Source organism: Arvicola amphibius, chromosome 7, assembly GCF_903992535.2.
Source record: "Arvicola amphibius chromosome 7, mArvAmp1.2, whole genome shotgun sequence".
NCBI classification, from domain to species: Eukaryota; Metazoa; Chordata; class Mammalia; order Rodentia; family Cricetidae; genus Arvicola; species Arvicola amphibius.
The window spans coordinates 91,308,254-91,448,656 of NC_052053.1; the positions used below are offsets into that span (position 1 = coordinate 91,308,254).

General features: G+C 46.8%; 1 protein-coding gene and 1 pseudogene across 3 annotated transcripts; one reads left to right on the forward strand and one right to left on the reverse strand.

Annotated features, from left to right (window-relative positions):
* Positions 1–19,039: 19,039 nt before the first annotated feature.
* On the reverse strand, positions 19,040–111,868 carry Adck1 (aarF domain containing kinase 1). Of its 3 annotated transcripts, none has more exons than XM_038336744.1 (11): positions 111,780–111,868; positions 104,203–104,348; positions 100,835–100,918; positions 77,227–77,430; positions 51,389–51,547; positions 40,311–40,469; positions 35,031–35,147; positions 25,281–25,430; positions 23,721–23,918; positions 21,525–21,718; positions 19,040–19,736 (listed from the first exon to the last, which is right to left on the reverse strand). In XM_038336744.1, exons 2-11 carry the CDS (start codon positions 104,335–104,337, stop codon positions 19,565–19,567), a joined length of 1,572 nt encoding a protein of 523 aa, XP_038192672.1. In that variant the 5' UTR covers positions 104,338–104,348; positions 111,780–111,868; the 3' UTR covers positions 19,040–19,564. The 3 variants fall into 3 exon arrangements, with proteins under 3 accessions (XP_038192672.1, XP_038192671.1, XP_038192673.1); XM_038336743.1 differs by lacking the exon at positions 111,780–111,868 and adding an exon at positions 111,402–111,531; XM_038336745.1 differs by lacking the exons at positions 35,031–35,147; positions 111,780–111,868 and adding an exon at positions 111,402–111,531.
* On the forward strand, positions 60,237–60,706 carry LOC119818761 (annotated as a pseudogene).
* Positions 111,869–140,403: the final 28,535 nt, after the last annotated feature.

A 140,403-nucleotide genomic window follows, 5' to 3' on the forward strand; every position in this document is an offset into this window, starting at 1 on the left:
CCTTGAAAACAGCCAAAAGGTAAGCCATTTTCAAAAATAGTTACTATTGTTATTCCCATGGTGTAAAAATGCCTGTAGTGGGAACCAGGTGCCAGAAGTTCCTCCATATAGAGGAAACTCCCTGTTGGGCATTTCAACCAACTGTCTCCACTCATTTTCCCTCGCTAAAATCTGACAGCGTTAGCTTTATTTGCTCTCTCAATGCAGCTATGCCTGTCATCTCTGCTAGATGTTGTACCAACTTTGATGCTTTGTTATCTATCTGCTACAGCTTGCTACATGATTAGTAAAAATCATTTACTGAAAATCAAACATGAAGCTATCAAAAATCATTCCCCAACCATACAGAACACAACTTCCCACCCCACCCCCATTCAGTACAATATTGATTATTGGTTTGTCTTACATACCATTTGTTAAGGTATAGGCCTTCTATCCCTAGTTCTGCAGGGTTTTCAGCATGGAGGAATACTGGGTTTTTTATCCAAAGGCTTTCTCTGGCTGTTGAGAAAGGATATGGGTTTTGTCCGATTGTATTTACACACTACTTTACATTTATTGATTTGCATATACTAAACCACCCTTATGTCCGTGGGATGTAAAATGCATTGTTAAATTTGGTTTTTAAATCCTTTGCTTAAAAAAAAAATTGTGTCTAAAGCTGGGTGGTGGTGATGCATACTTTTAATCTCAGCACTTGGGAGGCAGAGGCAGGTGGATCTCTGTGAGTTCAAGGCCTGGTCTACAGAGCTAGTTCCAGGACAGCTAGGACTGTTACACAGAGAAACCCTGTCTCAAAAAATGGGGAAAAAAGTATCTGTATTCATCAAGGAAATTGTTCTATAATTTATCTGGCTTTGGTAATAAGGAAGTACTGACTCTGTAGCATGAATTTGGAAGCTCCCCTTCTCTTTCTATTCTATGGAATATTCTGATGATCGCTGGTATACTAGTTTAAAGACTTGGTAGAGAACTGGGTGGTAGTAGTGCCTGTCTTTAATCCCAGCACTCAGGAGGCAAAGGCAGTAGGAACTCTGTGAATTTGAGGCCAGCCTTGTCTACACAGACAGTTCCAGGACAGCAAGAGCTACACAGAGAAACACTGTCTCAAAAAAACAATAAATAAATAAATAAATAGATAAATAAATAAATAAATAAATAAATAAATACCTGGTAGACTTCATCAACAAATATATCTGATTACGGGTTTTATCCATGCTAATTCTTAATTAATTAGAATGCAAGTTTTCATACTATTCTCTAATGATCCTCTGGATTTCATTGGTAGCTAGTCTAAGAGAATGTGTGTATAGAGAGCACTGAAGTAACTATTATTATATCTGGACCTAACTGTCCTTTTACGTCCAGTAGTGTTTGTTTTATGAAATAAGTGTCACCAATGTTGAGTGTTATATATTTACGATTATTATATTTTCTTGATAGATTTCTTTTATTAAAAAGCAATAACCCTACTCATTCCTTACCATTTTGACTTGACATCTACTTTGTCATATATGAGTATAGCTACTCCTGCTTGCCTGCAGATTCTGTTTTCTTGGAATATCATTTTCCATCTGTTCCTTTGTGGTTTGTGCCTTTGCCTCACAGGTGAGTTTTTTCTAGATAGCAAGCTAACTTGTCTTTAAAACATCTGTTCAGTCAATCCGCATCTTTTAATTGGAGTGTTGTGACCATTTACAATTGTTGTTACCATTGAATGTCACATAATAATTTCTCCCCTCTGTCTTAGAGGCTTGCTGGTTTACTGAGTCACTGACAACTGCTTCTTTCTTAATTCCCGTGTGTTTATCCTTGTGAGATGAATGCTCACATTTCCAGACACACATGCTTCTGTATATCTTTCCCTTTTTCTGTGTGTAGTATTCTTTTTTTTTTTTTTTTTTTTTTTTGGTTTTTTCGAGACAGGGTTTCTCTGTAGCTTTGGAGCCTGTCCTGGAGCTAGCTCTTGTAGACCAGGCTGGTCTCGAACTCACAGAGATCCGCCTGCCTCTGCCTCCCGAGTGCTGGGATTAAAGGCGTGCGCCACCATCGCCCGGCTGTGTGTAGTATTCTTTTAAGTGTTTTCCCAGCAGTGGCTTAGTGATCACAAATTGTTTACATATGCTTAGCATGGACGGTCAGCATTTCACCTTCAGTTTTTAAAGGGTCACCCTGTGGAAGAGTCACCGTGCATGGCATTTGGTTCAGAGCTTCAGACATATTATTCCGTGTTGTCCTGCTGCTAGGGTTTCTATTGTGAGGTCTGCAGGTATCCTGATAGGTTTGCCTCTTATGTAACTTGGTACTTTTCTCTTACAGTTGTCAAGATTGTGTCTTTGGTCTGTATCCTTGGCATTCTACCTACGAGATGGAGAGGGGTTTTTACTATTTGTTTGTTTGTTTTATGGTCACATCTATTTGAAGTTTGAAATACCTCCTGCATTTAGGTGTCCTTAGCCTACTCTGGACTTGAGGGATTTTTCTACTATAGATTTTATTCAATAAATTTTTCTGTGTCTTTGGTCTTACCTCTGTTTCCTCTTGTACATCATAGGTTCACAGTTTTGTCTTTTAATCATGTCTCAGAGATCTCAAATGTGCAGTCATATTTGATTTTTTTTTTTTTACTTTTGTCTGGTTGTAAGTATTCTCCACACATGGTCTAGTCTATTGGTAATGGTTCCCTTTCCATTTTGTAAATGTTATTTATTGGACTTTTTATTTCCAATAGTTTTTTAGAGTTTCTATTTCTGCTGAATTTCTCATCTGCATTGCTAAACTTCTTGTCCAAGTCTTAGGTTGATTTCTTTAATTCACTTCTGTATTTATTTGAATCCTCTCTGAAGTCGTTGATATTTTAGAATTACTTTTGAATTCTTTGTTTGACATTTCATCCATTTCTACACATTTGGATTCAGCTATTGAACACTCATGAACCTTTGCAGAAATTATGGCGCCTTAATTTTCCATATTTCTATTTCTATCCTGTGACTTGTACATCTGGTCGCCCATATTTTTTCTAGTCAATGGTCCAGTCCAGGACCCCATACTATACTTAACTTCCAATGTGTGATACATTCTCAGTCTTTCTTTATGGTCAAATCTTTCCTGGCTTGAACACGTTAGAGAAAGCTAGCCATTCACTTTGCAGAATTGCTCAATTTGAGCCCATGATGTATCCTCATGACTAAATTTATATTGTGCATTTTGGGTAATAACATCTCAGAATCAGTGTTGTGTCCTTCTATGGACATCCCTATCAAAAGGCACAGGTGTACATATGTCTCCTTTCTGGTGACATGATGACGGTGACTTAAATCACTAGGGTAACACGATGGGTTTCTGTGCTGATATGACTTTTTTTTTTTTTTTTTTTTTGGTTTTTCGAGACAGGGTTTCCCTGTAGTTTCTAGAGCCTGTCCTGGAACTAGCTCTTGTAGGCCAGGCTGGCCTCGAACTCAGAGATTCGCCTGCCTCTGCCTCCCGAGTGCTGGGATTAAAGGCGTGCGCCACCACCGCCCGGCCGCTAATATAACTTTTTAAATTTTTTCATAATATTTTATAAGATATCTTGAAAAATAATCAAATATCTATTTTTCACCATTTATTCCCTGATAGTAATACCCACCAATGACCCCTGCCTTCAACAATTACTACTATTTGCCAAATGGTCATTTTTTAAATGCATAATTGTTACAAATTTATGAAACAACACCTGGATTAAGACAGACATGGAATGTTATGTGTATTCCAGAAGCTTCCTTCCCCCTCCCGACTCCTGCCCAATTACCTTTCCCCTTCTCCTCTTCCCAGGGTAGCTGTTGTTCTGACTAATGTTTCCATATATTAGTATTCTTCCATCTTCTCTCAGTCCACATCACTTATAAGATTATCCAAGTTGTTATGCATCAGTTGTTCATTGCAGAATAGTGACTTTTTTTAAATTTCCATCATTCCTTCTATATTCATGTCCAAGTTGCTTCTGGCTGCTATGCTAGAAGAGCATGGACCGGATGGTTAAAGAAACCGTTCACAGTTCTTGTGGCTCAAAAGCTCGAGACCAAAGCACAGGCAGATTGTAGGTGCGCTGAGGGCTTCCCTGGTGTGCTTACAGCAGTTCTCTAATTGTAGCCTCACATGGCAGAGTAGAGAAAAGCATCTGCAGTCTCCCTTCTTATACAGCCAGGAATTCCATCACTGGGCTCCACCCTCGTGACCTCGTATAAATTTGATCACCTCCCAAATGTCCCATCTCCAAACACCATCCCCTGGATGTTAGGTCTCAATATTAAATTTTAAAATGACACAAACCAAGAGTACATAACAATTAAAATTCTACCCGAAGCTTCTCTCATTTATTTGCTCAATCAATTATTTATGACCTGGAATCACTATTCTCCTGCCTCAGCCTTTGAGGAGCTGTGATTATAGACTGGGGTTTCATTGCTTCGAGGTCTCCTTAACACAATTAGGAATTCTATGTGCATAAATGCATATGCATAGATTAACCTATCTATCTACTTAAGTATTAACTATTAATTACATTGACACCCCTAATCAATTACAGGGTTCACTTTTAATATCCACCTTGCCTCATTTGTAACATCCTTCCCTGACAATGAGGAACCTGACTCTCTTTATCCACAGAGCGTTTTCTTGTTCAGTCATAATGGCTTCAGCATTGTTAATTCAAACTCTCTATGTAAAATTAAGTTACTGACTAGAGCATAATATTTATGGATTGTTCTTATCTGTGGTTTAAAGATACATCTTCAATTCTGTTTTTAACCCTTCTCCCCTCTGTCCACCACCCTTCAGTGTGGTCGTATTATTCGACGGTAGAGTAAGATTCATTGGTTGCTGCTTGTATTCCATTTTTACTTCCCCCACATTCTAGCTGGTTTGAATTATCCGGGGTTATAGGAAGTGTTGACATGATCCCCCAAATCAGGGCTAATACAGAAAGATCCTCGTTCTGACAAGTTTTGTTCCTAGCTTTTGAGTTTTTATTTTTATTCCTTGTGGGGAGTTTTGTTCTCCCATGCTGGCCTGAGGCTGGTTAATTCAATGTGCAGAAGTGTCTTCACGATTTCTTCTGACTCACGGTACTTATTTAGGGAGTCATTTTTATCCACTGAGGCATTCTGGATGGATTTTGCTAATTTTGCTAATAATTATGTGAGTTTTTTTTCATTGTGCCCTGTTCGCTTTGGGAGTCTTAGGACAAATCAACAGATTCCTAATTCAAGGGAGCCTTCTTCTCCCAGTGCAGTACAGCAAAAGCTCAAGTGGTGGTGGGAACTACATGCTCTCTGACTGGGGCTCCCTTGTTTCGTGGGATAGTGAGGGAATAGCCCCTTTCTGTTTATTACCTCTCCACCCCTGCAGCTCTCCCTTCCACTTTTCAACGTGATGGTGATGTCACATATTCTACATCCTCAGTGTCACCTGAAGATGGATGATTTCAAGTTTTCAAAATAGCTAAAGTAAGGCAAATGGTAAAAGTCCCAGTTAACCTCCTCACACATGCAGCCTCGTATAAGGGCATCGCTGGGCACACCAGCAGGTCTGAGAAGACAGGGGACACACACCAAGAAAAAGGGACAACCATCCATAGAGCTCAGATCTGTCCAAAACAAGCCTGAAAGAGTGGGAAAACAGAAGCGAAAGGAAAAACAAAACAAAAATCAGTAAGGCCTCTGCTAGACCCAAACAGAACATGGTTTCTAGTTGAACAGGGGAAAGAAGAAAGCAGGAGACACAGTTGGCAGCTGACACTCTCCCAAGTTGAAACCATCGGAAATACCTCGCTGGAGCAGCTTCAGCAAATGGGAGGTCTTATGCATTCATGTCAGACTAATAGTTTTTCATCATTCTGGGATGAAATTCGTCCACTCTCTCACCTTTCCCATTTGCCTCTTCCCTAGCCCAGCAACCAAACCAGACTTCACATTCACTTCTGGGAAAAGCTGAGACTGTGATGGTGCAGGAGGTTCTTCTGTTCATGTGTTGCTCTCATTGGCTAATGAGTAAAGAAAACTGCTTTGGGCCTGAACTTAGGCAGAACTTAGGTAGGTGGAGTAGACAGAACTGAATGCTGGGAAGAAGGGTAGAGATGCAGACACCATGGATCTCCTACCTCAGATAGATGCTTGTTAGAATCTTGCTGGTAAGCCACAGTGACATGGCGATACACAGATGAATAGAAATGGGTTAAATCTAGATGTAAGGGTTAGCCAATAAGAAACTAGAGCTAATGGGCCAGGCAGTAATTTAATGAATACAGTTTCTGTGTGGTTATTTCGGGTGTAAGCTAGCCGGACGGCCTGGACGGAACAAGGGCCTGCTCTCCATGCAACACTGTGAGATGCAGATGCCAAGGTAGAATGGAGGGGAGCAGTCACTGGCATTGGGCATCAACATGCTAGGCATCTTGGCCTTTCTTAAGAGAGTAAAATGTTTATATAACATAAGCAAAGAGTGAAGAGAAAAGCATCATAAATAAGAGTATCATTCCCTTCTACCTACCTCTTCTACCACCACCTCCTTCCAGTTTGAACTAAACATACATTAATAGACAGACGATAGAGATAGGTAGATGACTGGCAGGTGATAGGAAGATATGATAGACACAAGATGGACCTGTGTAGACTTCTGACTATAGACCAGGCCTTTGGACAACAAATAGTCACACAGCTTGGGATGGGTTTGGGATCTCAGAGCCTCACAATGCCCCAGCATGACTCAGGCATGGTAGATCCTGAGACTGCTATTCACAAAAATCAGGATCTACCAGAAAGCACTGAACGGAGAGAAATGAGAACCGCCCCCTCCCCCGCACATACATACAGTATTAGAGGTTTACTTTGGCAATTCTTCAGGACAGGTAAAGGGTAGCTCCAAGTGATGAAGAACCAGACTTCGCCAGTGGATGCTTTCACAACTGGAAACATCAAGAGCAAGACCTGTCTCCAAGGTAACACTCTGGATAAACTATCATCTAAGAAATGAGCTGGCAGAAAAGCTGATAAAGAAATCTCCCCGCTCATTATGCTTCTGTGGAGATCCAAGGGCCTCTCTGGAAGACCTCCACCTCACTGTGAGGTACTGGAACTGGAAGGGGACATAGGAAAAAAATACTTTGGGTAAAAACACAGTGGTGTTTATGCTGTGGAGACTGATCAGGAAGGGAGACAGCAGAGGAAGGGCCAAAGCTATGGGGTTCTCACTCTGACTAAGAAGGAGCCTTGTCAGACCCACCAGTAGTGACATCACACTTGACTGATGCTCGCCCTCTTTCCTCAGCCACCAATCCTTCTCGCATTTTTGAATGCCTAGGAATTACCTTCTTAGGTTTTGTCAGAGGCAAATGGTGAGGCTGGGGTAGAAGAACTTGCAGAATAAAGGGCTCTCTGTTAGTTTGAGGGATCTGGTTCCCAAGGAGTCCTCTGACTCCCAAGCAGACCATGCTACCAGCATCCCTGATAAAGGGATGGACCACCGCTGGGTGTGCTCTGAAATAGGAATGCACAGCTTATTCCCCGGACAGTGCTGATAACAGCAGGAATAGCATAGCCGTCTGCCTTTTCATCCCCACATTTTATCTTTGTTTTTCCATGTGTCTTTGTAGGGCCCAGTTCTTCAAGGGTGGACAGAAAGAACAACACAAATAGGTCACTCAACAAAGGCATTAGGTAAGCCTACTTCTGGAACACGTCATCTTTCTTCCACATCCAAACTCACTCAAACTTTGGTGAGTTGCTTTGTACAAGTACTACCAGAGAAACAAGGCATTCCCTGCCTCAGATGAGAACACAGGACAAGGAAGCAATCCCCCAGAGTAGTAACTGTTCCAATCTGGGAAGCCATGGCAGGGAATCTCCTTGCCAAGCACCATGAGCAACACTCGGGTATATGGTTTGAATGTTTGTGCCCCTTACCCCTCCCACCAAAAAATAATGCTAAGGTCCTAAGTCCCAACATGACTGCCTAAAAAGTGGAGGCTGCTCCACCCTCATGACTGAGATTCATGTCCATACAGAAAGACCTCAGAGTACGTTATAATGACCCACATCTGTAAACTCAGCAGTAGGGAGTGCTGGCTTCCAGACTAGCATGGGAAGGAAGGAGAGGGGTAAGGAAGAGGGGAAGAGAAAGAACCAAACATGAGAGAACAAGAAACCAGAGTTGGTGAATAAGGAACGAGACTCTCGCCAGCGAATATGCCATCACCTGATCGTGGGCTCCAGAATTGAGAGAAACAATTGTCCCTGTCAATTCGATCATTCTGTTCCTGGCACTGTCACATCCCAAACAAACCAAGATTCAGCACTTGGTAACTTTGCTCTGGCCTCTCCTTTAAGGAACAACAGCTAAAAGGAGCTCACAACTTCACCTACCACCTGACGACTTCAAAATGCTTGCGGCAGGCCAGCGACACCAACACCAGCTGGAAGGTGACTGCAGATGAAAAGGCTCTCGGATGGAACAGGGATCCAAGTGCATGTTCAGGTTGGGGAACAGAGAGGGTGCAGTGTGGTGATGGGAAGAGGTGACAGAAGACTGGAGGAAAGACCCAGGACATCTGGGGTAGGAAATTTTCATCAAATATTAATTTTGATAGGGTTTTCGTTTTGGTTTTTTGTTTTGTTTGGTTTCTTTGTTTTTTTGAAATATGGTTTCTCTGGGTATCCCTGGCTATCCTGGAATTTGCTCTGTAGACCAGCTTGGCCTCAAACTCAGAGATCTGCCTGCCTTTGCCTCCCTAGAGCTGGGATTAAAAACATGAATTACCATGGCCAACAGTTAATTTTTGTTTTAAATCTTGGGATAGCATCTTACCATTTTATCCAGGGTGGATTGGAACTCCAACCTCAAGTGGTCCTCTTGCCCCAGAGCCCTGTGTAGATGGGGCTACAGGAACAAGCATCATATCCAGCTTGTGTCTATTAATATTTTAGCTAATTGAGTCAGCAAAAGTGAAGACCAGAAAGACCTGGATTATATCACATAATATCTGGTGCCAAGACCAGCCTGCCCAAACCCAGAGTGTGGTCCACATGAGGATTTTAGTGTATAAATATTCAGAGGTGACCGCTAAGTCCAGCAGAATTTACCCAGCTCCCTCCTTCCCCACCAAATCCTTGACTACAGCCAGCTGTCCCTAGATGGCTTTTCTCAACACCCTCCCTCCCCACTCTCCCTTCCCATGAGAAATTCACCAATTTCTACTTTATTCCTGACACAGAATAGGCACTCAATAATTGTGTGCCAAATAATGAAAGTGTTGTGCTAGCAGGGTTGGATCAATTAGTGATTGTAATTGAAGTTGAATGTAATTAATTATATAATTTGGAGCTGTTCAAGTTTAATTCCATTCAAATTGCATCATGAAAACAAGGCATGAAGAAAGACCACGAATAAAAGGAAAGGGGCCACATGCAATGCTTCCATGTGTAGAGGGCACATGTATAAGCTGGGTGCTTTGCTGAGGTCAGGATATTAAAACAAAAATGCCATAGGCTGAGTAGAAGAGACATGTGCTTCTCATGATTTTGAAGGTTAGGAGGTCCAAGATCAAGGATTAGCAGTACTTGGGGGATCCTGTTTCCCTGGCTCATAGTCACTTTCTCCTGTGCCCTTATAAGACTAAGAGAACTCACCTCTGTCTTTTAATAAGGGCACTGATCCTATTGACAGGCTCTACATTCATGACCTAATTATTATACCCCCACCACCTCACATCCAAACACCATCACACTGCAGATTTAGATTTCAACATATTGGAGCCTTAGGCAGAAACATTCAGTCCATAACACAACCATTTTTAATAACAATAAAATACTTTGCAATTAAAAAGAATCACAGTTACACAGCTAGCAGGTTCTGATCCTGATTCCCATTTGGAGTCAGAATCCAAAATTAAGTGTTTCTCTTTAGCACCTGGGCCATACATCAGGGTTCTGTCTTGGCAATGAACACTGCTCTGTTTTGACCCATTTCCACGGCTGTGGGTTTTCAGTTTTTCATGGTACCTACATCCCCTCTCAACTCTCCCAAACTGAGAAGGTTCTAGAGCAAAAAAAAAAAAAAAAAAAAAAAAAAGAATCCCTAAGGATTAGTGGTTTTTAGGACTAATAAAACCCAGAACAACCTTTTTACAACAAATATTTGGTAATGACCCCTCACCATCCTGAAGTGAAATTTATAAAAATTACGAACCACCCACATACATAATTTTTAAAGCCATATTGATACAGATGGGTTACACTGGCCAGTCACTAGTCTCCCCAGATAGTGAGCAATGATTCCCAAAGAAACAAACCAGCCCTCCATCCTTGCACTAATTGAATTCCTGGAAAAACCTAACAGGTAGTAAAACCATGCATGCAAAGAATGTTTTGCCTGTAAATTTAAAACAGAGTTAGGTCTAAATGGGATCTGGTCACAGGAGAGTGCTAAGTGGCATCTGGGAATCACACTTGTCACAGAAAGATGATTTGTTGAGTGAGTCCAAACCGACCACAGAAAGACATCTGGCATCTGTGACCCCTGACCTCTCAATGACACTAGCAATTGTCAAATAATTGTGGTAAACAAACATGTGCCCACACATCTCCAGAAAGCCCCTAAGGTGACTCCCAGCTCCACTGGGAACCACTGATGCAATGTGGGCTCCTTATTTGGCAGGTAAGAAATCAGAGGAAGGCTGGGGTGCAGATTTTCCCTACATTGTCAGCTGATCAAAACCCACAAATTTCAACTTCCATCGGCGAGCCTCCTCAGCCCCCCAACTGCAGGCTTTCAGAACTCCTTTTGCCTCCAGTGCAAGTGACTCGGGATGCTGTCTTAGTTACACTGCTATTACAAAAAAAAAAATACCATGACCAAAATCAACCTGGGGTGGAAGGGTTTATCAGACTACAGCTGATAAACCATCCATCCATCACTGAAAGAAGGCAGGGCAGAACCTGGAGGCAGTAGCTGAAGCACAAGTCGCGGAGGAAGGCTGCTTATTAGCTTGCTCCTCAAGGCTTGCTCAGCCTGTTTTTATTGGTCCCCAGGACCTCTGTCTCGGGAAACACAGCACCCACGGTGAGCTGGGCCCCATCAAGAAAATGCACGGCAGTCTTACCCACAGGCCAATCAGGTAGAGGCGTTCTCTCAACTGGGGTTCCCTCTTCAAAAATGACTCCAGCTTGTGTCAAGTTAACATAAAACTGGTGGACCCTCGCATCTCAGAAGAGCTAACTCCCTGCAGAAGACACAGCCACACAGCACTGGTGACAATATTCTGTAAACTAGGGGATGTCACCACAGTGCTTTTAAATCAATCTCTTCCGGGGAGACTGACTGTCTCATCGCAGAAAGACAGGAATGTTCTGGCACAGTGGTGAAGTTAATCGGGTCATTGTCCTTTCATTGAGGGCCCCAAGTCTATCCCCAAGGCTCCGAGTTAGGAAAGCCTCAGCTGGGCACAAGGGCCACACTGCTCCATCAACAGGGAACTGACATGCTGTGTTAAAGATTCCGGGGCCACATCCCAGCGTGGTATAGAAGGATGCCGCCATCGGTCTCTGGAGTCACCATCAGTCTTAACGGGAAGGGGCACCATGCCGGTATTTGTCATAACTGTTTCAGAGCCCCAGACAAATGTGGTCTACATCCCTGACCTGAAAGCTTACACACTTCCTCAGTGCTGGCAGTCTATTTCATTCCTCCCATGCCAGGATATAAAACTTGAGGCCACCTCCTTCTTTACCGCTGTTGCAGCCCGATCAGTCCATATAAGCTGAACCCACAGGTGATCCCAGTCACCGGCTACTAGAACAGTTAGCAAACTGCATCAGTCACAAGAATCATCATTTTCAGGGTCTCTAAATCATGACACAGTATGAACCACAAACTCAATGCTGACACTGATTCCTTCCGTTGGAAATTAATATGCCCTTAGTTAAGGGACTTTGATGACACTGAGCCTAAAAATTGATTATAATTAATGTCCTAGGTATTTATTGCTAGGGCAGCTATATTCTGGGGAAAGTGCCTTTAGATACAATATTGGTTATCTTTAAAGTTAATGAAAGTACGTAACCTAGAAAAATATATCCATAAGATATATCACCAAAGCTACACATGTAATAAATACTTATTAGAAATTCAAAATTAAGTCAAATGATCTTTCATGAATTGGCCATAAAAATCTTTAAAATGTTAAAAAAAAAAAAAAAACAGGCATTAACAGAAAGGTCTAAGGACTCTAAAACAGTCAAGAGTATTTAATTTTAGGTAAACTGGTCTCTGTAAGAAATCTTAAACAAGTAAGTTTGGGGCTATGTTTTTTATAGACAAGTAGGCAATTATGACCTATAGCAACCTACAGGTCAATGAGAAATTTGTTAAGGACAGGGATGGTGATAAGGAGGGACAAGACAAGAGGTGAAGAGGCCACAGGGGTACCAGTTCTGAACCACATGGGGGCGGGTAAAGAGATCCGGCAAGGTTAGTGTACACAAGAGATAGAAAAAGGTAGTGTCTATGGGGGGGGGTGTATGGGGTACAATGTGCAGGTCAAGAGGGGACAAAGCCTGAGACCTGAGCCCTGGCCTTTGGGCAAAGGCTGCTGGTAGACTCATTCACTAAAACACTAAGACAGTGAACACATGCTCTTTAATCATAATGAAATTCTTGGGCATTCTGGTCCCACAGAGATGATCTCAAATCTTCCTTCCTGGTAGGGCTTCCAACAGAAACTATTGTTCCCCAAGAAATGTCAGAATTCCTTTCTCTCCCCTAGATCATAGACCCACTTACCACTGCACTCCCTAGCAAAAGACAAAGCCAGCTCATGTCCAAGGTCCCAGCCTTCAAGGCAGCATCACGTCTGACTAACCTGGCTTCTCCAACCAGGACACTGGCACTGGGGCCAAGGCAAGCGTAGACAGCCAGTAAATGAACTGACTTTTGTCTCTGATGTCTTGTGGAGGAAGAGCCTGAGAGAAAACCATCATGAAGCTCAATGTCTAGAGCTGGAGACAACACAGGCAGGGGAACAGGTGAGGGCTGGATGACTGGAATAGAAAGGAGGATCAGAGGGACTGAGATGGGCAGATAAAAAAGGAGCATAGTGGTCTAGAGAGGTCCCCACAGAAGGCAGGACTTGAGACTTGTCACCAAAGTAGAGAGCAAAGGGTCAGATCATGGATTTGAGATAAACCTACTTATCTGGGAAGGCCAAGGTGGGCCTTTTATGAATCTATAAGCAATGATACAGCAGACATGGGTAGAGGTGACAACTGTCTACCGAGTTCTACTAATCAACTCATCCAGATGCATGGAATGAAGAATGGCGGGAGGGAGTCCACACACGACCCCAGCTCCCACACTCATGCATGGCTCAGGTAGGTAGCCTAGTGCATAGCAGTAGGGGGGAGGAGTACCTGTGGGAGCCTGTCTTTATCCTAAACCTTCCCAAGGATGTCTGTATCAAGTAAATCAGTGATTCAGGAGCCAGTGCCTGCCTGCTCTCTGGGGATCACCTGTGTGGACACCAGCAAACAGAATCAATAGGAAAAAAATTAAGCCAAATAGCCTGTTGTAATTCCCTTTTCCCCCAAGCTGGGTCATCAGGAAAAGAGACATAGTCAGCTTACAAAGCTAATCTCCAGTGTGGCAGGGGTCACAGATAACCCAGTCCATAGTGTGTCTTTCACAGCAGCCATGACAGAAAGAGCGTGTGGCCACTTAACTGTTTGTTCTTGCTCAGCTCTCTGCAGAGACTCCAGCCTGCAGACTCATTTTCTAGCTCTGCACATGGGCTCACGTCTAGACTTCTGTAGGCTCCCTGATACATTCCAACATAGATCCAGGCCCCTAGAGAAATGACCAGGACTTCTTCCCTCCAAAATCAAGTAACCAACTTAAAGTAACTCACATAAAATAACGGACTGACGGACTTCAGGTTTATTGGTTCATACATTTGAAAACTCAAGGGAGGATCTGGCCTGCAGGAATGGAGGGAGCCAGGATTAGTCACTGGAGCTGGGGCCCAAGGGAAGTGGTAATTCTCCACAGCTCCCAGTAGTCTGCTCAAGAGCATCACTGATACTGGATGCCATCTCTGTGACCATGGTTTGGGCAGGAGTCTGTACGCTTGTAAAGATGGGTATCTGTAAAAGCAGCAGGCTCCTGGGTAGATAAGCTGCCAGTGCTGGGCTGCAGGCCACTGGGTTTGCAGTGTCACTTTTCCATGTCACCTTTAGCAACTCTATTCACAGCCACTTCAATGTCAAGAACACCCGGGGACAGCTGTCGCCATCCCACAGAAGGGAAGCGGTGGCTCAGAGACCTGGTGACCAGAGAACTAAGAAGACCAGACTCACCTCTGGCTGCATGGCCCAGCGTGGTGATGGACTGGAGGCTACTCAAGGTGCGGCTGCCAGGATACTTATGAATCAGAACTACTCCAAGAGAGAACTCACGCAGCTCCTTCAAATCTAAATGGATGTGGTTTCCCTCCAATTGCCTCACATTCTGGCCACTCTTCCCTGATTTGGGGGGATTGAGGGAAAGACCACAACAAAAGCCATTCACAGAGGTCAGAGAGGGCACTGGGTCCCCTGAAACTGGAGCTACTGACCATTATGAACTACCCTGCAGGTGCTGGGAATCGTACCCACGTCCTCTTCAAGGATAAGTGATCCACAGGAGTTAATTGTAAGTATTTACTGGGCATTTACTAGGTGGCTTTTTTCTCCAAGGATACTCTATCATTTATATAACCTGATCCTCTCAGTAATTATAAGAGATAATAAATAAAGTGAAAATTATTACCTCTACTTTTTTCCCTGTTTTGGTTTTTTTGAGACAGGGTTTCTCTGTATAATCCTGGCTGTCCTAGAGCTCACTCTGTAGACCAGCCTGGCCTCAAACTCCGAGATCCCCCGCCTCTACCTCCCCAGTGCTCGGATTAAAGACATGCACCACCATGTCTATGCACAGCTGCATCTCCACTTTTCTAACTGAGAAATTGTGGCCAAACTTGCTTGTCCAAGATCATATTGACAGTCTAGGGTAAATACATAAAAAGAAGACTAGATCTTGGGCCAACTCCTGCCCTTACCCTTCAGTGCTACCCTAAACTGTCTGACTTGGAGATGGTACAGCCACCGTCTGTGGACACTTACAGCCACCGTCTGTGGACACTTATAGCACCCATTTGCTTTGGGCTGCAAAGGAGCTCTAACTACCTAAATAGCCCTGGCAATTGAGCTGTGCCTTCTCGAAGCACCATGAGGGCAGAAACAGCCAGATCCCTCGCTTTGACCTCTGTTCTCTAGCTTGGTGAGTCTAAAAGGGCTTCATGTTCACCCAACGTCTGTACTGAAGAGAAGAATGTCCCCGATCTCTCTGACTCTCCCTCTTTATTATCACCCTGGGGAGAGGTCCAGCCGTCACCTCCATCGTTCATGACCAGCAGATCTCAGTACAGCCCAGGAGAGGCTCTTTTGTCCCTGATAGAGTTGTAAGCACTGGCGGGCTGCTAGGTCAGACCCACCCTGCATGAATGGCTGATGGCTCCCTCCCTTTGAAGCCCACGGGTCATTTCCATTCTAAAACTCCCACCACTGAGTCTGCCTCTTGGGAAGGAAGGGGATTAATGGTAAAGGTTCTGGTGGTGCTATAGTCACTGGTCATTACAATTAGGAATGGTTAAAGAGTTAATTTACGGCTAATGTAAACATTGAAACCACAATACCTTTTTAATTACCTTGTGCTTATTGACTTGTGTTATCTGTGGGGTTTATTTCTTGAACGCTTTTTTTATTTGGAAGAGCCTCTACCTGATGCCCAGAGATGAGGATTCCTAAGCTGTGTCTTCCTTCTCTAGAAGAATCTGGAAGGCATATGAGACCAAAGCAGGAGTCCCAACCCCAGCTCGGGAACCTCAGAGAGCAATGTCACATTAAAGTTGTATTCCTACGGCAGAGCAGGATAAAGAAGGTGAGCCCCTAGTCGAAACCCCTCAGCAACATCTAGTCTCAAGCATTAGACACCAGACAGAGCCAGTCTACAAAATCCCTAACCAGCACTGTTCCCAGGAGTCAAGGCCTCAGATCACAGGAAGGTTTGCGAGGCTGGGCTGTTCCAGATCAAATGAGTCTGAGGAAATGGGGTAATGAAACGCAATAATGGTCTAGACGGGATCCACAGCGCAGAGAGGGCATCGGGGAGGAACGGGCCAGATCAGCAGCCCCTGGACTTTGGTCACTAACACTGTACCAAAGCCAATGTCCATCTTATTAATCAAGGCAGCCTGGTTGTGTTAGATGTTTCCTGAGGGAAAGGGGGATGATGAACCTGCAAATCTGCTGGTAATCGAAAATTATTTCAGAATAACAAGTTAGGCGCAAAGCTTAGTACAGGTTTGGTGTGCATTCGAACCAACTAACTCAGAACCTCAGGCACAGAAGCTCTGCAGGGATTCTGCTGTGCAGGAAGTGCTGGGAGCCACTGAGGTGGAACTTCAGAAGCAAGCATGCATCAACATATTCCGGAAGAATTATTAAAGCAACTGGCGGCCTCGGGCCAGGGTTTGGTTCAGTGAGTCTGGGCAGAGTCTATTCCTAACAAGTTCCCGGTGGTGGACTGGTGGTTGTCCTGGGACCACACCCCAAAAACCACTATTCTCCATCCTCGCAATTCAGTATGGTCCCTGGTTCAGCAAAACTACAATCCCTGGAAGCTGATTACCAATGTAGTGTCACCCAGACTCGCAAAGGCAAAACTCAGGACTTAAGAGGACCCCAAACCGCTGGTTTACACAGGAAAATCTATAGAAAGATCATGCATGGTGCAGGGAGGGGGAACAGGGAGGAGCTGGAAAGGCAGAGCTGAACACCCACTGCTGTGCTGCTCTCAACAGCCTGATCCTTCCCCAGGAGGAGAAACATGGGAAGAAAAGTCAAGAGTTCTGCACCTTGGAACCAAAGACAGAATTGGAAGAAAGCGTCTCATGATCCCTGTTGCTCTGGCCAACGACAGCAGCCTGGCATAGAGGGGAGGCAGGCTGGTGCTGGGCTGCCATAGCATCTCCAGGAGCAGCCAGGGCTGACCAGAAGGCAATGATCCTGGAAACCAGCAGTGGCACCACAGTCCAGGGCTCCCACTGACCCTTCTTGGGGCTGAGCCCTCCTTCCATCAGATAAAGACAACCTGACCCTCCAGGCTTTGCTTCATAGACTAGGGCAACGAAGACAGGGGAGGAGGGGAAGGAACAAAAGAAAACGGAAAGGAGAAAACTGTGAGGAAGGGGATAGCGGAGGGCTGTTGAGCAAATGGCTCCTTGCCAAACATGGCTGGAGGAGCCTCCTTCAGTTCACAAAGCCGGAACAGTAGCACCAGGTTACCTGGGGTTCAAGGTCTCCTGCTAAATATGGACACCCCCATGCAGTCAGTGTGCCCCGTGTCCCCACTACCAGGAATGCAACACACTCTGGTTTTATTTATTCTGCCAGTTCTGAACTCGTAGGCCACACGCTGGCCCATCTCTTGCTCCAGTCACACCTGCCTGACCATTTACCCCGCTAAGACCACTCTTCCACAGGGCCACACTACCTAATCTCCCATCTGCCCCACTACCCAAGATTTGCTTGGGGGCCTCTTAGAGCCGTTCTGTTTTCACAGGGTGTCCCTGTATGGTGTCAAGAAGGCCCCTACAGTCTGCAGTATAGAGGCTGACCAGCTCTGATCCTGCTGTGGAAAAGATAAATTGTTGATAGTAACCTGGCCATCCTCACAGCACCTCCTGGGAGCCAGTGAGTGAACAAGCAGCCTTTTAAAACAGTTCAACCTCCCTGAAAACCACGAAGTCTGCCAAGACTCCCAGTATCTCCATGCTTACAGAGCACTAACCAAAGGCCAGGGCACGGACGTACTGGGTACTTAGAGGCACTCAGCTCAGGCACATGAAACAACTCGTCTACAGTGCCGTGGGAGGTCACCCATAAGTATCAGCCTACTCCTAGATTTACAAAGTGCCCTCCACTCCCAACTCTTTTCTCACCCCTCCTACCCTGAAACTGTTTTAAATCCCAGAGTAAGTCAACCATTACATCCAAAGCAAAAAAGCAAGTGACCATTATCTTGAACAGAAAGAACATTTATATTTACTTCAGGGGCTGTAAAAGATGCCATAAAATAGAATATGCAGCACGTATCCTCATGATTAAAAACAAAGTTTGCAAATTAGTCTCCCAGGTCCCTGGATACATCCAACTGGTCACCAAGAACAATCAATTCTATCTGCATGTTGTATCATTAACAAAGAGAACAGGAATAAGGCTCAGATTTGGGGTTCTCTGATCAGAGAGTTACCCGTCTGTAAGTGTGGGTGATCGTGGAACTGAGCCTGCCACATGTGGGGTCTCGGAGCCCCAGAGACCGTGCAGACGTCCGAGCGATGATGGACTTGGGCGAGGTGAACACTGACAAGGAATACAATGAGACACAGAATTTCAGCAGGTGACATGGATGGGTCCAAATGGACAACGACTGTGGCTACATCAGGAAGGCTGATGTCTCCAAAGACCTGGAAGGAACAGGTACAATCCTAGACCTGAGGCACAGGTGAGGTAAATTAGGACCTAACCATCTGAATGAGCCCAGTGCCCCAGGCATCAGAAACAAGGGGGAGCCTATCTCTGCCCGAGGTCCAAGCTTGCAGCTTCTTAATACCTCCAAGAAAGATCCAGGATGTAGATAAAAGAGGAGAAGCCTCCAAGGAGCAGGGTGTGGCCCTGTGGCAGGAGGAGTCTTACAGCCTGCATGGCTCATAGGGACAAGGTCCCAGTGTAAATGGTGTTCAAGTCCACTGCGAGCCATGTAGATTTGCTCCCAGCCTAGCAAATAAATTCGAAAACCAAACCAGACTTCATTCTCCTAGGCCTCCCTGAGAAACCTAGGGGTTTCCCAAGGAAGCAGCTACCAAGAGCAACCAAAAGTCCAAATGGAGCACTGGAGTCAGAAGGGACAGTGCCCGCAACCTTGAAAGGGTTTATTGAAACACAACACATACAACACTGGAGGTATCACCACGACAGCACGAACCCACAGCAGCACCGTTTACTCTCGGATGCAGCCTTCCTCGCTGAGGTGAGACACCGTTGGGAGTGATATGGCGAAAACACGAAGTCTGTTCTTTAGCAAGTTCAAGAACTTGCTTATTTCCTACAAGTGAAATGCCCTGTTAGCGCATGTGGTTGGTCCTTTCTGACAATCCCCATAAAAGTGGGGATGACCCAGCCCATGGTACCTACAGGAGATGGGAAGAAAGTTGCTTTATCCCCTCCCTAGAAGAAGCAAACTCACTCCCCAGTACAGTCCAGGGCCCCAAGACAAGACTTCGGGGGGGGGGGGGTTGCCAACAGCAGAGCTAGGTGGTGCCAAGAATGACCATCCTGCCACCACAGCCCTCGGCAGACACAGGTCAATTGGTACTCAGAGCAGGAAAGAAGGAATGAGGTGTAGAGAGACACTAGGAAGGGGCAGGTAATGACAGCCACACTCAGTGTGGAGCCCGAGTCAGCCAGCCCAGGAGAGTCGAAACCCAGCAAAGCAGCCTCAAGCCCTTCACTCGAAGCAGAAGTTCATGCAGGTTGATCTGCCAAAGGCTAAAGGCCTCGCTGAAAGATATCTGGGTCCTTCTGAAGAATGAGCCGGCATCTCTCTTCCTGTGCCTAGAGGAGGGAAGAAAACAGAGGTGAGAAAACACCACCTCAGCATCATGTAGAAAAATAAAAGATGGCAGGTGACCTGGCCGGCTCAATAGCTCCCTGATCCTGGGGCTCACTTGCTTACCTGACTATACAACTGCCCAACGGAGGAGGGTGGGGGATGGGGGGGATGGGGCGACTCAAATATCCCAAAGAAGATATTCAAAGCAGTAAAATAATGAGGCATAGGGGCTCTGATTCCCTCACCCAGTAGAACACTCCATGGTTTAATCAAAAAGTACAATGAATACACGTCAACCCAGAGTCCCATTCCACCCCAATTCAAATACAGTTAAAGTCTCTACAGAAGGTCCGGTGACGCTGGGAGGCTGAGCACTTTACATGTCAACCCGGCTCAGTCTCTCTGACCAAACAAAAGACATAACAAAAACTGGAATTTATGATAATGACCTCTTGTTAGGTTTTCGGCTAGCAGCTAATCAAGCCACACCGGTAAAAGCAATGCCAAGGCCCCTCTGGGAAGCTGTTGGTGAACTTGTAAGCCCCTGGGAGACTCCCCAGGTGTCTGGATCCCAGGAGATTAGCAGGCTCCATAATTCTCATTTCCCCGAAGAAGTTTACAGAGCCAGGTTATCAGATTCCAAGACCTAAACCGAATGTGGCCCTCCTCCCTCATCCTCGGGGTCACACACCCTTCCAGGAAATGTGGCCATTCCCCCCAACCCTTGCTGTCTGACAATCAGGGACAGCCTACATAGGGCCCTGCTGTGCCAACTATATGGTATGAAACCCACTCTTCCTCTGAAACCTGTAGGAAGGGACTCCCTCTCTGCTACGTGAGCCTGAACTCTCTGTATAGGCCCTACCATGCTCTGTCTGCCTGTTTATCTGTCTATGGTGTTAGTGACTTCTAAACAGTCTCTTACACCAAATGGCTCTCTACCTCCCAGACCCTGCTGAGCTCCAAACCTAAGACCTTTATCTTTTTAAGACTTGGCTTCCTCGGCCCTCAGCAAAAAAGAGAAACCACACTCTGCCCTTCATTGGTCGGAGTATTTTGCCATAACCCAACTCATATTTGCTAGTTAATGCATGATCTATGCGGCCAAATAGTTGCCCAAAATGATCCATTCCTCCCCAGGGATTGACGGGCTGAGATGCCACACAAGTGAGGTTTCTTCTCTGGGCTGAGAACATCCTGCCAGACCACAGCCTTTGCAGTATATTCACCAGACTCCACAGGAGGGCTAGAGCTTGATCCCCTAGATCCTTTATCCCAGATCCTGAAGAAGCACGGTTCTTATCATCCATGTCTCCAGGATGCCAAGGCATCTAGAAGGATCTGTGACCTGAGAGAGCCTCCCCAGGTCACAGTCACATCTCCAGGATAAAGAACAATGGCCTCCATGTCTGGGCTGGTACTAGGAGCCAATCAGAAATAGGGTCATGTTGGGGCTTCCTGATCACAAGTCTAGAGGGCACCTGAATGAGCTGAGATGCTCAAAAACCAACTTCAAACTTCTATAAGGGAAAGAATCATCTGGAAAGTTGGACTGGGAAGATGCAATCCCAGGTGCCATCATTTGGCAAAGTACAGGCGTCCTAGGGCACACAAAGGGAACCATCACCTGCTGACTCGCTGCAGCTGACTTTACCCCTATGATTCTCTGAAGGGAGATCAAGAGGTTGATAAGCCAAGATCAGGCCCTAAGGACTGAATGGTAGGGAAAGCAAAGCCCATCGAACAATTCCTGGAACTGGGAGGCAGCCGGGAGATAGGAGAATACTCACTCGGCCAGTGCCCTGATACAACACCGAGACATGTTGAGGAAGGAACTGGCACTGGACCGGGTGCCCAGGGTGGTCTCAATGCTGCGGAGGAGATCATTGGTCTTCAGGATGAGTAGCATCTGGCGAGGCACGTGGTTAAGGAGCTGGCTGATCTCAGACAGGTAGCTGGCCGCATTACTGCGGATCTCTGAGTCCTAGATGGTGGTAAGAAGACATAAGAATGAGTGGAATGACACACAAAGATCACAGTGCCAGGGGTGTGGGTAGCCTATGCCCAAGAGAACACTAATAAGCTCCAGGTGGGAGCTTCTAGCACATAGCTGTCTTGACACCCTGTGGAACATCCACACACACACATGAAAGCAAAGCAAAGCATTGGGGCCTTGGGGCCTGACCATCCAGACAGGAGGTCCGAGGCTGACTCCCAGGCAAGCCCTGGAGACGGCACTAGTGTACACTGAGAAAGGCCAAGAGCTCTCAAAGGCTACTGGATGCCAATTTCAATTGGCCTGGAAGAAGCCCTAACCAAACCCAGCCCTATATAGTCCATGGAGAGAACTCCCAGGTCCTACCCCAGCCCTGCGCCACATCCTATCTACTGTCCCCTGTGCTCTACCACTGCCTGGGTCCTGATGGTGGGTGTCTGCCCAACAGCCAGAGCCCAACTGTTTATCTGACCCTCAGGTCACCCTCTTCAGGAACCCTGAGCTACTTGCTAGCCCTAGGCTACAGGTTTCGTTCTCTACCAGCGGTGGCTCTGAGCATTTATTCCCTCCTAAGTGACTGGCCCATCATACTTCATTCCACAGAAACCCTTAGAACAGCGGACCTGAGCATCCTGCTCCAAGCCTGCCAAAGGCTTCATTTCCTCCTGAGAGCTGAGTCCGTACTCTACCCACAGCACATAAAGTCTCGTGTGGTGTTCTCTGGGCCCCGCCACCCTCCAGGCCACACCAAACGCTCTTGCCATTGGGCCCTGGTGTGCCGGGAGTGCTCCTAGCTTCACACCTCAGCTCAGCTATCAGGCACTACCCCAGGTCTGAGCCAGGCTCCCAGCCCCTTCCTCCTATCATTTTGTTTCCTCCAAGGCACCCGTGACCTGCAATTATCCCACCTGCCTGTTTGTTCAGTTGTTTACTGTCTGTCTCTCTCAACCGAAGTGTAAATTACACAAAAGACCTGTCTGTCTGTTGATCGCAGGATCCTGGAAACACGCTCAGGGGCCAGCGAAAGCAAATATTTATTGAATGAATGAACTCCAGGAACTGGGAGCAGGCACTTTATATGCCATGACAGTAAAACAGAAAGCGTAGCTTCTACCATCCCTAGATCGCCCCTCTTCTAGGGGGCCTCGTAAGGCTGGTGAGCCTGGAACAGTGGGTGTTCATCACTGCCACTCAGCCTGCCAGCCAAACGCCCGTTTGAAGGAAAATGAGCCAATAACTGGTGAGGGGTAGACTCTTTAAGACATGGTTTGAGACTCTGGATCCAGCCTTTGCGAGAGGTGCCTGTGACAAGCCAGCTTGCAGAAAAGAACCCTGAGGCCCAAATGGCTGATGGGAACATGGAAGGTCATGGGACCAGGGAGAGGAGGGGCTGGAAGCAATGTCCATGCTCTCCAGAAGCATGAGGAGGACCACATCTCTACCCGCAGTGAACAGAGTCCTCAGGGAAGCCTGCGTCTGCTCACTAAGAAATAACCAAATAAGCTCCCATGAGCCTGGGCGGGTATGCAGAGGTGGACAGGAATATGGGGAACATGAGCTCCCTAAAGTCTGTGTCCTGTCTAGACAGACTAAGGCCATGAATGAAGGAGTAAACATAAAAAAATGGGGAGGGGGGCTGTTTCACTGGGACAGAGCTGTTTGCAATGGAGAGGAAGCCAGAGGGGACCCAGGCGCAGGGAACAGTGCCCAGTGGGTGGAAGAAGCAGGAAGGCCCCTGGTAGGTGCCAGAGGAAGCCTGGCATCTCACTAAGCTACTGAGGTCTAGGATTTAAGTCCACAAGCCTCATCTCTCCTCCAGACTAATGGGGTCCCAGGGGACACAGTAGGCTCTCCTTCCCCTGCCCTCCTCACCCCAGCGCCAGTTCCTGCTCTCCTCCCTACTTCTCTTCCTGTGTGGCTCCAGTCCAGCCCTCCCTCCACAGCCCACCAATCAGGAGCCTTAGACACCGGGCTGGAAGGGGTCACCTACCTCAGTGGCAGAGACGGGAACTTGGCCAATGCCTCTTTTGACTGAGTCCCAGGACCGGGCTGTCAGCATACAGGCGAACAGCGGGTAGAGCTCAGCGGCCCCCAGGCGCTGGCTGTACTGCTTCACACGCTCCATGTCGGTCCAGATCAGAGACTGCCAGAGATGGCAGTAGTCTAGGCGGAACTCCTCCGTGAGCACCTAGAGCAGGGCAGCAGTCAGCAGGCAGTCTCTGCTGGCCCCGGGCCTGAACCGTGGACTTGTGCTGACCACTGCCCAGGGGGATGAGGAAGGCCACAGCTCCCCCAACACTCAGCCGTTCTTAGGGGCCCAAGTTCAAAGCGAACAGTTTGAATATAATGAATCTGAAATTCCTGGGACCAGAAGCATTCTAGATTTGCAGTTCTTCTTTCTCAGATTTGCATATCCATCATTTCTTGGGGCTGGATCACACATCTAGGCATGAAATTCATTTGTTTCTTACATGCTTTACATACATGGCCTAAAGGTGGTTTTATACAACGTGTTTAGCAATTTTGAGCATGAAACGAAGTGACTTGGCATGGAATTTTCCACCTGTCGTATCACAGAGCTCCAAAGCTTCAAGTGCTGGGAGTGCAGATTTTTGGATTAGGGATACTCAACTTGTACCACAAGCCTTGGTCCTAACTGTCAGAGACTGCTGACCGCTCTCCAAAATCTATACTATCATCTCCTTTTTAGGTACAGGCTACTTCCCTGGTTCCCCACAAAGACATGCAGTCCCCGCCTCCCTCGAAGCTCTCCCACACACCCCTAGCCCTCTCCTCTGCTGTCTCCTCCTGTGACTCCTAGGGAACAAAGCCCTGTGGACTCCATCTGCCACACCCAGGACCAGCGTGTGAGCAAGCCAAGGAACTTCTGTCATGTCTGGGCCATCTGTCACTGAGGCTCCATGTGACAACAGCTGGCCGAATTTGACCTGCACCCTATTTTACCAAGCCTTTCGGAGGAGGCTGAGACTAGCAATGTGGTACCACAGCCCGAGAAAGGGGCAGAGGTGGATATGGAATCTCTTCAGGACAATTTGCCACACGAAATCAAGTCAAGCCAGGGTCCCAGGATGACAGTGAATGTCCCACTTTGATGGTGCTGATTGCAGCTCATTCCTACTGGCTGTTTATCCCAATTTCCAGAAGACAAAGTCTAGGGCCTCCAGTCCCAGGAGCCTCAATCTTGTTTGCCTCACTTGGGCTAAATATGCAGTTACCTGTCTCCTGAAGATCCCACTCACACCCAGCAGAGTCTGAGGCAGCCTGCAGTTCCCTGGGAAGACACAGCCACACTGGCACACTCCTCCTACCTGCTCCTCACAATGGCTATAAAAGAGGCCAGAGCAACTTTGCTTTGTTGCACGGATGCTGAGGTTCAGGAAACTCTTGGGCTAGGACTATACAAAACTGACAGGTCTGGTGCAGGGTTGGGGAGGCTCCCGGCTACTTTAGCTATCTGTCCCCCATCTGCAGAAATTCTGGAGGGCATCAGTGGGCTCCAATCCCATGAAGGAGCAGAGTTTTCTCCTACCTGGTAAAGCCCATGGTCCAAGAGGACAATCTCAGCCTTGCCCGTGTCCGAATGCCTCCGCACTAGTATGTTGCCCGGGTGGGGGTCACAGTGCACGAAACCGTTGACAAAGATCATTTCGCTGTACATCTTGCCCAGGTGGCAGGAGATCTGAAAGAGAGGCAGTCGAGTGGGTGTTCTGCCCGGCCCACACCTGCTGCAGGGACTTCTTTCCTCGCCCCGTCTAGCCACGTTCAAGAGACGGCAGGCACCGTTGGGCCAGAGCAGTCTGAGACAATGCCATTCTCACATCTAAGACAGAGGCTCAATTCAAACAGGACCACACAGTGAAACCACTTGGAACACAGTCGTGCTGGGACCCTAACCTCCAGGGTTTTCTGCGTTCCCACTGTGACTTCCTACGTGTAAGGGAGGAGAATGATGGCTGTCAGTCTTCACCTCCCACTGTCCTGCCCACTCTCCCCATCTCTCTCTCCTCCCTCGCCACTCTTTCCCAAAGATGAGAATGGGTTGTGGGAACGATCCCACCCACTCCCTCAAGGAACAGGGCTGGGTCAGGAACAAGTGACAGATACAAAGACCCTCTTCTGGAACTGCCCTGCCGCCAGGCTGGTCCTAGACAGCCCCAGAGTCCAGGCCCTGCTCCCCTCTCCCCATCCCCCAGAGCCCAATGCTAATCTGATTTATGATGTCTGTACAGAAGAAACGACACTGGAGAGGCCATTTAAATCATCCTGTCACTTCTGCACACCCTGCCAAGGCAGCCTTCTTATCTCTACTGCCTTTTTTATTATTATTAAAGCTAAAAGCCTCTTCCCAGTTAGGGAGCAGCTGCTGAAAAGAACCAGACCAGGGCCCCCAGATGATCTGTCGATGGGTGTCCAGGGGACAGTGATAGACTCGGCCAGAAGATAGACACCCCAAGACACCCACTGCCCTTGGCGTTCCTCCCAGCCTCAGTTGAACCTCAAAGTCATTAACAAATGAACGTAGCAGAGATGAAGGAGGCCTGAGGATTAAGATTCTCCCTCAACCGTTAAGTCTTAGGCAACAAGTTCTATGACCAAAGGCCATGCCTCTCTCCTGCTCTCACGGTACATCACACACACACACACACACACACACACACACGCGCGCGCGCGCGCGCGCGCGCACGCACACTCTAGGGCCACATCAGCCTCCTCTCCTTCCATGATCCCAGTGCCTTCCCACCTCAGGCATTTGTACAACCCGTTCCTGCTGCCACAAAGCTGCCATCTCCCCACCTCTAGGTCCCAGCCCTCTTCCTTCCTATCCAGGGCTGGAAGATGCTCTCACCATACACCCCTAAAGGATACATGGCCTTCTCTTTCCTGACACTTGCAATTACTCGTGTGATTGTTTGACAAATGACCATCTGGTTCACTATCATAAACTCCTAGGGTAGCAGGGACTAGCTCTGTTTTCTTAAACGGCTTTACTGAGGTGTAATGGATGTGCTATAGACTGGCTCCATTACGCATGTGCTTGCTTGTACCAGAACCAGACAATCAAAGGAAGACTCTGCACTCGCTGTGAGTGAGCTCTCCATGGGCTTTTAAGATGCCGTGTCTCCTACCTAGCGTTTACGCTAATTCTATCAGCCTCCCCCAAGACCCATTTATAATCAGCACCAAGTTAGAAGACCAAGAATGGTGTAATGGTCAAGAATGGTGGCATAGACCTGTAAGTTCAGCACTCGGGAGCCCAGATGGGAGGGTTGCAAGTCCAGGGCTAGCCTAGGCTACAAAAAAACTTGAATAAAAGAATAACCCTGCATTAGAACAACAGCTGCCATCCCTGCTAATAATGCTCAAAAGGCAGGAACAATTATAACCCTCCCACACACTTTGCAGACCAGGGACTGAGAGCATAGAGGTTAAAGCTGCTCACAGAAGAGCCCCCTTTGTTCAAAGCAGGTATGCTCTCCAGCTACCTAACAAAGCCCTTCTTTAGGGCTCACAGCTACTTCTGTACTTTTCCCTTGAGACCTTGAACCAGTGGCTTACACTACTGGTTTCAGTAACTAATCATTCTCATGGGTGGCTGCAGAAGTGAATGAGCATGTCACAGGGCTTGGGATCCAGTGACCTCTTGTAGATGTCCCTGTGGTATTTGTCACTGGTTCTTCAAAACAGGCCAAAGGCACTACTCTACCCCACCATCACCCAGACACCTGAAATTTGCCTCAGGTGAAACACACCTTGGGACTTTCAGTCTCATTAGGAAGAGGACTTTGCCCCAGCTCGAATCTCAGGGGTCCCAGGGTCACTGTGTTTTAATTCCTGGGAGATGAGTCTTGGCCAAAGCAAGGAAGGCCTGGATAAGCCAGCCAGTTCCCCCACCTCTGTGTCACCAAGAACCCTTTTCATTAGGCTCCTTGGAGCTCCTCGAGGCACGCTTCAAAAGGCCGTATCTGACAAACCGATTCCATTTATTAAGTAATCATTCATTTTTATTTGTCAAGGATGCATATAAAGTCCAATCAGGGCTCCTGATCAGCCCAAGATAAGCAGCGCAGCCAGACTGAGCTGACGGAATTCCAGTCAAAATGTGGAGAAGTGACATTTCATTTAGTCTGGGCAAACCTGTCACGGGGAGATGTATGATCTCCCTTAAGCTTTCTGAAATATTGTTAATCGCTCCGGGCCCCTTATTTCTACAATGAAAGATGGCCTTCAGAGGCACGGGGATTCAGGGTGGGGTGCTCATATCCCTGATCTTCATGGGCAGGTGGGGGTGCTGCTGACTACTGCCATACACACGAGTGGAGACGCCAGAGAGTGTGCGCACTCACGCGCACACCCTTTCAACACTCCCCAGCCAGCTGTCACTGGGAGACCTTCCTGCTTGGGAGCAGTTCTGAATGTTGAGTTCAACCAGATGTCACTAGGACCGACAGGTAGAGAAGGCAGAGCGCAAAGAACAGGAGTTGGCTAATGCCGATAGCTCGGCAGTAAGGCCATCTTGGTGCTGCCGCTTTGGGCATGAGTGGCCTGAGAAGCCACCCCACTCCTCAATCTCCAATTAGCGGCTACGTGGGACTGATGCCATCTGACACCATCTGCTCGACCTCCTCACAGGGCACCCTCACTATTCAAAGCCAAATACCACTACCCAGGAGAAAGCCATTACTCAAGGTTAGATACACAGATGTCATCGCTTTGGTTTTTGAGTGCTGTACAGTTTTAGACATGGAGAAAAATGCATACCACTAAGTGTGACTGTCGGCGTCATAAGCATGGCTCACAGACACACCGAGAATGGGGTGGCCAAGGCTTTTAACCCAACAGTTAGGAAGCAAGTGCAATAGCAGACATGCTTCGAGAGCAACTGTGAGCCGGGACTTACTGGGAGCATTTGAGCGGGAAGAAAGGAGAGTTCCTGGATGAAATGCGAACCACTTACTGTCCTATGGGGTCTTAAGGGGGAAAAAAAGATTTAAAAATCAACCTTTAGGATTACCTTTTCTACTGGACAGAAACTATTTGCATCTCAACTGGAAAAAAAGCTACAAGTTGATGCATGACTTTAGGCTGAGCTCCTAATTGTAGAGAACAAAGAAAAGCACATTTCTTTAGATATTAAAACAATCCTCGGGGGAAGGGAGTCGGAACTGGCACAGTGCCGGCTGAACTACACTCGAGAATGACTTTGAAAGGGCATGTCACTGTTGAGGTTCTGTTTTCTTAGTTTGGAGTGAATTTTCTTTGCATCTTGCAGAACTAGGCTGACAGCCTCTCTGGGAATCAATCTTTCCACAGGGCGTCCAGCCCTTCCTACCAGCACAGGTATTCAGGGTTCTAGAAAAGTCCCAGGCCTCTGCTGGGCTGGTGGCATCCCAGAAGTAAGGCCAATATCCCTGAGCCCGTCTGACTACTCCGCATTACTTCAGCTGTCTACTGAGGCACAGTCCACCACGCCCCCAGCGCTGCCTCTGCCTTATCCGCAGAGGGATGGTGTCTACACCATGATGGGCAGGGGCACATTTCTGGAGTAGCCACAATGGGTCGGGCTCTGTGACAGATACTAGTCATTCTCTGCAGGAAATGGCTGAAGGGGTTGGGGGAGAGATAAAAAGACAGGAAGAAGCCTGATGGCTTGCTCAGCCAACAGTGACATCAATCTGTCAAGTGACCTGACTCCAGAGAACAGGTGCTCAAGGGTCAGTCCCCCTGTCTCTCCACTGCAAGGGGAGCTTCCCTGGGGCTGACTTCTGAGGTACTCTCTGTCTGAAGAAAAGGACCTCGGGAGGAAATCCTGGCTGGGTGACTCCCCCAGTCCACACCTCGAAGCAAAGGCACAGGACAGTACTCTTTACTAAAAAGCCCCTCAGAAGTCAGAACTGTACTGTGTGAAAAGAACGTGCTACTCATACATGATTTCACTAATTACAAACGCCGTTATTCTCTAACAGTAGGAGAGAGGGGAAAAACAGGACTCCATAAAAAGGCTGAGTAAAGAATTAATTGAGTAAATAATATTTAAATCAAGGAGTTATTTTGGGACTTTTCTCAAGGCCTGAATTGGCTGAAAGTCGTTTAATTGGTCTATAATTGTGTGGATTAATTCATTCCTACCCCCAAGGAAAAGTCTATGTATGTTCCTGGGTGGGGGTGTCTCCAAAGCAAGGCCCAGTGTCTGTGGGAGAAAGGGGAGGCTGCTGTTGAGACATCTGTCCCCAGAGCCTGCCGGATTCTCCCCAGAGGCCAGCCTGCTGCCTGGGGCATGTCACCATCACCCTCCTCCTGTCACCAGGAACAAAGAGTGAGATACAGAAACTGCAGACCGCTCCAGCTGCTCAGTGCTGCCCAGTTCTGCGCAGTGCTGAAGTCAATGCATTCACGGCACACGGAGGTCCGGAATGAGCAAGCTGTGAGGTGATGTCCCTGAACATCCAGCCACTGTGAACTCCTCAGCCTTACACTGTGGTAGTGAGGACAGGAGCAGAAGTGCCAGAGGGGTCACAGGAAACTGGGGAGTGGCTCTGAAGGTGGCACCTGGAAAGCCTTCTGTAAAGACTCATCTTAACCACCCCACAGGCTGGTGCTTTCGGTACCTGGTCCCCAGTGCGTGGCACTATTTACAAAGTGGTTGAGATTTTAGGAAGTGGGGCCCGGCTGGTGAAGGTAGGTCATTTCAGGTCATATCTGCCCCTGATTCTGCCTGAGACCTGCTTTTGGATCTCCGGCCATATGAAGACCCACTGTGCATGGCCCCCTCCACAGACAAAGCCATTCCAACCACCACACCCTCCCAGTCATGACAGATGCAACCTTTAGAAACCATGAGCCAAAAGAAACTCTTCCTCAAGTTACTTCTCTAACAGTAAGTGCTTTATCACAAAAAGACCAAGACCGCTTCTCTAATTAGGCCTTACCAGACTTAACATGAGAGCTAGCCATGAGGACCTGAGAGACAGAATAAGCCTTCATCTCTCTACCAGAGATGCCCTGCAAGTCACCCCAAGTTCAGAAAGGGGCAAAAGTGAGTCCCAGGGGCCACTGCTATCAGAACACATGTGAGAGGAAGGAACTGCTATTGGCATCTGGAGTCTTATTTCTAGGGTGACAGCTCGCCTCACACACAGACTGCAAACCCTTCCACCTCATTGTTAAAGGCCAGGAGAAGGATTTTCCCTCCCTATTTCCCTTGTCCTTGGACAGACATTGAGAGACTGGAGTTTCAGTGTCATCGTGTACTGGGCATATACCCTAGACTCAGCGCTGTGCCTTGGCTATCAAAGGATACTCCAGGTCACCCACAGACTGCTGCACACAGGGAAACCAGGGTTCCTAACAGCAACGCCACAGCAGGACAGCTGACAAATGACGGTCCAGAGACAGCACTGGATTCCACAAACAGTGGCTCCAGAAAATTCCTTCGGCCCGAACAATACCTCTGCAGTGAGAAAACAAGTCCCCAGAGAACTACTAGGACCCCCTAATATTCACGAGCAACTAAGAGGGATGGGGGTGAGAGAGCAGAACTATTTCCCTTCTAATGATTGCAGGAACTGGGTCCCAGCATCTTCAGATACTAGCCAGCCAGAAGGGCTGGAAGATGCTGAGCCCAGCCAGAAGGAGGTTAGAACAATACTGAGCAAAAAACGGGAAGGTTCTATTCTGTCCACATAGGGTAGAGACAGAAATGAAAGTAATTAAGGGAAAGGCAGAAACTTCAGCCCCGCTTTTCTGATCGATGCCACTGCATACCAATCAGGTACATCCAAATCTATACACTCACAGGCTACAGAAAGGGGACAAGAAGGAACAAAGGTTCCCAAAGACTCTAAGAGAAAGAGATGTCTCCATGAGTAATAATACCCTCATGAATTATGAATTATAGAAAATGTTTTTACACGATCCTATTGCTTATAAAGCTTACATAATAGCATCCGTCCCATAGCAAAAAGGAGCTATGAACTCAAGAGCAATGAATGGCAGAGCCAGACGATCCCAGGTACCCATCTTGTCCAGCACAGGTCTCTTAGAAGCCCCACGCTTGGCTCTGCCCACATTTCTATTCTAGCACACATGGGCAGTGCCTGAACATAGTAGGTGCTCAGAAAATCTGCTGAAAGGTGACTCTGACTTCAGAGGGAAAGAAGAGGCAACACCTCTACCACAGGAACAACAGAAAGGGAGCTACAGCAGCCAACATGAGACAGCAGGGGCAAGACCTGGGGACAGCAGGCAACAGAGCAAACTGGGGACAGCAGGCAAAAGAGCAAACTGGAGACAGCGGGAAACAGAGCAAAGGCTAAGGAGCCTTGAACCAGCTACAGGTGCTCTGTGCCTATGACCTCAGCTCCAAGGAGGCTCAGTACCTTGATCTCTGGAAATAGGTTCTGGGGGTACTAAAAGAAGATTAGTTAGAAGGTTTCAAAGGTTTCAGCTAAGTCCTAAATCCATTCCCCACTCTAACAGAAGTTTGCTCCTCCTCGTCCTCCTGGGGATCCTGGGGACCAGAGCTAAATCCAAGACCACGTAACAATGGCCCACTTTTCCGACTGGCCCTCTCCCTAAGGAAGTACCTGACTGGCATCTCTGTCCAGTGCTCCTGGATCCAGTCAATCTTGTAGCCATGTGATGTCTGACCACCAGGCCTCCTGCATCTGCCCCTGCAGCCCTGTGGTAACAACTCACTCACCTCTCTCTTGGCTAATTTCATGTCAATTAAGTCAGGCCTCAGCCCATGCAGGATCTTCAACCCACACTCACTGAAATCCAATTAACCTTCGATAAAAGTCTTGCAATCGATAGTCCTTCTGTGACTAGAAGAAGACCTGTCTGCCTGCAAAAGACTCCCACACAACCTTTGCTTTTAATGAGATCAATGACAATTGCTGCCACCAGCTCTGAAAGTTATTGGCAAATATGATCCCTGGATATATATGCTGCTAGGCTCAGGGACATAAACAGAGGAGCCCTGGCAGGCTTCTGGCTCCTAGAAGGTGAGCACACCTAGGCAGGGCCACCTGTGCTGCAGGTACAAATGACAGGTGAGCACTGACCGCTCGAGGGCTTTATTCTGTGGTGAGGTCTTCTGTGAAGACTCTGCAACCCTTCCTACCCCAGATATTCATGTGCACCTATAGATATGAATAATTTGCATTAGCATGGATCTTGGTTTACTAATACAAATTTAAGGTTAATTTTGCTATATAATTATGCTCTTGATTAAGTTATTGTGTTTGAACAGCTCATTTAAAATGTAATGTATAATTAAGAAATATAGTTCAATAGAGAATCATCTATAATAGTCAAGATTGTAGTAATGTAGATTTTCTAGATGTACAGAGATGTATTTCAGATAGGTAGGTATTCTTCAAACCTTTCAAAGACTATAGAATATGGCATTTAAAATGTTTTAATAATTTAGAACTTTTCATGACAATGAGCCACGTCTGCTCCTGGCAACACCCAGCTACCTCAAGAGGAAGATGGGCACCAAAGAGGCTCCTTATGGAGTTTGCTAGCCATTTGAGCAAGAAATTGCTCTTTCCTGGACTGCTTTACTGAACATGCAGGACCCACAGAGAAATGACTGCTGAACTTGCCTAAAGGTGAGATGTTCCTTTGGGGTTCCTGCTTCATGAAAGAGTCTACTAGACATTCTGCAGGACACAGAAAAAAGTGACTGACAAACTGCCAATATATGCAGAACTGTCTTTGAAAATTCCTGCTTCATGGAAAAGTCTGCTGGTCAGTAGGCTGAAGATGGATGCCCCAACAGTACAGAAAAACTTAGGGTGACTGTCCAGACAGTGAGATGTCTCTATCAATTCTAAAGTTTTGGAAGTTGCTTACAATGTACTTCTTGTTTATTTAGGTAATATTATATCCTCTGGAGTCTTTGATAAAGTTGAAGAATTTACAGTTATAGTTATAGTTTTCTTTAGTTATGATAAAAGATAAAGTAGATATAAATATTGTCACTGTAATTCTTGTTTGATACCTGTTTTGTTTTATGTAACCTTACTATGTTAAAGTTAAAGCCTTCATTTTTATTTAAATAGAAAAGGGGAGGTGATGTGGGAGTCCCCTCTGTGTGCTGTGATTACCATTAACGAATAAAGAAACTGCTTTGAACCTATAGCAAGGCAGAACTTAGGCAGGCAGGGAAAGCTAGGCTGAATGCTGGGAGAATGAAGGGCAGAGTCAGAGAGATGCCATGGAGCTGTCAGAGTCAGACATGCCGAAACTTTGCTGGTAAACCACTGCCATGTGGCGATACACAGATTAATGGAGATGGCTTAAATTAAGATGTAAGAGTTAGCCAATAAGAAGCTAGACCAAATAGGTTAAGCAGTGATTTAATTGGTACAGTTTTTGTGTGATTATTTCAGATATAAGCTAGCTGGGCAGTCAGGAACCAACAAGCGGCCTCCTTCAACCTGCACTCTGAGTTATTTCCCAGGAATCTGCAGAGCTACACAAACTACCCTATTTGTTCTGAAACAGGCAGCTCCCGTAGCACCTTGAGTTAGTGCTCACTCAGCCAGAGTCACTAGTCTATAAAATACTCAGATAGAAAGGCTCCTTAGAGGTCGTCGGGTCCATCACCCCGACTTAAACTTGCTCAAATGACTCAGTTTAAGAAAACAGAGGACCAGAGAGGTCAGTCTGCCTTGTTTCATTCTTGAAAACTCGGGATGTCTGACTCTAGCCTGGGCATCCTCAGTACCCAGGCCCCACACATGAAGGAGACTTCACTAACAATGCATGTGGGTGAAAAAGCACAACGTTCTTTTTCCTAGGGGTCCTGGGGTGACCAAGAAGCAGTAGGTTGGGTACAGAGCCTGCTCTCAACTAGCCAGTTTCCCTGATACCGGGAAACAGGAAGTAAAGACACAGCTTCATCTTCTCCCTTGCTCTGAGAAACTGACCCAGGTAACTACCGCAGTCATCTTGGTTCCATGCCCCAAGTCCTGCAGTGGCGGCCCAGGAGGGCAGGGTGGAAGTCGATAAACAGGCACCAAAGAGACAGACAGACTGAGTCCCTGACTGGGCACCACTGCTCAGCTGTATGGACTTAGCTGCTGTGAGAAAAGAGGCCAGCAGCAGCCTGGTGCCCAGAGGGGCTTGTCCCTATCGCCACTATAACCCAGGACTGGATGCGGACGCTTAGGAGAACCCGGCCAGGCTCTCTGTGTCTCAGAGCCCCAGGCCTAGGCAAGCAGCCCCAAGCACACTCTGTCCCGCTGCCCTCGGCACTAGCCCACCTCACCTCATTCACATTGATCCCGTTCTTCTCCATGTAGGCCCTGTCGTTGACCTGCCCTCCCTCCACGAATTCCATCAGGAGCACCCTCTTGGTGGACAGCTCCCAGTGGATCTGGGGGACCTGGAGAAGGAAACAGCAAGCCCCATCAGAGGAGGAGGCTGTGGTCAGGACGGGGCCCTAGTCAAGTGCCGGGAGCTGGACACCGGCTCATACTGCTTTTAGGATGGAGCCGCTGCCAGAGAGGAAGCCGGGGTGAGGATAGGCAGACTGCCTCAATCGGGTGGCCTTTACAGCAGAACTCCCTCACAGTCCTTTGTGATGGTGGGAGCGGCTTCCTGACTGCCCCACTGCCACTCCCCTAAGCCCCTTACCTTCTACACCACTCACCCCCCCACCCTTACCACCCCTCCATCTTACTGCAAGCCAGACACTGTAACAGATATGGGTACTTGGTAGCAAAATCTTTCCTACCTACCTGGAAGGTGCCACTGTTAAGACTTGAATTAGAAATGCCCACCAAAGGCTCATCATGCTTTGAAGCCTGGTCCCCAGCTGGGGGCGCTATGTCGAGAGGTTTGGGAACCTCTAGGAGGTGGGACCTGGCTGGTGGAAGAAGGCCGCAGTAGAGGCAGGCCTTTGAGACAGGAACTCAGGTCCTGTATCTGGGAGTTCTGTTTTCTGGTCCCCTATGATGGAAAGAGTCTCTAATACACCCTTCTAAGTCACAAGCTCGACAATGACTTCACCACCATAATGAAGTGAAATCCTCTGAAGAGGTGAGCTGGAACAAGTCTTTCCTTCCTTAGGCTGTTTCCATCAGGTGCCATGGTCAGTGTTACACACACAGCACACACTGGCAGTAAGAGCTGTTTCCTTCTGCCTCTCCCTCCATCAGAGCCTTTCAGGGCCCTAACTCTGCTACAGTGTTGGCACCTGGGAGGTAGAGAGTTTGAACCAGAGGAGAAATTCGGTTTTCTGCTAGCTTCCTACCAACCTCCTATGGCAGACAAAGCTGGATTGTAACCCAGTGTCTATGACCCATCTTCCTCTTCCCCACACATGGGAAACTTAAACCCTTTCCCTGCCTGACCCATAGTAGGAGGTCATGTGATACCAATTCATGCCAATCAAATGTAAGTGGCAGTTTGCTAGAAGATTCAGTGAGGGTTATTTTCTCTTCATAAAAGGATATCTGTGGTACTATTCCTCTCTTTCTCTTCCACCCTGAAAAGCGAATGTGATTCTTGAAACAGTAACTGCCATCTTGTAATCAAAGGGGTTAAAAAAAAACAACTCAGAGAACCACAGGCACCAGCCTGATGTCGCCAGACTAATAAGTGCTGTCAGGAAGCAACTGAGGTACTCCATCATGCTTTAGAAAGACGATAAACATTTTGTGACATATCTTTAATAAGAACATGGAGGGGTGTATGTGCTCATGAGTGCAGTTGCCCAAGGAGACCAGATCGCTTCCCCTGGAGCTGCTTTTGCAGGCGGTTGTGAGCAGCTTAGCATGAGTGCTGAGAACCCAACTCAGGTCCTCTGGAAGAACAGTACATGCCTCCAGTCCAAAGAATAACCATTAAAAAAAACTGTTGGATTGGTCTTTCGGTTATTTGCAAACAAGTTATAAACTAATTGACACATTCCTACGCTCTGTGACTCTAGCACCACCTAAAAGCAAAAGAGAACAGGTTCCCTCAGGAACAGCGAGGGGCAGAGGGCACCACAGGTTGCACGATACCACGTAAGCGGGTGATGCAATCACCACCACCAAAGCCATGTTTTCAGCATGCTGTTTCTCCAAAAGGGTGATAAACTATTTCCTCTTAAGGAGAAACACCAAGGGCAACTACTTCAAGTGTTTTGGAGACGGAGTCCTCCCTCACCATCCAAGACTCAGTCAGATAGCCCTCGAGTCCAGCTACATCCTTCTCCTAGTTCTTCTGAGAAATCCATACCATCAGTCACTCTCTTACCTCCTGGTGCCCCCGTTTCCATCTCTGGCGAGAGGCCCTTCAAGGGGTGCAGTAACCACAAGAGCTGAGGACGCGATGCGCCTAAGCTAGGTTTTCACCATCTGGAAATCTAGGCTGATCAGGGAATCTGTGTCTCGTCTGTTGTTTTGAATGTAAGATTTAGACACACTTGTCAACTGAAAACAAGTGCATGTCTGTTGTTGTAGTTGGTCCTGGTCTCCTGAGAAAGGTACATTACTCAGGGGTTGAGTTCTTCCATTGATTTGGAAACCTAAGCTTGGCAGAGGGCCCTGGGGCTCTGTAAACATTAGGCCAGAGCCCCAGCAGGACCTACTGGGACATTTAGAGGACAGCCAGGGGAGCACCAAGGGCGGAGTGGGAGCCCAAGGCTGCAGCTCTCTGGGCTGCCTGGGCAGGGGCAGGGAGAAGCTGGGGCCTCCCTCCCATGTCTTCATTCTCTACGATGTGACTATTCCACCCTGATAATCACAAGCCCTTTTTCTCAACTACTCAGGACTGGAAAGTAGAGTGGATTATCACACAGAGACGGTCACAAAACAACAGCAAACTGCGTGACTTAGCCCTCAGGTCCCCAGAAGCTACATCTCACCACTGCGCAGCTACTTCTTCCATCCAGGAAGAGAACATGAGAGACAAACACAGGTAGGCAGCCGTAAAGAAAGCAAGCTCTGGGAGCACCTCACCAGGCCACCACTGGCCCCGCAGGCCACCACTGTCCTAGAGAACCCCAATTGACAGTCCCATAGAACCCCACCTGAGGGTTCCACCTGCTCCCGCAGCAAGGCCGTCCCAAGCCCAAGAAGCAGTCTATAAAAAGGTCTGAGATCTTAGGTAGTCTTGGCCCCATGGTGGGACCTAGCCTTGGATGTCTGCTTTGTCCATGCGCTGTGGCTTGTCTAGCCCCTCAGCTATCACCCAGGGTGCGTTCCTTCTGTAGGCAGAGCCCGGCCAGGCAGAGCACAGCTGAGCCTCCTACTTGCTGTATTGACTACGGACACAGGCATAGTCTCTCTGCATCTAAGTGCGCCCCCAGTTGGATGCTGGTAATGGTTGCAGGGGAAGCTGCTTCACCTTACTTACCATTGGCATGGAGACACCAGATGCTGACCTGCTGGTCAAACACCAGCTGCCCTGTGACGGCTACACAGTGACTCAGGAGGGTCCTGATCCATCTCAGAGCTGAGTCAATGCAATACACTCATGCTAGCGTGCGTGGCTCTGTGATTCAGAAATTCTTCCAAGAAGTACTACAAAGGCAGTTTGATGTGCGGGCTTTAAGATGACTGTTTCCACCCTAACCCTGCTTCTGCCCCTTGCTGGTTCACTAGGCTAATGACTCGATCGCTTGGGACTTCTGCTTCCCCACTGATGACATGGAGTTTAACACGACACCACGGGGCTGTTAAGGATTAAAGAGGAAATACATGAGCAACACTTCTAGGAGTGTCTAACACATTGAAAGGTCAGCTGTGATCATACGTGTTGCTCATCTGAGACTCTAATGAGCTATGACATGTCTCCAAAAGCACACATATCCCTCGGGCTCCTGAGCTCATATGAAGAAACTCTTGCCCGACCCTGCCCAATGCAACCCACCCTTGTCCCCACTCTACCCATAGGCATGCTCTGACCTCTTCCAGTCCCAAACCTATGCTTAGAACAGCTTCTCCCTTCCTGCCTGTCCCCAACTATGCCCCACGTTAACCGCAAGCCCGGCTGTCTCCGTCCGGCTGCCTCTCACCTCCTTCCAGCATCCTTTCTATTTATTCAGAGATGGGCTGAAGCCCAAAGGTTTACTGTGAAGAGTCAAGGTTATTAGACGCCCCCTCCCCTTAGGCACTAGAAGAGGCCTTGCACATGAGAGGCAAACTCTTTGCTGCGGCTTAATTACGCACAGATGTTGTGATGGGGTGCCAGCGTGCAGGAGCAATCTATCTACAGTTTTAAAAGCTGAGCTGCGTTTGCAGCGCAAAATTTGTTTCCTGCTTATGATGTGCTTAGGCGAAATTAATTACTCAGGAGCCCTCGTTTTCCCCATTGTCTTAGGAATGGTATGTGAGTTCTGGCAGCCGTGGGTCAGATCAGTATGTCAATTATTTATCAATTTGGCATCCTTGTTTCAAAAATCTGTGTTGTTGTTATTATTATTATCATTCCATGTCTTGGTCTGGCAGTTGCTAGTTGGCTCCAGCCAGGGGAGGATTCTGCTGTTTCCATGGAAACACTGGAGGAGACTGTTGGGTTCTCTGGCTCAGCACTCTGGCACTGAGAGACACCTCTGCCAGGTAAAAGGTGGCAGAAACTCTGAGGGTAGCAGACACAGAGTCAGAGAGCCTGACTAGAATTGGAACTCTACCCACGACACCACTGTGTACCGGCATGGACTGGAAGAGGCCACCTCCAGATGTGTCAGCGCTCTGTCAGAACAACAGTGCCTGACACACTATGACGCTCACTAAATGCTGATGTCTCTTCTCCCCTCTCCAGCCAGCACTTTGGAGGTCCTCTGAGCTCTTTGTCCTGGGTAGATTAAGCACTTCCTCATGGGAAGGCACCAAAATGAAGACAAGTGTCCTTTGTGTGCAAAACACTTTGTAAGACAAGCAACACTTGAATCTGCTTGCTCCCATTAAGAGGGAAGTTTCTAGAGCAGGGGCCAATCGACGGTGCCTACCACAGCAAGAGATCAAGAAAACAATAAATACAGAAAAAGGAATTTTTTAAAAACTGGGACATGCAAGTAGACACACACTTGAGGCCCTGCAGCCTCGTGCTCCTTTTTCTGTGTCCCTGATGCTGTGGAGTGTTATACCCCATGCCTGTGTCTCCCATGCACCCTGAGGTTTCTGTTGTATAGCTTTGCACGCTGTAGTGATGGTCAGGGACACTGCTGTAACAGAGCTGGGTACTGCATGAACAAATGTAATAAGTCTCTTCGAAACAGGATCCAATTGCAGCAGTGCTGGCTATCACTGTCGCCGGTACCAGCATCGTTCCATGTTCTATGGCGGCAGAGGCCACAGCACACAGCCCCACAGGGGTGCTCAGTTCATTCCATGCGATGAACAGATCCGTTCATTGACTGGCAGGTCAATGGTCGTACCACGGTTCGCTCTTTTGGAAATGGCCTTCAAGGGCTTTAACCTGGGTCTCCAACTACCAATCACCTACGTAAGAAACTTTGGCAGAGATGATCCCAACTCCCACCTTCTAAGCGAGGATATCCAGGGTAGGACTCAATTCCCCACCCCCCGCACTCATTCCTACTGCACCGCCCTCCTACCTTTAGGAAGTCAAAGTGCTTGAGCATGTGGGCCACCTTCTCTGCGTTCCTCCCTTCATTCAGGAAGTCCAACTCAAGAGGCAGATTCTTCTTGGCTTCATCCACCAGCCACATGAATTCAAAATCTGGGAAGAGTTGCTTCACGGCCAGGACAAGCACCTGAAATCCAGCACGCAGCCTGTCAGCCAGCCCAGGGTGCCCAGCAAGGAAGGAACACTTCCGACCTGCTGCCTGGGTCTCCTGTAGAGGACACGTGGGAGGGGAACTGTTCTCCTGGCCTCGGTCACTATAACTGTACCAGTTCCAAGACAATGAGAAGCTAACAGCATCCAGAAGTAACCTTGACGACCGTTGGCTAGGTGCTCCCTGGCTGGGTACCCAGCATGACGCTGAGCACTAATGTCCCTCTGAATCCACACAATTATGGGAGACATGTAGGTACATGCCATGTCACTAATCAGGGCTCTGAGAGCTCCTATGGTTTCCACAGCTGCCCAGCAAGGAAGCCCAAGGCCATTTCCAAGTGGCTCTACTAGGCTCCCAAGGCCTTGATCAGGACAGCTTCCATAAACCGTGCTGTGGCCACTCCCATGTCTGGTCTTACTTTGTTGTTGTTTGTTTGGGGGTCGAGTTACTAAACTTGGGGCTTTGCATGTGCTAGGTAGGCAAGCTCTCGACAGCTGACCCAAACCCCTGGCTCAGAGTTGTTCTCCACCAGTTATAAGGGGTGGAGGGGTGCTGCCGCAGTAGCTGACACTTTGCCTTTGAAGCAGTTACCATGCAGGCCGAGCATGCCTGACTCAAAGTTCTAAAAGCGGAAATGCCTGAGATCTGAAACTTCCTGAAGGCTCGAATGACATCACAAATGGAAACTTCCTCACCTGACCTCATGACAGGCTGCATTCAAAATGCAAGAGCACTAAAGTTATTGTATAAAATTACCATCAGGCTACAAGTGCAAAATGTATATGAGACATAAATGAATTCTGTCTTTCGACATCCCCAAGATGCCTCATTATATAGGTACAAAATTTTATAATCCAAAAGATCCCAAAACACTCCTGGTCCCCAGCATTTTTTATTAGAAATATATTCACCCTGCCTTATTTTCTGTTGCCTTCATAAAATAAGACCTTTCATAATTTAAAAAATGGAATAAATAAACCTACAGGCTTGACAAGACAAAGGTTTGTCCCCCTAGATGAAAACCTTAGACTTCTGGCACTGGGTTCACCACGGCTTCTTGAGGGACAAGATGAAGATGGGAGTTCGAGGGTCTCTCTGGCATCTGGGTGCGAGTTTGAGGATGTGTGTTAAACAACAGAGGCAGAGGACAAGAACCCAGTGAGAGGAGCCAAGCACATACCACACCCCCACAGGGGTGGGCACTCAGTGTCAATGCTCCCCTCGCTCCCCACCTTTCCTTTTCAATCCCCAGAGGGACTCTCTGAGCCCCCACCGACAGGCCGGTTCTGTGCCTCCTTTTGTGCTGGTCTCAGATTATGCACGCTGTACTAGACACACGTTAGAGAAAGAGAAATCAAAAGCTATTGGAAAGCCATCACCCAAAAGGCGTTTGCTGCTTTGTTTTGAGACCTTGTGATCTCTGTGATGTACCAGGTGCCATTTTAGAACCATCACACGGGGTTACTATGGTCAATTTCTAACAAAACAATTTTTAATTACATTGGGACATTGTCTAATTTCTTTTCAGTCTTGTCACTTACCGGCTAGACCTGTGACCTTACACCAACTGGCTTCGTTTATTGTGTTTCTGTTTGTGTTGCATAAAACAAGAAGAGGGTAGTGACCCAGTGGGCCAGGGCCCACTGTGCGTCAGACCCAGGCACCTGGACATAGCACCTACAGGCGCTGCTTCTCATCAGGTATCCTCAGATGACCCTCAGTGGGGATAGAGCAAGTGCGCAAAAATACAAGTGGCTGTCCTAGACCTAAGTCCAGCCTGGGGCACCAAGGCTATTGAAAGCAACTGGATTCCTCTTTCTGGGTCCAAGTTCAGAAACAAACAAACAACAAAACTCTGGGCATTTTGCTCAGGTCTGAATGCTCGGCCTCACCTACCAGTGCAGGAGAGCAGCCCAGCGAGGTCCCTTACCTGTCCAATTAGGGCTTGACCTCTTGGGCCAAACCCAGGTATACACAGGGAGGTACCTATAGCCTACACTGGGGGTAGCTGCTGACCAAGCAGCCATTACTCACTGCTTTTTGTGTGTTCATGCTATTTATGAAATTTTTAATTATTCTTAATATCCAAGTGTACTGAAAGGCATTTTAAAGGTTTTTCCATCACTAACCATTCATGTAATTAGTCATTCCTAATGCTATTGGTCATCATTAGTACTCTATGCCATTCATCACAAAGGCAGACACTTTATTAATATTCATTGCTAATAACTAATTAGCACAGTAGTTCATAACCCCAAATCTTCGCAGTACTCACAGAACTGGGTTCCATTCTGTGAGTGGTGGGTCCCTCAGTGGCTACACAGGCTCTCTTTCCAGGGGAGAAAACAAGAATCCTGAGAGCATCCAAAACTACAGACAGCACCAAGTCCTTTATTTACTCTTCTTTCCTATGCATAAAGGCTTATAACTCATACTGAGGCATAGCAAGAGAATACGGAAAATAAGTAATCATGATAATATACTGAAATAAAAGTTATACAGACGCAGTCTCAAAATACCTTCTTGTGCTGTACAGACTGTGGTTGGCTGTGGGTAACCAAGCCTCAGACACCTGAAAACCATGAAAAATCAAACTGGATAAAGGGAGACTCTGTCCTTCAAACTGAGAGGTTTGCAGGCCAGTAGGTAAACTCAACTGTACAATCCTGATGATTTGAGTTCAATCCCCAAAATTCAGAGTGGAAGGGAAGAACCTGACCCAAGAGTGTCTTCTGACCTCCACGCAATGCCATGGCATGCAGGCACCAGTATTCTCAAACACACACACACACATACACACACACACACGCGCGCGCGTATATGCAGACCATACATACACACACAAGCAACCTTTTTGGAGGAAGTGTGTCACTGCTGGGGCAGGCTTTGAGGTTTCCTATGCTCAGGGTACCAGTGTGACACTCAATCAACTTCCTGTTGCCTGCAAGATGTAAGACTCTCAGCTTCTTGTATAATACCATGTCTGGCTGCATGCTGCCATGTTCCCCGCTATGAAGATAATGGACTAAACTTCTGAACTGTAAGGGAGCCACCACAACTAAATGTTTTCTTTATAAGAGTTGCTGTGCTCATGGTGTCTCTTCACAGCAATAAAAAATCCTAAAACAGAGCCGGGCGGTGGTGGCACACGCCTTTAATCCCAGCACTCAGGAGGCAGAGGCAGGCGGATCTCTGAGTTCGAGGCCAGCCTGGTCTACAAGAGCTAGTTCCAGGACAGGCTCTAGAAACTACAGGGAAGCCCTGTCTCGAAAAACAAAACAAAAATAAATAAATAAAAATCCTAAGACAGGAGCATACACACACACATATATACATACGTGCACACACACACACACATACACACATACCCCATATGCATACCTTTTGTTTGTTTGTTTGTTTGTTTGTTTGTTTCCAGAAAGGGTTTCTCTGTGGCTTTGGAGCCTGTCCTGGAACTAGCTCTTGTAGACCAGGCTGGCCTCGAACTCACAGAGATCCACCTGCCTCTGCCTCCCGAGTGCTGGGATTAAAGGCGTGCTCCACCACCGTCCGACGTACCTACTTTTTTTTTCTCATTTTTTTATCAAAAATTTCCATCTCCTCCCCTCCTCCTCCCCCTTCCCTCCCCTCCCTTCCACCCATACCCTCACTCCCTCCTTCTCCAAGCCAAAGAGCCATCAGGGTTACCTTCACTATGTTAAGTCCAAGGTCCTCCCAACTCCCCCTAAGTCCAGGAAGGTGAGCAACCAAACTGAAGCTAAATAAGAAGGTGAATCCAAAGAAAAACATATAGTTATCCTCCTGGATATTGGAAGTAGACAAGATTGCAGGACAAAAAATGGGAACTTGGGGGTGGAGTGGGATGGGGGGATGGGGGGATGGGAAGAGAAAAGTATGAAGTGGAGGATGGGAAGAGCTTGGGGGAATAGGATGGTTGGGATATAGGAAGGGTGGATATGGGAACAAGGAATTATATATCTTAATTAAGGGAGCCATTCTAGGGTTGGCAGAGACTTGACTCTAGAGGGGTTCCCAGGTGTCCAGGAAGACACCCCCAGCTAGTTCCTTGGGCAGCTGAGGAGAGGATGCCAGAAATGTCCAGATCCTATTGCCATACTCATGAATATCTTGCATATCACCATAGAACCTTCACCTGGTGTTGGATGGAGAAAATGACAGAGCCCCACATAGGAGCACTGGATTGAGCTCCCAAGGTCCTGATGAGGAGCAAAAGGAGGGAGATCATGAGCAAGGAAGTCAGGACCGTGAGGGGTGCGTTCACCCATTGAGACAGTGGGACAGATCTAACGGGAGACCACCAAGTCCAGTTGGAATGGGACTGATGGAACAGGGGACCAAACTGGACTCTCTGAATGTGGCTGACGGTGGAGGAGGACTGAGAAACCAAGGACAACGTCGATGAGCTTGAACACTACAGCATGGATGGGCTCACTGTGAGCCTTGTCAGTTTGGTTGCTCACCTTCTGTACATACTTTTTTTTAATGAGAGACCTGTTAGAGAAGTCATCCGTCTCGCAGTTACAGCAGGTCACCAGCCCCCTACGTGAGGTGGCCAACCTGAAATCCTGATGTCAGTTATGAAGCCCAGGATATGCGCAGTCTTGCCCCACGGGTTGAAGTAGAAGAAGGGAGGGTCATGGGTTCGAGAGGGTTAGTAGCTGTTCTCACCTCTCACGGCTTACAAGAGTCAGGAACGCCCCGCTTCCCCTTCCCTATTCACTGCACACCCATCTAGGAGCCCAACCTAGGGAGATTCATTTTGGTTTCTTTCTGACAACAGATGCAACTAAAATAAAGCAGGTGTTGTCTTCTGTTTGCCTTTTTAAAATTGTTCCCCAAAATGCACTTCCTCCATAAAACCCTCCCAGAAGCCAGTGTTTGCACCAGCGGCCAGCACTTACTCAGCCCTTGCAGATGTCTATTGGGCACTCACACGCACGGAGAAATGGAAAAGCAAACGAACACAGGAATATTTCGGGGTATCCATCCTCCCCTCCAGACAATTACATGCACGGTTGAGTGACGGAAGGGGCAAGGTTTCGTTTTGGAAATCTGGGTGGGAACAGGGTTACCTCTGAGCTCTAACGGAGAATTTGCTTCCAAATCTGGAATCAAGGAACAGTGAGCAACTAATGCCTCCCTCAAGGTGCAGTAATCAAAACAGAGCAAGGCATTGTGGTCCATGCCTGGTGATGCCAGCACGAGAGCCGCTGAGGCCAGACTGTGCTGAGTTCACAAACAGCCTGGGCTACAAACTGAGAATCTCTATCAAAAAAAGAAAACTGAAGATAATGAAATTATTTTCCCATATAGTAATTTGCCTCACAGTAGAGAAAAATTGTTGTGAGACATACAATAATACAACGGAAAACTAGAAAAATGTGGAAGTTTGAAAACAAGTGATGGCATTTGTTTGTTGTTGTAGCCCTGGATGTACTAGAGCTAGCTATGTGGACCAGGTTAGTCTCAAACTCACAGAAATCCTCCTACCTCTGCCTCCCAAGTGCTAGAATCAAAGTCGTGTACCACCATGCCCAGCCACAGTGACATTTATTTATAATTGAAAAAAAAAGAGAAAACACTTGTCACTTAATGCCCATAATGTGCCAGCTGTATGCTACAGGAACTTTGCAGACACGCTCATTCCACCATCCTGCCCACTTTCTGGGCGCCCTGGGCACCCCTGGAACAGTTTCTATCCGCTCAGCCTGAATCTGGACCCAGGTTTTCCTCCGTCCTTCCTGGAGCCCTGTCTCCTATGAGACAGCGTGAGCTAATACAAAGAGTAAGCTCGGGGAAGGTGCAGAGAGAGCTGTGCAATCAGCAAAGCACAGCGGAGGTTGCTGCTATCGGGCACTGTTAAGATAAACACCACTCCGTGGAAAGCAGCACAGAGAGACAAGGTCCACACTGATCCGCGCTGGTAAAGACGGGGGCTACAGGATGGACGGTCAGCTCAGGGCCATGTAAACACCTGCTACTGGCTGGGTTTATCTTTCTCCAGGTAAGTTATTAAAGCTCATGTCTTTCAGAGCATAAAAGAAGAGAGTGAACACAGTTGCCCATGGGATGGCTTACATCCCTGCATACTTATGTATCTGTTTCTTTTAACTTAAATCGGCTGTTGGATTCTGTGCCAATCCAGGAATTACCTAGCCACCCACTGTTCAATCCACCCGTTTAGAAAAGAAAGAAGATGACAGACACTGTGGAAATGCTAAAAAGTTAAGAACGGAACTGTCACCAGTCATTTCTTTATAAGACCCTTGTGAAAGGCCAAGGGACATCAAGCAATAGATCAGACACTGGCACTCAGGCCGGAAAGCTCTGCCTCAATGCATCAGACCACTCGGGGGCCGTGGCACATGCATAGCCCGGCATCGACCTTGATTTAGATCCTTGGGGGGTGACAGAGCGAAGGTTGTTCTCCACCAGCTTCAGAGGTTCTGTGGGCAAGAAGGGTGTGGGGGGTGACATAGGGTGGTGCTGTGGGAACTGAGGAAGTCACCACCAGCAGCTTAAAGGCCAAGTCCCACCCTGCTCCAGCAAGGACCACAGCAGTACATATGGCCTGCTGAGCTCCCACCACCTTGGGCAGGAGAGAACTGCAGCGCTGGCCCCGCAGGTGGAAAGATGGTGCCCATCCCCTCGGTCCTTCCTGCTGAATCACTGTTCCAATCTCGGGGCCCAATTAGTCTGGCTCTGAGCAGTCACACAAATCAATAAGCGTCACTAGCGGTGCATCTAGAAGTGGAGTTACCCCGACTGCTCAAGGGACAGTAGCGGGTGATGATGACGAAGCTGAAACGCGTCCCTGGCTGAGCCTCTCTTGTCTGCACAAAGTCACTGGAGTCATCAGACTTGTCAGGCGCTGGGCTCTGAGTGACTTCCCTCTCTCTGTCATCTCACTACGCTCTGTCCCAGAGACAGTCCCCCATCCCCAAGGGTATGGCCTGGTTTGCAGAAAACACCAGACCCCCGGGTGGCACGTATTCCAGGGACCAACCAGGGAGCCACCTCCCCCACCCACCTTTCTGGCTAAGATGATACTAGGGCATCCTCCTGTCAATCAGGGAAGACAGGCTTCACTGAGATGGTGATGCTGGATGGGCCTGTGCCATTCAAGGGGATTCATTCCTCTTGCCAGGGCAGTTAGTGCCAGAACAGTCATGGTGCTATTACTTCAAGCAACAACAAATGAAGAGACTCCCAGGGACTCCTTTTGGGGGTGGGGGCAGGAGAAGAATGTAAGGGAGAAAGCAGCCGTCTTTGGCATCTGGGTGATACCAGAGCTGTGCCGCTGTTTGGGGGCATGTGAGGAAGACTGTAAGGACAAGCCAGGAAGCTGAGGAAGCCAATGGCCAACTACAGATGGGAAGAACCTTGGTCCTTACAAACCACAATGAGGTGTCTGGTTAGTCAACCTTGGGACAGCTGGTACAGGTGCATCCCCACGTGAGAGAGTACGGGTATTCCGTCTGCCTCGTTTCTCTATGGGCTCTCTAATAATTTGCAGCCAAAAGTGTCCTCGCTGGGACAGCCTGTAGTCTTCACCTCTTCACTCTCAAAAGTCTCAATCCAGGAAGCCACTGTGCCCCCCATCTTTAGATGAGATATATGCTCAGATTCATAAGCTTGCCTTCCTAAAAAAGCAAATATCCAGAGGCTAAGACGATTAGTCCTTCTCCTTTTAGTAGGAATTACTTTCATCAGATTGCCCTTCCAACAGTAAGAGGCAAGCCTGAAGGCACCCGATACCTGGAATTGGTGCAGAATGAAGCCCAGCAATCTATGCAGAAAAGCCAGCCACCTACATCTTCCCACAAGCTTCTGGTACCTAAGGTGGCCTTAACATCCCCTAGAAATATACCATTTTCCTCCTGCCATGAAGACTTGCGTACCTTCCTAGGGTTGTCATTCCTAAAATAAAGATACCATTTAGATCTGGACTTTGAAAGAAAAAAACTGATTCCAGATGTCAAACAATCAAAGTTTTCTAATTGGGTTTCCTGGTGGAGAATGGTAACTATGACAAGACTTAACCACCAAAGACCCAGCCTAGTCCTGCTCCTGCCGATGGCTGTGTGGGTAGCAGCATCAGGTCCTCCTGTGCTCCCAACCCTAACCCTCCCAGTCACTACCAAGAGGACATTGTGTTCTCTGCAGAGGACCTGCCAGGCATCCATCCCAACAAAAGCATCCTCAGGAAGGAAGATGTCAAACTTTTACTACTATTCTTAACGCCATTGACTTTACAGCCACCATTCCTTAAGGGGTCGGCAAAGATCTGAACAGAGCAAAATGACAGCTCCCCTCCTGGCCCTTGGGGCTATGATACCTAGGCTGGGCAAAGGTAGGCTCTTGCCTGACTCTAGAACCATCAGAAACCCACGGATCCTCCCTGGCTTCTGTTCCCTCCTGCTAATGACCATGTCTTAAGTCACCAAGAGATTCTCTAAAACCTTAGGTCTGCAGCATGGGACCGAGGCTACTCAGTGGTCCTGGCCTCTCAGCCCATCTACTCCCTCCGAAAGACACGCAGCAGCTATTCCAAACCTTCACCCCCTCGAGCCTCCAGTGCCACCTCCTACCCTCTCATTCTTGGCAGATGGTCTGGCCTCCTACAGCAGAGAAAAAATAGAGGCTATCAGCCTGGTACACACTCTGCTGCCCACCTCCCCTCCCCTCTCCAGGGCCCCACACACTCATTTATACGCAGCCTCACTGCCTTCTACTTACAAAGCGAAGACCCATCAAAAACCAATGTGTTTTTGTGTTCTCAGTGCCCAATCTTCTGAACACCCTCCTCTGAGTTGACTTCTCAATTATGTCTCTCTGCTGAGTCTCCCATATCCCTTCCCCATCAGCTAAGGTCTACTTGTGTCTCAGGAGCACTGAAGTCTACAGTTTGGACTCTCTCCCCAACACTGGACAAGGCGATTGTATACTGTGCCCCACTTCCTTAGGTCTCAATTCTCACCTTCACATCTTTGTAGCTGCTCTTCCTAACACTTCTAGGATCCCCCAATCCCAAATACCCTTTTCAGTGCCTTCCTGATTTGGTCTTCCACTTGGCAATGCTAAGCAGTTCTGAAAAACTCTACTTTCCAAAATGGCTACAACCATGTCCCATTCCAATATGCCTCTGGAACCTCAGAAACTCATACTTTTCTAACCTAGAGCAGTTTCTTTTTCCTCAACTAGACTCTAGCTGATATATAGGCAAAGATTTCATTTGTTTGTTTGCTTTTACTGAAGCATGCACAGGCAGCCCGTATATGGCTGTTCTGTTGAATTTGTCCATACTGGGTTTCACGGTTTAAGTTGATGAGGACGACTGACCAGGTCTCTTCCTCAAAAGGGCACCAAATCTCATTACAAATGGTTGTGAGCCACCATGTGGTTGCTGGGAACTAAACTCAGGACCTTTGGAAGAGCAGGCAGTGCTCTTAACCACTGAGCCATCATCTTACACCAGAAACCTAAGATACACTTCTACCTCCTCCTCGGCCCCTCCCCACGAAGAGCTGGCCACAAAGTCCAGATGACTCCTCTTCTACCCCCGTGATACTGTCTTGCTTCATACCTTATTCTCTCACACCAACACAGCAGCCCTTCAATTAGATGGACTATCCAGACTTTGTGCTTTCCCAACACATTCTCCTGACTGCCCACACACTTTTATTTCCAGTGCATATCTGATCATGGCAGTCCCCTGACTAGAATTCTAAATAGTTCCCACACTGAAGACTGAACATGCTGTCAGTCCCACAAGTACATCATTGTTGACTATGACCACTGTTCCATACCTGATCCTGGGATAAGGGTCCTCTCCTACCCGGCTTATCTTCCCAGCCTCACTCCCAACCCCTCCCACCATCTGAGTTAGTGGAATTCTCCATGCTCCTCCTGCTCCTATTAGCCTCAGAGCCCTCCCACGTGCGGGGCTATCCTTGCACTGGCCAGTAGTCCTTCAAGTCCACAAGGACATTAACCTTGCAGGGAAGCCCCCTTGTCAACGCCACGCATCCTGACACAGTGCCTTCCCGTGGTTGAGAGCTCAGGTTCCTACTTGATGAGTGTTTACATACCTGTCTCCTGTACTAAACAGGAAGGTAGGGACAGAGCCCACTTACTCACATGCCCTCATTAGCCAGTGAGAAGAGACCTTGGTTGAGTCTAGATTAAGAAGGAGAGGAAGAGAGACTAGGAAGGAGAGGGACATGTGGGATCAACAGACTGTTGACCTCCATGTATGAGCATTGGCTTCTTCTCCAATAATAGGAGCACACACGTTCCCTCCCTTGCTGGACACACATGTAGAAGATTCCAGGAGTACACAGGCCCTCTTGGAACCTCCTTAGGGCCATTTGCAAAAATGTTAAGTTTGCTAATTCAAAACAAACGTCATAGAAGCAAATGAGTCATCCGCATAACTATTTCTATGTGATCTGCACATCATTTTTCTGTGCTTGGCTTTTCACGTACATTCTTAAACTATAATCTAATACATTATGATGCATCTCTGTCTACCCCTGAGGAGATCGCCTTTGGTTTTTTCATGTCTACTGCACCTCACTGGAGGCCTCCCTGTGACTCAGGTCCCCATCAGGACCTGAATCAGCTTGGCCCCATCAGCTGCTCATCGTGTTCCGATATATATCCCAGAGTATTTCAGGACAAATCAAGAACTGACCAGCCTTACCAGGATGTGATTCCAAGTTCTTATGACACAGCCTTGGTCGTGCCTCAGCTCTCCTCTCCCACTCTGCTCCTCAGAGGGCCACAGTCCACCCACCAGCCTGAGTAAGTATCTGGGAGGCTGTCTGGCTCCTGAGGAGAAAACGAGAGAGAAAGGGGGAAGCACCCACCTCCATCAGGAGAATGTCCTTGGAGCTTTGTGCCTGAACCTTTGGGTGCTGGACCTTCACGGCCACAGTCCGACCATCATGCAGCACTGCCTTGTGGACCTGGGCCAGGGAGGCTGCCCCCAGGGGGGTGTCATCGAAGCTCAGGAACAAATCATGGATCTGCCAGAAGGGGGAAAGAGAAGAGAGTCACTGAGAGGAAGGTGGCTTAACCTGGAGAGAGGGTGAGGTGAGGCCGAGAGATGATGCCCCAGAGCTGTCCAGCGTCCAACAGCCTCATCGGTTGTGTGGGTCCCAGCTGGCCCTTTAGCTATGGTCAGAATTCACACCAAACACATGGATAAGACAGGACAGAAGACACACATGGAGGGCATATCTGCACAGGAGCACAGGAGCCCTGTAACCCCCTTCAAAGGCCAGAAAGACTGTGCACCATCTGCCCATTTAACAATCCACCACTGAGCCTGCTGATCCTTCACGCACAGATCATGACAAGTTCACAGAACTAGGGCCAGAGAAGCCTGACAGGCCAGATGGAAGACATTCCAATCCTGCCAACCTAGACAGCTCAAGGCCATTTGCGCCGGAGGCTTCAAGTCACAGCCATCAGTTACCTTTACCTGAGCAGCGGCCTCGACACGGGTTTCTGAGCCACTGCTGGCCTGGCCACACCCTAGCAGGATCCTAGGGTTGCCAGAGACCTAAAGTGAGTCTCTGGGAGTTCCCTTGCCTCTTCTGTGCCTCAGTTTCTCTTGGCATAAAGTAGGAAGTGCACCCTGACTCTTGCATCTTCTCTTGCTTTCTTCCCCACTCTGTCTCTTTTAGAACTGCCATATTGGTTCTTTCTGACTAGTTGGTCACCACTGCATGGTCCAAATACAAATATCCTACTAGATGGAAAGAGAGCCCCCCACAACCAGAAACTTTTCTAAAGATTAGCAAAGGCTGTGGTTCAAATCCTGTCCATTTCTTTAAGCCCCTGCACAGCCTCAGAGTTCCATTTTTGCAGACAAATGCACACCAGTCTATTTGCTGTATTTAACCACATGCCTCTGCTTCCCTACTCCCCATTCAAGGTCAATCCAGTCCTCTTTACTACACCCTTCCTGCCTTTGTCCCTACTTGCAGCCACCTTGTCCTGTCCTTCAGCACTGCCCCTTTCTCTCAAACCTGAGATGCCAAATGTCACACAGCTACCATCCCAATTCTGTTTGCTAGGACTCCCTGTAATTCTCACATCACAAATGGCTCCCAGCTCCCTGCCACCATTCCTGTACCTCCCACTAAATGTCATTACATTTACCAACATTCTCCAGAGGACAAGACCCAGGCATCAGGGAAGGGTCTCAAACGTTGGTCATGAGAGATGGCTCTCCAGTGGATTAGATACCAGGATGGTGTCTAATCTCCTTGTACCCCCAACAACACACTTGCCTTCGCCTTCTCTGTGAGTGCTAGACTTCCTGAGGGCAAGTCTCTTCTGCTGTCTACTCACTTGCTCTGGCTCTCTCGGCACAAGAACTATCATCATGGACTTGCTCTTGGGATGGCAGAACACCAAAGCCACTTCCCTCAGGTGCCACGTGAGCGGGAGTGGGGGTGCTACACTGGCCACTGTTATACCCCTGTAATTTGTACAGGGATGGAACTAGCTAAAATCAAACAAGTACCTGTTGGGTGGCTAACTCCAGTGCTCTCCACTGGAGAACAGAATCAACCTAGTTTTCCCGTTGAAACAGCTCGGCCTTCACACTCCCACACTGCTATGAACACAGACACTCCAATGGACGTCTGTCCAGAATGGGGAAAGCATAAACCACGTCTGAACTTTACCTGACACCGCCCACCTGTTACTCCAGGTGAGGCCTCAGCCTGGCCTGTCAGAACACTCAGGAGCCCCAGCCACCGATTGCTCAGAAATGGACATGCGGTCCAATCAGACTCAAAGTAGCCCAATCATATTCAGTTCTTTTGCGTCTGTTTAAACAGTGGGAGAAGATGTACTTTCTTTTGAAACTAGGAAGAAAAATACAATTCTGGGCATGCCAAGGGTCACAGAACAGAAACATAGGAAGCTGAGGCAAGAAAGGAGGAACCAATCCTGTTTAGTTTTCGTCCCTTCATCTAGCCATCCCTCAGTACCTCGCCTATAATTCCTTTTCTGTTTGTTTGCTTGCCTGTTTGCCTGCTTGCTTGCCTAAGTCAATTTAAGTAAAGTTTTGTAACAGAGACAACTGAAGAAGCTCTAACTAACACCATCAAGTACCAGATGAGGTGACCGAGGGATACCCAGGCCCAGGGTCCCTTAGAGTCATGGGAAGTGTGGGTTTCAGCCCCTCCCTGCCCCCTGATTGGAAGAAGGACTCAGGCTCGGTATAAAGCAGAGCTTCTGCTACTGCATAATGAGATCCACACAGATCCCTGTGGAGACTAGCAATGCCTAGAGGACCCCCAAGGAAACCATTTCTCAGGGCAGGGCTGTGGACCTCACCCAGTCTTCCTGTGGCCCCATTCCCAAACCCTAGCCCTTGCCTGGCCCAGGGAATGTGTCACCTCCTTCTCGGAGAAGGACAACCAGTTTTAAGTCCGTGTCATTGCAGGGACACTGCAGAGTCACTGCAACCAGAGTGACATGGCATCTCTAGGGCTGTGTGACAGGAACAGCTGCCAAGAGCTCCCCACAGGGAAGTGGAGGAAGGAAAGGGCTGAGGCAAGCAGATCCTCGTCTCCAGAATGAGAGGAAGCCAGGCTTGCCATTTCACCCAGGGACAGGAAGAGCCTGCCCCCGAAATCTCCTGCCTCCATCCGGGCAAGGAGGAAACCCCCCAAGATACCCCCTAGTCCCAGTCGCTAACTCGGCATTTAAATCAGCTCTAGCAGGAAGGGGTTAACCAAACTCTCAGTTTCACCAGCAGAAGCAAAGGAGTCATCGAAAGGCTGCCAGGAGGATCTGTCGGGCAAACCCCTGTCCCACCGCCCCCCCCCCCCAAGCCCCAGCATCCCTACAGACATCTTTCCTTCTCTAACCAGACTCCTCCACTTTGCCATGCTCACGCAAACACATACACACACACACACACACACACACACACACACACACACACACACACAATAATTGATCGCTACTGGATGCTCCTAGCTGGCTTATAAAAAAGGTAATTAAAGATTGGTGCTGCAGCCTGTAATTAAATATGAATAAAGTATCTCTAAATGGAACCTTAATTCAAAGTGTTCAGTGAAAGTACTTTATGCTGATAGATAGTAAGGAAAAATAGACCCTGTCCCGAAAGCAGAATTATACCCCCCGTGCAGCTGAAACAAATGCTGCCCCTCCCCTCAAATCGCCAAGGCCCTGCCTCATTCCCTAGCCCTCTCGGCAGAAAACCATTAGCAGAAACAAACGGCAGCATCTTCAGCAATTAGAGTCAAGCAGGGCCCTCGGCTGCCTCGAGTTCCTTGTGGAAACTTGTCTTCCTTCTACGGCTTGCTTCCCTGTTCCTCTCTCTCTCTCTCTCTGTGTGTGTGTGTGTGTGTGTGTGTAGGCAAAATCAATTAAGTAAAATAGATGAATTTCAAAATGACTAGTTATGTGCTTTTTATAATGATGTGGTCATCTAGAAAAAAAATTATCAGGGAAAAAGTTGCTCCCATTCTATGTGGAGAGAAACAGGCAGAAGGACAGAACATGAATGTAAAGGGGGATGGTCTTGTATGAGGAAAAACATTGGCCAGGCAAAAAGATTAGCATCCTCCCTGGGGCCTTGGCCATTCAGTCATCAGTTGTCCGTCTTGAGGAGGAGTCTCAGGACCTGAAGACCAAGTGACACTGTGCCTGGACAGGCATCAGTCAGGCCTGCAGGTTCCCAGAAAGCAGGCCCTGTAGGCATCTTTTCCAAAATACCACATGGAGTGGCTAAGTACTGGCCAGGAACCTCTTTTGGCCCAAAATAAGATGACAAGTCAGGGTACCCTGGAGGAGCTAAGGAGTTCTGCTTCAACTCTGTATCTTAGCCAGCCACATCACTATTGGAAGCCTGGCGGGCCTGAGCCCCTCAGGGCCACTGGCTCAAGGTCACAGGTTAGGGCAGAGTGGAAGGCGACTTTCTAATAAGGCCCAACATCAAATATCCCACCCCATGGTCCCCATACTCATTCACATCAGGTCAATTGTAGCTTCAGAAATGCCATCATCCTAGGCATATAATGCATCTCCCAGGCCCTGGACAGCCTGGCTCCAGGTGAAGATAGGAGCCTGTCTCAGGCAGGCTAAAATGCCAAGGTCAGACAGCTCTCTAAGAGCTAGGAAGATGCCCTGGGCATCTAACACAGACCAATGCAGCAGGGTTGTTGGTGGGTGGGGGAAGCAGGTTACCATGGCATCAGCAACCAAGAACATCTGCCTCTCTCTTGTGGAGCTGACCCACCCCATACCTGGCTGGGCTCCAGCTGCCATTCATTCAAGTCTGCTAGGCAAAGTCTCAGTCCACTCTAACAGAGTAGCTAGAAGGAACCTCAGCCTAAGGCAATCAGGACAGTTCCAGCCAGCCAGGACTCAGCAAGACTCCTTGAACAAACAATACCAGTGTGCCCCCCCCACCTTCCATCACCTCTACCTGGAACCCATCCCCCACCTCTGCTTCTCTCAGTCCCACTGACCTGCCCCAGGTACACCATTCCATTACCGCTGATTTGGTTTGTGCAATTCCTGCTCTCACTCTGGAGCACACTCTGATCTGTAGTTCCCCCACCCCCACCTTCACGGCCATGCCTTTACCTTCGAAGGTCACATTTGGCAAATGTGTAACAGTGGGGGCATTCTCATTCGCCCTGTGGTGGTTTTAAAATATGTTCTGAGTTTTTAAATGTCCCCCCTCCTTAAGGAGTCTATTCCCCTTCGCTTCAGTGTGAACTGGAATTCATGACCTGTTCCTAAATTACATAAGCCTCCAGTCAATCTATTCTCTCCCATTTCCTCTCTTGGAGTTTTGTTTTGTTTTGGTTTGGTTTTGGTTGGGGGAAGGAACTGTCCTCTACCACGGGTCATTTCTATAGTAAAGGGCCAGGCTTTCTGCAGACAAACCCCAGACACAAACCTTCTGGCCCTAGACATGACATTAGCTACATGAGAAACCCTGAACGTGGTTACTAGTGTTAAATGCCATTTTGACTGGGTTAAATCCCGCAGAAAGACCTGGCAAAGTGTCCTCTGGCTGTGTCTGGGAGGGTATTTGCAGAGAAGGGAGACCTGGGGGTCAGGAGAAGGAGAAGATCTGAACTCCAACTTGGTGCCATCCATTTGGCTGAGGGTTCAGACAGAAAGATTTTTCCTTCCTCAGGCCCCATACATTAGGATCATGGGGACCCCAGTACTTCCTCCAGAAGTCTCCCCAAGTCCCACTCCTGGGTTACCAGGCCTTTGGCCACAGATGGTAAACAGCCAATGGTTCTCCAGCTCTGAGGCTTTTTGACTTCAGAATCCTAGCCCAGGTCCCATCTTCCAGCCAGCCTGTCACGGAGTTCTCATCCTCCACGACTGCAGGAGCAGTTCCCCTGAGGAGTCTTCCCTTGAAAGTTTACCTCTATTGAAATCTGCCCAATTGGTTCTGTCTCTGTGGAGAACCTTAACAGCCTCAGTCCAGAATCATCCAGTAAGCTACTCCTGAACCCCTGACCCACAGACACACAGAAGCTTTAAGTAAAATGCTCCTTGTTTTTTTCTTGTTTTTTTGTTTGTTTGTTTGTTTGTTTGTTTTGGTTTTTCGAGACAGAGTTTCTCTGTGGCTTTGGAGCCTGTCCTGGAGCTAGCTCTTGTAGACCAGGCTGGTCTCGAACTCACAGAGATCCGTCTGCCTCTGCCTCCCGAGTGCTGGGATTAAGGGCGTGCGCCACCACCGCCCGGCCAAATGCTCCTTGTTTTAAGCCACGGGGTTTGAGGCTAACTTTTTCTGCAGCGATAGCCAAGCGATGCACCCAGCCACACTATGCCAGACATCGCTAATCCATGCAGCATTTGGTGCTACTGTAGCCCCATGATGCCTTACAAGCTCTCAACGCAGCGCTCCAGGCAGCCGCTGCCAACAGAGCAACTCTGTCATGATATAAACCACTGTCTTCATTTCCCCAGGGACTACACTGGCCTCCTAACCAACTCATCCAGATAGATCCTAGCTCCCCCAATCTATCCTCTACCACACACACAACTGGACTGTGCCACGTCTCTCTATTTAAATCACTTCACCAGATACCTATGGGCTGAATCCCTAGCAGGTCCACCAGGGCTGGGGCCTATCTGCTTCTCTTTTCCAACCTCCTCTCTCTGTCCCAAGCAGAAGGCTTCCTTAGACTCCAGACCCCTCCCTAGCCCCTCCGGGTCTCTGCACGTGTTAGCCCCTCCACCTGGAAGGCTCACCTCCCCTCACACACGGCCTCACTGTCACCCACTCAACAACTTCTCCTGAACACATCCTCCTGGGCCCTCCTTGAGACGGTGCCATGGCTGCACATTCACCTCCTCCTCTATTTCCTCAGTTTCCCTCACCCCCCTTGAACTAGAGGCTTCTGGTTTCACACAGCACTATATCCCAAGTGCCTGACACAGGACTTGCTCAGTCAGTTCCGTTCTTTCTATAGGGAATGGCTAAAGCAGAGACGAGGTTCCCTGTACCCATCATGGAAAAAGAACCTGGGACCTTCCCACTGACCATGGTAGCTGAAACACCTCCCAAAGTGACCACGGGACCTTCATGGTAGCCAAGGGAGCCTCCTTGGCCCTGGGTAGCTTGAGAACCGTGGCTGGAGGAACTCTAGGGAATTTTTGTTAATAATGATTAATAAAAGGCAGATAAACACTCAGGGTGGCTGGCCAGCCTGGGAAGCCAGCCCATTAGAGCTGTCATTCATTAGCGGTGGGGGGAGGGGTAGTCCAATCAGATCTCCTCAGCTTAAGCAAACCTTCTGTAAATTGTAGGCTGCAGGCACTGACATTTGATAAATTATTCTTCATAATCCACCATTGCCTGTCATAAATCTAATCCTTCAACTTCCCCATCTTAATAACTCCTACAGTCTTGGAGGGTGGCGTGTATACGCCTCTGCCAGTGACAGAGGTCTCTGGGACCAGAGATTCTGGATAAAGAAGATTATGAAATCGTGCCCCCCCCAGCCAGGGTAGAACCTGACAGCTGTCCCCTGGGTGATCAGAGCATAGGCAATGAGCCGCTCTTGAAACCGTGGTGCACCTCAGCAGGCTATGTGTATCCATCCCACCACAGAGCAGAGATGTGGGTCCAATACACAGGACTAGAAGTCTGGAACTTTTTGCCTTCCAGAGCCAGCTGGCACACAGAAACACAGAAGGCCTTTCTTCCTCGATTCTGAAGCTAGGTATGCCCAAGGGAACATCAGGATAACTTAGCTTCTCAAGAACGGGATGTTCGAGTCAACCGCAGGCAACATGTTACATCTGAAGAGTGCTTGGTGTCCTCAAAGCACTCTTACCTAACTCTCCACTCCTTCTTGAAGTTAGCTAGGGGAGCTAGTACCCCATTTTACAGAGTACAACATAGTCACCAAAAGTCATTATTCTTTTACACATACGACAACAACAAAAAAGAATCCTAAGTGATTAACATGTGTGGGGCATTGTGGTTGTCACTGGGGACTTAACAGGGAGTAAGTACAAAATGAATGAAGCCACCATCAACTGAAGTCACCACCAGCAGGGCATCAAGGGACATGGGGGCAGTTAGGAATTTATCAACTCAGCACAAATGAAGAATACAATGGCTGGTCCTTATGAACACTGTGAAGGGTTCTCAAGGAACTGAGCATGGGCAGAGGACTTCTCTAGAAGACAACCAGAATAAGACCCGAAGCCGGAGGAGTCAGGTAAGTCGTTACAGGAGAGAAGGAAGAGTCTTCCAGAGAGAGAACTGTGAACTGAGCAACAGCAAGAGACCCAAGGATCTGACAACAAGCAGCTCCCAATATAGAAACCCAGCCAACCTGGGCTCCCTCTGCACAGAGACGGGGTCCTCTTCCGCAGCTCCTGATCACTTGACGCAAATGTTCTGTGCAGCTTGTGAATTCTGAACCCTAGCAGACTCATCTTCACAAACCCCACAGGCCTTCTCAACCACCTTCAGCTGTCCTTAGACTCAAAACAAGAGAAGCGGGGAGAGTATGATGCATGGTGTCCTTCATGTACAGACACTCCATTTGCTGTCTGGACAGACTTCCTGGGCTTCGGGAAGTGGCGGCAGGCTGAAGCTACTACGTTCCCACGCCTCAGAGCCCAGGTCAAGGAATTCGGAGCACGCACGCAGCAAGTTTTCTGGGCTCGCTCGCTTTCCACGTGAGGAAGACACGGAGTGCAGGGATTTAAAAGGAAGAAAAACTCAGCTGCTGCAGAGCTGCCGAGACCACAGGGAAAAGAGTGCGCTACAGCTATGGAGCTGGCAAGGCGGCCCCATGGATAGAGTGTTTTCTGAACGAACAAAAGGACCTGAGTTTGATCCCCGGCATCTACAAAAAAAGCTGGGCCCAACAGCATGTACCTGTAATCCTGGAGCTGCAGATGTAGAGGTAGCTGGACAGCCAGTCACTATAACCAAAACAGCCGTGTTCTAAGAGAGAGACCTGTCTCATAAAGAGGTGGGAGCTAGATGTGGTGGCACGCGCCTTTGATTCCAGCACTGAGGAGGCAGAGGCAGGCAAATCTATGAGTTCGAGGCCAGCCTGATCTACACAGAGAAACCCTGTCTCAAAAAGAAAAAAAAAAAATGACAAAGTGATTTCCGCTCCTCTTTCTGTGCAGCGTTTCGGTCTGTCTGAGGTGGGCTGTTCTCGAATCATGCCGGGGGCACCGCAGCATAAGGCTGATGTGAATCCACAGGCCGATCCCCTCATGGATGCCCACCTCACCAAGAAGCTTCTGGACCTTGGTCAGCAGTCATGTAACTACCAGCAGCTTCAGAGAGGAACCAATGAAGCCACCAAAAACGTCAACAGAGGCACCTCTGAGTTCATTGTGATGGCAGCAGATGCTGAGCCCTTGGAGATCATTCTGCACCTCCCACCACTGTGTGAAGACAGGATGTCCCCTGTGTGTTTGTGACCTCCTGACAGGTCCTAGGACGGGCCTGTGGGGTCTTCAGACCCATCATCACCTATACTGTTACCATAAGAGAAGGCTCTCGGCTAAAGCAGCAGGTCCGGTCCATCCAGCAGCCTATTGAAAGGCTCCTGGTGGAGGCCTGTGGCCTCTGCCCTTTCCTGTCTGCTCCCACCCTACTCTGTATCATACCATCTGTTAGCATGTAGTGTTTTCAGCCAGTTTCTATTATAAGTATTGTACTACATCTGGTTTTTGTATTTTTTATATGTCTTACAGGGTTGTTCTGTCCCATCTCCCCATCCTCTCCTACCATTTTTTTAATCTGTTTCACTTAATCTAAGTGAAATGATATCTAAGGCAGGTGAGAGGCAGAACGTCACAATTTAACAGTGGAAAGAACCAGGAAAAACCTAAGCCAAGGATAGTGTCCACTTTCATCTGCAAACTCATTCCTCTGTGCAGGACAAGATGACAGTAACACCGGTCCCTCGTGCCTTTGCATAGGAGATCTTCATATATGCTACCATGACTGAAGATCTTTCTTTGGGAAGCAGTCCCTCCCGCCCACCATCATTTGAAGAGAAAGTCTGATAATGTTAAACCTACGTCCAAGTGCCATTTATTAATGTTGTGTTTTTGATATGTGTAACCTTCTATCTCACCCCACTCCCTACTGAGGGTATCAAGGCAGGAACCATTCAAAGGGATGGTCTGCAGACTCAGAGGTGGCCTGAGTCTGACTGCCTGGATCTCGAAGAGTGACAAGGACAGAACAGTTAATTCATGTTGGAATAAAAGATGCCAAAACTTAGAGCAGAGATGATGTTATCAGGAGCATCCTGTCCTTTGTTGAATGGGGATTTCTTGTGGAGCTGTTGGACACCCAGTTTGGGAGCCCTTATCCCTTTCCTCCATCAACATGGGTCAAGTGTATTCTCTATCACATGGAGGGAGTGAAAATAATATTATTCATTCTTGAGCACCCTAATAAGGAGATATGTTCATATTTTATTTTAAACGAAAGAAAAAATGTGGAAAGCTATAGATGAAGACACACCTAATGTTGACCTTTGGCCTCCACACACAAGCACACATTCATACACACACATGCACCACAAACACAGAAACGCATACATGCATACACACACATGAATAGCTGGAGGGTCAGTGACCTCCCTGCCAAGCTGCCAGCGACATGCCCATCTGCACAGCTCCCCTCATACCAGGCAGTGTTGAGTCACCGTGACAAAGAGAATATGACTGTGGAAGACAAAATATGGACATTCCTGGCCTGGGGTGTGCAGAAAAACAGCCTGTGTTCCCAACCCAAAAGCTGCAAATGTGCTCTTACATGGGATAAGAGACTTGGCAGGTCTGACGGAGTTAGCGATCCTCAAGTGAGGAGAGCAGCCAGGACCCAGTGTCACAACGGCTCAGGTAGGTAAAGGTGCTTGCTCCAGGGCCTGGTGACGTCATTTCAATCCCCAGGTCCCACATGTTGAGAGGAGAAAACCAACTCCCATAAGATGTCTTCTGACCTCCACATATGTACACACACACACACACACACACACACACACACGCACGCACGCACGCACGCACGCACGCACACACATAAATGTGATATAAGAAGGGGTGAGGGGAAATGAAGGTGGATCCTGGCACTTTCCTCTCCTGCAATGCCCACCCCCACCCACACACACATCTAATTCAGTCCTCAAGTTTGCCAACCCATCCTCTCCAGCTCCCAACCTTGGTACAAGCAACAACACTTCTTGCCTGGATGACCATGAAGATACTTGACTGGTATTCCAGATAGCTCCACAGACCAGCTACCACACATTAGACCATGCTGTGCTTCTCACAGGGCCCATGGATGGCTGCCAGTCTCAGATGTCCTGAACACACACAGCTCACTTCTCCCAGCCACTGCCTACAGTCACCCTCAGTCTTGTTCCTGACCGGAGTGCTTATGCCCTGAGGCATATGCAGTTTCCAGGTGTACATCATGTCTTTCTGTCCCTTAACTACCCTTGGCTCACAATGTCCAAACCACTTACCTCCTGAACTTATTATCCAGAACACTACGTACTTCTCCTTAGGACACTTATTCAAGTGTCATTGGAGTTTTATTGTTGTGATTCTCATAACCAAAAAATATGAGCTCCCTCATGGAAGCTTGTTCAACTGTATAACATAGGACCACACAATAAGCACCATGGCCAGGTGAGGGGTCGGGGAGTGCACATTAGACAACACATTAGAGACGACAAACCCCAGTGCCCCAGCCTTGGACACTTGAGCTATGCAGACTTAGAGACACTGCCCTCCCTGCTTCTACTCAAGATTCACATGCCTCCCTGGGGAGACCCTTTCAGTACAGAGAGATTTTTCTTTGGACCCTCAGCTCGCAAAAAACAACATGGAGACATTAATTATGAAAGCTCAGCCTATAGCTTATGTTTGCCCCACTAGCTCTTATAACTTAAATTAACCTATTTATATTAATTACATTTTGCCCTGTGGTTTTTTTTACCTCTCTTCCATCTTGTACCTCATGTTTCCTCTCCATTTTGTCATCTGGCATCTCTCCAGCACCTAGATTCATCTTATCTTCTTCTTTCTCTGCCTGGAAGTCCCACTTAACCTCTTCTTGCCTAGCTATTGGCCATTCAGTTCTTTATTAAACCAATTACAATGACACATCTTCACACATTGTAAAGAAATATTCCACAACACTCCAGCATGACACACCCTGTCCTGACTACACTGGCAGCCAGCTCAGGACACTTCACCTGTGTAGGGGTACCCAAAAGCCTTCTTGCTCATTCTCTCTATGCCATGTCCTGTGTTGTGGAATATTATTTTAAGATATGTTGTATTTGTTTATGTTGTGGAACATTTGTTTTAATGATGCAAAGATGGACTGCATTTTTTACGTTGCATTTGTTTAACTCTGTGAAGCTGTGTTACTTTGCCTGTCTAAAACACCTAATTGGTTTAATAAAGAACTGAAGAGCCAATGGCAATGCAGGAGAAAGGGAGGGTAGGGCTGGTGGGCAGAGAGAATAAATAGGAGAAGTCTGGGAAGGATGAAGGAGTGAGAAAAGACTCATTGACCTTTTCCAATCCCATGAAGTTGCAACCCTTTCCTTCTAACTTGAAATTTCCAAACTATGTTCAAGGTCCACAGCAGTCAACATACACACAGCAACATATAGGTGCACACAGTCAACTAACATATATACCTGAATCTCTACCGAGATTCAGTCTATACCCCGGTTAAAGATGAATGCACACTGGCACATAAGTTGACTCATACTATGTGCTCCTGTACAAATACACATGCATACCCAAGTCTGATTCTCCATCTGGAGTCAGGCTACCTCCCTGATGAGATGTGTATACACATGAGTGTATATGTGCACTCATACAAACATCCATGAAAAAGGACCACCACTAGGCATCAGGTCATTTCCCTGATTAGAAATGTAAACATACACACACACACACACACACACACACACACACATAAACATGCAGATACAATACACATATATACACACAGATATTTGTATGTGTGTACACACAGACATATATACACATTCACACATGCAGACGCATAGACACATATGTGAATGTGCAATATAGGTGCATACATGCACATTTAGACAGACATACACCTACACATACATGCATATGTAGCATACATTCACACAAACATACATGCACAAATGCATGGACGCACATATATGTGAATGCATATGTATGCACATACATGTGTATGCATTCACATGGACAGGCACACACCCACAAGCACACACTTATTCTCTTCCCATGGGGTACAGGCCCCAAGAAGGGCTCTCCTTGAAGCAGGACCTCCCGAGCACATATTGGCACACAGGCCCAAGTTAGGAAATGGATTTGTTCCTGAAGCACCATAAATGAAGCAGCAGGCCCACCTGGCTGACTCATAATCAGCATAAAAAATTGATTAGCCCTTTCCAGATTAAACATTATTGTTTCAGTGGTGAACATAAATCAGCTAGACATGCAGAGCGCACCTCCCTCTGCTGCCCAAGGGCAACATCAGGTGGAAAGCAGGTAAGGAGAAACAATGATGGGGGGCTCTTCCTGGAAGAGAGCACCCCTCCCTCCAGCCACAGCCTGCACACAGAACAGAGGCTTCTCCAGAGGCGCACGCCAGTGCCTGACCATCTGTCCTTGTATTTCCTGAGGCCATCACTTAGCCAACAGCTAATTGGCTCTTCAGGTAACAGGTCAAGGGCAGCCTGGCATAGAAGGCAAGATGGCAGACCCAGGGGAGAGCAGAGCAAGAACAGGCTCACTTTCTCCTGAGTGAGTGTCACCAGTTTCACCAGACTAGGTGCCGCCTCGACCCAGCGGCCTTAACCAGGCCTACCTCCTAACTAAAGTGGGTGTGTCTTTGGAGTCCTGCATGGACCAAGCTCATCTGCCCGGTTCACAGGCTCTGTTCTGAGAGGTGATGAGGATGCTGCAGGCCCTCTGACAGCTCTGGGGGGGCTCAAGGACAGCTGCCAGCTCCCTCCAGAGCAATGGCCACAACATCTGTCCTCTACCCCTGCCCAGCTGGTAACAGTCACACTCTGAGATCTAAGGGCTGGTAGGAGGAAGGACCACCAATGCTGTCCCACTCCACAGACCCGCCCCCTATGACACTGCACTGGTACCTTCTATTAGTTCTTCACTGTGGACTCTCTGCCTAAAGCATCTTCAGATCGGTGCCAGGCTTTGCATGCACATGTACCTGTTCGAGAACACACACTCACACATACATGTGCTATCTATCTATCTATCTATCTAGCTAGCTAGCTAGCTAGCTATCATCTATCTATCTACCTACCTATCTATCTATCTATCATCTATCTATCTATCATCTATCTATCATCTATCTATCTATCATCTATCTATCTATCATCTATCTATCATCTGTCTATCTATCTATCATCTATCATCTATCTATCTATCTATCTATCTATCACCTATCTCTCCTTTGATTTTACTTATATATACTTTACTATACAGCCCCCCACTAATGTCTCCGGGTCTCTGATTCTTCAACTAGGAAGTATGAACGTGAGGATGTCACCTTGACAGGATCTAGGATCACTTAGGAGACAAATCTGGGCATATCTGAGGAAGTTTCTAGATTGAGTTAACTGAGGTACGACAACTCGCCCTAACTGCCAAATCCCAACCACAAGGGCTGAGGAGGTCTTGAGCAGAATGAAAAGGAGAAAACAAAGCTGAGCACAAACACGTACCTCATCCTGCAGCCTAGCTACAAATGCGAACAGCTGCCTCACACACCTGTTGCCGTGACTTCCTTCCCGTGGCTGCCTGTGCCCATGAACTGTGAGCCGAATACATCTATCCGGAAGGTGCTTCGTCAGATGTGTCGTCATAGCAACGGAAATGAACCAACGCTGAGAAGACAACTACCGAGCCCTGTATAGCACCTGGCAGAGGCCACGTTAAGAGTCTTGATCTGTAATGTTACAAAACAAGAGAGGGCGGGGCTCGTTCTCTCCTAGGGGCAAAGCCGTAAAGAGAGTGGAAACGGCCAGGGCCGTCTGGTCCTGGGGGAAACTAACTGTCGTGAGGACGACGTGCAAGGGAGGGGTTGAGAGGAGAGACACTAAGACTCAGGAAGACTACACCCAAGTGTTGTGGAATAATCTTTCTGTGCACTGTGAATATGTGTCACTCTGATTGGCTTAATAAATGGGTGAACGGCGAATAGCCAGGCAGGATTTTCAGGCACAGAGGAAGCTAGGAAGAAGAAGGGCGGAGACACAAAGGAAGCCGGAAAGCAGGATGAACAGTACAGAGATGAGGTAAACAAGCCCCGGGGCAGAACGTAGATTAATAGAGATGGGTTAACTTACATTCTAAGAGATAGTTAGAAACAAGCCTGAGCTACCAGTCAACTACACCAAGTCCTCTTCTGCCCCTCCCCGGGTTCGTGTTCCCCTAGAACTTCAGTGTGTACGATAAGATCCTTAGCAATTAGCTAAGTCAAATGAGGTCATACTGGAACAAGGGGGACCCTAGTGAGGAATGGCCTTCTAAAAAGGCCCGGTGACAAAGGAGTCTGAGGTTCTGGCTGTGCAACTACAAACCAACTCCAGAGATTGGCAGCAGCTGGCAGGAGCTGGAAGAGAAAGGGCAGACCCTCCCTAATTCCTGCAGGGGTGTGTGTGGTTTGTGGTTCAGGCCCAGCTTCCAGAACTGGGGGAGAATGACTTTGTCTTTTCAAGACACCCACCTGGGCAGTCAGTTACTGAAGGCCTGGCAAAAACAACAGAGATGTCTCTTCTCAGACCTGGAACTGCGGTCAGAGGAGGGGGTGGGAACCTGGGATTACCCAGCACAGAGCAGATGCCTACCCCTACACACCAGGGATTCTGTGGCCTGGAGGGATGGATGGATGAAAATATATTTTCTTCAAAGTCCACAGGAGACCACAGGGTCTCAAGGGAGGAGTGAAGGCTCCTTGGGTCCTGGGATCCAGTGATTCCTCAGGACCAGCCTCTCTCTGAGGCACTAAATTTCCACTCTGGACCATGACAGTCCAGGAGGAAGAATACCAGATAAGAGCAGGGAGACATGGGTTCGACTCCCCATTCTGCCACCCAGATGTGCCACACCATGCAAGTTTCCTCACTTAGGATATTCGGGATTGAACAAGAAGGCTTCTAAATCCGTACGACCCGTCAGTCTGGGTTCTTATGGGTTGCTTCCGCCTAATCTACTTATTTATGTACAGACAGTGTGAAAGAAAATAGCTGTTTGTCAAAGCCCAAGAAGACCCAGGAACCAGAAGGTTCCTGCATATGCTTTGAGGGCTCGATACATCGGAAGCACAGCTGACAGTTCCTGGCATTTACCCTACAGCAGGCCCTGTGCTGCGGATGGCGGTGTCTGTTTTTTTAATTGACACGTACTAATTGTGCATACTTATGAGGGTACAGAGATGACATCTCGATACGCACATACAACAGGTGATGATCAAATCAGAGCAATCAGCATGTCCATCACCTGGGCCGGTCCTCATTTCCGTAAACTGAGAACATCCGAAATACACAGTATAATATTGTGAGCTGCAGCCACCCGCCTGAAGAACACTACTGCTTTTCCTCCTGTCAGACTGCAGCTCCATACCCTCGGCCAGCCTCTCCACAGCCCTTCCTCCTCATACCCTTGCTCACCCCTGGTGAGTATTCTACTGGCTACTTTCAGGCGGTGAACTTCTTTGACTTCCATATATGAAAGAAAACCTGCCAGCATTTGCCCTTCAGTGCCTGGCTCATTTCACTTAACACAATGATCTCACAATGACATGTCGCTGCAAATAACAAAATTTCATTCTTTCTTGTTGCTGGATAATCTTCTCTCATATATATGCACCACGTTTTCTTTTGGGCACTTAGATGGGCACCAAATCTTGGCTCTCACGAATACTGCCTGATGACACAGATGTCTCTTTGCACGCTGACTTCTTTAGAAATGAACCCAGCAATGGGACCACCGAATCGTACAGTAGTCTCATCCGAGCATCTTGAGGAACCTCCACACCGTTTTCCACAGTAGATCAGAATGTGCAGGAGAGGCAGGGAATATTGAAACACACCAATAACCCCAGAACCTGGAAAAACTGGGCAATCTAGCCTACATAGCAAGTTCCAGGTAAGCGAAGGCCATACAGCACGAACCTATCTCAAACAGGGAATAAAGTGCGGGAAATTCCCTGTTCTCTATGTCCTTATCTTTCTGGCTAGTATCATTTTAACTGGGGTGAGGTATCTCGTTTCAGGAGATGGGTTGTGAAAAGGTTAAAGGCTGAGGTGGGGTTTTTGCTGTGTATCCCAGGCTACACTTGAACTCACTATGCGTCTCAGGCTGGATGCCAACTTATAGGAATCCTCTGGTTTCCGCCTTCTGCTGGGCATACACTACCACTGATTAGCAACAGTGAGTGTTTTGCTCAAATACTTACTAGTCACATGTGCTGTGTCTTCTTTTGAGATCACCTGTATATTTCTTGCTGTTACTTGTTCTTGTTGCTTTCGAGACAGGGTCTCATTATGTGGCTCTCGTAGGCCTAGAACTCATGTAAACCAGGCTGGCCTGGGACCCATAGAAATACTCCTGCTTCTGCCTCCCATGTGCTGGGATTGAGGGAGCATACATCACATATGTTTCTTAATAAGTCCTTTTCTTTTTCTATTGAGGTTGGGTATGGGGTTTTTATTGTGGATTTTATACCTTCATTGAGTAGATAGCCTGCAGATACTGTCTCCCACTCCGTGGGTTCACTTTAATCTGTTGACTGTTTTCTGTGTAGAAGCTTCTTCATTTGACAAAATCCTGGTGATCTAGTTTGTGCTCTTGTCCGTGCCTTTGAGATCTTACCTAAAACACCACTGCCCCACCCCAGGTTCTGAAATGAAGCATTTCCAAACCGCCTGTATCTTCCAGTCCTTGCCCCAGCCCTACTAATGCACAGGTTCTTCAAACGCCACACCTACAGACGAGGGAACCATGGCTAGAAACAGACCCAGGATGGCACAGAGCATCTGGAACTCAAGCAAGACTCCAAGTCCAAGCCGAATAGACTCTCCATTCACCTAACACACCGCTGCTAAGCACTTCTGGGTGCAAGCCCTGGGCAGTGCCCTGAGGAAATCCCAAGATGCCAGTGCAGAGATGACCAGACTGCAAGGCACAGGATGTGGGTCTATGTCATTAGCTTCAGATCTACAAGACGGTCCATCCAACCTTTCTGAGGAGGTTAGTGAAGGTTTCAAGAAAACGGAAACAACCCAATTCCAGAATTCTGTTGAACAACATTTATCAATACCCACTGTATACCAAGTCCAAGTTGGGCACCATGAGAGAGCCAGTACTGGAAAGTGACCAGCTATAGGTGTCAAAAAGGGTCACTGAGCCGGGCAGTAGTGGTGCACGCCTTTAATCCTAGCACTCAGGAGACAGAGACAGGCAGGTCGCTGTGAGTTACAGAGAAACCCTGTCTCAAAAAAAAAAGTCACTGATCCTGACCAGGGTATCCGAGGAAACCACAGGAAGCTCAGGACCCCTCCTGAAATCACGGCTAACCTAGCAGGCAGGTGGTCATGGTGGTGGCTAGACACGGAGGTTCAAAGAATGGGAACAAATCCAGGGAGCACATGGGGAGAGGAGAACAGAATGACACAGGGCAGATGTGGGAGACGGCTCAGCAGTCAGAGGACTCACGACTCTCATGGAGGACCCAGGTTCAGTCCCCATCACCTATACAATGGCTCTCAACCATCCATAATGCCATCCCAGGGGATCTGACACCCACCTCTGACCACCATAGGTCCCAGGCATGCATGTAGGCAAAAGATTCTTTCACGTAAAACAAATAAATCTAAAAGTAAAAACTAAAAGGACAGGAGCCCAGGGTGGCCCAGGCAGGACAGGCTGCAAGACTGAGAGGTTCAGCAATGCCTGCTCTTCTCACTATGAAGCTCTCTTGACAGCCACGGGGGCCACACGAGCCCAGGTAGATATGACTCATCAAGAAGTTACAATAGACTGGGCATAGTGGGGCATGCCTTTAATCACAGCACTCAGAGGTGGATCTCTGTGAGTTCGAGGTCAGCCCGGCCTACATAGTGAGACCCAAAACAGCCAGGGCTACATAGTGAGACCCTGTATCAAATAAAAAAAAAAAAAGTTGCACCAATCAGAGGGAGACTAGAGAGGAGACTCAGCAGGCAGAGAGGAAGGAGCAGACTGAGAGGACTGGGCAGGAGTTGGGGATATCAAAAGAGGACCAACCAGGCTGTGTAGCCACTGCCTCGCCTCTCCTCCAGTAACTAATGGCAAGCCATCCATTGTGGCTGACATTAATGCTTCCCGCCATCCGTCTCCTACTCATTAAATTACCATTTTGTGGCCAAAATCTCTCCCTCTCATAATTGATAAAAATCTCCTTTTGATGTTTGGCATTATTGGGGGAAAATGTTTTTTATTCTTCATTGTGTTTTTAATATAAATGTATTTTTTATCAAGATCTGCCGGGAAGGCAGGACGAGGACAAGCCAGGAGGAGGGGTACTCTCCTCCCGCCCCACACTGATCCTTCTGCTCCATTCCCAGAACATTCCCTTGGTGGCCTTCTTAGAGACACTCTGGGGAGACAAGCCGGGTGCCGGGACAAACAAGGGTAGCATTCAAGTCAGGAGAAGCAGGTCAAAGGACGGCTGGGCCCAACAATGGGATCTACAGATGACTGCGGGCCAGTGAGGCTACCTGAGACCTGAGAACAGGCAAGCTGACCTCATCGGGCCCCTGCCAGAGTAAGAGCACCCACCGGGAACGGGGAGATGAGCAAGGACTCCCAGGGGCTAACACCATACCTGCACAAGAGGAATTCAGTAAATAACATGTGCATAACAGGAGGACAGGGAGCAGACAGATGGGCACCTGCGTTCAGTCTACCAGTGCTCACCCACAGCGAGGCCACCCTCAGCAGAGTCTACAAGAAAAGAAATGGGAAAAAGGAAGCCCAAAGTCCCAAGGCTAATAAACCAACAGGGAGTTTGGCTCCTGCCCGTTAGTTCAATATAAACATCAAGTGTCATGTGAGAACAGAACCAGGGGTCCAAGTACACAGCTCACCTCGAGGGCCATGTGGAGAACTGGGGAGGTTTATCTGGGCACCATCCTGGCCTGGCCACTGTGTCCAGACATCAGAGCGAACGCTACTCTAGATGGAATTTTCTCTTTGGTTCTTTTGTCCGGTGCTGAGGTCAAAGCCAGGGCCTTGCGAAAGCTAGGCAAGCACTTTCCCACCAAGCTACACTGGAAATCCAAAAGCTGGCCCTTGGGTTTTGAGACACTGTCTCACTGTGTAGACCAGGCTGGCCTCCAACTCTCAATCCTCCTGTCTCCACCTCCATAGTTCTGGGATTGCAGAACTTCCCATCCAATTTATTAGGAAAACAGGTTGCCCTCCATATGTGTGTGGGCCTTGTGCAATTAGATGATATCCCTGAAGCAAGAGGGAACTCTGCCAGCAGATGGCCTTCACATTTGAACCTGAACTACAGCACTGGCTCTTGCAGAAGATTCTGGCAGGGCCGCTCTGCCAGCTTTGGACTTGCTAACCTCTATAATCACATAATCCAATTTTTAAAAAGCCAATGTATCTCTCTATTTATTTACATACATGCATATTATACATGCATATAAAAATACATATATTTATCTCCGTTCAGTTTCTCTGACTAACCCAGAGTAACACGGGAATGCAAATGTCCCCAGCCCTGGCGGAGAGCTAAGAGCCTGAAGGAAGAGCGGCCTGCAGAGGACATTTTGTCCTACTTCCCACCAAGGTCACCCCGAGCCAGCTGCAGTCCTGTGTGTCCCTATCCGGGCTATCCCCTCCCCTACCTGCCCTTCCTTCCTGTCTTTGTTCTGGCTGGTCTTGCACCCCACCGTGTTGTCTCTCTGGCCACTACTCCCAGGTTGAATAATCAACTGACATCTTTAGGGCAGGAGCGTCTTCTCTCTTCTTCTGAACTTTCTATCCGACCCAAGAAAAACAAGACAAACAAACCATCCTCCACATGTTCCTGTGGGCGTATCTACCTCGTCCTCATTGACACCCCAAGATCTCTTCCGAGTCTCCATAGAAACTCCAGGCACGTATTCCACCAAGAACACTAAACACCTGCAACATATAACACTCATGAAAACATGATGCACTCAACCCTGGCAGCGATGGGAATCCATACAATAAAGCTGCTTCTATATTCCTACACTCCTGACAGTGGAGTTCAAGTGCAGAAGACTGACATAAACGTGTTCCAGAGGACAGAAGCCACACAAGGGCTTCCCTGAACAAAGGCATTCCCAATCGACTCTAGCCAGTGACCTCATTCTCTTTAGCTTCTCACACAGTCCCAGAGGTGAAAATCTATATTCCATAACAACAATAAACCTCCATCATTTCTCCTTTGATTGCTCTGTTTTGTTTTTCTGTATGTGAACAAAGTTTCATTATACAGCCCAGACTGGCCTCAAACTCATGGTCCTCTGATGTGGGATGTCCTTCTGTATATGTGTTGCTTTTATTGGTTAATAAATAAAGCTGTTTGGTCCAATAGCTTAGCAGAGTAAAGTCAGGCAGGAAATCCGAACAGAGATATAGAGAGAGAGGAGGCAGAGTTGCCATGTAGTTGCATAAGGAAGAAGACACTCTGGAACCTTACTGGTAGGCAACAGCCTCATGGCGATATACAGATTAATAGAAATGGGTTAATTTAAGATGTAAGAATTAGTTAATAAGAAGCCTGCGCTAATAGGCTAAACAGTGTTGTAATTAATATAGTTTCTGCGTGATTATTCAGATCTGAGCAGTCTAAGTTTACAGTTCTCAGCCTCTGAGTGCTAGGATTATGGATGTCCATACTGTGTACATGCTTGGATCATTTGTTGAATGAAATGTGATACATCCTGACGCACCTGTTTATGGGCAGGCACACACACACACACACACACACACAGACGTGTGTGTGTGTGTGTGTGTGATCAAAGATGGCCAATAATCATTATCCCTTCCTAAGTTCCACGATCCCCAAACCCACTTGTAAAAGAGGGCCACATCTCTGCACTACTGAGCCAATCAGGCTCAGTTTCTCAATGGCTTCCCTGCTCCACTAGCTACATGTCAGTCCCTTCCGTCTTCCTTTGTCCAGAACCCCTTCCAAGTCCTTCACTCCCTTGAAGGCCCTTCAAAGCATGGCCTCAGCTCCTAAACACTAAACTCTAGTCAATAAGGCTCAGTCACATCCTGCCTGTTGCCTCTCCTATGACTACACCTTTGCTGAGCCTGTGTCATCTATCCATGAGCTCCTCCTCCCATCTGCAACATCTCTAGCACCACCAATCATCGAAGAACCTTGGTCAGATACCACTGGTTTCAGAAGATCTCTCTGCTTGAATGGAACCCCTCTCTTGAAAACCCCTTGGATCCTTGTATGACTGGGCATTTATTGCCTAGATCAGTCTATCTCCTGCCATGGGGTCTGGAATGACGTAAAACCATTCCACATCAGGATCAAAAATAGTTCCCTTTTCACATACTCCAGCTGTTTCTAGAAGCAAGGAAAAAAAAAAGAAGAAAGGAAATGGTGTCGAGCCATCCAAAAGGCTGTTAGAACTGGTGGGAGGCCCCAGAGGGTACCTCCCCAGGTGAAGAAGATGTAAGGATGGGTTCATGGTTGTCCAGGGGACTCATACATGAGGCCAAAGACTGAGTGGGAGCAGGAGGTGCAGAATTCTTGCCTCATGATTAGGAAACAAAGAGAGACAGGATGGGGCTGACAATTCCCCTCAAGGGTCCCTGTGATGGTATTAGATCAGTCTTAGCGGTCAATGTGATGGCATTTAGAATTATCACAGAAATGAACCTCCGTGTGTCTGTAAAGAATCCTCTCCATTGGGTTAATTGAGGTAAGAAGACCCACCTTGAAAGGCCTGTGGCAGGCTGGGGTCCCAAGCCGAATGAAAAGGAGGCAGAGCTAAGGAGCAGCATTCACTGTCACGGGCTTCCTGACTGCAGGTTCACTGTGACGGCCTCCCACACCTGCCACCGCGCATGATGGACTTCATGACGGACTGTGCCCTCAGACCGAGAGCCACAATAAACCCTCCGTCCTGGCGTTGCCTCAAGAAAAGGAACTACGGCAGTTCCCGATAGCCTAAGGTCCTGGGGGGGGGGGGGGGCGGGGAGGAGAGCTTTCTACTAGAGGAAGAATGCCAGGGGTCCAGGGCCCAAGCCTTTAAAACACAAACCTTTAGAGAACAAAACAGCCAACATCCTCGTGACTTAGGCCTACACCTGCCCCCTTCATGGTGAAGAGGTGTTAGTCTCACTTCCTTGGGCCATGCCCAAGAATAAAAAGAGCCTGAATCTCATTCCCAGGGCATCCCTTGGCAAGAAAGGGGCGGGGCTCCAACACACACCCCTGACTTGTGAACTTAGGTGCCATCTGCTGGCCAAGGAAGCTACTGCATTTGGACCTGAAGGGTAGTCAGGGAACAGAGCTGACTCAATCCAAACCATGGTCACTTCTGAGACAGCAGAAAATGTCCCTTTCTTTAGGGACCAACTCTTCTTTTTTTGTTTTGTTTGTTTGTTTGGTTGGGGTTTTTTTTGGTTGTTTTCGAGAGAGAGTTTCTCTGTAGCTTTGGAGCCTGTCCTGGAACTAGCACGCCACCACTGCCCAGCTAGGTGGCATTACTTTCTGCTGAAATGAAGCCCTTCGATGACCTTTTCTCTACACCGATAGGACCACCTGATGCCAAGGAGCTGGAATTCATCTGGAACCAAATGTAACCATGGAGTGAAGAGTCCAGGGATGCTGTAGACTCCATCTTATGCACCATCCCTAGAGTGGAGATACCGTCTTAGACAAGCCCTAACTACCTGGAACAGCAAATGGCTTGAGTGTACAACTGATGTTCAGGGACTCTATGGATGCAAAGGGTCCTGAAGAAACATGTGAAAGCATCCTCCGCTCCTGCCCACCCTCGCTGTAGTCTAAGAAGCAGGCGTACTCACACAGTCTTTGAACTTGGGATGATCTTAAACTTAACTTGACTGACGAGCCAAGGACTGGGGAGCTAGGAAAATGGTGATATATGATATTCAGTTTCTATATCCTAGAAACGAGGGGCAGAGCCCGGCTGCCATAGGAAGGCCTGCAGCTGGAGGGGGCAGGAATTAGCGCAGCCTGTCAATGCTGTCCTTAAAGAGAGAGTTCTTCCCAAGCAGTGTCATGGGAGGGGTTGGGGGAGGAGAGAACGCAGAGTGAGTGATTTCCTCCGCCCTCACACCCCCACACTCACCTACCCTGCCTCCCACACAGCCCTGTTCCCCTCCCCTCCACCCACAGATGAAAAAGTGTGTCACCAGGGAACAACCGCCACCTTCCCAGGGGGTGGGGAGACTGCCTGAGTACCTATGGTACTGGAGGTTCCTGAGCTCCCCAGCAATGAGCCACTCAGAACTGTGACCTGGACACCACCCTCTCACGAGAACTACAAACTGGGGCAGTAGTCACACAGCCACTAGGCTTAGAACTACGTGGCTAGAGGAAGCTGGAGAAGTCGGCCTGATACTCAGGAGACATCTTCCAAGCCCAGACATCCTGCAGCCAGCTGGTCGGCCCGCTGTGACTGCTGACACCTCTGACTTTGTCACTTCCCTCTGCCACTGACCTATTCTTACCCCACCCCTCACCCAGATGCTCCCAGGGGTTAATCTTCTACCACCCCTCTCTCACATCCACCCCTGCTGAGCTGCCACGTTCCAGCAGTGATGCCTCGACACTGTTATTACAGTGAGTTCTTTCGCTTTAGCTTGGGAGGGGGGTGAATCTCACACTGTTGGAAGCCAGAGGCCAACAGTCTCAGCAAGAAGCAAAGGCAGGCCGGGCTAGCACCAGGTCAACCCTGACCCTGCTGTTCCAGGTTCCTCTATCCCAGCCCTGCCCCTCCTAGCCTCCAGCTTTCTCCCTGACTCCAGCCCTAAGTCGGGTCTGCCATTCATTCCTTCTCTCTCCTTCTGGAAGAATCATTCCTCAGAGTTGGAGGCATCTGTGCCTGACCCAGGCTCCACAGAATAAGACCATGAGCCTCCTCTCCAGGCCAGGCCATCGCTGGTAGGCAGGCACCCCTTGTCTGGATGCTGAATACTTACCACCGGCTCCAAATATCAGAGGAAAAAAAGCAGCACTGATCTTTATTAACCTCTCTTCCTATCCTCAGCCTTGCCTTGCATAACCTAGGAAAAGTCATTTGCCAAACACTGGAACCTTCTCTACACCTAACTATTGTGGTGCTACAGGCCCAGGGAAAATGGACTGTTATCGTCTTCATCCCTAAATGTTTTCTGACTTGCAACAGAAAGGCCTGTTACTTACTATATAGACCAGGTAGGCCTTGAACTCACAGAGATCCATCTGCCTGTTTCCCAAGAGCTGGGCTTAAAGGCAGGCATGCAGTACCCAGCAGAAGCCTTCTGAGTGACAGAGACCACTGGAAATAGAATGGAGGAAGGCCTCGGGCAGTAAGCATTCCACCCCTGGAGATCAAGCAGGCTGGATAAGTGTCTACCAGAACCATCCCAGAAGAGCCAATGCAGTGAGCTTGACGGTCTGCTGATGGCATCCTAGCACAATGTCTTATCCTTCATCCCTCAGCTGCAGTGAGCTTGACGGTCTGCTGATGGCATCCTAGCACAATGTCTTATCCTTCATCCCTCAGCTGCAGTGGAGTCTGCACTAGTTCTCATCTCACCCCTGCTGTGAGGACTAACTGTGACAGTGTTACTCAGCAGCATGCAGTAAACCCCCAGCAGCTGACAGACAGTATCAGGTCAAAGCATCCAAACCACCTCAGGTCACGGGCCAACACTGCTGAATATGGACATCTCATATTTCAGCTGATATTTTTTCCTGATGGTCACTGAGGCTCCTAGCTTCTGGTTTAGCACTGAATGTTGCTGAGACATTTGATTCCACATCAGTGATGGTGCCTCAGTACCCTAGGCCCAGGCAGCAGGAACTCTTTTGTAAGGGCTCCCCTTTGTTCCGGTCCCTCCCTGCTCCAGAACAATAAGGTACCTCCTTGCCCAGGTCTTCCCGGATGACCTGTCGGACCTCTTGCATGCTGCTTTGTGGGGCCTGACTGTGCAGCACCTTCAGCGTGCTGGTGTACTCTTCCGGCAGCAGGTAGTCCAGAGCCCCCAGGTGCTGGCCCACCTTGATGAAGGTGCCCCGGTTGGCACAGCAGAGCTCACAGAGACGTCTGGCGGAGCGGAGATGCACCTGCAAGAGATGGGCAAGCCAGAGAAGTGAGAGCAGCCTGCTCCCTAGACAGTATTTCCTTCTGCCTCTCTGCTCAAACACCTTTGTTTACTCCCCAGTGCCCAGGGCAGGTACACACACACACACACACACACACACACACACACATACACACACATACACACACACAAACACACACATACACACGCACATAAGCATACACATGCACACACATGCACACACACACATGCACACACTTCCACACATGCACACACGAGCACACACACACACGCACATGCACACACACGCATGCTCGCACATACGCACACACACACACGCACACACCTCTCTTTTCATCTTTTACTTTCCTGGTCCCCAGAGAAGTCAATTCTACTCTCACACTGAGGCCAGCCTCTGCACACAGCCTGGTGATTCCAGTCTCCTCCCATTCTTAACTAGACGGAGCCTTGCTCGCCACACAGCTATTGACCAAGACAAACGTGCTGGCTCGTCAAGGGTATACGGAGTTAATACTTCTGCCACCTACTCCTCAGCCATCTAATACTTCAAGTTGTTTGCAGCTCTACCACTGACAGGTTGATAACAGTAATAATAGTAAATAATAATAACTACTCATATATATCATATTTTTTTAATCCTCAAAGTAGTTCAGGGAGGCAGAGTTGATACCTTTAAAAATAAGAAAATCAGTTGTCTTATTTAGAAAATAGAAATAAATATCCAAGGAAAGGCTACAAAACACTCCAAGTCTAGGGCTTTATTCCCACACCTGGAGCAGACAGCTGGGCAGATTGTCAATGACGGGACCCTTTACTGACACTCTGATCCTACTAGTGTTGAAAGGCATCCCTACATGCACCCAAGCTGGTCCTCCTGAGTCATCAGCCCAGCCCAGCTAAGGGTCTTGAGATTGTGGGGGGGTCCTACCTTATTAGGTGTCAGATCCCGGAGTTACAGATAGTTGTGAGCTTCCATGTGGATGCTGGAAATTGAACCCAGGTCCTCTGGAAGAGCAATCAGTGCTCTTAACTACTGAGCCAGCTCTCCCACCTGGGAGCTACAGCTTCTGAGTAAAGATGGGCCTTGCAGGTAATTTAGGAGACAAGGAGCCCCAGTGTGCTATGGGGACCTGTTATCTGCTTCTACCAACAAGGTAGCAAAGGCGTTTGAACCCTGAAGACAGACTTACACTCCCAGGTGCCAAGAAGAAGAATGATATAATTAGCAATAAACCCATGTGAAGAGTTAACCCAGATGGAAGAAATGTCTTCCTGTAAATTTAGTTGCCAGGTGAGTCACACAGCACACTGTTCCTTTAGACAGTAGTTCTCAGCCTCTGGCGATCAAACAACCCTTTCACAGGGGACACCTAAACCATTGGAAAACATAGACATTTAAATATGGTTCATAACAGTAGCAAATTATAGTAATGAAGTAACAACAAAAATAATTTTATGGCTGGGGCTTGCCACACAAGAGACTACATGAGGAAGGTTGAGAACCACTCTTTTGATTGTAAAAAGAGAATGTTGGGGGCTGATGGGATTGCTCAGCAGTTGAGAATGCTTGCTGCCCTGGCAGAGGACTTGGTTTGGTCCCCAGCACCCACATGGGAGCTCACAAACCATCTGTGACTCCAGTTCCAAGGGATCCGTGCCTTCTGACCTCCGTGAGAACTCAGCACACGCATGGGTCACACCCACACATGCAGGCAAACACTCAGACACACAGAAAAGTAAAAATGTAAGAAAAGGAAAAAGAACCCTGCAGCCCTGAACACCCCCGTCCCAGCTCCAGGCTGCCTTCAGGCCCACAGGGACCCATCCATTTCCAACCCTGTTGTATGGCTCTGATGCTCATCACAACCCATTCTAGGGGAAACCTATGGTCCCACAACCCCACCCGCTCGGTGGAGCCCTCCAGTCTTGATGCAGATAGGGTCCAAGGGGGCACCAATAGTCTGCTTCCTCCAGCAGGAAACAGTAAGAAATTCTCCTAACTTAAGAGAGTGACCCCAGAGGAGTTAGAGTTGGCAGATCCTCTTGCGAAGTGGGAAAACGGGGAGCTGAGGATGCAGCTCATCTGGCAGAATGCCTGTCTAGCATCCATAGGGCTCAGTTCAGTCCCAGAACCACAAAGAACTGAAACCAGGATGAAGCTATCCAGTGTCAGACAGTGGAAGGATGTATGGAGCTGGGTTAAGCAGTAGCCATAGCTGTCGAGGCTAAGCTGAAGTTCTGACGAGATGATGTGGGCTATTGTGGGCAAACAACTCAGAACGTGTGAGTCCGTGTGGGGTCCGCGGCCAGCACCAGATGCCCTCTTCAGTCACACTCCACTTCAACCTTTGAGACAGGGTCTGCCATGATGCTGGAGCTCGTCCCATCCCCCATGCTGGCTGGCCCGTGAGCTCCAGGACCCCACCTGCCTCCTGACTCCCCCTGCCTCCTGACTCCCCCAAGGCCGCCATTATGGATGCACACCACGGGGACACCCAATTTTTATGTAGGTGATAGGAATCCAAACTCAGGTCCCCATGCTTACACAACAGGCACCTTACCAATTAGGCCACATCTCCTGCACCTAAAGGTAAAAGATCTTAGTAAATCAAACCCCTGTAAATGGAACCATCTACACTGTCTCTCAGCTATGGCTCTGCCTCTTCTCTGATCCCAAAACTAGGCATTAGGTTTGGGCAGCAGTGGGATTCTTTAAGGCCTAAACAGAGGCCAAATATTGCTCTTAATGGTTCCAGGGTCCAGAAGAAATGAGCAGCCAGCTGGAGCAGGTATTGCTCAACCCAGAACCTCACAGATTAGTGGTGGCCCGTACCCTCCACATCTTGTGGTCTCCTTTTGTGAACCAACCAACGCACTCCATAACGTGCTGAGCACCCAACCATCTGTCCCTACGGTTCAGCTTGCTGTCATACCCACTAACGAGTTGCTCTGCCAGCCAGCAGGCTGCCCAAGAGGTGGAAAGAACTTGGCTACCTCATCAGACCCAGCCTTGTTCTCTACCCCAGCATCTCCACAAGTAGCTGCTATGTGTGTTTACTGTTATCGCCATTAGAATCTCATTGGACCTCTTTTAAGAGTTAGCTATCTTTCACTATTTAATAATTCTTTACATCCAATTTCCTCCGTTCAAATTACTTATGTGATTAGAAGCTGGGTGATACACAGTGCTAAACCCTGGAATTAAATTTGCAATGATTAAGATGAAAGTTGAGGGATTTTTCAGATTAAGGGAACTAATGAAGCCAGTGTGTGTGTGTGTGTGTGTGTGTGTGTGTGTGTGTGTGTGTGTGTGTGCCACCGTGTATATGTGTGCCACTATGTGTGCAGCATATGTTGCTATGTGTGCCTGTATGTTATGGGGTGTCCTGGGTGCGTGTGTGTGTATGCACATGTGTGTATCATTGGCAGACCTGCCCATTGTGCTCTTTAAGCTAGATTCCCATCTTCATGTCCCTTTGGCTGCAGTCCTTAGAAAGCATTGGCCTTATCCTGTCTAGCTCCTCCACAAAGAAACAGGGTTCACTGTCCCTCATCTGTGGCTTGAAACAGTGACAAATGTATATCTTGACACAAAGGAATGGTCACCTTCAAACACTGCCTAAGCAGCACAGGGATCCATGGTTCACTCAAGCCCAGAGAAACCAGCCAACCCTGGCTCAACTATTACCCGGAACACCAGCTCCTGGGTACAGAGGCTATGTGTGCCTACAATATAGTCTGTATAGCTCAGGGTAAGTCACCCAGCCACCAAAAATGTAGACCAAAAATGGTGACAAAGATAGGTCATATACTCACAAAACTGGGATCCATGAAACTGTGTCAGCACCTACTGCAATATGGCATCCTCATTTCCACTAAAGAAGCCCTGAGGTCACCTTCAACCAGCTCCTAACACACATACACACATACACACATGCCTGAGGTCACCTTCATTCAGCTCCTAACACACACACACACACACACCTGAGGTCACCTTCATCGAACAAGCACACACACACTAACACACACACACACACACACCTGAGGTCACCTTCATCGAACAAGCACACACACACTAACACACACACACAGCCCTGAAGTCATCTTCATCTAGCTTCTAACACACACACACACAAACACACACAACACTCAGAGACAAAGAGCATTGCCACCTACAAAAAACTTAAAATATTCTGTTATGGTGAAAAACCGAAATGCTGACTAACAGAGTGACCCGCAAACCTCCAGGGTCCCTGCACTGCTCCAGCTCCCGCAGGTCCACTGTCCTTTTGGATCAGAAGCCAGGCTCATTCTAACATTCAGGAAAAGTTCCTGACTTAATGCGAAGTTTCTGGCTTTCACTCACTCCATGGTGCTGAGCCTGCTGGTGGCACGGAATCCATGGAGGAATGGAATCCATGGAGAAATGGAATTCCTTCTTTCTGGGATCATCTTCCAGCCATACACAAACGCTTGATGAACAAAGCATCTCCTGACCTCTTCACCCTCTTCAAGCACGCATCTTTGAGCTCAAAAACACCCAGAAGTGTAAGAGAGATGAGGTGATAGACAAGACCACCCAGTGACCCTCCTGTGACAGAAAAATGCTCTGGTCTATGGCCACAGAGTGGCTAGAGAGTTCTAGGCCCTCTCACAAAAAGGAAGAGATGGAGCTAGGGAAGAAAGGAGGGAGAGAAGGAGAAGATAGAAATACACATAGAAGCGGGGTGTTATTCTAAACATACAGACTTCAGGGTCCCCTCAGAGACCTCCCAATTCCTGCCTCTACCTCTGACGTCTGGTACCCATCTGCTCACTGGACCACAGCTATGCCCTTACCTAGGACCTGGCTTCACTCCTCAGTTGGATGTAAGGGCGCAGCACCTCCTCACCAAGATCCCCAACACCTGCCTCTCATCCCCACTGAACTACCACAGAGCAGCTGGCATGGTCTCCCTGTCCGGGCTCCTTTTCCCTTCTCACTCCCAGTTCAATAACATGCCTTATGATTACCTCATTATCACCTTGCTGTAGTGAGTTTTAATCTGGCCCATATTAATTAAAAGCATTGTTATTCGACAGCTTGGTTTGTGGTTTGAGACAGGGGACAATGAATGACTAATAAGATAAACTCAGGGCCGATTAATTACTGATCTGAGCCAATGGAGCAAAGGTCCAAACAGGACCATTCTCTCTCTCTCTCTCTCTCTCTCTCCTCTCTCTCTCTCTCTCTCTCTCTCTCTCTCTCTCTCTCTCTCTGTCTGAATCCCTGGGAGAAGGAGCCCTATCTCCCCAAACTTGGCAGAAAGGTACCAACATCAACATCAGACTGAATCCACAGGGACCCCATCAGAACTGATCAAGTTTGGGGATATCATGAGACAAGTGCCCCACAAAAGATGGAAAGGAATGGGGACAGTGAAAGATAAAGTCATAGATTCCGAACGGAGCCAACCGATCTTGAAGGTGATTAAGTCTATTGTGCGCATGTCATAATGAGCTCATTGCACTGCACATTAACACGTGCCAAAGAAGATAACGATGAGCACAAAGACTCTGACAATCAACAGCAGCATCCCCATGGGCAAGTTACACAACTTCTCACAACTCGGTTTTCGCATCCATAAACAACAGCTACGTCATGGGGGTGCTGGGAAGTGGGTCATATATGCTCTGCTCTTTGCCAAAGCAGGTATTTCTATACTTGTTGTAGGGGAATCCGAGAAGCGTTTTAATCAAGTATGGTAAGATACATAAGCACTGACACGATTGTCATGAAGGAAATTTTAGAATTGTTAGTCACAAATCCCCAGAAGTCATGGCATGCCACACGGGGTGGCATGGAAACTACCAGGGTAGGTAGCAAACATGGACAGAAGTCTTTGCTGCGGGTTCTACAGGAAAGACAGGTGAGACAGCAGCTTAGGCCTGGCTGGCTTGAGCCGTTACTACAGTCCAGGTACATCATGCCACCGTACTTCTAAAGAAGAAACAGAAGTTAAAATAGATACTTTCCAGATCAAAGATGTCCCTAGCTCCTTCTATAGGCGATGGGGTTTTATCGCAGTAGTGTAAAGTAACTAGAAAGAACTCATCATGTAACTCCAGCAGGCGTGGAACACGCGTGTAGATCAGGCTGGCCTCAAACACACAGAGATCCACCTGCCTCTCTCTCCCAGGTTCTGGGATTAAAGGCGTGCGCCACTGCATCTATCTGGCTTTCTCCGAACACAGATTCTGGGATTTGAACTCAGGTCGTCATGCCTGTATGGCATGTGCCATATCCCCAGCCCAATACCTGTACTTAACTAGGAACAGGGTTTTAGACTGAAGGAATTAGTCTCTAGTGACGGAATTCACACTGCTGACAATGATTGAGGGAGGCAGGAAGCAAAGAAAGTTGTCCCAGCATCCCCGGAATCCGGAATCCGCACAAACGAGCTGTCATGACAGCAAGCACTCAGCAAACGAGCTGCAAATTTAAGAGAATAACGATGTTGTTTCTGGCAACTTGCAGCTCCCCCTGCCAAAGAGCAAGCCTGCCTCCACAGATGCCCACAGGAGCTGGGGACCCGCACTCTTCAAGCTGGAAAGTAACCATTGGCCACTTGACAAGGAACCTCGTGGCCAGAAAAGCTAAAGAACCCTTCCTTCCCTCTACCTGCCCTTTACTCACACACAGTGAGAAGATGCGTAATTAATTTGTTCTCACAGTCGCTCTGTGGCCGGGAAAGTGAGGGCATTTCTGGAATGGCGATCATGGACAAGAATAGCAAACGCTAAGACCATGAGCAGAATAACACAGCATCCAGCCTGCCTCCCCTCATTTCTCTCCGTGCTTGCTCAGGATACTGGCCTGGATGTGGGATGGCAGTTTCTTCTCATATCTATACATCTCTGTGCTTTCGTGACTGATGGTAGGAAACAAAACCAAACCTGCTGCACACTGTGAATATGTATTATTCTCATTGGTTAATAAAGAACTAACTGGCCAGGAGCCAGGCAGGAAGTATAGAAGGGACAGCCAAACTGGGAATGCTGAGGAAGAACGGCAGAGGGAGTGGAGTCGCCAGGAGACACCGAGGGAGCAAAACATGCTGAGGACAGGTAAAGCCACGAGTCACGTGACGATACATAGATTAATAGAAATGGGTTAATTTAAGTTGCACAAGCTAGTTAGTAATAATAAGCCTAGCTATAGATTGAGCATTTGTAGTTAATATAAGCCTCTGTGTGGTTATTTAGGAGCTGCTGGTGGGACAGACACTTCCAAAAGTTATAGGCAAGAAGGCCTCACTCTTGGAAAGGGCATGAGGCTGAGCAGCAGGCTCAGGGGCAAATGAAGGGTATTAGGTAGGTAATCTAGAGAACTGACCACAGGTAGCAATTAGATGACGTGATCATCAATGTGACAGGGTCTGGAATCAACTAAGGGGCAGGCTTTCACAGAAAGCTATCTGAGGGGGAAGACACACCAGAAGTGGACAGTACCATCCCACAGCCGCCCAGAGAGAAGTGATCTGAGGAAATGGTAGTGTTGCCTTTGCCTGCCCACCTTTGCTTCTTGAGGTTAAGTCCCTCTACTCTGTGGCTGTTGCTGCCACCACTGCCGCCATCCTTCGCCAACGTTAGAACCCAGTTCCTTGGGCCTTCCTACGAGGACCGAAGATCAGTGTGTCTGTCCTAGGAATCTTCCAGAGCAACAGAGGCATCCATCCTCCTGCACGCTCGGTCTTTCCAGTGAACAAACAGCCACGGTTGGACAACCCAACCTGTCCACATCAGCCAATCTAATTATTCCACTTCGGACATCTTCATGCTCGATATTCTGTTCCTTTAGAGAGGAGGTTTGTCAACTGTGGGTCGCGGCCCTCTGTCTCCAAAATATTTACATTGTGATGTATAACAGTAGCAAAATTACAGTTATAAAGTAGCAGTGAAAATAATTTTATGATTGGGGCTCACCACAACATGAGGAACTGTACTAAGGGTCTCAGCATTAGAGAGCTGGAGAACCACTGCCCTAGAGAATCCTGACTAATACAGATGACATTAACACTTGTTCATCTCATTACATGTACTTATGACACTGTGATTCCTTAGCAAAGTGTCCTGGTTTAGAGACAGAGACTGGAATTACAATTTAAAGTTCCCCAGCAGTAAGCAAGCAAAAGAATTATGGCAGTGTATTTGAGGTGGAGGTGCCAGGTACAACATTCATGGAAAGAATGGAATGGAATATAATGTAATGTAATGACATTTGGAATTTTTCATAGGGAGATTTGTTTTCTTAAGAGATCCAACAGCAGCTCACAGTCCTGCGGAAGAACGGAAGCTTGTTAATAACCCCATGTTTTTGATAGTGAGATTAGCGGCATTGCTCAGGTACGCCCAGGTAATCTCCACAGCGCTTGGAAGCGAAAGACAAAGCCAGAAGAGAACCAGGGAAACAGCATGAGAACTAGACCAGATGCTGCTGGCTCTGAAGACAGGGAGAGAGACCATGAGCCAAGAAACCTGCAGCATCTCTAAAACCCAGAAAAACAGTCAGGTGTGGTGGCACACACCTTTAATCACAACAGAAGCAAGGGCAGAACAATCTCTATGAGTGCAAGGCCAGCTTAATGTACGTGATGAGCTCTAGGCCAACCAAGGCTACACAGTGAGACCCTGTCTCAAAAAAGAAAGGAAGAAGAAGAGAAACAAAATAGAAATCAGAAAAATCAAAAATCCAAGAGATGGATCCTCCTCCAGAGCCACCATAGGGAACTCCACCTTCATTTTGTCCCAGAGGATCATTCTGGGCTTCTGACCTCCAGCATCCCAAGTCTGTATTGTTTTAAGCCGCCATTCAATAGTAATTTGTTTCAGTAACCACAGGAAACTAACACAGCGGCTGTCTCGAAATGCTTTATTTCTGAATTGATGTTTCTAAGGGAAATCTAGCTCATACAGAGTCTCCATCCTTAGCATGGGTTCTTGGAGGCTCTTCCCATGCTCTGGCACACTGGCTCTTCCCAACCCCAGTCTCCCTACCTCTGCCCTGCAATCCTTGAAGCTCCTCCCAGGGTGGCTTGTATTCTGCCATTGCCCAGCAGCCCTGCAGGGAGCCTGGTACAGGCATGAAGAAAATTAGAGTCACACAAGAGCTTTATGGCATCTATCCCCGACCATCACTAGAATGACCACAGCAATGTCCAAAGGTCACATGACAGGGATCGTCCACCACTTTCAGGGGCAGACCTTGACCATGTCCCAGTATGGGGGCTGGAACCTCTTGAGAGAACCCATCATCAGTGTGGCAAGGTAACACAGACACAAGGAAGGAAAAAGCATACCTAGCCCCAGCCAAGGCCACTTTTGCACAGAGCCCCAGGAGCTGCAAAGCCAGCTCCGACAGCCTCCCCCTTTCCCCTTTCTGGCTGCTGGACAGCTCTTCAAACACAGCCCAGGTCAGAGAGCTCTCCTTAACTCCGCTCTCAGTGGCTCTTTATCCTGTGACTACATTTTATCTCCTTTAGGACACTCAACAGAAGCTCAAAATATCTTGCTCATTCCCTCGACAACTCATCTAAGAATACACACTGAGCCTACTGTGCCAAGTGTACCAACACAGCAGCAAGCAAGAGAGACCAAGCCCTTGTCCTCTTGGAGCAAGGTGCTCTTGTGAGATCCCCAGCTGTTGTTCGCCTCTTGTCCCCTCAAGAACGGACCACTGAATACCCAGCATCCCACAGAGTGGCAGGCATACCATAGATGCTCACTAAGCAGTGGCTGCTCCATTGGTTCTATGAATGTTCATGCTTGGATACTCTGCCCAATATGAAGCATAGCATGGAAATGCCCCCCCCCATCATACAGATGGTCAGGATGAAGTTCTGTTCCCTAAAGAAAGGCCTAGGTTGAGATGAGGGAAGAGGCAATACCCCAGTTCCCAAACTTCTTGGTCTTAAATTAGCCGCCAACATGTGCCACTGTTGTCAGTCAACAGTTTATTTGTATATTTAAGCAAAATTATTCTGCTAATTGGACATATGTCTCATGGTTCTACGAGGCAGAATCTATTAAAAGGTCTTGCTGTCGCAGGCAAGAGCCGGGAGAGGAGTTTTTATTCGGGGACAGGAAGAGCGCTGAGTGGATTTTAATTTGGTAGAAAATAGCTGCTTGGGGCCACAATAGTGAGCAGGAGCAGGAATGAAGAGCAGCCTGCTTGACTGCGGCAGCGGCGACCACCTACGCAGCTGCGGCGACCACCTACGCAGCTGCGGCGCCTTCCTCCACACTTCACTGGTGAGAACATGCCATCCACAGTCCTATGTTAGAGGTGCGGTCACAGAAGCAAGAGTACCACATCCATCATGCCTGCTCAGGTATGAAGCTATCCTCACAGCCCCTGAGGCCTGACCTCCTGAACTCCTTAATGGTAAGGTGGGAGAATTCTTAAATCCAAGGGGAACAGACCAAAAGGCTTCAGAAGAAATGGCCAAGAGCTGAAGGGATGGTGGGTAGGCAGAAAGCAGACTATCAAGACTTAACAGCACCGGGCGGTGGTGGTGCACACCTTTAATCCCAGCACTTGGGAGGCAGAGGTAGGAGGATCTCTGTGAGTTCAAGGCCAGCCTGGTCTACAAGAGCTAGTTCCAGGATAGGCTCCAAAGCTAAAGAGAAACCCTGCATACTCTCTGATACAACTAGCAAATCCATGCCTGTGTGGCTGCAGGCTTGAGGAGGGCTGGGCGCGCCCCATCAGGAAGTAGTGGGCACAGGTTTAGGAAGGATTACACCATGCAGCTCATCTGAGCTCCTGGGGTGTGCTGAACAGCAGCCTTCCTCCCCAACACACACGTGCGCGTGCACACACACACACACACACACACACACACACACACACACGCATGCACGCATGCGTGCTTACACACACACATAAACACACACACACACACACACACACAGAGAGAGAGAGAGAGAGATGCAGACGCTTCCTAGCCCCTGGAACTTAAAATTGTAACCTTATTTGGAAAGAGAACTTTTGCCAACATTACTGAGAATTTTCAGATGTGATCAGCCCAGAGTACCTGGGAGCGGCAGAAGACATGTCTATACTAATGACAACTGTCCCTACAGGAAAGAGAAGGGACGACGGAGGCCGAAATTGGAGAGATGCAGCCACAGGGCTGCTTGGAGCTCTCAGAGGAGGCCAAAGATTCTTCCCTAGGACCCTGTAACAGCACAACACTCTTAGTCCTTTGATTTTGGACTTGAAGCCTCTGAAACTACAGGAGGATGTGTTGTTGCCGTTGTGTTAAGTCACTCACTAAGTCATCTGTATGACAATCACAGGGAGTTAATTAGTGGTGACCCAGTGATTAGCTGTGGACCCCTAGACAAGTCACTTAAGGAGCCTGTGACAGTCTCTTCATCTGAAAGGGGACTGACTGGGAAAGAAGGGACCACCTGGAGGAAGGGCACAGGAGAGATCAGTGTGAGCGGGAATAAACAAGAACAAAGTCTAATGACATATGTATGAGGATGCATTGGGGAACCCAGTGCTTCATATTCAGACTAGGAAATTTACTTCTTAAGCTTCTTTACAATGGGAACAATGGGAACTACACAGCTGGATAGTCTGGGAGTTAGGATGGATGACAGAGTCCTTAGCATCATACCTGTCTCATAACTGCTGTTCGGATACATGTGAACACCTGCTCTCAGCATCAGAGAGCCTGTCTTCGTCAGACTGGGATGCATCTAAAATGGGCAACAGCAGTTAGAAGCTGGGTTTCTGCAGTTCCCGCCCTGCTGAAGGCCTTGAATTAGGTGCAGTTTGTGTAGAAGAGTAGAGAGAGAGAGTGGCCAGATAGCAGGGGAGATAAGATGGCCATGGTGGGTGGGTACCAGCCAGCGTCTGGTTTACAGATGGTTTAGGCTTGCTTCTCAAAAGGTGACCTTATGCCAGTGGCAGTGTGAAAAAGGGGTTCAATAGGCAGTTGTAGGTGGGTACAGGGAATGCTATTTGATTGTACATTAAAGAGGAGAGAGGGCCAGCAAAACGGCTCATCAGGTAAAGGCACTTGCTGCCAAGATTGATGAGTCCCCAGGACCCCTATGGAGAAAGGAGAGAACTGACTCCTGCAAGACACACACACATACACATACACACATGCATGCACATACACACATGGTCGTGTGCACATATGAACACAAACATAAGTAAAGGTAAATTATTTACTTTAAATTTACTTGACGATTTTAAAGTGATGACAGGCTGTGGAATAATCCTCTTGTACACTCTAAAGATTTGTCACTCAAATTGATTTAATAAAACACTGATTGGCTAGTAGCCAGGCAGGATGTATAAGCAGAGCGATCAAACTAAGGATGATGAGAAGGAGAAGGGCAGAGTCAGGAGACTCTAGCCAGACCTGGAGAGAGCAAGATGGGCATGCTGTACTGAGAAAAGGTGCCGCCACGCAGCAGAGCATAAATAAGAAATATGGATTAACTTAAAATGTAAGACCTAGTTAATAATAAGCCTTAGCTATTGGTCGGGCATTTATAAGTAATATTAAGCCTCTGTGTGGTAATTTGGGAAGCGGCTGCTGGGTATTTGGGACCAAATGGCTCCAAGACTGTAGTAAAAAGCTGCCGGCCGTTCCCGCAGCCCTGCTCCCAGCTGTCTGCTAGCTTATGCCCCGAAATAACAACACACAAACTGTCTTCATTTAAACACTGCCTGGCCCATTAGTTCCAGCCTCTTACTCATATCTTGATTAACCCATATCTAATAATCTGTGTAGCACCACGAAGTGGTGCCTTACTGGGAAGATTCTAGCATATGTCCATCTTGGGCCGGAGCTTCATTGCATCTGTCTCAGAGAGGAGAGGCATGGCATCTGACTGAGCCATCTACCTCACTTCCTTCTTCCTGTTCTGTCTACTCCACCCACCTAAGGGCGGGCCTATTAAATGGGCCAAGGCAGTTTCTTTATTAACGAATGAAATCAACACAAACAGAAGACTCTCCCACATGACAAGACAGGAAACTTCCACCTACAAAGGCTCACTGGTTAAGAACACTGATGCTCTCAAAGAGCACTCAGATTCAACTCACAGCACCCACATGGTGGTTCACAGCTACACATAAATCCAGTTCCAGGGGATCCTGTGCCTTCTTCTGACTTCAGCGGGCACCAGGCATACACATGACCACACATACACACATGCAGGCAAAATATGTACACATAAAATAAAATGAATAAGTATAATTTTATTTTAAAGAAAAGGAGGTCAAAACTGTAATTTTACCAATATTAGTTGTTAAATGTTTCACATGGTTTTAAAATATAAGGTCTATATGCAGATATGACAAAACAGGGTGCTATTAATGGTCAAAGTCCCTAGGCCACTAATGAGCCTAGATCAAGTAAGAAGGTACTGGAATGTCCTTGGGCCTACAGAGAGAGGCCACCACAGGTGAGCCCAGTCTCTGGGGAAAAGCTGCAGTCCCACCATACTTCCCTGCAACGGAATGCAGGGTCCCCTGAGTCTCCCAGACTGCCAATCCCAGGATCACAAAGGCTTCAGGCTTAGGGCCCCTGCAGAGAACTGCGCTGATTTGTGGTGTTTAGGAAGACTTGGGGACACAGTAGTCCAGAAAGGAGATGCCAGCTCAATCACAGACTGCCTCCTCACCCCCAGAGACCCAATCCTCAGGTGACCCCACCCCAGCACATTACACATAGCTCAGACTCTGCAGAATTTATCACAGGCACTGAGAAAGCCAGTCACAGAGATAGCAGGGATTCAATTTCCCTTCTCTGTGCAGAACATTTGCTGGCAAAAGCTCATGATAACCACGGGAAACAGAAAAAGGAGATCTTTGGGGCACAGAGCGTGAAAAATCCACTGAAAAGGACCCACACCAGGTGAACGGGCATCGCATATGCAAAGAAATTGTAGAACAATGACACATGCTCCAGATGAGGCTTTCTTCAGCATGTACCCACCCACAACACTCTGCTGGAAGCCAGTTGCTGACAAGGGTCAAATGCAGTAATTCTAGCCAACAGGGCAGAGCTGTAAAGACAGAGCTGTCTTCCGTGCCTGCTTGGCCTCCCCTGGCACACAGTAGGAGTGACCGGGAGGCAGAGATTGGGTCTCCTTCCCTGCATAGCTTCTGAGCCTCAAGCAGCACCTAGCATAAAACAGGTTAGTTCAAATCAGCTAGCAGGACAGTTAAATAGAAAACTGGTTTGTTGAGTGTGGTGGCTCATGTCTTTAATCCCAGCATGCAGAAGGCAGAGGCAGCAGATGTCTGTGAGTTTGGGGCCAGCCTGGTCTATAGAGCTAGTTCTAGGACAGCCAGGACTATTAAACAGAGAAACCCTGTCTCAAAAAGCCCCCCCAAAAAAAGAAGAGGAGGAGGAGGAAAATGAGAAGAAAGAGGAAGAAGAGGAAGAGGAGGAAGAGGAAGATGAGAAGGAAGAGGAAGAGGAGGAAGAGGAAGATGAGAAGGAAGAGGAAGAAGAGGAAGAGGAGGAGGAGGAAGAGGAGTAGGAGGAAGAAGAAGAAGGAAGAAGAAGAAGAGGAGGAGGAGGAAGAAGAAGAAGAAGAAGAAGAAGAGGAGGAGGAGGAAGAAGAAGAAGAAGAAGAAGGAAGAAGAAGAAGAGGAGGAGGAGGACGGAAGAGGAAGAAGGAAGAAGAAGAAGAGGAGGAGGAAGAAGAAGAAGAGGAGGAGGAGGAAGAGGAAGAAGGAAGAAGAAGAGGAGGAGGGAAGGAAGGCAGACGGAAGAAGCTAGACGACGAAGAAGGCCGAAGAAGAAGAAGAAGAAGAAGAAGAGGAACGAAGCAGAAGAGAAGAGGAGGAGGAGGAGTGAGGAGGAGGAGGAGGAGGAGGAGGAGGAGGAGGAAGAAGAAGGAAGAAGAAAAAGAGGAGGAGGAGGAAGAGGAAGAAGAAGAAGAAGAAGAAGAAGAAGAAGAAGAAGAAGAAGAAGAAGAAGAAGAAGAAGAAGAAGAAGAAGAAGAGGAGGAGGAGTGGGGTTGTGGCTTGGGCAGGATGGTGTTCGCATCTCCGAGAATATTCCTGAAGAACCATGCATTGCCACAGTTCCCCTATGCAAATCAAGATCCTTAGAAAGCTTCCTGAATAGCCATCCCCCTCTAGGCTGGAGGGAGAATTGTCCTCAACACAAGCAGCAGTTCAACAGCTGGAAAGTTGATTCTCCTTCCAAAAGCAAACAGCTAACATCTACTCGCTCCTCAGAGGGTCCGCTCACCCCTCACTGGGGAATATAATTGTTTAATTAACTGCTTGTATGGCTGAGCAGGTAGGGAAGAAACTTCTGGGGAAGAAACTCTGTGGCCTGTGGCCTTCCTTCCTCCTCCCATGTACCCCCCAGGCCCACCCTGAGGCAGAGGGACAACTCCAGCAGCAGGAGCTGATGGGAGCCACCATGTGGATATCCTGACTTCTGCTTTCTACCTGCTATGGTGCTTTCCTCAAACTGGAAGCAGACAATGAAACAACAGAGTGTAAGGTGGAAAGAACATAAGAATTTTTTTTTTTTTGGTTGTGGTCTAAATGTCACTATCAAGCCTGGGATGGTGGAGGAAGCCAAAAGAGTCCCATCACCACCTTGGCCTTTCAGTCCAACCTTACACTGGAAGCTACAACTAGCTGATGCTTCTCAAGTTCAATGGAATAGTCACCTATAAAAGCCGTTTGATAACTACCACCCCTTATCCCATTACTATACTCTAGTCTGAAAGGGAATTCATTTTTATATCCAAACACCCTACTACCTCAAGATTCTAAATGATAATATCAGACCCTTCCTCCTAAATGCAGATCTTGGCAATACCAAATTCAATGCCTCACCTCCAATCTAAAGCAACCTATACTCAACCAAGGTCAGTTACAACAGTTCTCAGAATGTGATGGGCATAAAAGATTCTCATAGCAGACTTAGATATACCTTCCATCGCAACTACCTGCTGCTGGGGAACCGCTCTTCTTAGTTTCACAGAGGGCAGGGTGTCTCAGTGGGACATGAAGCTAAACTCTCTCTTCCCTCTCCTGCTTGGGACAGGAGGAGTCATTGATTAGATTGGTGGGGACAGCATGTCCAGCTCATTCATACTTCCTTTCTTCTTCTCTTTCCAGATCTGCTTACCTAAGAGGCACCCCCATGAAGGGTATGTCCATCCAGAAGCCTGGATAAGGAAATCTATCCAGTTAGGGGTGATGTTTGGCAAGCTGACCCAAACCTCACACTACAACCTAGCATTTATCAGTAACATGGCTGACATTTATAGGATCCTGCATCTCCTTGGCTCTGCTTCTCAAGCCAGAAGAGAATGTGTTATCCATTACCTCCTCAAGCCCAAATACCACAGTTATGAAGAAAATAATCCTGTTGAACTCAAGCACATTACACAGGGCCCAGTGGTCTTCAAGTAATACAATGTGAGGTCAGCTGAAAGGCTTTGTAGATTCAGGGTAGTCAAGATCAAGGTCCCTTCCTGTATTATGACATTCTTCTCCACCTTCTCTCTGCGTCTCTGTCGTGTGTGTGTGTGTGTGTGTGTGTGTGTGTGTGTGTGTGTGTGTGTGCTGCAGGACAATGGTTTTATCCTGTAAAGATTTGTTTCTTGTACTTGTTTAACGCCGATTGGCCAGTAGCCAGGCAGGAAGTATAGGCAGGGCGACAAGAACAGGAGAATTCTGGGAAGAGTCAAGAGTCAGTCTGCAGTTGACAGAGAGGAAAACAGACACTGGGCAAGCAAGATGAGAATACCTTGCTAATCAAAGGTACCAAGCCATGTGGCTAACACAGACAAGAATTATGGGCTATTATAAGTTATGAGTTAGTAAGAAGCCTAAGCTAATAGACCAATCAGTTTATAATTAATGTAGGCCTCAAGGCCCAGTCATTCCCAGTCACTGTGGAGAACATGTCTCACCAGGAAAATTAAACAATCCAGTGCCTGCTGCATTAAAAAAAATACTGTTCTGGATGATGGAATAGACCTGAGGATGGAATAAGATGAGTCAAAAACTCCAGTAGGAAAATAGGAAACATATATATTTGGCAGACTTCTATAAATGATCAAAGACCAAAGCTAAGCGTATAAATGACATTGAAATTGAGGGATTACTAGACACAGGTGTGGATGTGACTATCATTACTCCAGAGCCTTGGCATCCAGATTGGCCTCTTCAAGAGGCAGATATTCAATTCTTAGGAATTGGAACCCTATCTCAAGTTAAACAAAGCAAAAGGTGGGTTGAACGCATAGGACCAGAAGGACAGAAAGGAAAGCTGAGGCTATATGTAGCTAATATTGCAATGAACTTATGGCACTATGACCTATTGCAGCAGTGGAATACCCAGGTTAACATTCCTGCAATCCCCAAAACTCATGTTTCTGGGAAGGGTAGTATAAGATATTATAAACAAAGGTCACCAGCCATTCAGGGTATACAAGAACATAAAGCAACTAGCAAGCCTTCAGAGGTACTAACGGCCTTGCTTTTAAAATGATTAACTGAGAAACCCATATGGGTTAAACAATGGCCTTTAACGGAAGACAAGATGCAGGCTTTAGAACAGCTGGTACAGGAGCAACTAGATGCTCACCATACTGAAGAATCAACCAGCCCTTGGAATTCTCCTGTATTTGTTGTTAAGAAGAAATCTGGAAAATGGAGAATGGTAACATATCTAAGAGCTGTCAACATGTGTGTCTGTCTGTATATCTGTCTATCTCTGTCTCTCTGTTTTTATCCCTGTGTGTGTGTATGTGTGTGTGTCTGACTGTCTCTTTCTGTGGTGTGTGTGTGTGTGTGTCCATCGACAGATAAAAGCTGAAGAAAATATTCAGTAACTAATGACTTTAAGCAATCTAATTCACTGAACACTTAATAAAACTGTTCTTGAGAATGCTTTAAGACTTTCTACTTGATGATAAGAAACCTGGCATCGGGGGCTGGAGAGATAGCTCAGCAGTTAAGAGCATTGCCTGCTCTTCCAAAGGTCCTGAGTTCAATCCCAGCAACCACATGGTGGCTCACAACCATCTGTAATGAGATGTGGTGCCCTCTTCTGGCCTGCAGGCATACACACAGACAGAATATTGTATACATAATTAATAAATAAATAAATAAATAAATAATATTAAGAGACCTGGCATCAAGTCCCTCTGTGGCTTGGCTCTAATTCTGCTTTCCAGTACATCCTAGTCTCCATGTTTGAGTCTGCTATGTTCCCCAGAGGTTGATGTTTTAAACACTGGATTCCCACCTTGTGTTGCTATTTTGTAGGCTATTTAAGGAGACAGGGCTTGGCTGAAGACATTTCTGTCAGGTATTGGCCCACTACAACACAATATAACCAAAACATACTGAATTATCCTCTGCTTCCTATGGATGCCCCCCCCCAATCTTACCAATGAGCCTTAGCCAAAATTGCTTTGTCCCTGAGAATGTATGTCTCGTTTTACCTTTCCACTCTCAGCTTCAATACTGCCTTAAGACACAACCTTACCCACCTGAGGCCACTCTGCTCTCGTAGGCCTTAGGTGTCTTACCTGCCTTAGGATATCTGTCTACAGCCATACCACCCTGAATGCACCTGATCTCATCTGTTTTAGGCCATCTAGAATTATACAAAAAAGGCAATATATTGGGGCAGGAGAGATAGCTCAGCAGCTAAGAGCACTGGCTGCTTTTCCAGAGGACCCAGGTTCAATTCCCAGTACCCACATGGCAGTTCACAACTATCTATAATTCCATTTCCAGGGACCTGACACCCTTACATGGACATACATGCAGGCAAAACACCAGAGCATATAAAAATAAAAATAAATAAAATATAAAAATAAAAAATATTTTAAAAGGCAATTTACTAAGGGGGGTAAAAGGTTGGCTTCTTCCTGTCAAAGACAAAGGTGACACAGAAGAAAAAGGAAAGATCCAAATTGGAATCTTTGGAGATGGAAGAAAGAAGGGTCCTTCCTTTCTCATGTAGAATCCCAGTATGTAATGAAGACAGGGTGAAGAAATCAGGAAAAGTAAGGAGCAGGCCCGGGAGTAACCCTGTAACCCTGTGTTTTGAAATCTCACCTACAAAGAAAAATAATTCACATGCTTACATATGCCAAGTTTCTCCTCTCTGTCCACATCCTTATAGGAGGGAAACAGAGGTTCTTGGCAAGGACTAGGATCAGATGAGATGGCTCCTGGCCCACAGCGGTTCCATTTCAACCCTACGCCATACAAACCACTCGTTGGCATCATTTTCCTTGAATTATTGATCTTTCTGTGACCTATTAAAATGCCAATCATGCTTGAAACCCAGACATTCTTCTCCGAGAGTTCCCAGTATTATCAAGACTCATTGGTTTCAATTAACACTCAGTGCCAATCACCTTAAACACAAAAAGAATTTACTGGAAGACATAACTGACCGAGGAGTCCAGTGAAAGACTGGCTTCAGGACTGACTAGATACAGGAACTCAGATCACCCAATTCTTTAATACCAGCTTCACCCACAAATGGGCTTTCTCTTCACAGTGGCAAGGTGGCTGCCAGCAGAAATTAGCCAACAGCCTACACTCTCTGTTAGCACAGCAGAAAGTTGAAGTTCCAAAAAACATATCTTGGACCTAATGTTCACTGGTCAGAACTGACTCTAGAGACCATCTCTAAATCAGTATCTGGGACCAGCAGAATTGACCCCACCAACTGCTTGTGGAGACCTAAAACTCATACAACTCTCTGTGTGTGTGTGTGTGTGTGTGTGTGTGTATGTGAGAGAGAGGGGGGGGGGAGGAAGGGAGGGAGAGAGGGAGGGAGGAGGGAGGATACAATATGGTAGATCATCAAGGCAAAGTCCAGAAGTTGTTCCCTATGAAGAGGGTACCCTTCATATAGTGGGTACTATAGCCCAATCCTTCATTCAGAAGCAGGACGTCTATACTAGGTGTGACTTCCTTCTGAACGGTGAACGTGCCCATTCACGCAAACCTCAGCTATAAGCATCCAGTTCTCCAGAGCCCATCCTTACCCCTTCAGCTGCCTACAAGGCATCATGTGCTTTCTTTCCTTCCCCTTCATGATGCAGTGGGAACACAAAGCCAGCCTGCCAGTGCCAACCTTGAAAGTGCTTCAAGTCACTGACTGCTGTCCTAGTCCCTTGGCTCTAACACACTCTGGAGCCTGGAGACGCCGGCTTGACAAGTGAGATAATGATGCTTTTCCTTGCTCACTTCTTTATCAGTCACAAAGATGAGAACACTCCTGCAGCATCTATCCATGCTTTTCTTTCTGCTGGATCCCCTTCCCAGGAAAAACTCCCAGGCACCAGCTGACACTCCGCTATCTGGTACATCCAGCCGCCACGTGCTGCCCTCTCATCAAAGGCCTGGCTGTACTCTCCTCACCAGACCCCCAGAGCCGTCAGCTTCTGGGGGAGCAGCGGTATCACTGCCTTGCAGATGACTGACTTAGTGGAGAGCAAGTCTCTTCACAGCCCGCCTGCTCCTCGGCTTCCCCAACATAAACCTTACCCTAGTCCTGGACTAGAAATCTCTGAAGAATGTTACTCTGGAGGATTCCAAGGACCACAGCAGAGAATAGATGGAGAAAGGACATGGGGGAACACAGAGGGGAACTACACCTCAAAGACAATAGCCTCGAGATATTACAGTAAGCCCTTATGCCATTCATTCGTTTGTTCAAGCCTTTATTCAGAACCAGCTGTGTCCCGGACCTGGGAACTCACACCAGACACCAGGTCTCTCCTCATGAAGCCCTCCTTCGAGGAGACCTCTGACTTACCAGCGCATCTGCCTCATCTTTCGCTGACTCCAACAATGACTACATTATCCTCGAAGTACAATAACCATCTCTAGTTTACAGACAAGGAAAACAGCCACTCCACGAGGCTAAAGGACATTCCCAAAGCAAAGGCACAAACACAGGACTTCTAAATGAAAACCTTAGTCTCTTTCTGTGGCCTCTCCAAAGGCAAAAGCAAAGCCTGACACTGAAACAGACATTAAACATACTCCATTCTATGCATTATTTTTTAATAATTTGTTTAATTTAATTTTACGTGCATTGGTGGTTTGCCTACATGTATGTCTGTGTGAGGGTGTCAGATCTTGGAGTTACAGACAGGTGTGAGCTGCCATGTGGGTGCTGGGAATTGAACCTGGGTCCTCTGGAAAAGCAGCCAGTGCTCTTAACCACTGAGCTATCTCTCCAGACTCCTAGGCATTACTGCTGACGATTAAATATACAAATCGAGAGCCCCGATCTCCAGTGTAAGAGAAGCTGCAGCTTGTGAGAAGATGTGTAACTAACTATTATATATGGCAGAAATAAAGACACAGGGACTAAATTACAGGAAGATAGTTCTGGAAAGATACACAAGAAATGATGATTGCCTCCAGGCAGGGGAATTGGATACCTGAGGAACAAGGGTCATTTTCTCTATTTCAAATATTGTATACTTTGAATTGCAAGTCATTTGAATGCATTTCCCATTAAATAGCACTTTGAGAGTGCAATCAGCCAAATCCTGAGTGTGGAAATTCTACAGGATAAATGATCTGGCTCTCCGACAAGTGAATAACTAAATAAAAAATAAAATAAAGAAAGGGAGAAGAAACGATAGATTCTAAAAGACTCAAGAAATGTCAACAAAATGCAATATACACACATACACATACATACATACCATGTTTGGATCCAGGTTGGAACAAACTACTAATTATAAACAGACATCTCAGGGCTGGGAGATGGCTCAATGGGTAAAAGTGCCAGCATGAGAACCTGGTTGAAATTCCCAGAGTCTGGGTAAGAAGGCAGATGTGGGGTCATACACCTATAACCCCAGCACTGTGAGCACGCTGGAGACAAGGATCACGGGGACTTGCTGACCGCCAGCCCCATGCCTGGTTCAACTTAAGGAAATCACGCAGAAAGTGGTAGAACACGACATCCGATGTATACACACGCACAGCTCGCACATACTCATGAATAAATAAATAAATACTTCAAAAAGACATTTCCAGGAGAAAGGCAATCTGGACACAAACCAGAAGTTGCTGTGGAATTGCTCATCTCATTACCTGGGACCACAATATCATGGTTGTGGTTTTTTTTCAAAGGTCTTGCTCTATTAGAGACACATGCTGAAGAATTTATACACGAAACAATATGGCACCTGAGGTTTCATTTAAACACTTCCAAGTGAGTAAACAAAAGAGAGAAATGACAAATCACACATTCCTCAAGCGGGACAGTCCCACGGGAGGGGTGGGGTGATTATTCTCTGCTCTGTTCTCCGTTACTTTTGTGGACAGTTAAAATGTGCGTAATGAAAAGTTTAAATTCAAGTTTTCATTAACTACCCATCCACAAAGGATGCCTGGAGGAAAGCAGCACAGAGGAGAGGTGTCCACACTGAGCCCAGAAGTACAACTAACTGTTTTCTCAGGACAGTCCAGCTGCAGGAACCACCTGAGCAGAGACACACCGGTCTATTGTCAACCGCTCTGTTTGACCTCATGTTTGATCCCTCATCTCCCTGGTACTGCAAATACATCTGCATCAGTTACTACATTCTGACTGAGGAGGTGTGTAAGGTCCACAGCTCTACTCCTACAAAAAGCCCCAATGACTTTCGGAGGAAAAAAAAACTCTTTCTGCTAATAACACAGCTTAGAAGTTATTAGCCCTCCATAGGCAGCCTACATCCCTGCTGTCACATGAAACACACAGTGACCTCCCCAACAGCACTTTATAGATAACGGCCTTAGTATGTGCCTTAGTTAGGGTTTCTATTGCTGTGAAGAGACAACATGACCACTGCAACTCTTAGAAAGGAAAACATTTCACTGAGATGGAGGCTTACAGTTTCAGAGGTTTAGTCCATTATCATCATGGCATAGAGCAAGGTGGTGTGCAGGCAGATATAGTGCTGGAGAGATAGCTGAGAGCTCTTACATCTCCACTCACAGGCAACAGGAAGTGGTCTGAGACACTGGATGTGGCTTGAGACCTCAAAGCTCACCTCCACAATGACACACTTCCTCCAACAAGACCAAACCTACTCCAACAAGGCCACACCTCCAATGGTGCCACTCTCTTTGGGGACCATTTTCTTTCAAACCACCACAGTGTGGAAGACCCAGTTTGATGTGGGACAGCAGTCTAAGTACTAAGTACTAAGGCACCTGCACAGGAAGGAGCAGGTGGTCCTCCACTCCCTTTGCCCCAAACCCCACGGCCAGTGGCCACTCTGTCCTCAGTCCAGCATTCCATAGGAAGTAAACTGACTGTGCTCATTCGTTAGACATCCTGGCCCAGTTCTGATGGGTCCCCCAAGTCCCTTACCTGGGATCGACGCTGCAAATACTCCTCTGAGCCATATGGGATGCTCCTCAGGGAGGTTAGATAGTCATAACTGATGGCGGCTGTCTGTGAAACAAGGGAAGAGAAAACTTAGCACTGAGGACAGCAAACATCACACCTCTGCCAGAGCTAGAAGTCCCACACAGGAGTTACTGGGTCTGTAAAGGCAGCTAGTCCCACCCCTTGGAGGCTCAGCCCCCAGATCTTAGCCTGGATGTTCCTTCCTGGCCCTCTGGGGTGAGCACAAATGGCACTTCTCCAGAGATGTCTGATCTCAAGTTCCCTTTATGGACACCAGGAACTGTCCGCAATTGATCATAACCAACCACCTGTAAACTCACTTGCCCATTTGCTTCCTTGTTTGTGAACTATTTGGATTTAAGGGCTGGACTTCCCTACTTTTTACTGCTCCCCAGCCTCTTTTACACCACACAGGGAGATAGTCAATAAATACTAACCAAATGAATGCTGTTAAGTTTGAGTTTCTAGTCTAGATCCTCTGGCCAAAACTCTCCGATGGGATGGGGGCTTATCCACAGCCAATCAGAAAACCACAGGCTTCCAACATATCTCCAGCATCTGGAGGAGCTTTGAGCCCAAACTTTCCTTTTCACAGGAAGTCAAAGTGTTTGTCTGCAGCCAGACAGTAGTGACTCATGCCTTTAATCCCGGCACTTGGAGGGCAAAGGCAGGAGGATCTCTGGTCTACAGAGCGAGTTCCAGGACAGCTAGGACTACACAAAGATACTGTCTCCAAAACAAAAAAAAGTGTTCATTTGTCACCCCCGAAGCTGGATTTCATTCTACCTGTAACATACTGAGCACCAGCTGTCAGCAAGGTTTGCTCAGTGAATAAACCAGGATGATCCAGACCAGAGGCCTCCCTTTCTGAGCGGAAACTCAAGACTTTCCTTTTTTCTGGTATTTCAAGACAGAGTTTCTCTGTGCAATAGCTGTAGTTGGCCTGGAACTCACTCTGTAGACCAGGATGGCCTCAAACTCACAGAGTCCTGACTGTCTCCGCATCCTGAACGCTGGGATTAATTTTTCTTTTCTACTGTCTTTTTCTTTTAGATGGTAGCCAGAACCTAAGTATGCTTTCTCTGTTAGTTGGGGTTTTTTCACTCTTTTTCTGATGCTCCATTCCATACCGTGTAGCTACTGGTCGGCCACGTGGCTGACTCCATGCCAGATGAACTCAAACAGCATGGACTTTTGTTTCTCTTCCCTGACTCCCTCTTCTGGGCAGCTACTGACAGCTTGACTGACCCAAACTTTTTCCCTTAAACTCTAGAAAAACTGTCCTCAGAAAGGAAAAGAAAGCTGGGTGGTTGTAGTACACATCTTAAATCCCAGCACTTGGGAAGCAGAGGCAGGTGGATCTCTGTGAGTTCGAGGCCGGCCCGGTCTATAAAGCGAATTCCAGGACAGCCAGAGCTGTTACACAGAGAAACCCATCTCGAAAAAATTACGAAATAAAGGAAGGAAGGAAGGAAGGAAGGAAGGAAGGAAGGAAGGAAGGAAGGAAGACACAGCTAAGTGACTGGTTTATAAAAGTGCCCATTGATATTTCCCTGCCGGCCTGGCTTCCTTCTGGCTATTCAAATCCTAAGGGTCCACTCAAATCCTGCTTCTTCAGGATACTCATCCTAACTCCCACGCTCCAGTGCTCACTCCTACATCTGACCACGGCAGCAGTCCTGATGCGTGCCTGGCTTTAGACTGCTTTTGAATGCATTCATGTATATGTTCCATGACCAGAGGCTCCTTCAAAGCTGAGTCTAGATGGAACAATCTGTTTTTACCCCTCAAAACATAAAACAATGGACCCCAAAATGCAATAGGTAAACAGCTAGAGATGATTTCGTATCCCATAGCCTGTTATCCCAAAGCCCGATTGTCTATTTGATTCTTTAACTCAGTTTCCCCTTGAGGACAGGCACCAAGTCAATGGCCTTCCTCTGGGAACATTTGACAACACTGAGTTCTCGGGAAATAAACTAAACAAACGACATCATGATTCATATCTACGTGAGGGGAGCAACAGCAGCTGTTCTCTATGCTCTCCAGCAGCAACAAAGGAGAGAGAGCATGCGTGTGGCTGGCAGTCTAGTCTGAAAAGACCGTACTGCAGTGTCTGGGAGAAGAGCCGTAAGCAGAGATAAGAAGCCAGGATGGGTGCTGGAGAGATGGTCAGTGGCCAAGCTGACTTCCTGCTCTTGCAGACATCCTGGTTTGGTTCCCCACACCTGGTGGCTCACAACCATCTGTGGCTTTAGTTCCAGTGGATCTGACAGTCTGACCTCCAAAGGCCTGCATATGGTGTGCATGCACGCACACTTACATACATACATACATACATACATACATACATACAAACATACATACATACATGCAGGCAAAACATTCATAGACATAAAATAAACAAATCTAAAAACTTTTCTAAAAAGACATAACACCAAGAGGATATTGCTATTGAACCACCAGAAAAACATCTAACGTCAAATATTCAAATCAGAATCTCTGTTTGTTTTTGGATGGAGTTCTCCCAGCCCCAGAAAAATCAACATGTAAGTGCCAACTCTTCATATTAGCTCACTGGAGTGAAATCAAGTTTGCTGTCAGAAGTTTTTCTTTCTAAAGAAGAATTGTGTATGTATATGCATGTGTGTGCATGCATGCGTATATGCGTGTGTATGCGTGTGTGTGTTTGTGTGTGTGTGTGTGTGTGTGTGTGTGTGTGTTTTCAAAACAGGGTTTCTCTGTATGGCTCTGACTGGCCTCGAACTCACAGAAATTTGCCTGCCTCTGCCGCCCGAGTGCTAAGATTAAAGGCATGTACCACCAGGCCTGGCTAAAGATAGATTTCTTTCGACTCATGATTTCACAGTGTTCAATCCATGTTAGCTTTGCCCCATGCTTTTGCCGAAACACCATGGTGGTGGGAACCTGTGGCAAGGAAGGCCTCCTAAAGAGTTCGCCTCAGAGCAGACAGGAAGCTCAAAGATGGCAGGCAGAACTGGACTGTCAAAGTCTTCTTCCCACTAAGTCTTCTGTCCTCGGCACTGTCCAAGGATACTGCCCCTCTGAGTCATCACTACCGTAAGACACGAGCCTCAGAGGCTTCAGTGCAGGGACCTGGCATGACCCTGTTGTGTACAACCGCAGAGTGGCGGGGGATGTTACAGGACCGAAGGCCTGTGAGGATGCACACGTGAGCCTACAGCTCTGGAGACAGAGCTGACATGCCTGCATTTCCACAAACGTCAGCCCACCCACCAGCCACACCCACGGAACACCTACAGGTAATGCTGTAACTCCTCTGCTACCCCCAAAGGAGAAAAACCTACCGTAGCAACAGCTCTGCCCACCCTAACAGCGCCAAAGTCATTAGGGTCCAAGTAGTTGTTACTGTAGAGGTAGACACCAGAGGCAGCAAGAGCCACACTGGTCCACGAAGCAAGCCTGAGAGCCTTTCTGGCCATGTCCCCAGACCCTGTGCAAGAAAGGAAGGTCAAGAAAGGTTAGCAATTAAGGGTTTCCTAGAGAGTCGGTCCAGAATACAAATCCCAGCTCTGCCTGCCACTCACAGATCGATGACCCTATGTCGTTTTCTTAATCCCATGGGACCTCAGTTTCTCCACTTATAAAACAAGAAAATGCCTACCTCAAAATTAAGATGAAGTGCAATAATCACATAAAGTGCTTAGTATAGCACCTGGTACAAATCAATTCCCAGCATCCTTCCTTCAACAGCACCAGGTGCTGGTCTAGCTACAGTGGAGGAGGCGAACAACCTACAGTTCTTGTCTGTACAGAGCTTATGCTCTAGGGCAGGGCAGAAGAGAAGCAATGAAAGATACAGAGCACGCTATCAGAGCTACCAGGAAGTGGCAGGAATCAGAGAGTCGAGAAGTGGGTCCTTTTTAGATAGGAAAAGCAAGAAAGGCATGTTCACTTTGGGCACTTGGCACTAGTATTACAACAATACACAGCCACAGACACCATTAGCCTTGATGCACAGATCGGAAGTAGGCAGACCCCTGCCAAAAGGGTAGCTAGGTAGAAGCAGCCAGTAGTTCCTCCATATCTAGCCAATAGCCAAAACGCCTACTCCAGTCAGATAGTTCATACTGTGCTCCAGGTGGAAGACTGATGCTATCCTGTCCATACACAGTCCTCTGCATCTATTGGGAACCAAACTTAGACCACTGGGCACAAAGACCCTATCCGCTTTTACTCATACCTCCTCCTACCACCAGGTGGCTACACGGACATTGTTTGGTGACACTGCATCCTATGGGCTACCTCCTCAACCATCCCTGAGTACTCTACATCCAAGCCCTTGACCCAGCTGCAGGTGCCAAAGGACAGGCCCCAGACAGAAAGGAGCATCACCAAGCCTCCTGTCAGTGCAAAGGCTTCAGAGACACAGAAGCAAGATGCAGGTCATTACCTCGTAAGTGTCTGCTCTGGCCCCGTTCTGCCACTTGGTTTCTCTCTGCGTAGAAGCTACAAACATCCTTCTCTTCCTTTTCTCTGTAGTCTATTTTGACTCATGCCTCATAACACAGACATGGGCTTTCCTTTAAATATACACAAAGCACATCTTTTTCCATTCTTTTACTTTCAACTTAGACTTTATACCATTTCTTTAAAGAGCATATAGTGGGCTGCAGAGATGGCTCAGAGGTTAAGAGCACTGACTGCTCTCCCAGAGGTCCTGAGTTCAATTCCCAGCCACCACATGGTGGCTCACAACCATCTGTAATGAGATCTGGTGCCCTCTTCTGGCCTGCAAGCATACATGGAAAGAATGTTGTATACATAATAAATAAATAAATCTTTTTTAAAAAAAACTTTAAAAATAAAGAGCATATAGTTAGTTGGCTTTCTAGGCATACACTCAACTAGCTTGTGCATCTATATTGAAATTTGCCACCTTCTTTCAACCCTTCCTACTTTTCCTACCTGTTCTGCTTCTACCCTTTCTTTTTTCAAGATTTATTTTATTTTATTTATGTGTATATGTATGAATGTGTATGTGATCACATGCCAAAGGAAACAGAAGAGGATGTCAGAGTCCCTGAAGCCCAAGTTGCAGGCAGTTATGAGTCCATAGACATGGGTACTGGGAACCACGTCCAGCCCTCTGAAAGAGCAGCAAGCTCTCTTAATTGCCAAGTCATCTCTCCAGCCTACTTTCTCTCCTTTCTTGACGTCTCCTGGACCCTACGATACTTTTCACTGAGTTCCATTACGTTTCCTTTTGCTGCTGCTCTAGTTACTGTTGAAGAGACACCATGACCAAAGCAACTTATAGATGAAGCATTTGATCAGGGGCTTGCTTATAGTTTCAGAGGATTAGTTCATGATCATCATGGTATGGAGCCTGGCAGCAGGCAGGCAGGCATGGTGCTGGAGCAGTAGCTGAGAGCTCACAGCCTGATCCACAGACAGGAGGAAGAGAGTGAGAGACTGGGCATGGCATGGGCTTTCGAAATCTCAAAGCTCACCCCCAGTAACACACTTTCTCCAGCACAACCATACCTCCCATTCTTCCTAAACAATCTACCAACTGGGAAGCAAGCATTCCGACTGATGAGCCTACACGGGGGTGGGGAGGTCCCAAATGACCCTGACGTGAAACAATGAGTGAAATAAATCCCTTCTCCTTTTGTTTATATCAGACAGCATAATTAGAAAAAGAATTATGACACAGTCTATGGTGGTTTGAATATGAATGACCCCCATAGGAACACATATTTGAATGTGTGGTCATCAAAGAATGGTACTACTTGAGAGATTTAGAAGGTGTGGCCCTCTTGGAGAAGTGTGCCACTAGGGGTGGGTTTGGGGTTTCAAATGCTTGAGCCAGGACCATTGTCTGTCTGTCTATCTGTCTTTCTGTCTGTCTCTGTCTCTCTCTCTGTGTGTGTGTGTTTCTCTGTCTGTCTCTCTGTCTCTCTCTCTCTCTCTGTCTCTCTCTGTCTCTCTCTCTCTGTCTCTCTCTCTCTCTCTCTCTCTTCCTGCAGCCTGCAAATCTGGATGTAGAACTCTCAGCTACCTCTCCAGCACCATGTCTGTCTTTATGGCATCATGCTTCCCACCATGATGACAATGAACTAAACCTCTGAACTGTAAGCCAGCCCCAATTAAAAGTTTTCCTTTATAAGAGTTTCCATGGTCATGGTGTCTGTTCACAATAGAAATTCTAAGACATAGCCATTCCTCTAAAACAGTGGCTCTCAACCTTCCTAATGCTGTGACAATTTAATACAGTTCCTCATGTTGTGATGACCCCCAATGATATTATTTTCGTAGCTACTTTATAACTTTAATTTTGCTACTGTTGTGAATTGTATTATAAATATCGGTATTTTCTTATGGTCTCAGGTGACCCCTATAAAAGGGTCATGAGAATCACTGCTCCAAGACCTCAAGAACAAAATAAAAGTAAACACAGTAAGTCAGCTATTAAATAGAGCAATTCTCTTCCCTCAGTAGGTTTATTGGTTGGTTGGTTGGTTGGTTGGTTGGTTGGTTGGTTGGTTGGTTGACTGACTGGTTTGAAATAGAGTCTATGTAGTCCTGGCTAGCCTGGATCTCACTATATAGACAAGGATGACCTGAAACTCCCCACCACCCTTAGCTTCCCCAAGCTGATGCCTATGTAGAAACTAAAGTTCAACTATTCACTCTGTGCATACAGCTATCCAAATACTCTCAACTGACTCCCAAAGGGCCAAGGTCTTAAGAGATCTGCCTCCAGATTTCTTGAAGGATCTCTGGCCCTTCCACCCTGACCTCCACTTACTCTATTTCAACTTGCTAGTTTTCCAACATGCCACAAACTACACTCCAAGGAAAGTCAGGAAACTATGTGTGCTCTCTCCCTAGAACAGAGTCCACCAAGCTCTTCTACAAAGGGCCACACAGTAACTACTCTTAGCTTTGGGGGCTATCCCATCTCTAAGGCAACTCCTCAACTCCGCATTCTAGTGCAAGGCAACCAAAAAGGTCACGTAAAGCAATGGGCCTAGTCAAATGTGGTCCCCAGGATGCAATAAGCCAGACTATAAGTGTGCCAAAAACATTAACTAACTGAATTAACCAATGAATGGAACACCTATATGCCCCATGAGGCCTGTGTAGAGCCAGTAAAACAAGTATCTAGATGAATATACCCCAGACTTCCAACTCAATAGTCATTCTCTCCCTATTACCCCCATACTGCCTCCCAACCTTTGCTCCTCTGAACCCCACCCTCCTGCTGTACCATCCTCTACAGAAGCGCCTGATGGACTGTGGTCTCGCCTACCCTTGAGACCACCTCTGAGTATCAAAGGAATGGAAGGCAATCCCATTTTCAAACAAATGTCCTCAGTAATAAAAGCAGTAGGAATTGAAATACATAAAATAGATGATATAAGAGCCAAACTGTGTCTAAATAAATTGGAGTTGGAGCTTTCCATAAGGTGTCAGAGAGTCTTCAACATATAAATGAGCTGTTTCCCTCAGGGTATTTTAAAAGGCCTGTCACGCATGAATTACATCTGTCAATGAAAAACACCTTTCATTATTAAGGTGTCTGCTAATGAATCACCTGCCCCGTTCTGTTTTCTTGCCTTGACTTTCACCTGCGTTACCTCTCAGAAGGCCACACACCTTACAGGAGGTCTGAGGCTACCAAGAGCCTAAAACATAATCACTAGATGATATTATTAGCAATAATCAACCTTTACTGAGTTCTCTACATACGTGGGGTCAGGTGGTGCACACTTTTAATCCCACCACATGGTGCACTCACCGTGTTAATATTCCACACAGAGCAGTAACATGAGGCAAGCATCATCCTCTCAGGTATAAACGAAGACACAAAGACACAGAGTGTTCAGCCCCAGGTGGCACAGCCAGTAAACTGGCAAAGAGATGCTAGAAACAGGACTTTCCACTGCAAATGTCAGCCAGTCCTTCTGTTCTTTTTAAGATTTATTATAACCTTTGTGTGTGTATGTCTGTGTCTGTATATGTCTATATGTGTGTCTTTTTGTGTACGTGTGTCTGTGTATTCTGTTTCTGTGTGTGTCTCTGCATATGTGTGTCTGTGTGTGTTTCTGTGTCTCTCTGTGTGTATGTGTGTCCATGTGTCTATGTACGTGTGTATCTGTGTGTGTGTGTGTGTGTGTGTGTGTGTGTGTGTGTGCAGGTGCCCGTAGAGATCAGAAGGGGAACACAAGACCCCCTAGAGCTGGAGTTATACATTTGTGAGGCATCCAATGTGAGTTTTAGAAACCAAATTCAAGACCCCTGAATAAGCAACACATCTGAGCTCAAATCCATAAACCAGCTCTCCAGCCCCATCTTTCTTTTCTTTTTAACAACATATCTCCTTGGTAGGGAGACTTGGACCTCAAGATACTAAGTCCTTACTACTGGCTTAAAGTAAACAGAGCTGGTGCAGACAGAAACTATCATTTCTGACCTGCTACCAAGCCCCCAAAGAGCTAAGCCTACGGAAGGCAGTGTTTGCAGCTCTGGAAGCCACTAATACCATGTCAAAGATCAAGCAATATTCCTCACTAGAAATGATACATTCAAGCCTGAAGCGATGACCGATGTGGCTGTTTAATTGTCAAATCGATGGGAAGAATGAATTCTTTGTCCCTGGGCCAGAGGAGACCCCCAGTTTGTCATGACACCGACACCGTATACCAGGAAGCTGAACAAGTGGAAGCTGACGGTCAAACAAAAATGTCCATCACGAGGACGGAACTAAATAGGAAATCAAGCACTGGCTGTAAATGGCCTTTCCAGCTAACGCCTACTGGCTGCCCCTTCCCAGGCCACATCCTGAGAATGCGTGCCTGAAATTACGCCCCCACTCACATCCCCCCTCGAAAACACCACTGAGGGGAATCACGGAGGCAGCAAATTCACTTTTTCCCGAAAGTGACCCTGGCTACCTCCCATTTCCCACAGAGATTATTGGGCAAATGAGCATTCATTTTTTTTTTCATTCGTTCTCCAAAACAGAAAAGACCCAGAAATACTCTTGGAGAGAAACAACAAGATGAGTCAATACCCAGGCAGGAACAGCTGACCTGAAGAGGCTCCCAGTCTTTGCCATTCTACAAACAGTGGTAAAGTGCGATGCAAGAGTGAGCTTAACTACACTGCCTAGAGTGTAATGGCTAGAAGTTACTCAGATCAATATCAGTTAAATTAAGGAGGACCTGACCAAGGCCAAGGTGCCTCAGCAGATAAGGAAAATAAATCTCACCCAGGCACAGACGAGAAACCTCGAACTCGGCTCATCTTAGAAAAGGGACTAGCAATGTAAGGCCAAGTGCAAAGGGCAAGCAAGCAGCAGAGAAGTCAGGGAGCTTCCCACAGGCGCTTAAATCAATAACTCACTGTAACTTGCACTACTAGATTCCCAGGCGCGCATCCCTGGAGTTTCACTCAGCAGACAAGAAAGTGGAAGGAATTGCCCAAGGGTTAAGAGCCAATGGAACAAAAGCTTGAATCTAGGTGTGTCTGCTCGGCCACCAGAACAACAGGTGGATATAAACAAAGAATTGGCTGGGTCCTGGGGTGACCACTGGTTCTGTGTCACGGACACTGAGACCTGGATAACCCAGTGTGCTGTCTACTGGGGTTGGACAAGACAGGGAGGGATGACAAAACCAAGCATTCTTCTCATTCACCAGAACCTTCTCCGACAAAAATTGGGTGGGGTGGAGTATATTTGGAAAGAAATGAAATGCAAATTAAAAAAAAAAATCTCACACCATACGGCCCGTTGAATACCAATCAAGCAAATAACACAGTAAAATAAGTTATGCTCTGGGGGGGGGGGGGGATGAGTGACGAAACTACGCGAGTATACATATGTAATGTAATGGGGAGGGGGCGGGCCACGGGAAAGCAATTCTCAGGGGTGGTACAGCTACAGCAGTGAAGCCGGCAAACATGGACAACAGCAAAAACAAAAAAACTCAACCATAACCAGGTATGAAGAATTTATGATTTTTTTTTCCTTCTAAAATAGTAGCATTCAAATCACGGTCCCCAGGACAACAACATTGCATCTCCAGGATTCATATTGAACATGCCGATTCCAGACTTCAAATACCATCCTAGAATCAGAAGTTTGGAGGGGAGTGGGCAGAATTCTGTAGAGTAACAAGCCCTCCACATAATTCTGCTGCAGAATTCAGCCTGAGAACCACGGTGACGAGAAGACGCTTAAAGAAAATTTGTGACAGGACAAAATCTAATTCCTACCAACTCCGCAATTCTTTCTCGAGCGCCTACTAACCCCTAAGCTTCCCACTTGGTGGCAAGTAAACGCCACTGAAGTCTGGGACAGCTGTACTGGGTGTCTTCTAATGGCTTTCTCTCCATAAATCAGGTGGATGCACAGGGCATCTGGAAACTAGACTCGCGGATCAAAAGTAGACTGGCTCCTGTTGCAAGCTTAGGTGACCTGGTCTCTAAGAAGCCCCCTGCTCTTCACCACTCCACGTTCACCGCCCCCGGCTACCTCCGCGTGGAAGCCCACAAGGCCACCAAGGTGTGAATGCTTCTGGCGGAGCCACTCGCAGCCCCTCTCCACCTCCGCCTACTCCGGTGCACTCAAGGTTGGGCCACCAAAGTGACCAGTCCACGCTAACGACCGCTAGGGCACAGAGCTACAGAGTCGCAGAGAAAGGGGGCGGGGCACTGCGAGTCACCAGAACCACGTGGCCGCGCCTACTGAGGTGACAAGGTCACACGCCCTTGTTTCCTCCCTGCTTCTCCAGGGCTGCAAAGACTGAGCTCAGGAGATGAAGAGCACGTCTGCGCCCCCTCCCCCGCGCTCCACGTGCCGCGCGACCTGGGGGCCGGGTCTGCCCGGGCTCGATGAGCGGATGCTACTCACCCAGAGGGAAGAGAAGCAGAACCGCCACAGCCCGGATCCCAAACTCCAGGAAACCGTACCTCCGCCACCCCGGCGCTTACTAAGGCCGGGGCCGCGGGGCCTGCCGGGACTTGTAGTTCTCGGTTCTTTAGGCCACAGACTCCAGCCAGAGCACCTGCTATTCTGAGACTAACTATACCACTCTCCATCCTGGAGCCAGAGCGGAGTCTTTCTCTGTCGTTTTTCTCTGCCTGAGATACCGACACGGAATGTTATCCAGAACGTTTTTCAGGAGTCAGGTTATGGATTCGTATTTAGTGGGAGGATGCAATTGTAGATCTGTAGGTTTTAAGTAGACTTTAGAATGAGTCAGCGAAGAAGAAATTTACTGACAGTTGTCAAATAGTAAGAATACACGGATATCTGAGTTATCTGTGATTCTGATATATTGACCTCTAATGACCAAAATGTTGACTTATAAGATGTACTTTGAAAACATTTACAAGACACCCATGCTATAAACATCAGAGGCTGTTCCTGTTGTAGGAAGACAAAGATAGAATGGGGAAATTCATCTGTCAATTCAATGTAATTCTAAGTAAATTTCCAACAAGATTTTTACCTGGTCCTTCACAAGCTGATCAAAAGATTATATAAGAAAACACAGAATAAAGTATAATCAAAACATTAGTGAAAAACATGCTTCAAGGACTTGGACATTCCACAAGTACAATCAGGCCATGAAAATTAAGACCATGTGACATTAGCATAGGCATGAGTAGAGGAGTAGAATCTCCAAAAGAGCCCAGAAGCCTCCAGACCTCTGTGGAAGCTTGATTCTCATAGGCAGGCATTCCAGATCACCGGGGGGAAGATAGGGGTTCCAGGGCATGAGCTGAACCCTACTTATCTGCGGGACCCTTCAACTAGCTCCACATGCAGAAACTAATTGAAGTCAGGAGTCCAACGAGAAAATTAAGACAAATTTTAAAGGAAAACATCCTTATGAGCTCAAGAAAGAGCTGAGGTGTCATATACACAAAGTGTAAAGGGATCCTTGATACATTTAAACTGTATTAAATGTTAAGAACTCAGCTTCATTGAAAGGCATCATAAATAAAAAGTCACATATTTGATTGAGTGTGGTGGTGCACATTTAATCCCAGCACTCGAAGGGCAGAGGCATGTGGATCTCCGTAAGATCAAGGCTAGCCTGGTCTACAAAGCAAGTTCCAGGACAGCCAAGACTACATAAAGAGATCCTGTCTCAAAAAAAGAAAAGGTGGCGGAGGACACTTTAAAAAGGGTAAAAGAGCCACATGAAGACCGGAAGAAAGTGATCGCAGAGGCTGGAGAGCTGGCTCATCAGTTAAGAGCTCTTCCTGCTCTTACAGAAGACCCAGGTTCATTCTCCAGCACCCACATGGCAACTCACAACTATCTGAAACCTCAGTTCCAGGGGATCCAATGCCCTCTTCTGACCTTTGTGAGCACCAAGCACACATGTGGTATATACACATACACATAGGTAAAACACTTATAAAATCAAATTAATAAATCTGTTTTGTCCCAGGGTGCACAAATAATGGGGTACCGATCACTGAAGTCTAGGAACAAGAAGCTAACTTTATTCCAGTCACTGCAAGGAAAAGAAAAAAAAACCTCCAGCTCGCTGGGGCCACTAGTCAATAGAAACCAGTTTGAGCCTCTTCTTATAGTAAAAATTAAGCATCGGGTATGGATTAAAGAGCTTTTACAATCTTGAGGTTAGGCATAAAGTCAGGTTACATTTTTAAGATTTACAAGTTTTGATCATAGGATGCTAACTTAAGATGCTTTCAGAAGCCTGTGGATGATGCAGCTGCTTTTGGCTGTCCCTGAAAAAATGCAAGGCAGAGAGTAGAGTTACAGAGAGGGGCAGTTAAAAGCAAAGCAGGGATCCCTGATAGAACCCATAGTTAGAAGCTAACCTTTGCCTGCGGTAACTGCCTAGCTAGAAGGCAGGAAGCAATTGTTAAAAGTTTGACTCTGTACACAGGAAGCTGCCAGAATGTCGGCTCTTACAGCAGAAATTGTTACAAGTTAACAGTGGCTGTCGGCTTCAACTTCCTCAGAATGTGTTTGGGTTTATGACTTTTATATTCTGGGCTCTTCACTAGCTTTTTTTTAATAAATAAATAAATAAGATAAAGAGAGAGGGTGACCACAGCACACAGAGACATGATGACATAGAGGTGACCAACATAGTCCTCACCAGTTCAAGTTTGCAGTTCATACACATTGAAGATCAATAATGTCCAGATGGGGCAAGAATCAGTAAAGTTACAAATGAATCAAGGAGTACCGGACCGGGCACAAAGTAGGAAGCATTAACTCTGTCCAGGAGGAAACTAAAAGTTGACTCATAGGCTGGGAATTAAAAGTTGAACAGGGAACTCATCAAAGGAAGAGTGTTTTGGGGCACAACCCAGGAACAGAGAAAGTCACCCAAAAGCACTAAGATGGAGCAGAATGCAGCCAATGGGATGGTTCTGGGAGTAAAATGTGTGTTTGCTACACACACCTGATGACATGTGTTGGACCATCACACTACATACTGGTGAAAGGAATGACTCGGCTCCACCAAGATGGCCTCTAACCTCCACGTGTGTGCTGTGGCATGAGCCCACGTGCATGCACACACAGGCACACAAACATACACAAAGTAATAAATAATTTACAAAATTTTAAAGGTTGAGCAAAGTACAGCAAAAGGCTATGATATTTCATTTTCAAGGGGTTGGAGGTGAAGCCCAGTCATACAGCTCACTTTTCGCATGGCCAGGGTCCTGAGTTCAATTCCCAGGACCACAGAAAATAAAGAGATAAATCTCCAGGTGAGAGCAAATGAATGTATTTGCCTAGCATGAGTGAAACGGAGGGGGGAGGAGGGAACATAATTTGGTTGCTATAATTAAACAGTAAGTTTGACGAAGAAACTGTTAGTGCTACAGGGCCAGCAGTTGTCACTGAGGAATGGAAAGTGTAAAGCACTTTCAATTTATATAGTGAATGTGTAAACTTTCATATTAAAATTTAATTAAATTGATTTTTCAAGTTTGCAGACTTCCAATTAAACATGAGAGATTAAACACACCTACTTAAATCCTCTCCCTTCTGAAATCCCACGAAAATTACAAGAAAAAAAAAGAATTAAAAATGCTTTTCACCCAAGAACACACAAAAGGACAAAGCAGTTAGAAAAATCAGAAGAACAGAGTAAGAAGCTCCAAAGCATACAGGCATCTGAGGTACCTTTAAAACAAGTAGTGACTGAATCCTAACCCCCACAAGATTCTTATTTTAGAGTCTAGATTGGGATCTGGGCCTCAGTAATCTCCCAGAGGCTCATGGGTGGTTTCATCAGGTCAGGGGTTTTTATTGCTGTGAAGAGACACAATGACCACAGCAACACTTGTTGTTGTTGTTGTTGTTGTTGTTGTTTTCTCTGATAATTTTTATTACTTTATAAATAATAGGAATCAAAATTTCTACTTCCTCCCCTCCTCCCACTTCCCTCCTGCTCCCCCACTCCAAGGCCCCCTCATCCAGGCTTAAAAAGGTATGCATCCAAATAGACTAGGATCCCAAAAGGCCAGTACATGTAGTAAAAACAAGTCCCAGTGCCTTTATCAATGGCTTCTCAGTCTGCCTCAATTGTCAGCCACATTCAGAGGGTCCAGTTTGATCCCATACTCGTTCAGTTCCAGTACAGCTGGCTTTGGTGAGCTCCCATTTGCTCAGGCACACTGCCTCAGTGGTGGACCAACCCCTCGTGGTCCTGACTTCCTTGCTTATATTCTCCCTCCTACTGCTCTTCAACTGGACCTTGGGAGCTCAGTCCAGTGCTCCCATGTGGGTCTTTGTCTCTATCTCCATCTGTCACCAGACGAAGGTTCTCTCTGGATCCTCTCAGCCCACAGCAACTCTTATAAAGGAAAACATTTAATTGGGGCTGACTTACAGTTTCAGAGGTTTAATACATTATCTTCATGGTGGCAGAGGAAGACTGTATCACACTGAACATAGCTTCAGCATAGGAGAATTCAAAGCCTGCCCCCACAGCGACATACTTCCTCAAACAAGGCCACACTTACTCCAATGAGCCCACACTTCCTAATAGTGCCACTCCCTGTGGGCCTGTGGGGCTATTTTCTTTCAAATCACCAGTCAAGGGAAAGCAAGGAGGCAATGTGCTATGGTAAAAAGAAGATGCACTGAGAGCTGTTCTCAGTCACATTGTGTTTATCTACAGAGCCCTCAGCATCCTCCCAGGCCATTCCTGGACCAGTTAATTCAGTGTCAATGGACAAGATCCAGATATAGTACTTTGTGGAACTTCCAAGGGGTTTTAGTCTATAGCCAAGATTAACAGCACTTAGTGCAGACTCAGTGAATTATGTTTGCACCACGTGCCTTACAGCAGATTTTCTAATTTGATGGAATCTTTATTTCTTTCTTGATAAGCATTCCGTTTTCTTGGCCCCTACTTACTTAGAAAGTCCTTGTAAGAATCAGCTGAATATTGATGTGTAAAGTTGTCACATAACATTGACTAGAAAAATCCACCAATGCTTCTCTCCCCTGGCTCACCACACTCGAACAAGAGTATCTTCTTTTTCATTCCTCAACCTACTAAGCTGGCTGCTGCCCTTACACTTGCTCTCCCCCTATCTTCATAGGTTTGTTCCATTCTGGAATGTCTGTTCTCTGTGCTAATGTCACTTCCACAGACAGGCCATCTGTGCTGGCTAATTTTATGTCAACTTGACACAAGCTAGAGTCATTTTGGAAGAAGAAACCTTAACTAAGGAAATACCATCACACGATTGGCCTTCAGGTAAACCTGTGGTGTGTTTTTTTTTATTGATGATTGATATGGGAGGGTAAAGTTCACTGTGGGTGGTGTCCCCCTGGTCTGGTGGTTCCTGGGGTCTATGAGAAAGCAGACTGAGCAAGCTGTGAGGACCAAGCCAGTAAGCAACACTCCTCCATGGCCTTTGCATCAACTCCTGCCTCCACATTTCTGCCTTGAACTCCTGCCCTGACTAACCTAGATAATAGACCCTCTCCTCCCTATGTTGCTTTTGGTCATGGTGTTTTATCATTGCAATAGAAACCTAACTAAGACACTATCCTTGTTTAAAACTGCCCAGCCAAGTCGGGCGGTGGTGGTGCACGCCTTTAATCCCAGCACTCGGGAGGCAGAGGCAGGCGGATCTCTGTGAGTTCGAGGCCAGCCTGGTCTACAAGAGCTAGTTCCAGGACAGGCTCTAAAAAAGCTGCAGAGAAACCCTGTCTCGAAAAACCAAAAAAAGAAAAAAGAAAAAAAAAACTGCCCAGCCACCCCAACATTCTCTGAGACTTACTCTTTCCCCTTATAACACTTTACTATAGCACTTTTTACTTGAAATGATATCATTCATTTCTTCAAATGACTTTGTCTGCTGCTAGAATATAAATCTAGGACATTGAGGATTTGGATCCACAGTGTCTGACATACAGTCAGTATTCCATGCTGAAGACAGAATGGCGACAGAGACAAAGTCCCTGCCCTTGCAGATAGAGAGCATCATTGGGCTAAGGTGGAGAAGGAAAGGAAATGATAAGAAAACAGTTTATTACAGTCATGTGCTGTAATAAACCCTAGGGAGGAGAGACGCAGGAGTAGGACAATGGGCAGAGGCCACTGACCCCCACTTTGGATAGCATTGTCAGGTAAGATGTCACAGGTGAGGAAGTCAGCCACGGTGGTAGGGAGAGGGCTAAGAATATTCCAGAAAGAAGTAACAGCAAGTGTGAAGACTCAAGGGTAAAGGAAAGCTTGTGTTTGAGAAACAGAAAGGAATCCGGTGTGACCGAGGCAAAGACAGTCGTGTGCAAGAAGGTGGAAGTGCTGGGCTGGGCTGCACCACAAAGAGCTTGAAGGGTTTAGATTTTAATCAATGTGTGATAGGAATCCATCGGAGAGTTTTAAACCAGGAGGGGGTCTGACCAGAGAAACTCAATAGAAAATGCAAAGTAAGCAACGAAAGCCAGAAGAGGAACGTTTCAGAATCTCCCCAAGCCCCAGCTGTGTTTCTGCAGCAGCAAGACCCGAGGCTGGTGATTGAGTATTTAGGATTTCATGCAAGATTGTTGTGTCTCTGTTCCTGAAATGAGCCATCTGCAAGAAGACACAAAGCCCAGGGTTCCTCTTAAAGGCCGGTAACAAAATCACTGTAGAGGAAGCAATGAGGCCCCCTTTTCTGAGACAAAATCCCATTGGCCTGCAATTGGGCAAGTAGGCCAGCTAGCTAACCATCAAGTTCTTGGATTCTTGGAATCTCTACGTGGGTGCCTCCCTGGGATTACAAATTTGTGCTACCACACCCAGTTTTAGGGGGTTGCAGTTCTGGGGATCAAACTGAGGCACTCATATTTGCAAGACAAGCATTTTACCCACCTGAGCTCTCTCCCCAGCATCCCGCGTGAATCTGAATCCTAAACAAATTTCTTGAAGTGAAATAAATATGTATATATTTATATACATACTAGTCTGAATGCTTTAAGTATATTTTTACATTTACTCTTCATGATATATGTTATCACTATCATTATTAGCCCCCATTTTACAGTTGAGCAAAATATGGTCCAGAAACCTAGGTATTTGTACAAGATCACCCCATAGACAGAAAGCTGAGACAAAGCCCCATGAGCCTTGACTCCAAGACTTCCCTCTGAAATGGGAGGCCCACTTTGACCAGTGATGGATTCAGAAAAAGAATCATTTCAGGCAAACATCTAAGGCCAAAGAAAGTTGTACCCTAAGGTCCTCTGCCCATTTTAATAGGAACAGAGCAAAATGGTAAATGGTAATTCCTTTTAACTGGCCAGTCATTGACCATGTCTCCCAAATTAAGGGTCTACTAATTGACCACTGGGTCTCAGGCTCTTCTCTTGTAAAGCAAAAGAATTTCATAGGTAGAACTCCAAGGGTTCTTCCAACATTCATAGTCCATGAGTCTTCAAATCTATAGCAAGTTCTGATCTCCTGTTGATGTTCACACACTGAGAAAGTGAAACTCATGTAGAAGGTACCTCTGAGCAAGCCTCTGCACTGAGTATTCTCTGTATTTATCCCAGAGATTCTCTCCATCCTTCCCTTCCCTGTGCTCCAGGAATCTGGCCTCTGCTGTGGAATAGTCCTTCTGTACACTGTGAAAATGTGTTGTTCTCATTGTTAATACAAAGCTGAGAGGCTGATATCTAGGCAGGATTTTCAAAGCAGAGAGAATTCTGGGAAGAAGAAGGGCAGAGTGTGAGTAGTCTCGAGCCAGATGCAGAAAAAATAACATGAGAAGTTCATAGAAGAGGCGAACAAGCCTCAGGGCAGCACATAGATGAGTAGAAATGTATTAGTTTAAGTTGCAAGAGCTGGCTGGAGATAATCCTGAGCTATTAGCCAAGCATTTATAATCTTTTTTAAATATTTCTCATTTTAATTGTTTGGATAGGGATGTGCTATACATTTTTCCCACTCTCCCTCCTCCCCTCTCCACTTCACTCTCCCCCTGCCCCCATGCTCCCAATAAGCATTTATAATTAATATTAAGTCTCTGTGTGGTTATTTGGAACTGACTGGTGGGAAAGAAAAGTCCACCTACAGGCCTCTCTGTACAGGCTCCATGTCCGGCAGCCTCTGTCTTCTAAATGGGCGTGTTCACTGTAAACCTGAGCAGGAACTAGAATGTGTATGTCAGTTTTTCTTTGCTGTGTCCAAATACTTTAAAAGGGAGAGAAAGATTTATTTTGGTTCATCAGGCTTTCTGTCCATAGTCAGGCAGCCCCTAGTGTAGTGGAGCTGTCTTGATTAGGGTTTCTATAGCTGTGAAGAGACATCATGCCCATGGCAATGCTTATAAAGGGAAACATTTCCCTGGGGCTGGCAGCTTACAGTTTCAGAGATTTAGTTCATTGTCCTCATGGCAGCATGCAGCATACATGGTTCCGGAGAAGGCACTAAGAGTTCTACGTCTTGATTCAAGGGCAGCAGGAAGCAACTCTGCCACACAGGACATAGCTGCATTGGAGATCTCAAAACCCCTCCCTCACAGTGATACACTTGCTCCAGCAAGGTCCCACCTCCTAATAGTGCCACTCCCTATGGGGGCCATTTTCTTTCAAACCACCACAGGAGCTATGTGAACAACAACAATAGGAGCATGTGACAGACAAAGATGGCCACCCCAGGGGGCCAGGAAGTAGAGCAAGTCAGCCATCTTCTTTCTTCCACTTTGGTTCAACCTATCAGATGGCTAATTTGGAGTAGATCTTCACCATTTAAAGTAGTTCTTCCCAGCTCAATTAACCTACTCTACAAAATCTCTCAGACACGCCTACAGGTTTGTTTCCATGGTGATTTGAAATCCCATCCTGTGGGCAGTCAAAATTAACCATCACAGCAACAGAGAATCACTAGAGGAGGCAACCTGGCTTCTCCAAAATTGCCACACCATGTTCTTCTGTTTGTCAAAAGAACGATGAGGCTCTGGTGTGGCAATGGACCACGGTGGAAAAGAGAGGGAGAGGGGAGAAAGGCAGGTGGGTCAAGAGAAACATCAGAAAGGCTTTTCTCAGAAGGGATGATGCACAGCTTTAATCCCAGCACTCAGAGGCAGGTGTGCCTCTGTAAATTTGAGGTCAGCCTGGTCTACACAGTGAATCCCAGGACAGCCAGGGCTATATAGAGAAACACTTTCTCAAAAAAAGAAAAACCCAGGCTTTTGTCCAAAGGAAGAATAAAAAAAAGTGTGTGTGGGGGGGGGGGGGGGAACAATGCCCAAATGCAACTGCAGTGAGCAATTACAGAACAATAGCTAACTGTTTTCTGTAATTAGAGGGAGAAAACCATCACCAGTGAGGATGAGAGCTGCTTTGTCTTCCTGGACCCTCTGCACCCAAAGAAGAATGGGGCTCATGTGAGATGCAGACCAGGGACTTCAATGTCTTTTTTAGTTGACTTGGGAAATTAATCTCACACTAGCCTTCCACTGCCAGGAAAGGAGGGCAGAGCAGGCGGCAAGGACTCTCTTACTCGGAGAGACAGGCAATTGGGAATGTGAGTCGTGCTGAGGCCAGCGGCATCCTGAGAGAGGAAAGGGTCTACTTGCTGATAGCTGCAGGTGGGGAGGTTGGCATCTCTGCAGGAGGAGGAGGCAAATGGGCTCTGGCACCATTTCTCATCCCCCTTTTGCTAAACTACCAGGTGTAAATCCTCACATTTTATAATAAGCATGGATTACCACCTATAAATTTTTGAAGGTTTTTTTTTAATCAACAGTTAAGAATCACTGTGGTATATGTTGACTACATTTGCGCTCATTCACTACATAGCAGCTCACAGCTATCTGTACATCAGTCTAAGGGGATCAGACTGCTTCTTCTGGCCTCCGAGGACACTGCATGCAGGTGTAGACAACACGGAGACTCTTACTTCCAGCAAGCAGGTTATTGGTGCTGGTGCACAGGCCCAGCGGATTAACATCTGTCCTAGTTAGGATCTACTGCTGTGATGTAACGCCATGACCAAAAACAACCCTATTTCACTTACTCCCACAGTTCATCACTGGAGGAAGTCAGGGCAGAAACTCAAGACAGGAACCTGGAGACAGGAACTGATACGAAGCATGGAGAAGAGCTGCTTACTAATGCTTACTCAGCCTGCTTCCTTATGGCACCAAGGACTGAGAGCCCAAATACGGCACTACTCAAAATGGGCCTGGCCACGTTGGTCACTAATAAAGAAAATGCACTACAGAGCCGCCCACAGGTCAGTCTTACGGAGACATTTTTCTCAATTGGGTCTTCCCTCTTCCCAAACGACTCTAGCGTGTGTCAAGTTGACATAAAACTAGCCAAAACAACCCCCAAAGGCTGAGGCCCCATCAACAGGACATGGTGACGAACGCCTGGACGGAAAACACTCGAGAGGTTGCTGCAGGAGGATCATGAGTTCAAGGCCAACATGGAGAGGGGACCTGAAAGCTCAGCAGTCATGTGCTCTCTAAATGAATCTTTTCTGCACCAGAAGTCTAAGCTCCTGCTGCCACAAATAAAGTACTATATCATTATATCTAATATTTTATATTATATCTATAATATACACTAGCCTTCATTTTCTACAAGCTAAGGCTCATCTCACATACAGACATTTTAAAAGCGTTTTACACAAATGTGTTTTCTGAGCAGAGTTTAAGGCTTTCTTGGTGGCTGGAGGGTCATATCCATAAGACAGAATGGCATGTGTGACACACGGGGCAGAGCTTGAGGTGTTATAGCCAGGCCCTCTTTCTTCCTCTACACTCTCTCTTGCTGACTTGACTGACGTCATGTCTTCCCTACCATGATGGGATGCTTTCCCCAAACTACAAGCCATAATAAACCCTCCCTCCTCTCTAAGAGAGAGAGGGATACAGGAATTCCTCCTGAGCTTGATGAGATGAATAGAACTATTTCCTTCTTTGCTGTTATTCAGCATGCAGTATCTTTTCTTTTTTCATGTTTAAATCATTTTTCTTTTATGTGTGCGTGCATGTGTATGTGGACAGAAATACAGCTGCCATAATGCACGTGCGGAGGTCAGAAGCGAGCGTGTGGAAGTAGGTTCTCTCCTTTCACCATACAGCTATCCGGGAACAAACTCAGGTCAGCAGGCCTTACCTACTAAGCCAATTCACTGACCAAATTTCTTTTTTTTTTTTTTTTTTTTTTTTTTGGTTTTTCGAGACAGGGTTTCTCTGTGGCTTTGGAGCCTGTCCTGGAACTAGCTCTTGTAGACCAGGCTGGCCTCGAACTCACAGAGATCCGCCTGCCTCTGCCTCCCGAGTGCTGGGATTAAAGGCGTGCGCCACCACCGCCCGGCCCAAATTTCTTAAAAAAAAAAAATAATGAGGGCCAGAGAAACGGCTGAGAGGATAAAGACACTTACCACGCAAGCCTGACAACCTGAGTTTAATCCCCAGAACCCACTTAAAGGTAGGGGAACATTCATGGCGCAAAGTTGTGCTCTGTCCACCTCATCTCACTATGGCATGCAGACCCACACGTACACACACACACAAACAATAATACTACTAATAATAAATTTTTAAACATAAAAACTGCCGGCAGTGCTGGTGCATGCCTTTAATCCCAGCACTTGGGAGGCAGAAGCAGGCAGATAGATTTCTGTGAGTTCGAGGCCAGGCTGGTCTACAAACTGAGTTCCAGGACAGCCAGGACTGTTACACAGAGAAACCCTGTATCAAAATATAAAATAAAATAAAAAAATAAAAAGCACTCCCACACCCTTCCTCATATACAGATCATCACACTAAATGGCTTGTTCTATGTCTAGGCATAGAAATGTACGAGATGATTTCAGCGTATTTCCAGTATTAACCCTTCAATACTACAATGGAGTAAATGAGGAAGGCTAACTTAAAAGGAAAAGAGGTTTCTTAGTTTCTGGAGGTTGGAAGTTAAACACATGCTGATAACTTTGTAAAGACAGCCTTGACTATATCACAACATGGTTGCAAGAGTGTGTGTATATCTCCCTATTTTAAAAAAAAGATTTTTTTTTTTGTTTTTCGAGACAGGGTTTCTCTGAAGCTTTAGAGCCTGTCCTGGAGCTGTAGACCAGGCTGGTCTCGAACTCACAGAGATCTGCCTGCCTCTGCCTCTCGAGTGCTGGGATTTTATCTTATATATGTATGGGTGTTTTGCCTGCATCTTTATCAGTGCACCATGTGTGTGCAGTGCCTACTGAGGCCAGAAGAGGGCATTGTATCCTTTGGAACTGGATATACAGATGCTTGAGAGCCCCCGTGTGGATGCTGGGAATCTGAACCCAAGTCTTGTGGCAAAGCAGCCAGTGCTCTTAACCGCTGAGCCACATCATGGAGCATCTGTTGCACCCTCCTAAAAGCCTTATCTAATCCTTATCACTTCCAAATGGCCTCACTCTAAATGCTATAGTCAGGGCAGTTTCTACCCTCTTGATGCCATTAGCATCTGATTCCAGAAACTAAACTTCTGTCTGAATTTCAGGATGTGATCCATACTCAACTCATCCATCACCATCTTGTTTAACCACAAAGCAAGAAACCTATCAACTTCTACCAGAATTGGACTCTGAATCCAACATAAAGAGCCTCCCATTCATTCAATGTGCTGGGCGTGGTGATACGTGTCTTTAATCGTTGCAGTCAGGAAGAAGCAGCAGGCAGATTCTGAGTTTGAGGTCAACCTGGTCTTCAGAGCAAGTTCCAGGACAACCAGGGCTACACAGAGAAGCTTTTTCTCGAGGATCAATAAAAGTGAGATAATTCATGCTAAATGAGCTAAAACCATAAATGGATTAAACCACATTAAATATGTTTAACTCCTTGAGTTCATTATGATACAAAAGTAATGAGTCACCTCTGAAAGCTGCTAGGAAACCACAGAATTATTTTTAAAACCTGGTTGTTAGGGGCTGGGGATGGGGCTCAGTGTCTGTGATGTTAATCTTGAATGCCAGCTTGATTGCACTAGGAGTTACCTAGGAGATTCACCAAGCACAGCTCTGGATGCCTATGCGAGGGAGTTCCCAGAGATAAGTGGTCATGAGGGCTCTGACCTACCAATGCTTTAATACATTGATGGATTCAGAGTTTGAATATACTATTGAGAGGTAGTGGAACTGTCGATGTGAAGGCTGTTGTGGAGGTAGTTCATTGAAAGCATGCCTTTGCAAAGAAGGCAAACCACTTTAGAAGGGCATCCTGGCCCCTTTTCCTCTTACTTTCTATCTCATATCTAATGAGAGGCAAACCGCTTTCCTGTACTGTATGTTCTTCGGCATGTCGTTCTGCCTCACCATGCAGGGACTGGAAGCAATGGAGCCAGGTGACCACAAACCAAAGCATCTCAAAGTGGGAATTAAATCTTTACTCCTTTAACTTGTGCCCAGCAGGTGCTTGGTCACGGCAATGGAAGTTTACCACAGTGGTAAATCCTTGACATGCAAAGGCTGAGTTTGATACTCGTCACTACAGCAGGGGGCAGGAGGATTAGAGATGCCCATCGGTGGTACAGCACATGTCTATCATGTGTAAGGTCCTGAGTTCAATCACCAGTTCCTCACACACAAAAATATCTATGTGTTTATTCTATAGATCATATATTTTATGTATATCAGCATTGAGACTGGGCTTATTAAAGAGAATCAAACGCTTTCTTTTGTGTTCTATTTTGAGAGGACAATAAAATAGTTGATGAAAGGAAATTTATGTGGGATTCTTTCTTCTGATTGGTTGGTTGGTCAACTGGTTGTTTATTTTTGTTGTTGTTGTTCATTTTTTTTGAGATGGGGTCTCATGTAGCCAATACTACCCTTGAACTCTTGATCAGGAGGCTGCCTCTGTCTTTCTAGTGTTAGACTTTCAGATATATGCCAATATGTCTTGCAGAAAATTTTCCTTTAAAGAAGTATTCCAGGCTCTCTTCCTGTTCTCTCTCGCCGCAGGCGTCTGTCTGTCTGTCCGCCCCCCCTCTCTCCTCTAAGTAATAAATGTCCAGTTCTATCTAAAAAAAAAAAAAGAAAGAAAAAAAAAAGAAGTATTCCAATTGGCCAGGTGGTGGTGCCACACACCTTTAATCCCAGCACTTGGAAGGCAGAGGCCAGTGGATCTTTGTGAGTTCAAGGCCAACCTGGTCTACAAGAGCTGGTTCCAGGACAGCCACCAAATCTACAAAGAAAAAAAAAGAAGTATTCCAATTGAAAAAGGGAAAATAAATGGCAGAATTAGACCATCACCAACTAGCAATCCTTAATGATTGATGTGTGTAACATCAACCATAATGATGGCTAGCAAGACATCTGATCCTTCAAATAGATGCCCCCACATTGTTTTAGCCTTGTCCCACCTCACCGCAAAAACAAAGCGAATGTCTGATGTTATCAAGTCTCTATATTAATGAAGGATCTACGTGAAACAGACAAAATTCTATACAAAGTGTTGAATACCATCAAGCCATTACGTGACTGACCAGCAAGACAGCTCAGAGGCTGAAGACCCTTACCACCAAGCCTGAAAACTCAGGTTCAATTACCCAAGATCCACCAAATGGAAGGATAGAAGGAATTCCTCTTGCCCTTACATATACACCATGACATGCACATGTGTGGACATGTGCAATAAATAAATAAATGTAATAAAAAGTTAGTTACTAAATCAAGGCTGTGGAAAACTCTCCAGGTCAAATGATCCAGCTTCTTTGATAAAAGTGAGTGGAAATAAATAAAGGGGGATGCTGGAAAGATGGCTCAGTAGTTTAGGGAACTTATTTCTCCAACAGAGGATCTGGGTTCAAATTCCCAGCACCCACATGGCAGCTCACAACCATTTGCAACTTGAGTCCTAGAGGATCTGATGCCCTCTTCTGACCTCCTCATGCACTAGGCATGCATGTGGTACACAAACATACATGCAGACAAAACAACCATAGAAATGAAAATAAATAATTTTAATGTAATTAATATTGGTATTACATCCTAGTTTTCCTACCTTTGAGTAGGTTTGAAATTTTTATTATATCAAATAGTCTACAGGTTCATGTCAAGAACTTTTAATTTCAGAGCCAGGCAGTGGTGGCTCACACCTTTAATCCCAGCACTCGGGAGACAGAGGCAGGAGGATCTCTGTGAGTTCGAGGCCAGCCTGGTCTACAAAGTGAGTTCCAGGACAGGCTCCAAAGCTACAGAAAAACCCTGTCTCGAAAAAAAAACAAAAAACAAGAAAAAACTTTTAATTTCAGAAAATACATTTTAGAATACTCATAATCCTACTTTCAGAGATAATCACTTCTATCATTTTATAGTATAGCCTTCTAACCTTTTAAATGGTATCTACTGTGTATATCCTGCTATGAATATTTAATATTCATATATTAAATATATATTAATTTTTAATCTGCTTAATTCAAGAAAGACATACTTTCTCTTTTCACTAAAAGTCCCAAAATATTATTTTTAATGTTTACGATTGTATTTTTGGTTCCTAAAATTTATTGAATCATTGCTCTTTTTCATTTTTCATTTACATGTCTGGGTGAGTGTATGCCACATGGTTAGGGGTGCTGCATTGGTAATGAGGCACTTGCCGTGTTGGTGCTGTGTTATATCCACCGAGAAGACTACTTAGACACGGGTTTAAGCCAATAAAAAGTCTTTATTAGCCACCCAGTGTTCGAGACCACAGTGTAGCCCTGAGCCCTTTTCAGGGTGAGCTTTTAAGCACAAAACCACATCCTTGGTTGCCATGCTTCAGTTAGCAAGAACAGTTAGCCAGAACCACAGAAGCCAAAAGGCCAGGTCAGTACATTCAGAGACTTCCCCAGAACCATGGACTTTGATGAATTAGGTCTTCGTTTTCATTTTGGCAGGTGGTGCTATTTACTTGCTGAATTTTATGACCTGAATGGACTTTCCATCATGGTGTCAGTTGTGCTAAAGTCTGGGGACCTGTTACGCCAGAAACCAAACTCGGGTCCTCTGAAGAGCAGCAAGCCCTCTTGGTCGCTGAGCCAACCTGTCCATCCTCAACCCTCTGTTTATGCTGCTAAAGTGTTTGCTGCTGTAGACATCCTCGGCATTCTCCACTAGAGGGAGCACTGATGGTGTGTGCGTGTGTGTGTGTGTGTGTGTGTGTGTGTGTGTGTGTGTGAAGTTGAATTAATGGCATGGCACACACTTGTAGTGCCAGCACTGTGAAAGGCTGAGGCAGGAGTACTACAGGGCCAGCTTTGACAACACAGCAAAGATCTCCCCCCCACCCCATATTAAAAAGAGAATATAACATTTAATTTCAACACTTGGGAGGCAGAGGCAGGTGAATCCCTGTGAGTTTGAGACCAACGTGTTCTACATAGAGAGTTACAGGACAGCCAGGGATGCATCAAAGACCCTGTCTCAAAAAGAAAAAAAAAAAGAAGAAGAAGAAGAGGAAGGGAGGAAGGAGGGAGGAAATATAAACATTTTTCAAGCACATAATAAATACTGCCAAACTCCCTTCAAAAACAAAGGATTTTATACACTCTCTAACAGCAATGAGAGCAATGAGGAAATCTCCCTTATCCCTAAAATGTTTTTCTGTTTTTGAGGCAGGGTCTCACTCTCTGCCTCCTGAATGCTGGGATTAAGGGTGTGCAGCCACAACCAGCCAGAAATCCGTACCTGGTTAAAGAATCAATTCGCACTCAGAACAACCTTCTGAACACTTTTAATTGGACAGATTTAACAAAGAGCCTAAGTGAAAAAAGCAGCTGGTAAGAGTGTGGAAGGCAGACACGCCTGTCTTTAACTTCTACCAGCTATATGACGTTGGTGGAGTTAGTTAAGGGCTCTCTCTGGGCTCGTCTCCTCATCTCTAAAACAGAGGAAAGAATGGTATTTCTTTGGTGGGTCACACCGTGAGCCCAGTACTTGGGAGTCTAAACGTGGAGTTTTGCCTCTTGTTCAAGCCAGTCTGGGCTATATAGTGAGTTCCAGGAAAATATCAGGAATACAAAACAGGACCCTGTCTCAAAAGCACAAATAGATGAACAAGCAAGGGTCACATTTCCTAGAGGTCATGGCCACTGAATGAGATGATTGGCTTATGATGTATTATCTATTCTTTCCCAGAGACAGTTCTTGTCCTGGCAAATGTTAGCTATAACTGCCATCATTATTGTCACTGTTGTAGTTTGGCTCCCAGAAGAAATAAAATTAATAGTTTTGTGATAGTGATTTTCCTTCACTCGAAGGGAATGTTTTTCACTGAGCATTTCAGACAGTTCGTGGATTCAGTCAGATGCTTTAAGCTGCTACAAGCAACAGAAACCCCAAGCCAAGCCGATGTAGCTGGAGTGCTTGAAGATATGAAGAGCTCAGACTGCCTATTTTTGCAATTCTCTGGGCTCTGCCCCTGAATGCTGCTTGAGCCCTGCCTATGCATCTAGTGATGCCTATGCATCACTAGAACAAAACTGATGTGAACCGAAGCCCATGTTCCTACTTTGACTTCCAGATTAAAAAAAAAGAAGAAGAAAAAGTCCTTTCCCATTTCCACCCAATTAAATCTTATTCTCTCCATAGCCCTGGCTGTCCTGCAACTTGAGCTGTAGACCAGTCCTGGCTGGCCTCAAACTCGCAAAGATCTGCCTGCCTCTGTCTCCCAAGAGCTGGGTCAAAAACATGTGTCCAGAGCTAGGGAGATAACTCCATTAGTAAAGTACTTGCCATGCAACTCCGAGAATGTGAGTTTACTCACCAGGGCTCCTGTTCAAAGCCAGGTGCAACAGGGTGGGCCCACAATCCCAGCACTAAGGAGACAGAAACAGGAAGATCTCTGGGGCTTGCTGGCCAGGTTGAATGAGAGACGTGTCTCAAAGCAAGTTGAAGAGTGATTAAAGAAGATACCTTGTGCTGTAGGAAGTATTACAGTTTGTATTTACCTGCCTACTGGGGTGTGGCCTCTTATACTATTTACGGGAAGCCCCCTCTCTCGTTCCCCTTGCTCCATTCCCGCCGGCTGCTCTTTTGGATCTCGTGATTCAACCGGTGAAGTGGAGGATTCTGATTTGTGAGTTTACCCCTTAATAAATGATTATCTATTTCTCGATTCTGAGATAGTGTGGGGTTTCTTTTAAGCGTCCTGCCGCATAACACCCTCGGGCTGGAGAGATACATCAATGGTTAAGAGCACTGGCTGCTCTCCCAGAGGACCAGGGGTTCAATTCCCAGCACCCATGTGGCAGCTCACAACTGTTGTAAATCCAATTCCAGGCCAGGAACTCTCTCTGGCCCCCATGGGCACCAGGCATGCATGTGGTATACAGCTGTACATACAGACAAAACACCCATAAAACATACACATAAAATAAAACAATAATTTTTTAAAGGTAAAGAATGGGATTAAGAGCCCCAAACAGATCTGTAAATACAGACACTTGCTACATGGCAGAGGGCTCTGCAGACGAGCCAAGAAAGAACAGGTTTTTAAATAAACACTGCTGATAAAGCTGAACATTCATGAAGAAAAAGTGAAACTGGACTGAGTCCTATCTCTCATCACAGACAATATTCAATTCCGCCTGGTGGAGTTGATGTCAACGCAAAAGGGATGACTATAACGCTTCTACAAGATAAGACCTAGCACAGGGAAGACGTTCTCAAACAAGACGCAAGGAAGGCTAACCACAATGGAAGATATCCACAAGTAGGCTAACCGCAGAATTAAATTATTTTGTTTACCAAAAGGTATCATTGCGAGAGCAAAAAGGCAAGCAGAAGAGCGGAAGATATTGGCAGTAGATAAAGGACTAGTATCCAACCACGTGTAGAAGTCTCACAAAGAGTTAGAAAAATGCAGGGGGAGTTTCTCAGTGTCCCAGAAGCCACTCCCAAATAACCAGAGACTTAATTATAAATGCTCGGCCAATAGCTTAGGCTTATCTCCAGTCAGCATTTACAACTTAAATTAACCCATTTCTATTCGTCTAGGTGCTGCCCCAAGGCTCATTTGCATCATCCATGAACTTTCATGTTGCTTCTTCCGAGTCGGGCTCATGATCCCCAGACTCTGTCCTTCTTCTTCCCAGAATTCTCTCTGCTCCCAAAATCCTGCCCAGCTATCAACCAGCTTTTTATTAACAATGAGAACAACACATTTTCACAGAGTACAGAAGAATTATCCCGTAGCAGAAAAAGACATACAACGCAGAAATATAATGAAAAAGAAATCAAAGGTAGAATGACAAGATGGGCACCGTGCTTGCTATGTAATCAAGAAGACCTGAGTCTGATCCCCAGCATTCTTTAGGTAAAAGCTGAGCATGGTGGTAGTCTTGGTAATCCCAGCACTGGGGAGGCAGAGACAAACAGATCCCTGGGGCTCACAACCCAGCCAGCCTAGCCTTGGCAAGCCCCAGTCCCAATAAGAGATTCCCCCTCAGAAAAAGCTTTTTGTGCAGTGAACCATGGTTGATGCAGAAACTCCCAAGTGGCCAAAGCACAAAGAATAAACACCGTGGCATGCACAGTCACAGATGCAGCGTCAATATCAACCCACCCATCCCTGGCTACCAAGGCCCAGTGACCCATCTCTGAAGTGGAGATGGAAAGATTGTAAGAGCCAGACGTTGGGAAGGACCAGAACAAAACAGTGTTGTCTGGGCACGACAGAAGCACTGACTCGTGAAGTAACAGCTGCTGTGGTTACCTGCACAAGAACAATCCAGTCAATGTTCTAGCATGGAGTGGGGAGGAGTTCATGAGCACCCACCCCTGGCAGAGATGCTATTGATAGTTAATGGTGACTAGGGGATGGAGAGTCTGTATTTTTTAGGGATATGGCCCCTACTAAGGCAACCACATTCTCCAGCAGAAGGACCAGAACTCTTAAGTTTATAGGCTGCACGAATTAGACTCATTAGTTTACTTTAAAAAAAAAAAAAAAGCTAGTTCCAGTGGTTCAAGGTTCAAATCTTTAATCCTAGCACTGGAAAGGCAGAAGAAGACAGACCTCTGTGAGTCTAAGGCCAGCCTGGCAATAGTGAGTTCCAGGCCCAGCCAGGGCTACAGAGACCCTGTCTCAAAAAAGGGCAAGTGGAAAGGGTTGAGGAGGTGGTTGTAGATCTTAAAGCAGTTAAGAAAAGCTTAACTTTTCTTAAGTTTTCTGAAGTGAATGTGCTCAAGCCCTATTGTATGAAATCCCCCCAAAATTAAAAATGTTATGCCACCAACAAAAAATGAATGATACCTGAGGAATAGCACCCAAAGTTGAATTTAGGTCTCCACACAGAAGTAGATAGTGAGAACCTATTGCTGAAGACATCATAGGCTTTGGATACAAAAAACAGTGAAATCAACTAGAGGTGAGCTGGAAGCATCTTCCCTGATGCACAGAAGGCTCTGTGCAGGCTGCTGGGAGGGAGACAAAATTGTCAACGGCTTTACACTGCTGAGGACCCTGTGTGCTACAACACTGCATGCCAGGCAAGACATGCACATCCTGCAGTAGGGACAAGAATAGTGAGAGGCCAGTAGCTTTCTGATTGGATCTGAGGCCTGCTCCATGGGAGGGAACACATGCCTGGTACAGTATGGCTGGGGAGGTCACAGGCCCTGGTGGGGAAATCTGTGTTTTGTTAAACAGAGATGTAATCCAGCTGCCTTCTAAATATGTATGTTTAGCCGGGCAGTGGTGGCGCATGCCTTTAATCCCAGCACTCGGGAGGCAGAGGCAGACGGATCTCTGTGAGTTCGAGGCCAGTCTGGTCTACAAGAGCTAGTTCCAGGACAGGCTCCAAAGCCACAGAGAAACCCTGTCTCGAAAAAACAAAATAATAATAATAATAATAATAATAATAATAATAATAATAATAATAATAAATATGTATGTTTACACCCATAGACTAGGGCTGCTCTCAACCTATGTTAGAGAAAACACTCTGTTGTTGTTGTTGTTGTTGTTGTTGTTTGCAGGGGCTAATGGTTAATGCAGAGACACACGACAGGTCAAAGTTCTGAAACTAAGTGCCTGTTAAGTATTTGGCCTTAGCTGGAGCATCTGTATCACTCCATCTGAGGTTCAAGAACATGGTGGAAGAAGCAAAAGGACAGCGAGAGCTAGAGGACTAAGGAGAGGGCCATAAAAGACCACACCCAGCAAAGTCCACCCTTCAGACATGCATAGTCCAGTGGTTTATATGGTATTCACAATGTACAACCATCATCTCCTAACTTTAGAGGTTTTTACTTCTCTTCACCCCGAAAGGAAACCCTCACCCACGAGGAGCCATCTCTCATTTCCAGCCCCTGTTTCCTGCATACCTCAGCCCCGGGCAACTGCCAATCCACACTCCCTATGAATATAGCTCTTCTGAACATCTAATATAAATGCAGTGGCACAGCAGCTACAATTTCATGGCATATTTCTTCCCCTTAGCATAATATTTTCAAGGTTCATATACATCAGAGCCTGTATCTATACATCATTCCCTCTTATCAGCAAAGACTTTAGTATGTGGACTTACTACATTTGACTTATCTATTAAAAAAATGTGTTTTTGTTTTTTTTAAGATTTTGAGGAACTACCAAGTACTTTCACCAAGTAGTTGTACCGTTTTACATGCCCCACCAGAAATGCACGAGCGTTTCATTTTCTGTTGCTGTGTGTTTCTGGTTTTATCTTCTTTCTACGTGTTTATTTATTTAATGTGTGTGTATGCATGTCTGTGTTACATGTGTGTGGACAAACATGCAACAGTGCACGTGTGGAGGTCAGAGGACAACTTGTGAGAACTGGTTCTCTTCTGCCACCACATTAGTAGTGATTAAACTCTCATCTTCAAGCTTGGCAGCAAGTGTCTTTTTGTAGGGCATCGAGGAAGCTCTGAGTGAATGTATCTTTTTGACACCAGCGTGGCCTGTCAAGGACTCTTGAGACCAGTTGGCCCATGGTAAATTGGCAAAGTCATTGCCCATGCAAGCCAGGTTCAAGAGGGATGGCAAAGCTGCTGGTTGTCTTCTGAGACACAGAGTGGGAGAATTAATTCCGCCTGCCACAGAGAAACTAGTTTCTTTCTTTCTTTTTAAGATTTCTTCATTTAGTTTATGTGTTTAAGTGTACTATCAGCATGTATGCTTGCATGCCAGAAGAGGGCAGCAGAGTCCACTATAAATGGTTGTGAGCTGCCATGTGGGTACTGGGAATTGATTCCAGGTCCTCTGGAAGAGCAGCCAGTGCTCTTCACCACTGAGCCATCTCTTCAAACTGAGAAGCTAGTTGCTATTATTTAAAAACCTTAAATAGGATGGGCAGATGGTTCAGTGGGTAGTGTGCTTACTATGCAAGCATGAAAACCAGAATATGGATCACCACAACCCGCATGAAAATCTGAGTTGGCCTGGAAGCCTGCCTATGATCCCAGTATGAAGGAGATGGATACAGGGAGTGTGTGACATAAGCTGGCTGGCCATGCTGGCCTAACAGCACATGGTGATTCAGCAAGAGTCCCTGCCTCCATCTATCAGTGGAAGAAAGATCTAAGAAGACATCCAGTGTCAACCTCAGACCTCGTCATGCACATGTACTTTCAAAGACATATACACCCACTCACGTGCATACACACTTATACATATGCACATGCCAAAAAGCCCGGAAATGTTTCCTGTCCTTTATTTGGAGAAATAACCCATTGTTACTGTTGGTGTATAACTAGGCTGTGAAAGAAAAGTTTCCCAATATTGGGAGCTTGTGTTCATAGCATTTTGAAGCATCTCTGAGGAGCCAAAAAGATCCCAGAGATTAAGTGCAGCTGGTCTTGGAGCCAGAAATGGCTTGGCCATAGGCAGGGCTCTCAATGGTCTTTCTCTGCAGAGACACTACTGCCCCCCCACTCCTGATGGGGTCTAGATAGGAAGTTCAAGGTTAGATCAGTAGACAAAAGAAATAACAGAAATTGCTTCTACTGCCTCTAGACCTTCCCATATCCTCATGTCACCCACCACCTAAACATCTGCAGGTCCCATGAGGCCCCACCCACAAGTGGCATACGACATCACCAAGAAGCATTCTCTAAATGCTCCAGCACATGGTTGTACTCCCAAAGCATCAGGTACCACCTGAGAAGGACCCTGACCTTTAAGGCAGAAACCATCTGGGAGTCAAGGTGCATGCCTGGATCCCAACACTGTGGCTGAGAGGGAAAAAAAAAAAATGAGTTCCATCCCAGCTTGGACTACATAACAAGACCTTGTCTTAAGGGAAAGAAAAACAAGCAAACAGAAGAAATACAAACTATTTTTTTTTTGCTGGGCCGATGAGATAACTCAGTGGGAAATGACACCTGACACCAAACCGGATGACCTGAGTTTGAACCCCAGGATCCTCATGGTAGGTGGAGAGAGTTGACTCCTGAAAGTTCCCTCTGACTTCTACATGCACCTACATGCATACATAACAATAAATAACTGGTTATAGAAAGAGGGTGTTGAGGGGAGGTGGGGAGAGGAAATAGGAGGAGAGAAGGAGAGGAGAGAGGGGAAACTGTGGTTAGGATCTGTAGTGGTTTGAATGAAAATGGCCCCCAACGGAAGTGGCACTTGGAGGAAGTGTGTCACTGTGTGGCGGCCTTTGAGGTCTCTTTTTCTCAAGCTTCCCTCAGTATGACAATCAGTCAACTTCCTATTGTCTGTAAGATGTAGGACCCTAGGCTATTGTTCCAGCACCAGGTCTGCCTGCACGCTGCCATACTCCCCTTCACAATCATAATGGACTGAACCTCTGCCACCCTCAAATTAAATGCTTTCTTTATGAGGGTTGCTGTGGTCATGGTGTCTCTTCACAGCAATAGTATATACCCTGACTAAGATAGGGTTAAAATAAATGAATAAATTTAATTAGTAAAAATATTATTTAAAAAAATTAATTGTGTGTGTATGGATGTTTTGATGTCTGTACACCACATATGTGCCTGGTACCAATAGAGGTCAGAGGTGAGCTCTGGATCCCCAGCAAGCACCCACCCACGAAAGCCTGTGTGGAGATCAGAGGGAAACCTTCAGTGGTCTATTCTCTCCTTCCACCTTGTGACTCTCTGGAATCAAACTCAGGCTGTAGGCTCAACAGCAAGTGCCTTTGTCTGCTGAACCATCTTGTCAGCCCATTAACCAATATTTCCGTATCACCGTTTTCCCCTTCAGGGTAATTAAACCATAGCCATCTACACCATACACTACAGATCCTCAGATCACAGGCAGGCACAGGCTGATGGAACAGGGTATCTATCTTTTTACTTCAGAAAAGGGGAAGGACGGTAAATGAGAGGCCTCAGATACCAGATGGCTGCCTTCGGAACCCCAGAACACTTGCTAGGAATGAAAATGATCAAAATAAAGAACAGGGCTCAGAGCAAGGGGTTAATTGATCCCCACCAAGCTACTCAATAGAAAAGGGAATCATTATCTTGGACCTAACGCTTCCTCCCCATTAGATCCTTGTGTTTCACATGCGCTTAGGATTAGAGCCAGTGTTCCAAAGGAATAATTAAATCTGGGAAGAAACAGGGTCTGCAGGTGCCACAGAGGTTTTAAACAGGAACTCTCGGAGCTTGTGAGGATGCAGACAATAGAAACACTTCTCTCCGACTGGCCCACCCGAAGGACAGCTCAGTCCACAGGAGGTACCGGATCGAGTCTCAGCCAATGCAAGGGGACCCAAAATCTAAGCCTTCTGCAGTCAAAACTCGATTCTTGACACTTCAGAACATTTTTGGCTAACTTTATAAATATTACTGTTATGCTTAGTAATCATATAAAAGCAGATTATACTCATGATAGAGGAAAAGATGAAATCCCTAAGGATTCATATCCTGAGAAATGTGTACAATCTATGGGAAGTCAACTTCAGAATGTTATTAGAAGATATGGAAGATGTGGGGGGAGGGGTGATGGAAGATTTTAATAAGTCAAAACCTAACACACTTGTGAGTGAGTAAGAACACATTAGAGTGTAAAGATAACAACTGTTTCCAAGAAAAATTATAGGCAACTCAATGCCAAATAAAATGCCTACAATTAAAAAAAAAAAAGCTAGGAAGAGCTGAAGAGATCCCAGGGCCAGTTCCCAGCATCCCATGGCAGCTCACTACTGTCTGCAACTTCAGTTCCAGGAGATCTCACTCCTGGCCTCACTAGACATGCACAGTGCAAACAGCGCACACACAGACATATATGAAGGCAAACAGCCATACAGAAAAACTTTAAATTAATTTCTTTGGTTTTCTCTTTTGTGTGAGTGTGTGGGGGGGTGTTGCTTTTGTTGTTGTTTTTGGTTGTGGTTTTTGTGTTGTTTTGTTTTTTTAGAGACAGGGTTTCTCTCTGTAGCTGACTGTTCTGTAGAACAGAACACACAGAGATCCGGCAGCTTCTGCCTCCTGGGTGCTGGGATTAAAGATCTATGCCACCACCATCTGGCCATCATAAAAATTTTTAAAAAGAATTCAAATGAAGGGTCACAAAGATGACTCAGTGGGTAAAGTGTTTGCTGCCAATACCAACAAACTGAGTTTGAGACTTAGGATCCACATGATAGAGAGGAGCAACTCCCATAAATTGTCCTCTGACTTGAACCTACATCACTCTTTCCTGACAAAAGTAGATGATTAACAAATACAACTTTTAAAAAAAAAGAATTCAAACTAGGGGCTGGAGAGATGGCTCAGTGGTTGGGAGCAATGGCTGCTCTTCCAGAGAATCTGGGTTCCGTTCCCAGCACCTACATAGCAGCCCACGACTGTCTGTACTCCAGTTCTCAGAGATCTGACACCCTCATGTCAAAACACATAAAATGAATTTAAATAAAAATTTAAAAGTTCAAACTAATCCTGAATATCATTCGGGAACACTGAATAAAGGGATACCATGTCACACTTTTTACATATTAATTAATTTTATTCATTTTGTATTTTACTTTCCTTTCCTAGGTCTTTTGCTGGTTTACTGAGATGGAGCCTAACTATGTAGACCAAGCTCTGCCTCCCAAGAGCTGGGATTAAAGGCATGTGCCACCACTCCCCAACATTATCCCTCTTTTTAAAATCTACTGATTTGGGGACTGGAGACATGACTCAGAGGTTAAAAGTACTTGCTGGTCTCTCAGAAGGCTCAGGTTCTGTTCCCAGCATCCACATAGCGGCTTAAAACCGTCTGAGAGTCTATATTTGGTGCCCTCCTCTGACCTCCATGGGCACCAAGCATGCACAGGGTGCACTTACATATATATTCAAGCAAAACGCTCATAGGCATACATTAAAAAACGCTAAACAATTATCTTAAAAAATTATAAAATCTGCTGGACGGTGGCGGTGCACACCTTTAATCCCAGCACTCAGGAGGCAGAGGCAGGTGGATCTCTGTGAGTTGGAGGCCAGCCTGGTCTACAAGAGCTAGTTCCAGGACAGGCTCCAAAGCTACAGAGAAACCCTGCCTCGAAAAACCAAAATAATTAATTAATTAAATCTACGGATTAGATGTTTTTCCCAAAAGTATATGCACAGAGCTCCACACTCCTCATTTTTCAACACACACACACAAACTCATCTTGTCAGCAGCTGTCTGCCTTTCCATCCCAGTCCTAGTTAACTACTAATCCACTTTTGTCTCCTTCCAGTTTGCCTTTTTAAAGATTTATTTTCATTTTTTTTAACTCATGGGTCTATATAAGTTTATGAGTATATAGACATACTCTCTCTGTGTGTATGCCGTGTGCGTGTATGCACACAGGAGACCAACAGATGGCTGTGTTAAAGATACAGGCAGTTGTGAGGGAGCTGCTGAGTGTGGGGATTCGGAACCTGATTCTGGACGTCTATGAAAACAGCAATCTCTCTTCCCCGGTAAGAGCCATCTCTCCAACCTTGCATTTACGTTTCTGAAGAGTTGAAGTCAGTTGTCTTACATAATTTATCACATTCTAGATTTTTCTGTCTTCCCTTGAGTTTTAAAAATTTGTCTCTCGCCTGGCTGTGGTGGCGCACGCCTTTAATGCCACCACTTGGGAGGCAGAGGCAGAGAAATCTCTGAGTTTGAGGCCAGCCTGGTCTACAGAGTGAGTTTCAGGACAGCCAGTGATACACAGAAAAACTCTGTCTTGAAAGAGAGAGAGAGAGAGAGAGAGAGAGAGAGAGAGAGAGAGAGAGAGAGAGAGAGAGAGTGTCTGTGAAAGACGTGGGGGGGAGCAGCGTGCCAGAGAAGCTCTTCCTTGTACCAGAGAACATGATTAAAGCCTCAATCAGGAGCGTACCAGGAGCCCAGACCTACAATAACACATCAGGAGCCATTTAAATCTACAGCAAAGAATGTGTCTCGCAGCCTTGAAGCTTTGCAATCCTTTCCTAAGTTTCCATTTTAGAACCTGAGCTTTCATTCTGCTCTGGCGGTTTCGTTTAAAGTGTGGCCATCTCATCAACGCCCACATGTGAAACCTGGAGCCACGCTCCCGCTTCCCTTCGAGAGTACCCACATTCTCTTCCTACCTGCAGGAATGGAGCTACAGATCGCACGGACCCCTCTTCCCCCATAGGCCACTGATCTCAACTCTTAGACTTCAACTTAGGTGTGGACTCCAGAGTTCAGTCAACCCTTTGAAGGCTTTCACTACGGTAAGGATGCTGTCAACGTCCCTGTGGGCAGGGAGTTCAGGCTTTACCTGCCTGTGGAATTGGGGATGTGCCAACATCTGTTGGCACAGAGACACTCCTCATGCAGGGCTATTCTAGATGTCCTGTGTGGGGCAAGAAGCCATGCTATTGAGCATCAAAGCTCCCCAAAGCTATGCTGAGGTTTATTCATATTATGTCACTTTTTTTTTTTTAACGAGTGGGGCATTGAACTCAGGGTCTCATGATTGAGCCCTGAGCACCACTGAGTGAGCCGTCTCCTCAGCCTCAGTTAGCTCATTTAAACTTCCTAAAACCTTTACATTTCTTGGGAGTAAAACTGAGATAGAAGGAAGTTAGGTCTTCTGTTTCGCTCTTGTACATGGCTAGGGGCTGAGACAACTCGGCGACTTACCAGAATCTACAGCCGATGAGGTGAGGAGACACGTGAAGACCCAGGACAAGTGAACCAAACCCACACCCACATAACTACACAAAAGCACTGTCCGTGGTGGGTGTGTAGGTGGAACTGCCACCGTGCCCGTGCGGTCAGAGAACAACTAGAGGGAGTCAGTTTTCTCCCTCAGCCAAGTGGGTCCTGGGTCTGAACTCAGATAAAGCTCGGCAGCAAGAGCCTTTACCCACTGAGTCCCCAGATCAGCTTCACACATCTCCTTTATTAATTGTGCTGTCGTAAAATTGCTGTTTTCTCTACAACCCTAGGGCAATGAGGGGTCACCACCGACGCAAGTACCCAAATGATAATGCCTCTGTGGGAAAGAGAATTGTCTATAAGAACACTTCTATCTCTTTCTTTCAATTCGACATCCCAGGTTTTGGACTATGCTTTACTGATTTCCCACATTAATTATTTTAACATTGTCCTCGGTGGTCTCTTTTGTCTCTCATTACCATAGAAACCCAGACTGCCTCAATAATTGTGTCTCTTGAGTCAGGTGTGATGGCACATGCTTTTAATACCAGCACTTGGGGGTCAGAGGCAAGCCGATCTCTAACTTCAAAGCACCCTGGTCTATAGAAAAAGTTCCCAAACAGCCAGATTGCACAGATAAACTCTGTCTCGGAAAGAAAGAATTGTCTTTCTTATCCGCCTCTTTCACCCAGGCTTTCTATATAAAATTCTCCATCAGCTCCAAATTATCTACTGAATTAAATCTGAGATCCTTGATCTTAGTTTCCAGCACCTTCTCTGCCTGCTCCACACCTAATTTTTAAGCACACACACCTGTTTTTTAAATAATGCATTTTTAAATAATAAACTAGATGACTGTTAACCGAATTATCAACTATAAGTACAGAGGCCGCTATATAGAGGAGGATCAGCCTTTACATCCTAATTCCATTCCATACAGTTAAGCTCCTAGGTGTAGCACT

Bases quoted from the DNA above. Each gene is read 5' to 3' on its own strand.
- Adck1 (XM_038336744.1), bottom strand. From the start codon at position 104,337: ATGGCCAGAAAGGCTCTCAGGCTTGCTTCGTGGACCAGTGTGGCTCTT. The intron at 77,431-100,834 runs GTAAGGGACTTG...CATCTCTTGCAG, and splicing joins ATTTGCAGCGTCGATCCCAG to GTGCATCTCCGCTCCGCCAG. The intron at 51,548-77,226 runs GTACCTTATTGT...CCCTTCTGGCAG, and splicing joins GGGAAGACCTGGGCAAGGAG to ATCCATGATTTGTTCCTGAG.